Source organism: Achroia grisella, unplaced genomic scaffold, assembly GCF_030625045.1.
Source record: "Achroia grisella isolate CSIRO2021 unplaced genomic scaffold, CSIRO_AGI_Agris_v1 utg660, whole genome shotgun sequence".
Lineage (NCBI taxonomy): Eukaryota > Metazoa > Arthropoda > Insecta > Lepidoptera > Pyralidae > Achroia > Achroia grisella.
In genome coordinates this window covers 4,544,078-4,665,973 of record NW_026712984.1, presented here as the reverse complement: position 1 = coordinate 4,665,973, position 121,896 = coordinate 4,544,078, and the positions used below count along the sequence as shown (strand labels likewise).

The 121,896-nt window shown below is 33.9% G+C and overlaps 7 protein-coding genes across 8 annotated transcripts in view; 2 read left to right on the top strand and 5 right to left on the bottom strand.

The window, feature by feature from the left end:
• Positions 1 to 2,750: 2,750 nt before the first annotated feature.
• Positions 2,751 to 84,778, bottom strand: LOC131849857 (guanine nucleotide-binding protein G(s) subunit alpha). Of its 2 annotated transcripts, none has more exons than XM_059199988.1 (11): positions 84,720 to 84,778; positions 40,159 to 40,348; positions 15,920 to 16,049; positions 14,249 to 14,410; positions 13,074 to 13,157; positions 10,039 to 10,172; positions 9,365 to 9,493; positions 6,118 to 6,297; positions 4,957 to 5,155; positions 3,879 to 4,045; positions 2,751 to 2,800 (listed from the first exon to the last, which is right to left on the bottom strand). In XM_059199988.1, the coding sequence occupies exons 3-10, from the start codon at positions 16,028 to 16,030 to the stop codon at positions 3,899 to 3,901; spliced, it is 1,146 nt and encodes a 381-aa protein (XP_059055971.1). In that variant the 5' UTR covers positions 16,031 to 16,049; positions 40,159 to 40,348; positions 84,720 to 84,778; the 3' UTR covers positions 2,751 to 2,800; positions 3,879 to 3,898. The 2 variants fall into 2 exon arrangements, with proteins under 2 accessions (XP_059055971.1, XP_059055970.1); XM_059199987.1 differs by lacking the exon at positions 84,720 to 84,778 and adding an exon at positions 40,708 to 40,776.
• On the top strand, positions 42,089 to 47,429 carry LOC131849867 (origin recognition complex subunit 6). Its single transcript, XM_059199998.1, has 6 exons — positions 42,089 to 42,301; positions 43,431 to 43,557; positions 44,744 to 44,932; positions 45,650 to 45,705; positions 46,138 to 46,301; positions 47,165 to 47,429. Exons 1-6 carry the CDS (start codon positions 42,228 to 42,230, stop codon positions 47,413 to 47,415), a joined length of 861 nt encoding a protein of 286 aa, XP_059055981.1. The 5' UTR covers positions 42,089 to 42,227; the 3' UTR covers positions 47,416 to 47,429.
• Positions 48,767 to 76,399, top strand: LOC131849682 (sodium/hydrogen exchanger 10-like). The gene is given in 22 exon segments (XM_059199795.1): positions 48,767 to 48,912; positions 48,914 to 50,020; positions 50,809 to 50,971; positions 51,750 to 51,975; positions 52,648 to 52,804; positions 52,963 to 53,137; positions 54,016 to 54,251; positions 55,584 to 55,705; positions 56,639 to 56,765; positions 57,929 to 58,007; positions 58,747 to 58,847; positions 60,316 to 60,449; positions 61,391 to 61,494; positions 63,871 to 63,982; positions 64,981 to 65,156; positions 66,422 to 66,540; positions 67,205 to 67,349; positions 68,178 to 68,281; positions 69,840 to 69,987; positions 70,884 to 71,034; positions 71,122 to 71,198; positions 76,340 to 76,399. Coding segments are annotated over 22 exon segments (3,969 nt in total).
• On the bottom strand, positions 78,546 to 79,909 carry LOC131849861 (death-associated protein 1). Its single transcript, XM_059199992.1, has 2 exons — positions 79,729 to 79,909; positions 78,546 to 78,960 (listed from the first exon to the last, which is right to left on the bottom strand). Exons 1-2 carry the CDS (start codon positions 79,778 to 79,780, stop codon positions 78,704 to 78,706), a joined length of 309 nt encoding a protein of 102 aa, XP_059055975.1. The 5' UTR covers positions 79,781 to 79,909; the 3' UTR covers positions 78,546 to 78,703.
• LOC131849866 (protein tyrosine phosphatase domain-containing protein 1-like) lies at positions 80,612 to 108,467 on the bottom strand. The gene is made up of 13 exons (XM_059199997.1): positions 108,322 to 108,467; positions 100,612 to 100,662; positions 99,673 to 99,804; positions 96,351 to 96,431; positions 95,095 to 95,210; positions 94,338 to 94,460; positions 92,833 to 93,016; positions 91,877 to 91,997; positions 90,577 to 90,742; positions 84,139 to 84,269; positions 82,405 to 82,515; positions 81,522 to 81,659; positions 80,612 to 81,001 (listed from the first exon to the last, which is right to left on the bottom strand). The coding sequence occupies exons 1-13, from the start codon at positions 108,465 to 108,467 to the stop codon at positions 80,693 to 80,695; spliced, it is 1,809 nt and encodes a 602-aa protein (XP_059055980.1). The 3' UTR covers positions 80,612 to 80,692.
• Positions 108,468 to 113,025: 4,558 nt separating this feature from the next.
• LOC131849860 (waprin-like protein) lies at positions 113,026 to 118,871 on the bottom strand. Its single transcript, XM_059199991.1, has 4 exons — positions 118,823 to 118,871; positions 116,898 to 116,954; positions 113,833 to 113,988; positions 113,026 to 113,218 (listed from the first exon to the last, which is right to left on the bottom strand). Exons 1-4 carry the CDS (start codon positions 118,824 to 118,826, stop codon positions 113,118 to 113,120), a joined length of 318 nt encoding a protein of 105 aa, XP_059055974.1. The 5' UTR covers positions 118,827 to 118,871; the 3' UTR covers positions 113,026 to 113,117.
• Positions 118,872 to 120,784: 1,913 nt separating this feature from the next.
• Positions 120,785 to 121,896, bottom strand: part of LOC131849859 (waprin-like protein) — a 6,883-nt gene continuing 5,771 nt past the window's right edge. The window contains exon 4 of the mRNA XM_059199990.1: positions 120,785 to 121,011. Coding sequence (XP_059055973.1) covers positions 120,911 to 121,011 — 101 coding nt within the window. The 3' untranslated portion in view covers positions 120,785 to 120,910. The remainder of the gene's footprint in view (positions 121,012 to 121,896) is intronic.

Genomic DNA, 121,896 nt, shown 5'->3' with positions numbered 1-121,896 from the left:
CAAGAAGCTTATATCTACAGAAGAAAATAACTAGCCTCGGGCAAGAAACCGTCTACAAATTACGTCACATGAATTTCATGATTTCTTTAACTCTTCCCCGTTCTTGTCACAGTTGGTCACACTTATGACACTTCCTTTGCCTTTGACGTCACATATTTTGCAATACACTAGTAAAACCAGTATATGACGTTAAAATATTTTTGGTTAATAGTTCAAATTTCGCGGTTCTATACTTGGTTACATTAGATTTTTAAATGTAAAACTAATTTTAGGACCCGTTCCTATCCCTCATCACACTATGTCATACTTTATCACACTTTGTCAATAGGATAGGGAGGGGCCCTATCCTTAACGTGTGACGTAATTTGTCGACGGCCGCTAATGACCATGTTATGATGATCCTTAATATAAATAATGGTTGACCGCGAGGGTCGGCCGCCAACTAGCTGCCAGTGGTTTATATAAAAGGCTGGAGTCATTTTATGAGGTAACCTTTACTGATTTTATTATACTGACATTCATGTCAGTTTTTGTGAATATAAAATAAATAGTTTAAGAAAAAAAAAACGCCGTCGAATATTAAAGGTTTGTGTGTGGAATAATAAAACTATATAAAAAAACAATATAAGTTATAATAACTATGTAGAAAAAAAAGGTTGTTAAACTGCCTTTGAAATTCTATAGTAATAATGCTAGTGTTAACGCAATGTTCTGACTATCACACTTATTACTCAATAAATATTGCATGGAATTATCTACAAGTATGGAACACCTACTTCGGAAAATATTTTTGTGTTTAAAACTTATATTACGTAAAATTAAAAAAAAAAAAATTCAAAATATACAAATACAAAAAAAAACAAAATCACCTCATATAATTTACCTCCAGCCTGTTAGAGCACGGCTAATGCATATACACATACGTTTAACGTTATTCGTTTTTATATCTCTATATAATTCCACCGCATTCGAGAAAAATAAAGCAATTAGCTAGAAAACGTCGCGCAAACACGCGCGGCTGAGACAACAGTCACCTCTACCTGGCAGCTTAAGATTACACTACCTTTGGATTCATGTGAACTGACTATACTCTCACATTTCTAGGCTAATCACATTTGTCGTAGAAATATAAAATTATAGTAAGTCTTTGAAAACCGGCCGCGTAGGATATTCGCGATTGGCACTATACCGATACAAGTCATACAGTCGTCACAACCTATCAGGACCCGCTGTCTTCATCGACGGCACTCACTACGACCGCTAAAATATTAAGAACAATAAACAACATTTTTATATAATTCAAAAACAATAAAGCTCTATGGATACAATTCTTGCGCTTACATTAAACTCGAAATAAAAAAAGATTCGATCTTTCATTCGATCATCCTAATTTGGAACGTAGTGAAGCGCATTACATTATAAATAATCGACGAATAGTTGCCAGTATCGGGAACGGCGAAACCGTTCGGAAACACCATCCAATCGACATTTTGGGCTAACGAAGGCATCGCTCGATAATTTATAAATAGAAAATAACCGTACAACATCAAGACTAAGTTCGAAATATTTTATAGAAAAAAAAATATTGTGAGATCTTTGGTTTCTATATTTCATTTTTTAATACAATAAAAATCAACCAATTGATAATTAAAGGACATATACCACTTTCCATCAGGTGGGAGATTGACTCTACTTAATTGGCATATTTATAAAAAAAAATATGCACATGTTTTATCAAACAATAGTTAATATTTGTCATTCGATATGTGAAATATATTTATTATTGTATATACTAGTAAAATGTCGACCGATGCCTTCCATGTAATAGAAATCACAGTAAGTGTGGTCCAGTTGTCTATAGACTTAAGACCACGGAGGAGGGGACGGCGCACAAGTGTACTGCATAATCAGGATTGAATCAATACGCATCACAGTTTTGACTTGTTTTCACATGTCTAAATATTGTTATACCTAATACAATAAAAATAGGTATATATAAAATTATGTATACTTACATTTTAAGAAAAAAAAAAGATTAAAAATGTCATATATTTTAACAAATTGAAAATTGATATTAGAATAGGAAATTCTTTGTATAACATAGAAAAGTGGTATAAAAACATTTCAAAACTGTGACAAACCTTTTCTAAGACACTTAGAGAAAGATTAATAAATCTGAATAATCACTATCCTACCTGATATAACTGTATACTGGCGCGTGCCGCTCCTTATTGCCGCGTTACACGGCGACAAACATGCGGTGCCAATACTATCAACCTATCCGACTGGCTTCAATCCACATCGTAAGTCAGTCGTTAAAACGGCGCTAGTTGTGTAGCGCCCGATCAATCTACTCTGGAAACTAATTCCAATATTGTTGGATAATAAAAAGCAACATTAATTCCATATACCGTAGTCAATATACTAACTACATTTGAAAAAAGAACTGTACAATGGACTGAAATCCAGAGTAGACCGGTCTTTCGAATAGACTATCGATAGGCGTAAAATATGCGAGTGGCACATCACTAATACCGGCTCGAAGGAAATAGACGCGTACATTGTAACACGACAAATTGACGCGAAGTGTTCAAACGATGCTTACTGTTAATGTAAGATTCTGACGTCACATTGTCACCGTCTAAAGCTGCCACAATAGTTATAGTAATACATGTATTGTACAACAACAAATATAATTCATGTGTAAATATTGCTGTGCCGTGTTCGGACATTGGTGTCATATGGTTGAGGTCGGGGACCGCCGCCGGCGGTACTCGTTATGCGCTTCTCTTGACTTTGTCTGCAAACACAAAGTCTTCATTTAGATTTATTGAAATCTTCAAATTAAATGGGGATTAAAAGTACTTAAAATACGTTTTAAGTTTGATGCTGTCATTACTTATAACTATAATTAGTAAATCACGGTCATTAGTTTACCCGTGATCATGGCCGTTGAAACACTACAGATCCCGTGATTTACTAATTATACTTAAAATATGTATTTAGTGCTAATTTCATGCTTCTATTGACTTTGTCTGCAAACACATAGTCCTTATTTAGATTGAAATGAAATTTATTTCTGATAAAAGTGGTACATAGTAGATAGTAATCTTATGTAAGTTATATAGCTCACTTTTAGTCTTTATGGACATGCAAATACATATGTGAATTATTCTATTCACTTTCACTATTCTTTATATAATTTAATGAAATTGCACATTTCAAATAAATAATTATTACTAAAAAATACAATTTAGATATTTCTTAAACTGTCCTATATTCTTGCGTATGATTGATTAAAAACGGAGATTATAGAGGGATAGTACTTAAAATACAATAAAATTCCAAAGCTCATATAAGTAGCCAGAATAATAGCAATATTTCATATACCGCGGCGGCTGAGCTATTAGAGCAGCTCGTACATGTGCTGGATGATGTCGCGGCAGTCGTTAAACATGGCTCGATGTCCTCATCTAGAAGGAGGAGTGTGACATACCGGCGGTGCGTGTGGGCGCGTTAGAGCAGCTCGTACTGGCTCTAGAGGGAGGAGTGTGACATACCGGCGGTGCGTGTGGGCGCGTTAGAGCAGCTCGTACTGGCTCTAGAGGAGGAGTGTGACATACCGGCGGTGCGTGTGGGCGCGTTAGAGCAGCTCGTACTGGCTCTAGAGGGAGGAGTGTGACATACCGGCGGTGCGTGTGGGCGCGTTAGAGCAGCTCGTACTGGCTCTAGAGGGAGGAGTGTGACATACCGGCGGTGCGTGTGGGCGCGTTAGAGCAGCTCGTACTGGCTCTAGAGGAGGAGTGTGACATACCGGCGGTGCGTGTGGGCGCGTTAGAGCAGCTCGTACTGGCTCTAGAGGGAGGAGTGTGACATACCGGCGGTGCGTGTGGGCGCGTTAGAGCAGCTCGTACTGGCGCAGGTGCATGCGCTGGATGATGTCGCGGCAGTCGTTGAACACGCGCTTGATGTTCTCGGTGTCGACGGCGCACGTGAAGTGCGGGTAGCAGTAGTGCTTGCCGTCGCCGCTCGCAGTGCTGATGCGCTGTTCCAACGAGGTATATTATTTATTAACGGTCTCTGTCCACTACAATCATATCGTGACCGTAATATAACAGGTGATACGCTGTTCGAACAAGGTATATTATATATTAGCATGCCTGTAGGCATAACATCATAGTCCTCTGGAATGACATTGAATGTGTGGTAACATTAGAGAAGAATATGTGTAGTAGCGAGTGTCGCACCATGACCTTGTCACGGACATGAATTGGTATTACAAGTAAAGCATAGGGTTATCATGTGTATGTTTAGTAGGCATATTTTTATTTATTATTATAAAAAAATAGTAGGCTTAACATCATAGTCCTTAGTCTCTAGAATTGGAACGGATGAGTGGTATCACTAGTAAAGGTCAGCATTATGATGTGTATGTAGTAGTAGGTATAACATTATAATACTCCGGAAGGGGAACGAATGTGTGGTATCGGCCCTGGATCTCAATTTTCTCCGGGGCTCTTAATTTTCTAAACCGCCCTAACACCCCTTCCAATCCAGTCCTAGGCCGTGGTCGTAGACCCTTTAAAATGGCCAGCTATAGCCAACAGCATTACGATAGTTTGAAAAAGTGTATGCATTCTGCGTAAAATCATTACTCGACGCCTCAGGACATGCCAACAGATCGATGTGATACCTTTTAGTGCATGAGTGGTATCGTTAGTAAAGGTTAGCATTACGATAGTTTGAAAAAGTGAAAATCAAACAGGGACCGAAATTACGACGGCCCAGGCCGAGGTTTGTACTCCTAGAGATGTTCTCAGACTAAAGTCGTATCCGTCAGGCGGGACTTGCACTGGAGCGGGTCCATAAGTCCTTCCTTTGGTTTGGAGTTCCATATGCACTGAAGCTGTAAAGGTAAAAATCATTAGAGTAGTCCATAAATAAAGGATGCGGTACCAGGAACTCGTCGCGGATGAAGTACTTGGCGCGGGCGACGTCGGGCGCGTCCCTGGGGTCGGGGGCGGCGTCGGGCGGCGTGTGGTAGCGCGCGAACTCCGCGAAGTAGTCCTCCAGCCGGGACTTGCCCGCCGTCACCTTCTCCGCCAGCAGGTCCTGCTTGTTCAGGAACAGGATCACCGATATCGTGCGCAGCCACCTGCAAGTACAAGCACCCGGTTACTGGCATTTCACAGCTCAAGTAATGTAGCCTTACGACGGTGCCTGTTCGAAATAATCATTTGTATGATTGTTGTCATAAGTATGACTCTATTGGTCTGGGTGTTTTCTATGTATATTAAATAATTAACCGAAACAGACTTTGTACGAAGTCTGCTTGCGCGAATATTTTTCGTTTCACCTATTTCAGTCGGCATACAGCTATCTTTATAACATATGTTTCGGTTGAAACGCGGTTAAACAAAGCAGTGAATACAGAGTACGGATGCAACACATCCTCCGGTATAGTAACACTTGAGACACACACTTCACACGAGGTGGTAGTTCTCGTTAAGTTAATCATATCCTATATAGATAGTTTGTATTCCAACATTTCGAATTAAAAATGTAAATTTACAACGAACATTTAAAAGAGCAACACCCAAATTTCAGCTCATTATTCTTGCGATGACAGAGAATTCCGAATGAGCGTTAGATTGAAAAAAAAAATTATTTACTCTGGCGTATTGTACGCTATGCCTATAGTCGGCTCTTACAACATCATGGAAACGAAAAGAAAGTGACACAATTCATGTATGTATTATGTACAGTTTCTAACTTCATCACTATAACAAAACAATAATTACCAGTAATAGGTAGAAATTGCGGAAGTCCATATCACTACTTGTTGTTTAATTCCGCTACAAGTATCATGTGTGAGACCACAAATATTCAAAAGTGGAGACTTGACTAGCGTTACGACCTTCTCTAATGGCGATCAAATTCCGACCGTTATTGAGTCTACACCCTATTTCGCCATTAAAGAAAGTCGTAACGATAGTCAAGTTTCCACACCGAATATTTGTGGTCTCCCACATGCTAATTGTAGTAAAATAATAAATCCATCGAGTAGTGAAATGGACTTCCGCAAAATAATACCTAATTCGATTAAATAATAATTACCTATTATTCCATATGCTCTTGAAGAGGTCGAGCGACTCGCGCAGGCGGTTCTGCGTGGGGTCCTCCCGCAGCACCATGTTGTACGAGGAGCACGCCGTCACAAATATGATCGCCGTTACGTCGTTGAAGCACTGGATCCATTTACGTCGCTCGTCGCGTTGGCCACCCACATCGAACATGCTGGAAAAGAAATAAATTGTTTTTCTGTTATACATACGAAATATACCTTCAGAACTTTAAAGAAATCATCGATCTTTATAAAACATTATAAACGCGAAATTTTGTGAGTATGGATGAATGTTTGTTACTCTTTCACGCAGAAACCACTCAATCAATTTTAATGAAACTTTACAGTAATATAGCTGTCTATGACATAACTTTTTCTTCTTCTATTTTTAATATAATTGTTATTGATTTCAATGTAGTGTAACGATGATAGTTCACGTACCTATATAAAATATATACCAAATCTAAAATAATTAATTTTTATTATTTATATATATATGTTGTTACACACAAAGTTGTGTTACAAACAATAGCTGATACATCAGATTAACATATAGGATATAATTTTAAAAGATTTTATGTAGATTGAGCGAAATATAATGATAAATATCAAGTATGTGTGATGTACGCGAAGTAGTGCGGGCCAACTAGTAAATTTATATATTGTGTTTTAAGTCATGTCAGCCATTCACAAATTCCCAAATCTCGCGTAAAAAAAAATGAAATCTAGCAGGGTTCTATCCCGATCCTTAGATTCAATTTTTGTATTAAAACACGAAAATTTACGGTGCCTATATAAATTATAATATACGGAAAGATTTTATATATTCAGTTACCCAGTAATCTCGTAAGTAACAAAACTTTGTTCATTTTAGATGACTACAAATATTGTACAAAATTATTATACTAACAATATTCAAAGCAAATTCGATTTGATCTCAATACGATTCTGTGCTAAGCATCCAAACCTACTAAAATATAGATTGAACTCGCATTAAAACATAAACTCGCATTCCAAACACTAATTAATCAATTAGTTTTTACTTCAGACATCAGTAACACTAAACCTACCGATAACGGATAGAAATCAATAAAAAAAAAAACACTTTCAAACATAAAACATAGAATAATTAGCTGATAACATTGACCCAATTATAAACATACACTTTTTATAACTGTCAATTAATTAAGGTCAAAAACTTGTATGAAACCTGATTTTGTTGTTAATTACTGGATGTTTTAATTATCTGAGCAATGGTATGACCGAAACAGATGGACTCCGCACTCCCTGATAGTTAAGTATGGCGATCACACCACTATCAAGTCATGTGTGCGTGATGTATGCTTTGTATCTACATATAATCAAGGAAGATGGATAGACAGAAATATTTCGGCAACTTCATCCTCTCGAAGCAAATAGGGGTTGAAATTTGTAAGACGATGTTCCTATTTTTAAATTGAAAGAGTTCTACATCAGATTTTAAGAAGAAAACTAGTACGACACCTTTTTCATTTTATTTATATTTAAAACTTTCATTCCGTATTTCAACTTGAGAGGTTGAAATAGAGGATGAAAGTTTATATGTTATTTTTTAAATTTTTTAATAATGATCCTAAACAGTATCAAATCAATCATAGGACGACCTTTAATATGTTATGTTTATAAACAATTCTATTACAATATTATTAATATTATAAACGCGAAATTTTGTGAGTATGGATGGATATTTGTTACTCTTTCAGGCAAAAACTACTGACCGGATTTTGTTGAAACTTTACAATAAGCTTATACATCAGAATAACATATAGGCTATAAATTTAATGCTGGCGAAACCGCGGGCACAGCTAGTTATGAATAAATGCGAAAGTGAAACTAGGATTGTATCTGTAACTGTGAAATGGTTTATACACGAACTGTTAATTTCAACCTCCTAAAACACCAACTTCAACAAAATTTCCAAATTCGGGATTAGGGACAATCGGGGATCTCGCTTTCACCCCTTAATACGGCTGGCAACGGCAGTGAATATAGTAGGGTAAAATAAATAAATAACTTACCAATCTTATAGTAATATATTTAGTGTGTAGTGTTATCACTTAAGACAATACAATAGAAAAACAATGTTGAAAAATATATATGTTAAAAATTTAAAAAAAAATACGGTTCAAAATAAGAAACAGCTATAAAAAGACCTCTGTCTCCAACACCCCTTATAGCGATATTGAGAGACCACCGTGTATGACATGCACGCGATTTTCGATAAATATATTCCACAAATGGGGATCATATATATTTATCGAAAATATTTAATGAATGAAGGACTAATCTGTTTTATTTTATTTAAAGATAAAGATTGATTTAAAAAATGTACCTTTCTTATCACTTCTTCTCAACTCAAGTAGATAACTAAATTTAATAGCAGGGATATTAGTAAAAAAAATATTGTGCGTAACTAGTATACTTTACATATGATTTTGATTTGGTCTATGAAATTGATATCATTCTACAAACGTTTATTTCACACATAACTTTTTGGTGTTGTCCAGAAAAAGGTCGTAGTAATATGTTAGACACATATACAACATAAATGCAATGTAATATTTAAATATTAAACTGTCTAAAAATAGTACCAAAAAAGTGTATTATTTGAGGTTGTTGCCAGTTCTTTTTAACACGTTGACGGACACTTGCGTCTATAGCCGTCAAAACGAAGTTCACTACGTGGCCGCAATAGCCATCTAAAGTAAAACGGTCGTTTTTGGACACTGAGAAGCCTTTTCGTGTTTTGGAAACAATTTTTAAGTTTAATTTTATTTTCCACACGACTTGCAGCTTTAGTACGCACGTAGTTGTGAAGGGAGTAGTGCGATTGTGTTTTCTCTCGAATTGTGTCAAAATTAAGGTTGTTTAAGCAGAAAAAGTAAAACTAAACAACTTCTAATATTCTAAAAATTACAAAAAACATAGTGTTAATTTTCGAACTTCACTTGTTCCTGCTGTCCGTCAATGTGTTAACTGAGATAGCCAGCCGTAAAGGAAGGTATGAATAATGATAAAAATATGACGTGCACAATAGGGAAAGGTCCTACGTTAAAACAATTCTAAGTTTGAATTTGATATTTTTGCAGAAGTGACGACTTAGGAAACAGTAAACAAACAACTCGCATTACGATCAACATAGAGGTAACATAGAAAATTATTTAAGGCAGAGCATGCATTGAGAATATAAAATGTACTTACTGGAAATTGACTTTGTCGACGACGAACTGCGTCTCGAATATGCCGGACGTGAGCACTCGGCAGCGCAGTATGTCCTGCTCCGTCGGCGTGTAATTCGGCTGCTTTATTATATGCACCTGGTCCAGGAAACTGGAAAATATTTTTTAACACCTTAATAAGGTAATATTATAAACGCGGAAGTTTGTGAGTGTGGATACCTTCTTTTATCTATACTAATATTATAAAGATGGAAAGTTTGTGAATTTATGTTGGCCCATAATCGACAAATTACTCGTGCCAAAGACATTTTCTACATAATTAAAAAAATGGGTGATATCTATATATTAATATGTGAAGCAAAAACTTTATAATTACGCAAACGAAGCAGTATGTTTGGCACACATATAATTTATATATTGAAGAAGTGCAGAATGCATTTTTCTTTTTTATTATGCATATGCACATAAATAAAATTACACACACTACTATGTATTTCACACACACACACACTCATATGCACTCTTTTTGTTCATTAATTAGTTTTTTTTTCTGTACACTTAATTCGTCTATGTTCTTACTGAATGTAATGAATTAACTTATAATTCAAAGTAATTATGGTCGAAATTCGATCACTGAGCGATGCAGAGATACACGCTTTTTTGCCATACGAATTATATAAAGAAAATATTACTCACTACTTGGCACAGTCGATGAGCTGGTACTCGTTGCTGCGCTCGTACGTGCGCTGCACACCCTGATCCTTCCACAGCGCTTCCGTGTGCTCGTAGAACTCCGACGGGTAGTCGAAGTCGGGCTGCGACGCCACGTCCTGTCATCAAGGCAATAACGATACAGTAAGTACAAGTGGTGACAAAGAAAGGTGTTTAAAAAAAGTGTTAGTAAAAACTTATAACACTATGTTAGTAACTTATAATATACAGATACAGAGATATATTTAATTCATATATCTGTGTCCACGTCCAGAAGCACTGGGTCCACAATGCAACGATATCCAGTGCCTCTGGAGCGGACAATCAGGTATACTCGCAACAGTTGTAAGGATGCTGTTTTGGCTCTCCCGAATTGCCACTGCTAGCAATTTACTCTATCAGGTCGAGCTCCACTATATCCCCCTAGACACCATCCCGGTCATTTCCAGATGAATTCGTCTTCATCTAAACATCTGCCATTAGTAACGGGACCTAGAGGCCCCAATCCTAGCAACGTACTCTATCAGTTCGACCTCCAGTTTATCCCCCTGGAAACTATCATGATTAATTCCAGATGATATCATCTTCCATCTCATCATCTGAAATTGGAGCCCCGTGTGCCTATACCGTAAACTATTCCATATTCACTCGTTAAAAATACCTAGGCCAGTAGTAGAGTACCGTGAATCCTTGTGCTAATCCTACCAATGTAATAAAAGCAAATGTCCACAATATATAGCATAATCTGACTCTCCTCCTCCTCACGTTGGACTAACCGACCTGACCTCATTTTCATCTTATCATCCTCCACTGGTGCTCCGCCAGAGTAAACCGTTAGCGCGGGCGGGTAAACCATTCCATTATCATCCACTATAAAAAAAACTCGTTTCCTCCCCCCTTACCCTCTGCTGGCTCAGAAGCTATGTACGCCCATCATTCAATAGTAGTATAAGAATAAATATTTATAGTTACATCTATATAAGAGCGGAATATTCGCATTTCAACATGCCATCGTCAGCCAATTAATCGGGCGTAGCTTATACGACTGACGCTAAACGTTCTACCAGACTGCGCGTCTACAATTACAGGGAAATAAACAAAATTATACCAACCATTTAAACTTAAACATGATCCAAATAACTGTTAAATTTTTTCCAAGATTTGTTACTGTTTTAGTATGTACAAATATTTACCAAAGTACATCGTATGATGATTCATTTGACCGTGACATACCGACATATTGAGTGACCGATTTATCTGTATACCATCTCGGAACACTGACCTAGGTGCATTACTCAGAGTGAATAATGCTCGTCAGTTTTATAGTTTAGGAGAAATAATTGCAGTAAATAAGGTAACATCCAGTCATTTACTCTGGAATAGTTTTTATTCCATCTGATGATTTTGTTTTGCACTCTTTTATACTGTTAAATATTAATTATATCTTATATACAAAAATTAAACGATGTTTGTTAGCCTCACTAAAACTCTAGAACTGGACAGATTTGTCCAATTTTGGTTTTTATTTATTTTTACAACTCCAAGGAAGGTTTAAGTGGTGAGAAAATATGAAGAAATTGCATAGAATCTAGTGAAAATAACAATTTTATTTTCCCATACAAACTGTCCTACTTCATATACATATAGCAGGAGCAGCCACTCTCCAACAACATGCTGGGAGGACTACTGGCCGAAGGGTGTGGTATATCGACGCTACCGTGACAGATTACCGTCGTCGGTGAATTTCGATATATAAGTTTTATAATATTTATAATTTTATAATTTATATGTATATTATAAGGTATTTATAATATGGGCCTGAATAAATAGATATACCATACGAAATTCCAAAAAAATCGTAATTTAATACGAAATAATGAAATGAACAATGGCCGCTGTCTGTGTAAATAAATAAAAGATAAACACAAATTTCCATGTCGGTTAAAAATGCAATGAGGTTAATTCACAGAATATTATCACAACAACGCTATCTATATATGCGCCGTGTGAACTTTTATATTTGTTTATTGAGCTCGGGTGTAAGGTTCAATTTTTTGCGGCCCGTCTAATACATTTATGGCACTGGAGATATGAAGTTAACATTATTTTAAGAAGTGTCTGGCAATTTAAAATTACCTCTGTAACAGACTGGAAAGTTTAAAATAGCCACTTTAGCTGAGCATATATGAACTCCTAGGTCGTTTTAGCGTCATGTAGTGTACCAAATAAAACTGTGACATATAAACCTACATTAGTATTTGTTATATTCTCAAATTGACCGCGTCGTTTTTAAACTCCATTCTCTATGATAGTCTATGCTAACTTTAAAAAAAATGACGATTAAACTTTTTAATTTTTTTTAATTTTCACAAAGTCAAAATGATGTAAACTAGCTCAGAACCGTTATCTCCGCAGGTTATGACAGTTTACCGAATGTCTTTGTTTATAGTGCTGAAGAAACCAAAGCTACACGAAAATGATTCGATTGATAGAAAAATATATTTTTATTTACTTTATGTATTTGTACGGACGATCTTCGAATGAATGATTTTGGGTACGTACTTACTTATGTAAGTACGTACCCAAAATCATTCACAAATAAATCAATTATTATTATTATTTTCTCTGTATTTTTAGAGAAAATTCAAATTACTTAGTATAATATTTATTTTCAATGTAATTTAACTATGTATAATACACATATATAACGTACTTCCTTTAATTTTTTTCGAAACGCAATATATCTTTCAGTATAGATTACGATTTTAAAATAATTTTCAAGTATATTTTGACTGGCGACAAACAAAATTTCATCAAGCAAGTGCTTTATAAATTATACATATATAACGCACTTGCTTAAAATTTTCGAAAGGCAAAATATCGTCCAGTATAGATTATGATTTTAATATAATTTTCAAAGTATATTTTGACTAGCTACAAATAAAAATTCTGGGAAACAAAAAAATAAGAATTTCAATTAGGCCATAAAATTTAAAAAGTAATTGAAAACTAATTATTACCTGTATGTAATCCACACGGGCCTTGTTCTCCGGTTTCTCAAGCGGTATAGGAGGCGTCAGGGTACTCATTGCACCCGTGATTGTCTGTAACGTAGGATATGTAAATATTAAATAGCTATATTTTCACATTTTTTTTTTTAATTTCTAAAGAGCTAATGCCACGATGCTGATCTGTTGTTAATTGTGGGTAAACATATATCTTAAAGAACTCTTAGAAAAATATTACAAAAGAGATAAATTAGTATATTTTCTTAATAATTTTAAATACAACATCTAATATAATTATATAATTTATTAATAATAATAGTTGACACCGACACGCAAAGTCGTTTGCGTCACATTTTCCTAGTTCTTATATTGTTCATTGCAACTCCACTCATATTGGTCAGCATGATATTATATAGCCCATGACACTCAAAAATAACGTGGCTTTCCATTGGTAAAGGAATTTTCAAAATCTGTTCAGAAAATCCAGAATTCACCCCTACAAACTTAAAAAGTCACAATCTTTACCTCTTTATAATATGAGTATAGATAACAAATGGTGTTGGATAATAAAAAAAAAGTTTTTGTGTTTATAAATATTTTTGTCGTTTGATTATAGTCAATAGACAACATATACAACATGTACACGCGGGTAAAGCCACGAGCACCACTAATATATTTATATAAAAAAACCATCAAATTATGCAATAGTTTGTGATATCATAAAAGTCACAATTATGGCTACCTCCTGAGCCCAAGATTGCGATTATCATCAAACAAAAATCAGTCACATCATCATCTGCTTCTTCCTTATACCATTTATTTGGGGTCGGCGTAACATGTTTTCTCTTCCATTCATCTCCGTTCAGTTCGTTATTTACTTCCTTTCTTACCATATCATCTTTCACACAGTCCATCCATCTCTATTTCGGTTTTCCTCTGTCCTTATAACCATCCACATTCATATGTAATATTTTCTTTAACCGTTTTGAACGCCATTGGTTTTTATTCATGTATGACTAAAATTGCCAAAGAATCTGTAACTGTTCAAAAAATTGTCCATTTCATAATCACATCTGTTTTTCGCTAAACGGTAACTGATTTAGGAAGCGCGATCGCTTCTCTCGGCAGTCTAACGGTAAAAATATTCTCACCATTCCTACTAACTAAATCAAAACATGCCCACTCACTAGTATCGCATCTCGAATGTTCTTCTTGATGTCCTCGATCTTCTCCCGGCGCTCCTTGTCCGAGAAGCCGTTCACGTGCAAGATCCGCATCTGTTTCACGATGGTCGACTTGCCGGACTCGCCCGCGCCCAGTAGTAGCAATCGATGCGTCGCGCGATACAGCTGCAAGTAAATGTGTTATACTATTAATTCTTCTATTATATACTTCTATTGAAGTAAAAATAGAAGGAAAGAAGGGAGAAGAAGACACAGTTACATCAGGCAAATTAATAACAAAATTGGAGACGTGTCGTATCAACATTTAAATAGGATGATGGAAGATCATGGGAGGTGGCAAGATGTCCACCTACAAGAGCGTGGCTTTTAAATTACGAATGAATGAATGGATATTTGTTCATTTATAACGGCCTCGATGGTTTAGTGGTTTAGCATACCGCCTTACTTCCGAAAGTTGCGGGTTTCTTTCCACATTTGTATCAATATGTATGATTGTTCGTATTTGTCTGGGTGTTAACGTATATATTTATAAAATAATGTATGAACGTATTTGTATCAGTTCTCTAGTATCCTATATCACAAGCTCAGCTTCACTTGGGCTTAAATTATGATTGGTCCAACATTTTTCTAAATGAAGACCATGGAGTTTCTAGTCAAATTGGACAGTCCTCGGTTCTAACTATTTGTAGTCCCACACATTACAATGCTAGCGGAAATAAACAAAATAATTATGCTAATTCAGTAACTAGTGTTTGTTTCGTAGTCGTGAAAATCTACGGAAGCATTGTAAAATAATTAACAATATTTCCAATAACAAAAACGTGCCTTTACGACTGTTATCCCAGACGGGGTGGTCACAGACTTAATTAACTGTCAACGACATATGCTGACCCCAACACTAAAAATGCCTATGCTTCGCGCTATATGACTCTCTATTGGGATAGGCAGAGAAAACAGATAGAGAAGGAAGAATTTGTGAGGTAAAAGGAGACGGTTAGCCATAGGTACTAGTTGATCCAATCCAATCCATGTACCATATCAGATCGATACAACGCGGTCTCGCCGTGCAACTATCGGTGTTAAATTCCTAGTAAACTAGTTATGACAACCTGCGCATGTCACCATGGGCAGGGTACCAGTGTACCCTGCCCTTAGCAGCTAGAGCACCACTCCATTACCATTATTTTCCGTGCTATTAGTACAGCTACACTGATGTTGTTGTGGCTGCAGCTGGCCTTTACAGCGTCATAGAACAAAGATCGTGGCGATTGCAGAAGGCACTCCAAACCCGCGGAAGCCATTTACCACGTCCGAACATCATCTCCAGGCAGACGAATATAACTTTAGTCTGAGAGCACCGCTAAAAATTCCGCTTCAAACTTTGACTCAGACCATTGTAAAGTATTTATTCAACATTACTTTGTGTTGTTGGGTTTCCAAATAAACATTTTTTCTATATTTAATTTTTAAACTAAAACCTACTTTAGTAACGCTAGGACTCCCATTCTGCACACATACAACAGCATTACCAAGCTAATTTTCAGTGGGGTCTAGAGACGAAACAGCGTTCGCATAGATATACAGGAGTACGAAAGGCGATCGATCAGAGGATTCCTTATCTATTGAAGACTCCAATTGTCGGGTTAGTAATTTTTTCCCAATTCTTGGCCTTACCTGCTTGTCCTTTTGCAGCTGCCTGGTGATAGCATCACTGCGGCGTTTCTGGGACTTGAGATCATCACCTTCACTGCCGCTCTTGCCTCCTGGTGAGCCAAAGCACCCCATGGCCGACCACGCCGCCCACCTATGAACAAACGATACATTATAAAAATGACGTTTCATTTCTTTGAAAGCAAGGCACGGGCTAGTGGTTACTGTTCCGACATAAACCCATAACCATAAGAAACTTGGCGACATCAAAAAAATTGTGTGTCAATTTATATTTCGGGCTGACACTCAAACCAAAAATTTAACAGAGACAACGGTAAACTCGGGTTGTTACATATGTCACATATATCCAGCAAAATATGAGCTTGTCAACGCAAAGTTGTATTCATCATGACATTGACTATACCTCTGACTACCCCATCCTTGATAACTATCGTAACGATACATTATTAATGCTACATTTCATTAGTGATTATACTAATTAAATTATTTTTATTTGTTTTAATATTTATTTCACTCTTATTTTTAATTTTATCAATGAACATTAATAAATCATGAAAGATTTATACATTGTCACCGAAACAAAAACTAACAGTTTTAACAATTTTTGTCTGTTTGCGTACAAATGTACACATTTGGGTAGGCTAATTTTAGAATTTAATATGGTCATCATTGCTATATTGCAGCAACAATAAACAGGTAGTAAGGGGGTGAATTAGGGAATAAAAGTTTATGCAGACGACACAGCTAGTATAAATACAAAAAATAATAGAAAACAACAAAAATATTTACAAGTATTTGATTCTGAAATATAAAAGGACAAACGCAATTTCGAGTCCTGTTGATTTGTAGAATGTCAATCTAGGAAATGTTAGAAGCATTCTTTTCCCTATACATAGCTTTGGAATTCCTTCATATATATATATGTACTAAGTTTATTTCTCTGATAACTAAGAGACTAAATTTTTTTTTCTCAATCTAAATTAATATTACAAAAAGAAAACATATACTTAGAATATTTTAAAAATTCTTTAATTATACTTGTATAACATGAGGTATATAATCTGAAAGAAAATGAAATGACATTGTTAGACTCGCTAAAACTCGAGAGCGACTGGACCGATTTGGGCAATTTTGATTTTGAAAAATTTGTAGAACTCCAAGGAAGATTTAAGTGGTGAGGAAATATGAAGAAATTGCAAAGAAAATAGTAAAACTATTTTATTTTCGCATACAAACTGTTCGTACCTGTCAAACGCACACTGCGTTCAGAAATTTATTCCGTAACTAAAATTCAATACTTTGATGTATTGTAATTAATAGGCTATAAATTTCGTGAAATTTACAACCCATGTGTTATTCTAATGTATAAGGTATATTACTGTAAAGTGTCATAGAAATCCGTTCAGTAGTTTTTGCGTGAAAGAGTAACAAACATCCATCCATTCCAAACTCCGGAGTTCGCGGTTTTGATACTAGGTTATTTCATAAAAAATATAGATATAATCGTGAAAGTTTGTTACACTGGATGGATGTTTGTCACTCTTTCACGCAAAAACTACTGAACGGATTTCGATGACACTTTACAGTAATATACCTTATTCATTAGAATAACATAAAGGCTATAAATTTCACGCGAGTGAATCCGCGGGCACAGCTAGTATTAAATAATAGTCTGTCTGTCTTTCTGTTTGTTTTTATGTAATTGTAATAGTAAACAAGCTATTGACCGTCTTGATGGTAAATGGTAACTGTCGCGTACATACAAGACCATGTCCTACGGGCATCATGTCATCATCTGACACTCTTGATACCACTCTTACGTGGCTATTCCAGGGGTCTAGATATCATGCCCCTTATCCCGTAATTTCCTCTTATCCTGTTAACTTTCACGACTAAACGGCTGAACGAATCTTAATGGAATTTACTATTAAAGATAAATCTTATCACGAGATACTGGTTTATCTAAAAAATCTGAAATAGGGGATGAAAGTCTACGTAAGCAAAGTCACAATAATGAAATAAACACTGTCTATTCTTTTCTGCATATTTTTTTCTCCTCATTCGAAATTTATATTCAGGCATGAGGAATAAGCAAGAAATTTGCCCGCTGCTCTTTTAAATAACAATGCTTTTTCTACATCATTTAGTTTTTGTAATAATCTGTTTAAATACATAGAACAAAATAGTACAAATTCACAAGAATTAAATCTATTAAAGATGTCGGTAAAAAGTAAAGTAAAAAAATAAATCAGTCATAGTGTTCAGAGCATTCAAATTTCCTACAAGCAATACCCGTACATTAGTAGACCGGATGAAAAAGGCATCAATGTACAAAAGAATGCTATATAACATATACCATACTCAATAGACGATGGACACAACAAATCTTTCATCCATTTAATATTTAGCTACAAAAATGAAATAACATTTTCAGTGCAACCACGAAAACATATTCGAATGTTACGTTGACAAAGCGAGACAAAGCAAAGTGAAGAGACATAGAAATGACAAAATCCTTTCATGTCTCGTTCCACTCACACATAGAACCCTATTGGTCACACTTCTCAAAATAATTGTGATACATAGCGCGTTTTCTTACAATTATATCGTGGGTCCCAGTAGCGGTGGCACGACAGTGTGTTCAAATGTCACAACATTTGATAACAATACAAAACAGCAAACACGCCTACCTCTCTTCGGGAAAAGATCCCAGTGCTATTTATAACATTTTTTTTAAATACACGTATCTCATGACTGGTCGTTTCAGTGCGCCCGCTTATTACTACATCAACCGACCAAAAACTCTATTTGCATATTTTATTTTAACACCGCTATAAATAACACAATAAAAATTAACAACAAATCATTGGAAATACATTGTGCGCGCAATCGCTCTCGTAAAACACCGAGTTATTATTGAGGAAAAACAGTTTACCACTCACCTATTATAATCATATTTTCCATTCATTAACATTCGACCACGGAACGCGGCGGCACTATATGAAATACCAAACACGACCGCACCAGTCCGATGTCTGTGTCCACTGCCAGTGATGTCCAATCGATTATCGACATGACTGTATTCATTCATATTTTCCATTCAATAGCCAGCTATAGTGTACGTTTAGCACAAAGTAAAATCGAACAAGAGCTCACTGCCACCGATGCCAGTGCCGTCACCCACTAGTGTTGTCAAATCGATATTTGTTAAATAAATTTAAACTTTTTTTCATAACAAATAGAGTCAATTTAGATTGCAAATTAAACGCAAACAAAATCACCATCCAGTACGACTGAAGTGAAACCAATAATTTAAAATATAGTCTTCATTACACGATGTTAATCTACAGCAGTTTGGTAGCAGCTGTCATATAATTTTACGATAATTTTATCACGTTTTTTGTACGATAAAATAATAAACAATTCCGTTTCGTTCTATATGTAGCAAATAGTAGGTACCTACAGTTTAAATAATGTATATTATGATATGATATATATCAAACAATGCAGATTGATACAAGACTGCCATATAAATATTATCCGTAGAAAGTTATAAACGCTGTTTTGCAGATATCATAACAGGATTTGCTTTTTTACGAGCTACAAATTATACACTTATTTAAATTTGAATTAAAAAAGTGTAGCCATTTATTTGTATTAAGCTAAAAAAAGATGTATTTATATATTAGTTTATATATATTAATTAGTTATAGATAGGACAATGTGTCGATATCTCTGTTTGTTACCTTTTCAAGACTGAGACTGAACAGTATTAAAGAACTTTCATGTGAGAATACGCCAATAGCTATTTTTTATCTCAAAATAAGCAGATGCGCGAAGTTATTAGAAATAAATAAGTTGATAATATAAATTACAAAAAATATAAGTACTCCAATAATTAATTATGTTCATATAGAGCTATTTCGAACAGTCTTATGAAATGGTTAAAAATACATTTCAAGTCGTTGGATAATGGGAATGGAAAAAAACATTTTGGAGCGGATGGCAAGGCAGTACAGTCGCATAAGTGATAAGAGCACAATGTACTCTGCAACATGCAGGTTTTGGTCAAATGACAACCTAGTTACGTCCGAACACAATCAAAACTAGAAAGTTCATACAGCTAATTAACCCGAGCGAAAATAAAGCACAAGATAATTTACATGTACCAAATTGATATTACTGTTGCTATGGATTGATTGGTGTATCTTTTCCGGGAAAAAATGCGAGACTACCTTTTCTATGTAATTGGGATGGCAAGCAAACTAAAGGCTTATCTGATGCTAGTGGGATGCTAGTAGGATGGTAAGGGTTACCACCCTTACTAAATACATGATCAGAATCACGGACATTATATTGTCATCTAACATCCGTGTAACCAACATTAAGATGTTACGCCTCTATATCCTGTAACTTCACTGAGAATTGCTACCGAAACATACCTTCTAAAGCAAGTTACTTGGCGACTGAAACAATCACGCTGACGACTTTTTACAATGTCTACCGTAGCAAAGCAGAATATCGATCATAAGCCAGATAACATGTTAGTATCACATTGACAACACAACCTAATTATAAATAAACAAAACTTACCCAAATCTCTCAGAGAAAAAACATAAATTCAAACTTCATTTTGAACGCAATTGATCTACCTGGTACGCACTTCATACGAAAACATTTAATTAGTACAAATTATCAGTTAAAAATTAATGAAAAATTGGCAATGAACACGGTATCGATAGTCGATACTAGGACAGCACTACAACTACTCGAGGCGCGTCCGAAGCGAGCTATAGGGCTATTTTGTTAGCAATTGTTCTCGCTTGGTAATGCAACAAATATGCTAATGGAGTCATTATACCGTCGACTTTTGTCGTCTTCAACGTATGCTAAATGATTTTTGGTAGGCGATTCGAACTACGGACTAGTACAGTGTTTCCCAACGTGACCCACGCCTCACAGGGGGACAATTTGATTGTTTAATGGGCAATTCGAAAATTGACTGTTTATTAAAATTATATGGACTGTGAATTTCAATTTTTCATATTTTATTTATTTATCTCAGGCTACTAATGGTCTAATATGTTATAATAATATAAGTCGTCTCTGTGGTCACGGCACTGACGACGGCAATCTGCCACGGTAGCGCCGATACAACCCCTTCAACCAGTAGTCCTCCTTTAGTTTGACAGCATGTTAGTAGGGACCCGGGCATTACGTTTTGAAAATTATCTTACTGTTTCATTAACACTTTCCTAGTGATTTCTTCCTAAAACCTATTATTTAAGTTTCTTAAATGAACAATTAAATTTGTTAATGTTATAAATTATGTATGTTACATAGGGAGGGAAGTATACGATTTTTAGACCGGCTACGGTGGGGCATGGCACTAAAAAGGTTGGGAAACACTGGTTGAATGTCACATACTGGTTGTACACGTTACTCTTGACGATTATTGGTACTTACAAGAACTATTTCACTTCCTTAGATACAGTATTTTGCTATGTTTAAAAGATAGAAGTGGCTTCTTTCTTTTACTTAGTTTGGAGACTAGATGTCGCTGCGTGATAGATCCAGGATGTTATTGTTATTATCTATTAGCCAAGGTCTCAATTGGAAATCATCAGTACAATTTTCTTGTCAATTTGTGATTTGTGTGGAAGTTTGTCATTATCAAGTATAAAAAAAAACATAATTAGATGACGGGGTGGACCAACACGAGTGGACTGCTTCAAACAAAAATAACTACTGCATCTTCTATGGAAGTGATATATCAGGCATCCATAACTATGAAAGCCGTCTCCCATCCGATGAGTCATATCTCTCTTTGTCATTATCATAGTACAAATAGAAATAAATGAATAAAATAAAGTCTATCCATAAAATACCGTTTCTATTAACTAAGATTACAGACAAAAAGGAACTCATTAAAATAGATCCACTCGTTTGAAAACTACGACGCTACTGAGAAATAGTCAAAGGTTTAAAAAAATAAACAAACTGGCAAGCCAGTGAGTAATAAGGGATGGTAGCTGTAGAAATGTTCGTTAAAAGCGACCATTTCATAATAGTTCAAAATGTCTTTTATGTTTGAAATAACGTACAAAAACATGGCGAATATTGTAAAAATGAATTATCGCAAGCAGAATAAACACGCTAAAACAGTTGAAAAGAATAGAAATATAAAAACAAATGAATTTATGATCAGTGAAAGCCAATAAACATAGTAGTTATCCAGAAATTTTATCATTATTTTAAATTTCATTGATACAAAGTCGTGGGTTCTACATCTATACATATAAATAAAATTGGAGTGTCTGTTTGTAATATTGAAATAACCGTTTTTTACTATATACATATGAATATAAATACGGTACATACACCAAAAAATAATTTTTTACAATTTTTGCCTGTCTGTCTGTTAATCTCTAAAATGGCTGGACGGATTTTGACGGGACTTTTTTTGGCAGGTAGCCGATGTAATAAGGAGTAACTATTATTTTAGAAAGATATAATTAAATTCCACGCGGACGAAGTCGCGTGTATAACTAGTCTTAATATTAAATATTATTAGTCAAATAGGGCACAATTATATGGGTTTTATATCATAAATTTTATGCAATTTTATTTGAAATACTATAAACCAAATTCAATAACTTATAATAAGCTTCATTTGAATGTATAAACAGATTAAATATTATTCTAATTATTTAAAACAAATTTAGATTTTTTAAGAAGCCTGGAGTATAAAAAAATGGATCCAAAAATGATGAAATTGTTCTGAGAGTATACTATTGTGTGTATTTACCCCTACATGGGAGATATATGAGAAAAATATAACTTGGGGATTTCTCAACGTAATAGAAGTTTTGTGCTCGCTTTTCTCAATAACGGTACAACAGACTTGCATGGGAATTTTAGTAGCATATTGTGTGTAACGTGTGAAGATTATCACATAACATTTTGTGTCTATTTTATTCCAATCGGTTTAACAATACAAAAAATATACTGGTAGGTACTAGTCCGCAGGCTCGACTCGAGTATCGTAATTGTATTATGTTAATACCTACCATATTATAATATACAGAGTGTAGTATTATTCAAACCTATCAGTACTTACTATTCATAAGTTAATCTACTAAACCAGACGGCGTAGCCGCTGAAATAACTACGAACAAAACACTTCCAGCATTTTGACACTCAGTTACGCCATTTTGATCTTTATTATATAGCGGATAAGATATAAATTAAGTGAGAATCGTCAGGATTGTGTGCGTCCTTTTTGTAATTTGGCTACTTAAAATGTATGAGGGTATAAATTAAAAATACCCTGGGAGTTTCCCATTTTTCAGTCAACGGTTACTGACCTGGACCTTTTCATTGTTGTTAGAATTCGGAACTTAAAAAGCTAGAGGAGTAACTTATCTTTATGTAATATGAATGGCAAACAAGCTGACGGCTCCACCTGATGATAACAGTCTCCTATACACATCAACATTACTAGGAATATCACAATATTATATCGGCGCTACCGTGGCAGATTGCCGTCGTTAGTGCCGTGACCATAGAGACAATTTTATTTACATATTTTATTATTATTTCTTATGTATGTTAGTCTATAAGGTATTTATAATATGGGCCATGTAGCCAGAATTAAATAAATAAATAAAAAATAAAAAAGTATTATGTGACACCCATAACACCCACTCATGCGTTACATTCTAATGGACTAAGATCTCATGCTTCTTATCCTATAATTTCATTTCCTAATCTGCAGCCTATAACCGAATCATAGCTTACAGCGTAAGCTATTTGCGAAAACTTTGAAGTCATTTTAGTGTTGGATAATCCATATAGTACCAAGGAAGGCTATAGGCTATATGATATCACGATACGACTAATAGAAGCGGAGAAATGAAATATGTTGCAGAAATAGGGAAAATGTGACGCAGACGAAGTAGTGCGACACAGATAGTCTTATCAATCTAGCTAATATTATAAACGCGGAATTTCATGAGTGGATGGATGGATGTTTGTTATTCTTTCACGTAAAAACTATTAAATTAATTTTAATGAAACTTTACAATAAAGTAGTTATATCAGAATAACACATAGGCTGCGAATTTCACGGATCAAACTGTGGGCATAGCTATTTTTTAACTCCGAATGCAATAAAATGACAAGTAAAAGAATCCGAGGAATAAGAAGTTTTTTAAACTCAGTGGAAATGGTTAAGGCCAAAATTTCTTTCTTCTCTTTCTTTTCTTTAACACTGTACTGTAGCAGTAAAAAAAACTATTTAAAGTAAACGAGGATGTGCTCAATTCACATTCAGCCAGGTGACTTGTACTTACATAAGTGACACCATATATAAGCATGCAACAACACATGTTTCACGGCGTTAACTGATTTAAATTCCGGTTATGCCCTGTCGCATAGTGGACAATGGATCAGTTATAGCTGTATTCCATTTGGGTCTACTACATACAACTAACACTAGAATGTTTTATTAATAACTTTTATCATTTTGTGTTTTAGTTTCTGATTTATAATCACCATCAATCGACGGCGATTACCAAAAACACGGACGTACTACTAGTTTTCAATAATCAATTATCAACTAAAAAGGCCAATAATCTTGTCGAACATTTTCAAAAAATTCTGAACTTTCGACCTTTGTTACGACGACATTTTCGTTCATGTACACGTATATGAGATTTTGACCTAAGTCAAAATACTACTGATTTAAATTCCAGTTTTGCCCTGTCGTATTAGTGAACAATGGTCAGTTATAGCTGTATTCCATTTGGGTCTACTTCATACAACCGATACTAGAATTCTTTATTAATTATTTATGGTTTTGTGAATAAAACTTTTCTCGCGGTAGTTTCCAATGTACATATATAATCTTTTATTCTTTGACCACCATCAATAATTGGTTTACAAATAAACAATAATGAACTCAGGAACACTATTAGTTTTAAATAGTGACATTATCAATGCGTTTAAATTTTTCATACCATACACGGCCTATTTTAGGCATGCCACTTTGTATGTTTCCTGTGTTACATTTGAATGGTATAACCATTCAAAGGTAACATTAAATACAATTAATTCATATGCAACCAATCTAAAAACATATTATAAAGTGTTTTTCTGCGTACGATTGAAAGGAATTGTGGAAAGGTTTCTGTTGACTCGTAGGCGAGCACGTGACGACATAGAACTGTTTGCGCCTGCTACAGTTTTCTGCAACGTGCACCCTACGACCGTCATTTAAATAAAGTCTTATATTTGTGGGATTGGTATGTAACGAACGACTGTATTAACTTATATAAAGTATAATAATAAATGAAATTTATCACACAATATCAGAGAAATATCTTAGTATGTAACCATCTAAAGTTTTATGGATGATAATGGAATGGTGCACCCGCCTGCGCTAACGGTATATGCTGGCGGGGTACCAGTGGATGATGATAAGATGAGCATGAGGTCTGATTAGTTAGCCCATCGTGCCAAATTGTTGATGGTTTCCAGGGTACATTGTTAGCAATAAGATCATCACTCCACAGTCCACATTACTAACAATCCCCTTTCCCCTACCATCTAAAGTTGTGAATACCACACATTTACCATAAAATATGAAATGCAAGTGCTCAATATTACTAAGAGAGGACCTAATATACAACCCTGTAAAAAGGGGATGGTTAGTAATGTGGACTAATGATCCCATTGCTAGCAATGTACCATGTCAGATCGACCTCCACGCGATCCTCCACCCTGGAAACCATCGTGATACATTCCCGGTGAATTGTCAGTTGGGCTAACTGATCTGACTTCATGTTCATCCTATCATCCTCCACTGGTGCCCCGCCAGCGTAAACCGTCAGCGCAGACGGGTGTACAATTCCATTATCATCCTTTAAAAAAAAATACACAACCCTGTGTTACTGAATCGAAAGCGGTCGATATTAAAGAAGAACCAATTATAGCTATCAAAACTGATCCCGTCTTCAAACCTTCCGAGAATAAACAAAGGAAAAATAAAAGGAATTCAATTATCATTATCTCAGACATCACCTAAAGCGGTAGAAACTCCAAAGACTGCAACTAGGCAAAGTGTATTAAATTTAGATAAATGTACGGTAATGCATTTTTACTATATTTAAATATTGTATGCATGAATTAGAATAAGAAATTTCGAGAGATCGAACTCTTGTAGAGTGGAGTGAGGAATGAATGAGTTGAACGCGAGTCCGATTATAACACGAACGGTTACTTAAGTGATTTCAATTTTTTTTTTTTTAAATTCGATTAGATTTCGAAATTAAATTCGTAATGCAATAGAATGTTATTACTACGACTCCCCGAGCCTACATATTTATCACATACAATACCTACATAAATAAATAATATAATATCTAATATACAAAAATCTTTTGACACAGCATTTGTTATCCAACTCCTCCCAAAAGGCTTCATATTTTTTGTGTATATTTAGATAGGTCTTAAAATACCTTTATCACTTAAGGGAATAAAAAATAACCTTTTTATATCCCTAGGTAATATAAGGGTAGTAATATAATAATTACCATGGCAAAACAACACTTACCGGATTATCTTGTTATATTATAAATAAAGTTCTCGTAACCACAGAATCCCCCCTAATTTGAGGGAAAATCCTACAATCTGGCATCACTGTCCTGGAGACAGATGTCTCGTGCAAGTTGCGCCACTGCAAACTTTCGCCTCGATGCAATCTTCGCCGCAATATATTAAGTTCTTACGTAAAAGGATATTGGTAATGACAATATTAAAACCGTGAAATTCTCTAGAAAACGTTGTACGAGATGCAGGAAAATCAAAATTCATCTAATAATAATAATACCCTCGGACAATCGACACAACGCCATCTAATCCTAAGATTGTTGTTAAGTGTGTTATGAGTACTAGACAACTGATATAAATACTTAGAGTCTTTGAGAACACCCAGACCGATACATACAATCATACTCATAAGTACAAACGTTTGCAACGTTGGGGAATCAAACCCGCGACCATCGGCAGTAAAAGAGATAAACAGTGTGCTAAACCGCTAGAGCCCCGTATGTTTTACTTCTAATAATGAAATATATAAGATAGTTCCAGGTGGAACAATACAGAACAATACGTCGGTGTCAACGAAAGTGTACAAGCATAAGATATGAGTGGCATATTATATGACCGTATTTGGGAAAGCCACATCACTCTCGCTGGTATGCACAGACGGACTGCACTACTTTGTATTATAATCACAATTGAAACTAAACCATTACGGCGTCTTCACACGGTGCAAATTAATTATTTCGCAAAATAACACCAAATAGCATAAACAGAAGTCGCTTTCGTGTTCGGAATAACACGGTTTTTTAAATTAAATAATAATTTATTTATGTAGGATATATTTTAGTTAGGTAGATACTTGTGTAAGTCAATTTTTGTATTATTTTTTTTATTAAACTCTTTATTGTTTATTTATTGAACTTATTGTTTAATAATTAACTTTTAATTTATTGTCTAATTTATCTGCAACTAGCTACTCGCTCCGGTACTCGCCCAGGTGTACATGTATTATTATATATATAAACCTTCCTCTAGAATTACTCTATCTATTGAAAAAAACCGCTTCAGAATCCGTTGCGTAGTTTTAAAGAATTAAGCATACATAGGGACGGACAGAGTGACAGCGACTTTATTTTATACTATGTAATGATTACAGAATTTACACTTTCGTAGCACTATACTTTTAACATACCACAACACACTCGATAATATAATTATAGCTAATAGATACCAAAGGATATACTGGAATTACCCTTAAATAAGTTCAAAATATCTGTTAAATCATATTTAGTGAGGAAAACCTATTACTGACTAAACGATTACTTGAATGACGAAAATCCCTTGCATGAACAACTATTGCATGTACGCACATGCAATAGTTGTTCATGCAAGGGATTTTCATTTAATGTTAGACATAAACACCTATAGAAAATAAACTTAAAAAAAATATACAATTGAGTTTCTTGCCAGTTGTTCTCAATTGACCAGGCTTATTTATTTATTTATATAGGCGGCGCATACCACTTACCATCACCGGCTTGATTACCTATTCAGTTACATAAAAATAATAAAATCCACGACTGTTTTTAAAGTCGGTTGACCAAAATATCTTACGCATATTATAAACGCGAATGTTTGTAAATATGGATAGATGTTTGTTACTCTTTCACGCAAAAACTACTAAACGGGTTTGGATGAAATTATACAATAATATAGCTTATATGTCGGAATAACACATAGTCTATAATTTTAATAAATATTGGGCGAAATATAATGATAAATATCAAGTACTTAAGTGTGATATGAAAGTTGCGCAGGGCAGCTAGTGTAAAATAAAAAGTTTTAGGAATACAGACAGTTTAGGAAGAATTTATTTATGGATATCTACCTACCTACAGACATTTTGAACCTAAACATTTATAAATACTGTACCTAAACGAAAATAGATATTCTGTTAATAGACATTCTAATTCCGGAGACCTGTCACCACGCATACATATTGATATAAAGCAAGTAATCAAACATTAGCATATTAATAATAGTTAAATTATAAGCAATATCATTAAATGAACCAGTAAAAGATCTAATAGACAATATGTGATTTTGCATATTTTTTATGTAATACTAATACCAAATAACTTTAACTTTTTTAACTACTCTAATGTTGTTGGCCGAAGCTGGTCTTTACAGCTTCACCGAACGATACCGGACGCTCCAAACCCGTGGAAGGACTTATGGAGCGGTTGACTCCTGCCTACGGATACGACTTTAGTCTAAAGACACAGCTAGGGGGTTTGAATCTCAACTCAGAGCGTCGTTCGAACCCCTACCTAAGAGAACCCTATCAAATACGAGTGCAGTGACTTTAATCTGAGAGCCCCGCTCGGTTCGAACCTGGGTTCTGGCTGTGGTTAGAATCCCTTCCTAAGAGAACCCTATCAAGTAAGTTCGATAAATCTAATACAAGTAACTAAATGTAAATTCTGGATTTACAAATTACATTCTAAAATCATCACTGATTACGTATAATTCCTAAAGTCATGTTCAGTGTCGACAGTTCGCATGATGACGATTTATTATCTAGACTTACACACATAATTAATAATAGTGTATTTTTAATTTTTGGCCCGTTTCTTTTAGGAGACCGTGCAACGACCTGAATGACCGTGGCCCATTCATTCATAAATGTTTGAATATAATTTTATTGGACTCCTTAAAATATGATCGAGCGCAGTGATGGCTGGCTCGTCAGTCATACAAACACGCCGCGCGTCATTCTCCGGTCCGTTTCTCCACGTGTCGTCCCCACATATATAACGACGTAAACAAATATAAATAAATATTTAACGGCGCGTGTCTAAAGATCTATACACTTATAATTTACATTGCGTATCAACGCCAAAACTACATTGCCTGGAAAACTGAAATTTGACAGATTTAATCATAATATCAGTCCATTACTTATAATACGTTGAATCAACCGTCATTTCAGAATGTAGTTTCACGAAGAACTACCACTAGTATTCAATGTTAAGCCACCATGAAGTATCTCTGCACTTCAAAAAGGTTGACTGGTGGAGAATGCAATAGTCAATAAAGATTAAATAAATAAAAAAAATAAACTAACTGTTTCTTCACACTTGACATATCCACATTTCGCTGGTATGTTTGAATCCAATGTGGCAGGATGCAAGTCTATCGTCCTCATTCGCTGGAATGATTGGTTAAATGTATGTCGTGGATTTGGGCATATTAAGTTCCAAATTTGAACGAGGGGTGAAATATTGTAAAATAAAAGAAATACTGTGTGAAATATGACATCAAATACATATAATTGCTTTCTATTTTCATTCAAAGCCGAGACCAACAGTTATTCGTTTATAACCACCCACAGTTACGTTTCACGAGACCGCCAATCAATTCATCCGCGTTATCCTGTTAAATTAAACTGATTACAAGGCAACCGCAAAAACATGAACAATAACCGTGAGAATCAGGGTTGCCAGGCTTAAACACTTAGCCTTATAGTAAAAAATAGAAATCTGATAAAATCTCGTAATTTGGCTCCACAAACATATGATGTCTTTTGGCTGAATTTTCTAGGTCTCGTAAATTTCGTACAAACTTGTTATGAGGATAAAATGTTCTCGTACCAAAGACAAAAAAAAAACTCGTATTTACTATGATCCTCGTACTGTTGACATCCCTAGTGACAATTGTACTATTGGATTAGAGGGGTCTTTTCAAAATAAATCTACTTGAGTCTTAACTACTTCGTTAATATGTGGTTGCATTTACTACTTATCAAGACTTCATAACTGCAGGTACTTTGAACTCTACTCTTAATATCAATTTTAGTACAAGTAATCAAGATCAAATTATTAGCAGTATATTAGTATAATTGAGTAATGAAGTAAAATAAAATAAATTACAGTCAAATTCAGAACATCTCTTTATTTAATACGTAATAAAGATCAAATTATTAGAGTAAATTATGAGTTATGAAGTAATACAGTTGAATTTAGAACCTCTTGCTTTTATGGAGTCAGTTAAAAACTATCTCGATCACGCTGCTTTCAAACAAATGAAAACGAGACATAATCGATTCATTCGATTAGGTTCTACGATACCACAGAAAGACAATTATAAGATAACACCCCCGTATTCGCGTCGGGAGTTAAGAGGAGCCAAACGACAAATCCAAAGATGTTGGACCGGAGTTAATTTCCAAAGTAGACCGATAGATAAAGATTTTATATATATGCCCCTGAAATGCAAACAAACTGATGATATGTGGTAACCGTCCCACACTTAGTAAGCAATATGTGATGCCTGTGGTACACCTCATAATATATATCCCTGGACTATAAATATACATTTACGATTTTTCTATATGAGCACTTCATTTTCCAAAACCCTGTGCTTATGAAATGGTGCACCCACCTGAGCTAACGGTTTATGCTCGCGGGGGGCCACCAGTGGAGGATGATAAGAAAAGCATGAGATCAGGTCAGTTGGCCCATCGTGACTTTAGTGTGCCCATAGTGAATTAAACAGGAATTTATGACGATGGTTTCAAACAATTTTTGTACTGTTCTTTTGAAATGTATTCAAGACTAAACAGAAAAATCTATAACCACTTAGTTCTTTCGTTGACCACAAAATTGTTGAATTAACATGATACTAGTGTATAATTCAACAGTATTTCATTCATTTGGTCGACCAATTGGCATTTTCCAAGATTTTCCATCAATAATCCCTGGATACCAGGATATATCTCTTTGGTTGTTGATACGACACGACTCCAATTTATTCCTTAATCTGCTCAATATCACCCCTTCTACTCTTTCCTTCTATTTTCCTTCGATAATATTATTTATAAGTTCCTCACGCCATATCAAAGCCAAACATTTCTCGCCGCCTATTTTCAATAATATTTCTCTGTCACTTTTCTTTAACCCTTTAGACTACTTCTTCATTTCTTATTTTATCTTTCCATTCTACTTCAGCACATTTCAAAAGCTTTCAGTTTGACCCTTTCCTTTTGAGTCAATGTCCATGTTTTACAGGCATACGATAGCTTTGTGGCTTTTAAAATGTGCTGGAGGAGAATGGAAAGAATTAGTTACATTTCCCCAGATGTAAGTCTTGATAATGTGTAATGAAAGGGCGAAACCGCGAAATTCAATTTCACTGGAACGGAATTAATCTCTAAAGTATCCTATATCGTAGAATCATAACAATTGGAAAAAGTTGTCCAAGAAGATTCAAATTATACAGTTACATATAAAATAATGTAGTCAAAAACTTCATTCAGATCTTTTCAAATATCGTTAATAAGTTCTAAAGAAATATAGCACTTAGTTAAAATTTGTGTTAATTTATTATATTTTCGCCATTTGTTCTCAAGTACCGTTGGCAGCAGATGTCTTCGAAAAAAATAACAATACTTATCTAGTGTACTTCAAATGCTTATTTATAAACTAGTTGAGTCTGCGATTTCATACCCGTGGTATTCGGATTAACAGTAGTGTATAATATTTGTCTATAAACTTATCGGAATAAAACACGAAGAAATTTTAAGTGAAGCTTAGCACAATATAGAAATGAAAATCGCATACAAATCGATTAAACCAAACCTGATATTATCACACACAAATCCACAGACTATAATTCTAAAAATCACAGTGTTAAGGTAACTTTTGTAAATATCCTACAAGATTTTTTATTTGATTTTTCTTAATAATTAATAAGAATAATAATAATTAGACTGCCTCGGTGGTCTGGATATTAAACACGCCGCCTTACTTCCGATTGTCACGGGTTGGATTCCTCGCACGGCACAAAGATTTGTATTCATGAGTATGATTGTTTGTATAGGTCTGAGTATTTTCTATGTATAAAAAAAAAACTACATATTTGTATCAATTATTTAATACCCATAACACAAGCTTCAGCTAATGTCGGGTACCATCTAGATGGCGCTGTATAATTACACTATATTATAGTTAAAACATTTTGTAAAGGAAACTAATGACAAAAAATAACATTGTTAGATACTCCGAATATTGAAATCCAATCATCGGTTCAGTAGTTAAAAACATATCTTACTGACCTTCGCATTTACGGTCGGTATTCGTTCAAACGTCCATTACATATGCATAATCCTTCTTAAATACCAACTAAAATGAATACCAGTGTAATAATGGCACGATTGACAGATATCGGTATTAATGCCACCTGAAAATGTGTGAAAAATGCACATGTTTACTGTAGCAGGTCGTCTGAACATTGGCTGGGAGCTGACTCATGTTTTCCTAAATCCAAAGTTAACTCGTATAGAGTTACTGTATGCGATATATTCGGACTGACGGACATTTTTTATATACTCGGTTCATTAAAAGGGGCGAAACTATTATGTTATTTGTTGAGAGCGCCTTGGGGTGGTTGAAGAAAGTTGCACCCGATTTCGACACAGAAGCCGTGAATTTGTATTTCTGAACCAAAATTAACATGAGAGACCATCCTATCTAGGAAAATATTGAAGACATAAGAAAAATTCACACAGCGCCATCTATTCTCAATGATATTAGGAAAGTAGCCCGTATAAAACAATATAGTGTCGTTAAGCAAAGGACAGACAGAATGGAAATCTTTAGAGGAGACCTATGTTGGAAGGCAAGCTGTACCGTTTATCGATTATAATATTAACCATATGTAAAACTTAGTATAGCAATAAAGGCTTTTTATTTTATTTCGGTGGTGTAGCGGTTTAGCACACTGCCTTACTTCCGATGGTCACGGGTTCGATTCCTTGCACGGCACAAACATTTGTATTCATGAGTATGATTGTTTGTATCGGTTTGGGTGTTTTCTATGTATAATATGTATGTATTTAGAGGTCCGTTTCATGCTCAGTAAAGCGGTGTGGAGGCAGACCCGCATTAATTCTGCCTCACCTTGTATTTCGCAGCATTCAATGGTTCTGAGAGGCGCCATTTGTTATAATGCACCCCCCGCGATGCACCTCTGGTACATCAGTGCTACTGGCCTTGCGCTATGCCCAGGCCTTAGCGGTCACTGTCGTGTCGATGTATGTATTTACGAAAAACCAATCTATGTATTTGTATCAGTTATCTAGAACCCATAACACAAGCTTTGGCTAGCTTAAGCTTGGGTCTAGATGGCGCTGTGTGAATTGTCCTGACATTCTTAGTATTTTATTTTTCTTGCGATCATAAGATGGCTAGCAATGTCTCCACCAGCTATGAGTCCACAATCACAATTATTAAAAAACCCCTTTCTCTAGAATTGAAGGGTGCAAGAGACATCAAATTATTAGGGACAATTATGTAATCAGACTTCGATCAATAATTATTCTTATCCCTGATAGAGGGACAGATATCGAAGAAAGGTCCTATAAATTGAAGACCTCAATAGTCTAGCATTTTAGGACACCGTCTTACGTCTGATGTTGAGGGGTTTTTAATGGATGATAATGGAATGGTAGGTACTTCCGCTTGCGCTAATGGTTTACGCTTAGCACCAGTGGAGGATTATAAACTGTACATGAGGACAGGTCAGAAAGCCCATCGTGACATATTCACCAGGAACTTATCACGATGGTTGAACCGAGTGCAGGTCAATCTGACATGGTACATTGCTAGCAATGGGGTTAAAAGTTCACATTACTAACAATCTTCTTCCACCAATGGTTGCAGGTTCTCAAGATGCCAAAGTGGTATTCATGAGTATGTTTGATTAACACTTTACTGATTAGTTAATTCGTAGAAAAGCGTTTGTTCGTTTTGCTAACTCCTATATCACTAGATGTACAGATATATTATTATTAATTATAGGTATATCCATTTAATCAAATCTAATATATAAAATTCTCGTGTTATAGGTTTCTTGTAGGAGCATAACTCCTCCGAAACGGCTTGAGAAGAAATTTTATATGTATATTCAGTAGGTCTGAGAGAAGGTTTATAACTAATTTTCATACCTCAAGGTGTTAAAGACTGGCTCACCCCAAAAAAACTATTTATAATTTTTTTGACAATTTTTTTAGTTTTAATTTATTATGATTTAGCATTTAAATACAACAACCCTAACCTTTTACTCTTCTATTCCCAACACCTATTTTTTAATATCGTTTTCAATTTATAAGGCAAAACAACGTTTGCCGGGTCAGATCGTATAAATATAAAAACATGTATAATTTTAATATCCCTAGTTTATACGAATGGAAGTTATAGATTATTATATTGAATGATATCATTACAGGATAGCAAACTCCGGGATTCAGCTGACTACTACTTGATAATAGCAATTGATTGGTTCTGATAAGATCTGAAATTTATAATATAGATATCTACATATTCAAAGAAATATACTAAATAAATATAACATATACAGTACATATATTACATCAAATATAAATATACAGTATAATATATATAATTCAAATTCAAAATTCAAAATATCTTTATTCATGTAGGTCTATTACAGACTCTTATGATATGTCATATCTACCGTCAGTTCGGAATGATTTCGAGATGAGAAGAACTGACAAGAAACTCAGCTCTTATTTTTTTTTATAAATGTACTTAGTACATATTTACAATAATACTATTTCATTTAAATTCAAATTTGGGAGAATAGAGTGACCACCAGCATATGCTATGGATCTCAAACTGACATGGTACATAGCAATAGGATCTTTTTTTTTGTGGATGATAATGAAATGGTCCACCCGACTGCGCTAACAGGCAGTATCAGTGGAGGATAAAATAAGGTCAGGCAATTAGTCCATCGTGACAAATACCAGAAATTTATCATGACGATTTTCAAGATGAACCGCCTGGAGGTAAATCTGCCATGGTACTTTGCTATCAATAGGGGTCATCAGTCCACATTACTAACAAATCTCTTTCGCCCCTTGTAATGGAGATATTGTCAGCAATATATACTATCAGCTTGACCTCCATACGGTCTCCTTGGAAACCATAATGGTCGTTGATTAATTTGAGATGGGCTAGCTGACCTAACTTAATGCTCATCCAATCATCCTCCACTGGTAACCGGCCAGCGCATACCGTTAGCGCAGGTTAAAAAAACGGTTTAACGAGTTGTCGTAACCAAAAAAAAGAAATACATTGTTTTGAATATACCTACATATTTAAATTATTGTACAATATGCAGTTTAATCATACAAATTGATGATATAATCTCAAATTTGCTTGACAAACAAGTTGGATTTATGAATATCGAAAACTATAGAAATACTATATCATCATTTCAGCCCGGAAGACGTCCACTGCTGAACAAAGGCCTCCCCCAAAGATCTCCATGACGATCAGTTCTACGCTGTTTGCATCGAATGCATTCCAGCGATCTTGACCAGACCGTCGGTACACCTTGCTGGATGCCTTCCCACGCTGTGTCTTTCGGTCAGAAATACGGTATATACAGGCATTAAACTCATAGGAATCAAGAATAAAGCACCTTTAAGGTCAATCAATTTTTCAAATGGAAGCAGTGACCTGTAGAATTACTGCATTATATTAATCACTAGTTGTACCCGCGACTTCGTCCGCGTGGAATTTTGCAACCTTACTTTAATTTTTTTTAAATAAAAGTAGTCTAAGTTACTCCTTATTACATCAACTACATATTTTTATTATAATTATGTGTGACACCTAGCAAATATACATAAATTGTATTATCAAATACAAATAACTATATTTTTAACGAAATTGTAGTATACAAAATGTTATTACATTAATTACTATAACATTCTTCAATAATAAACATGTAAATTGTAAAACAGTAAAGCTAAATATATTATATATTACTAAACCGACTTTTATATGAAATAATCACCCTCTTGATTATATTGTAAGCTAGCTTTTGCCCGCGACTTCGTTCGCGTTAATTTATCCCCTTAGGGGTGGAATTTATCAAAATCCTTTGGATGCCTACGTCATAGTAGCTTTATGCATGCAAAGTCTCAACCCTATCGGTTTAAAATTGACAAAGTTTCATATAAACTTTCATCCCCTATTTTATTCCTTTGGGGGTAGAATTAATCAAAATTCTTTCTCAGCGGATACCTACGTCATAACAAGTACCTGCATGCCAAATTTCAACCCGATCCGTCCAGTAGTTTGGGCTGTACGTTGATAGATCACTATGTCAGTCACCTTTGAGTTATATATATTTAGATGTGTACAATATTATACTGATTAGGTGTGACTTAAGCAAATGTCTAAAACTTATTACAAGCTGCCAGTATTTTTTTAAGTAATTAAATAAAACAAATAACACCATACTGCTATCCTAGATGGAGTAGACATAGACATAATTCTTAATTGTTTACCTTATACCCAGGTTTCGCTGGGCTTATTTTAATGCAACATGACATGAGACGAATCTACCAGCGCATCTTAAATTATATTTGGTTTGGTTTGGTGTTTCCTTTGCTAGTGAGTCAGTCAGAAATGTGTTGACATATAGGTTGATTGTGTTTGCCCAATTCAAACTGACAAACTATCTATTCTGGGTGTAAATCTCAGCAGTAAACTAATAAGACTCTCCATGAACATATTTTGAATAAAGATAAAAATTTTGTACAAAATATGAAAAAAAACATTGTGGTGCACCACTCTTATGACTTAGGGGTACAAGAATAGATTACATCCCATTCTCTGACCTAATGAATTTACACATAAAAATTCATAAGAATCAGTCACACCATTTACAAAGAGTTTTGTTACAAACACAGTAATATAAGAATTTTATATATTAGAGAAGAGATAATATGCATATAGGTTATATGTCACTCTGGAACTATATGGATGACAAACTATTCAAACAGCTAAATACAAAAAGGTGCAGTAGTTCTAGGGTTATTAATACAAAAATGCTCTTATTATTTATAATATTACTAGCTGCACCCGCAACTTTATCCATGTGGAATTTAACTTTATTTTTCTAAAATAAAGTAGTACTAAAAAGAAAAATAATAAATTAGTCCTTATTACATCAGCTACCTGATAATAAAAATCCCGTCAAAATCGGTCTAGCCATTTCAGAGATTAGCCGGAACAAACAGACAGACAGACAGACAGACAGACAGCCAGACAGACAGACAGACAGACAGACAAATAAAAATTGTAAAAAATGTTATTTGGTGTATGTACCGTATTTATATTCATATGCATAATGTAAAAAATAAAAACAGTTCTTTCAATATTACAAACAGACACTCCAGTTTTATTTATATGTATAGAAGTATAGATTATAAATAAAAAATTATTATTAAATTAACAATTACCTTTTTAATTCACCATTAGTAAGAATGAATAATAACCTTTATTTCTTTTCTTTTTATTATCCTACTTCAAATTAGTTCAAGCAGGAAGGGGACTATTAGTATGGGACTTAGACTACATTGCTAGCATATACCATGTCAGATTAATCTCTATGCCAGTCCCCCTAGAAACCATCATAATAAATTCTAATCATAATAAATAATGTGCTAACTGACCTGACCTGAATGGTGCCCTGCAAACGTAAACTGTCAGCACAGGCAGTTGTTTATTTTTTTTTTAATTTTCCATTTAATTTTCACAGAATAAAAAAACAATCTATCTATACACCAAGTTCCATAGGGTAGAATAGAATAGAATAGAATAGAAAATCATTTATTCAAATAAACTTACATTGAAGCACTTTTGAATAGTCATAACATTTTTTTTTTTTTTTTTAATCTACCGCTCATTCGGAATGCTGTCTCATCACAAGAAGAACAAGCAAGAAACTTGTGTGTTGCTCTTTTAAATAATTTATTCTTACTTACAATTTAAGTTTAAGTGTGTGAATACAAACCACCGATTAGCACCAATTCAATTAAATACTCAAAAAGAAAAAATATTGAATACATAACCAACTGGTTAAACAATTAATAAGAGGAAATCAGTCATAGTGATTAGAGCAGACCAGTCCCTACAAGCAGCACCCGTTCACGAGTATGATGAGCCAGCCATCACTGCGCTCGACCATATTTTATGACTACAAGTCTGGACATTTTAGTGAGCATGACTACTCAAAACACCAGACCACGTCATAGCTACTCACAATTGCCATCTGATGTTTATAGTATTCACATTTCACATAAGAATGCATGCGGCAATTAATACAAAACCCACCAATTAAAATAAAATATGCCACCTACCCTTATCTAATCTTAATTTCTCTATCCACCCAAAAGTAGTCTGGAGAAGATTGCTTAGGGATAAGACTTTTATACCAGTTAATGTACCATTTTTTTTAATTATTTAAATGGTGCAATAGAGTATAAATAAAATAAAAAAAATACACCAGACATCATACAATCCAGATCAATTGTGCTATAGAATTGTTAAGTCAGTTTAGCACCCATCTTTCACATTCTACATCTATTTCATTGAACATTCCTCACGCATGACTGAAGCAATTTAGTATTGCACTTTTTAATTCCCCAATATGTTTTAAACGTTAAGATACAGTCCCCAGGCTTCATCAATAAGGCCTATGATCACATATTGACAATAAATCAATAACTCTTAACAAGTAACACAGTATCATCTAGTCCCACAGTAAGCAGAGCTTGTGTTATGAGTACTAGACAACAGATATAAATATTTAGATTTTGTTTAAAATATATATAAAAAACACCCAGACCAATACAAATAATCATATTCATAAACATTTGCACTGTGCAAGGAATAGATGTGTGATCATAGGAAGTAAAGTAGTGTGCTGAACTGACAGACCACCGAGGCTGTCAAATATATAGCACTAGCTACTAGCAGCTAGCCCCGGCTTCGCCCGGGTGTACATGTATTATACATATAAACATTCCTCTTGAATGAATCTATTAAAAAATATTGCTTCAAAATCCATTGCATGTCCTAACTAGACAGCGACAGCGACTTTGTTTTATACTACGTAAAGATATATATTTAACAACCATATATTATATACTATATAATTACTTAGTAAATAAAAAGTTTTCATAATTAAGTACTTTTTTTATTTGCCACTAATTCTTCTAGTGATGAAACAGATTTCCGAATGAGAGGTATATTAAAAATTTTGTGCTTAAATTAAGTTTATTTTAATAAAGGATTTTCTATTTTATTCTATTTCACTCTGGCCCACCTACATATCTAAATTTAATATATAGTCCCCTGCGAAATTGCTTTTGAAGCCTCTATTTTAAATCGTAAAATTAAAACTTAGAATATCCATACTTAACAGTAGCTAGTTGCATACTGCAATCACATATGACAGCACATCCATAAAAATAAGAAATCAACAACCCCAACAAATACAGGACTATGTAGATGAAGTAACTTCAATAACAAATTACCTTAATTGTTAATTAACTTGTGGACTTATTTATGCAGGCACTTGTGAAACACAGTGGTATAGTAATGTAATGTAGAATTCATCATTTTTTTTAGAATAATCAGACCCAAACATGTACATTGCAAACATTCTCCTAAACAAATAAATACTTAAATACTTACTTATTATTTTTTTATACATTTAGGAATCCTAGATTTCAGGGTTTATTTTGAAGTACTCACCAGCAGGTGGGAGTTGCGTTATCCACCGTGTCTTGATTGGCCTGCGTAGGAGACTCTGCTCCCCGCGCGCCCCCTGCCACTGACGAAGCCGTGGTGCCGCCTGCTGCTCACAACGCCATCATTGTCCGCACTACTCACGCCACACGCACTTCTATTACCTCGTACACACTGACACTAGTTGCATCTCTACCTGAAAGCATCACACCGTAAGTTGCACCGACTGATCACTCGTCACAACACTACGCGAATAATATCGACTCCCACAACTCCTGCCCACTATCACCACCACCGACTACTTCTAGCACCACCTCAGAACTCCGTTCACCAATAATATTCCCACTAAAAATGGCAACCTTCTGAATAACGACCCCACTCAACACACGAGTCCACCAAAGAATACTGTAATATTTATAAACTTTCACGAGTTAATTATAGACCAGACGTTACTAATAACGTTTGAACATAAGTAAAAGCCGAGAAAATAATATTTATAAATAGCTTCGGATTATTTTGATACAAATCTATAACAGTCTATCACTGCATACACACCCCTGTTTCGGGTGGAGCGGATCCTCTTCCTCCTATTTAAAATACGTTTAACATCAGAAAATTAGCACGAATTGGTTATTAGAACTATAATTTTATGACCTACACCCTGATAACTACAAAGACATTTTGTAGAAATGACAGGGATCTCGTATCGGCTTTACAGAACCTAGAAAAAATCAACATGTCGCCTTCTCTGATACGAAAAGGTGTTTTATCATTGGCAGTTCGTTTGAATCGAGATAAGGGGCGTGGTCAAACGTGAATCGAGATAAATGTCACCATTCAATCTAGACCTAGACTGAAATTGCTGAAAATCGTGAATATAATTTTCCTGTAATTAATTAGATCCAATTCTGTGCCCTATTTGTAATTGATCTATATAGAATTTTATAAAATAACAATATTTAACTTGTGAATTTTCTATTTTACTTGTCAGTTAGAACGGTGTTGAATATTATCAAATTAATTTTATTAAAAACGGTGAATAGTTTTATGAATTATTAATTTGCTTAAATATACTCTAAGTACATTATGTTTAATTCATTTGGCATTATAGAATACTGGTGTCCTCTACCGGCATAAATTGTCGGCTGCAACTAATGCTCAAAAGGAGGTAAGGGAGGAAAGTATTATGGTGTCTCATTTACCAAATTCATAGTCTCTGCAGATAATTGTTAATTTTATGAAGAATAATGTTTTTCTTAACTCTTCATAAAATTAACAAATTGTCTAATATGGTTATTTATACGTAATATTTAATTCCTTTTATGCACTTAGTAATAAGTGTAGCTAGTACTTATTTTATATGTAAAACGAAATATAAACTTTCCACAATGGAACTGCTGGCTTAATAAATTTTTAGTTTTTGTGGACAGAACACAACGTATTAAAGAAATATTATAATAGTCAGGCTGTAGTTCAAAAATAAGTCTGTAGTCGGACCGTAGATGGAGTAATAATAATATATTATAATTCAGAGAAGGAACAGTTTCCGGTTTCTAAAAAGTGAACGAATTGAACGAATGAAAGAAGCAACAGTTGGCTTTTTTTTTATTCTTAAGCGACAATTCAAGCTAGGTTAATTTATATTTTTAGGGGAATTTTCTTGTACAATTTTACTTAATCAATCACATTTTGTAATAAATTTAGGTTTAATTGTTTTACTTGAAATATGTCACAAATTTGTCTTTTAATTTACCTAACTTGTCGTAAGAGGTAAGCGTTCTAAAGAGTTGGCAACTCTGAAAAAAGCGCGTATTTTGCTTAAACGTCATATTGTTTTATTCGATCATGTGTATCAATAAATTTATTGTACAGTTTTGTTTAAAAATATTTTTATACTAATTTTATCTCAAAAACTGTATTACTTATCATTTCCTCTTTAATTTTAGTTCAAAATAATTTAATCTCATATAAGGACAGCTGTAAACTTATTATTCTTTATGTCAATGTCCAATAGTTTTTATAACCGTATTATGAATTGAAAAGTTTTATTAATTGAATAATTTATAAAAGAAAATATGGGTACCTACAATAAAACCCTTGATTCCATTGCAGTAAAATTGGGTCTCAATGAAGAAGAAAAAGTTTTAAAGTGAGTTAATTCATAATAAATAGAAACATCTTGAGAAGAGAGTGAAATATGCACAATGCTGCATTTTGTATTAATAATACTAGTAGCCTGTTCTGACTTAGCCTGTATCCATCTGGAATAAACTACCTTTAAAGCAGTAAAAGAATCTATCCACATAGGTTTCAAACTGCTCTTGTTTAATCAGTCTTTTGATACTGCAACCCTTAATATAGTTATGCAGAGCTTAAATATTGTTAGTAATGGAGACAAGTGACTCCTATACCAGCTGATGTTCCCAATCAAGTCAACCTCATGTGGTTGACCCCTTGAAACATGAATAAATGGCATGGCTTAAATGATTTAACTTCATTTTTATATTGTCATTATCCACTCATTTACCTGCTAGTTACTATAGATGGGTGAACAATTCTGTGATAATCCATAAAAATCAAGATATTAGACCTATGAGACAATCTTCAAGCTTATAGCAGAGGTACTACTACTACTAATATATTATGTGTAGATGGACAAACAAATTTTTTGTAATATTACAATTTCAAGACAAATATCAACAGTGTTCATGTATTATTCTGACAACAGTTGCAATTTCCGTCAGGTTCCATTGTCATTTTACTTGCATAAAGTAATAATAATAATAATAAAAATAAAATGTATTAAAAAAACTTAATGTAAACCATTTTCAATAGTCTAATCTAACTTACTACATACTAATCTACTTTTCTTGCAGATCTGTAATAGATATTAGCATTAGGCAATTCTTTTGTGGACTCCTGCACCTAGTGTAGTCCAATGTATAATCAACTTTGTAATATTTGTATTGAAACATACAAATAATAATAAATATAAGAATATTTTTTTTGTTCTATGAGTCTACTTTCTGAATGAGTAATTCAGTAAGTAGACTCATGACAAGTGGAATGAAACTTGTGTGTTACTCTTTTAAATAAATGTCCAGCAAAATATCTTTAAGATTTTCTATGAATAAAAACGGCCAATTATGACTTGATATATTTTGTTATTTGAGTAACAAAATATATCAGTTACCTATGGCCATGTTCCAAAAAAAAACACTAAATAATATAAGTATCTTTATAGTTACTAAACTAACTAATAATTAATCTGATTCCAGTAAAGCAGCAGAATTTGAACGACTTCTTCAAGCAAAGACAATTGCGGGCAGCAATATCACAGACACAAGCAAAGTTGCGATATGCCTTGATATAGCTGCTGGGATGTTTGGTGTTGATTATGATGTGGTGAATATTCTTCTCTTTTTAAACTCAGTGTTATGTAAAACTAAAAATGTTCAATTTATTCATATAAATAAATGGGATAAGGAAGAAGCAGATGATGTTTACAACATTAAAGCTCAGTGATAAAGTCCCACACACCCATCAGGCAGGAGGTGATCTTTAATAGTTCCATAAGTTAAACGTGAGGTTTAGACTCACTCCCATTTTCCAGTGAAATTGTAAAGGGCATTTAAACCTTTGTCAGCTAACAATTAGTTTTCTTACATCATTGGTATGGCAAGCAACATATGGTATCTAGTAGCCATTTTTTATTTGCCCTTATGATTATCATCATCATCATCTAGGTAAGCAGGAAACTGCTTAGGGTCTGAAATAGTTGAGATTGACATTTATACTATTTTACTGTCTACCTGTAGTATTGAAAGAATTCATTCATTCATAATTTAAGAGCTGTGTTCTTGTCGGTGGAGCTCCTTTGAAATTTTAAAGAAAGAAATAGTTAATATCTTTTTCACTAAAAATATAATGTGGAATTAATGATTAATTAATTAAAGCGTGATTCAATAGATGGTAAAGAAGTGAGATGGCACACTATTATACTATTTTGTCAGAATTTGTTTTAAGACTGACAGATTTAGCCACACTTTTATTTAAAAGAACTAGCATGAAACCCAACTGTTGTTCTTATCAAGTAAATCCATTAATTTTGATTGTATGTTATTAACTTTATTCTTTTCATGCTGAATTTTTATGTTAGGCCTACAAATACCTATTATTTTATAGGAAAAATGCATGAAATAGAAATAAGTTTTTTTAAATTAGATTATTATTAACCAGTAAATATTCTACTTCCATAGATAACTTGTGAGTTTTGTAAATAAAAATATAATATATTGGCTATGTCTGGAATAATGTACCTTTCAAACAGTGAAAGAATTTTTAATATCCATCAAATATTTTTTAAGTATTATCTTATACATATAATTCTCGTGTCACAGTTTTTGTTCCCATACTCCTCCGAAACGGCTTGATCAAGTAATTTTTGAGCGTATTGAGTAGGTCTAAGAATCGTATCTATCCATTACAAATATACAAAAACTTATATTTATAAATATACAAAAATTGATATTTTCCTCTTTATAATATTAGTATTCATAGGAGTTTATAAATAAATATTATATAATTTCAGAAAACAGCTATCAAATACTCAGGCCTCAAGCCAGCTATGTATGCTAATAGTAGAAAAGTCTTGGAGAACCTTCTAGAAATCAATAGTGACAAGTTGAGTACCTCAATGCTATGCATTACACTGCAATGTAGTGGTGTACAATCATTGGCTGATAAAATATTGGAGAGTTACCAGAAGCATGCTAAAATGGTAAATCAACGCAAGTTATAAAATGTTTATTTATTCTTACACTAAATTATTATTATTTAGGCTAGTCAGAAAAGAAATAGAACACAGAAGAAGAGCATATAGAGATTGTGTAGGGGAGCAAACTAAAATCCTTGCAACAGCACTACATGACCTATTGTCTATAGAAAGCTTCAAAGACATTCCATGCATGATGCATGGGATGTCTTTGAAGCTTTCTGTAGATGTAGATTTTATTCACTATTGAGAAAAAAACAGTAAAGTAAAATGAGACAGCTAATATTTATCTCAAGCACTGTATGCACAAACATTCATTGTTAATTTTATATAATAATCGCTGATCCATGTGACTTTGTTTGCATCACAATTCTCCGATTTTTATTTCTTCTTTATTGCACTTGTACAATTTTGCGAGCTTAATGCTATATGACATTTTCTACCATTAGGTAGTAAAAGATGGGCAATGGTGGGAAAGGACAAACCTATAATTTTACTGAACATAGGTAAATAGTTCTTCAAAAATATATTGAAATGTTTCATTGCAGCTAAGCTCCTATTAGTCGTAACGTGATGTTATATAGTCTATAGTATTCCCCGATAAATGGGCTATCCAAAAGTAAAAGAAATTTCAAAATCGGATCTGCAGTAGCAGAGATTACTTTTCTATAGTATTAGTATAGATATCATCTTAAAACAGTGATGAATGTTTAATGTTTTCAGGAAATAGACTTGAATCTCCCACAATACGTGTGTATAGCAGTGTATCAAGCATGCAGGTTTGTATTTTATATATATAATTTACTTTTCTGTGTGTTATTTAATTGACTAAATTTGAAAAATTTACAAAGGCTAAATGGGTTATCAATATTTCAAATAATTGAGATGTCAATCTTATACATTGGTTGAATATAAAGTCTAAAATTTACTGTTATTTAATATAATAACATTTGCAATGTTTTTTTTCTTAATATAATAAAAATCTATCTTTATTTAAATAAAGTAACATTAATAGTCTTATTTTTAGTTCGACCATTAACTAATATGTAATTTAATTTAATTTTGTGTTTCGCTTATAAACGACGAATCATCAGACTAGATCTTGGAAGACTAATGGTGACTATTTATTCCCACATTTCCATAACTACATGGCATAATACATGTATATAGAGTAGTTTATATTATTACTCTACTTTGTTTTATTATTTCAGAATAAATAAAGTTAAAGTGTCAAAGAGTAAAATAATAGAGAAGAGTCGTTTGAAACCATCGCAGTGGGCGAAGTTAGATGCAGACTGGACTAAATATGTCGATGACAACTTTACTGGTGTTCAGAAGAAAAAGGGGCGCCGACAGAAAGACGTAAAGCAAAACGGTAATATTATAACAGATTATATTTTGTTTCTAAATAAAAAATCTGTCACAGAAAGTGTTACTGCGATAGAGTAACACTATTGTATTAACGTATGTAAAGAAAAAGAAAGAAGATAGTGTATTTGGAATATAACACTAATAAAAATAATTTTTAAATTTTAAATTACATACTGGTTTATATTAATTTCATAGTACCAAATAGGGAAACCTTTTTGGTACTATGTTCAGCATATGTCGTGACAGGGTGCCACGACGCTGGTATTCTGTGGATACCTTCATACATATAATAATAATAATAATATACATATACATAGATCTAGGTGGATAACACAGAGTAAACATTTACAACATACTACCATATATAATATGTATGTAACGTGGATACTTCTGTATCATCTATCTCTGCTGCTAAGCAGCTTGTTGCTGTGTTGTACGCTGTATCGGAAACATAAGGTTGTAGACTAGGATATATATAATACTAATAATATCTCAGGATAATTCACACAGCTCCATCTGGTCTCAGCTGTGCAGAGTTTATATGAAAAAATATTAAAAAAAAATGCATTCTGCGCTCCTTCTCTATATAACCTAATAGCTGTACCCGCGGTTTCACCCGCGTTAAATTTGAATATAAAATATAGCTAATATTTTACACTGATGCATATTACTCTGAAGTTTCATCAAAATGCGTTCAGTATTTTTTGCGTGAAAGAGTAATAAACATTACTAACAAACTTTCGCGTTTATAATATTAATAAGATAAGAATAAGTGTGCAAAATTTCATACTCTTCAATCTGTGCAAATTTTGTGAAAAGGGACTTAAGGATTTTGCGTCACGTATTAATATAATTGTTTAATTACAGATGATAATCAAGAAAAAATGGAAGTAGACAGCCCAAAAAAAGATGTAACAGAACCTCAAATAGAATCTTACATGGACTGGAAGCAACGCATGCTGCAAGCTGCTTACAAAGAGTTATCAGAATTGGAAAATAACAGAAAACAAAGTATGACCCCCAGGAGATCGCCAAGGAAAACGCCACAGAAGTTTTCACCGTATAAAAGTTCTAGCAAAATTAACGGTGTTAGGTTATTATTTCCTTTAAATTCATGATATTGTATGTATGTTGCATCCTCGGTGGTCTAGTAGATTAGCACACCGCCTTACTTTCGATGGTCGCGGGTTCAATTCCTCGCACAGCACAACCATTTGTATTCATGAGTGTGATTGTTTCTATCGGTCTGGGTGTTTTATATGTATCTAACATATTATACATAGTAAACACCCACACCGATTTACGTAAAAAGAAAATATATCCATATATTTATATCAGTTATGTAGTACCCATAACACAAGCTTTAGCTAGTTTAACTTGGAGCTAGATGGCGCTGTGTGAATTGTCAATAAAAAACTAAATTATAGACAATCCGGCCAGAAGGACTAACTTGTAATCACCTTTACTTTTAAAATGTAATAATTATTTTATTTATTATTTATGTAATAAAATATAAAAAGCGGATTATATAATTGTTATTGAATTCTTGGTGTTACTAAGTTTAGAATATAATAATAATAGTCATAATGCAAAGTTGGTCCTTTTCCCATTATACTTTTTACTTATTTTAATAATAATATCACTGGACAATGTACACAATGCCATATAGTCCCAAGCTAAGCAGAGCTTGTGTTATGGGTATTAGACTACTGATATAAATACATAGATATATTTTTGATTATGACCAAAAATGTTGAATAAGGAGTAATTTATTCCACCGATTGTTAATGTACGTGTTTTAAATTATTAACGCAAATACTACTGTGTTTTATTATCCTTGACTCGTATAGTAGCTTTATATAATAATCTTTATTTGTCTCAAACAATAACTAATATAATAGTTGCCCATACAATAATATAATTTAAAACTAATGAAGGAGACAAAACGGTCTATAACTCAGTGAGGGCAGTGAGTCCACTCTCTCTGCTATTCTGTTATAGTCTTTATCAGTAAAATAATACAATATGAGATCGACGACAACTATAGCACATTAAGTTAAATTCTAAACTACAACTAACAAATTAAATATAAAAATTGACAATAACAAAATTACAAACTAATAAGATTGGACAATAACAAACTTAAATATATATATATTATTTCTGTTCAATAATTATTATAAAAAACGTGTTTGATAAAACTTTTTATTTTTACTTAAGATTTGAATAAAATTTGTTCTACTATTATATAAGAACCAATATGTTGTATAATTTCTGATGCATCAGCTGAGTCATCCCTTTTGCCCGGAATATGCAGTGTGAGGTACTACAGTTCCTGTTTTATATGTAGTTTAAGAAACCCATTTCTTTATAGTTTTTGTTTGTAATTAGCGTACAAATTCAAATGTATGTACATATGTATCTTTTGTTCTGGTAATGAATAAATATTATTATTATTAAAATATTTAAATGTTAAATCTTTCCTCAAAACCTGTTAAATTCGCGTGGTTTAAAAGTACTTGTAGAAAGAGTCACAAATATTTACTTTGTTTTATAATATTAATTAATAGACTATATTACCTTACTGACATAAGTATTCCACATGGTCATGCTTATTACAAAAATGTCGGCAACATTAAAATTATTCCTCATATTACTTACAACTGTAAAGTGTCAAAATAGTACTAATCAGACTGGAAGGCAGGATATAACCTTCGACGATCCGAGTCGCCCATACTTATCATACCCAACGTCATTAGGTTTCCTATTTATATTTACGACTTTACTCATTGGTGCAGTGGTTAGAGCTCTCATGCTGTGGACAAGTTTGTGTATTCCATACAGAGTGGTGATGTTCGCGTTAGGTGGTTTAGCCGGATTCTGCGCAAACAGAAGTCCAACGTTCAAACCCTTCGTAAACATATGTTATCTGGATATCGATGTGTTACTCATTGCTTTCCTGCCTATAGTAGTATTCAGCACGTCATACAGCGTCGACTCCCATTCCTTTTGGAGAAGTTTTCCTCAGATCCTACTAGTGGCAGTTCCTGGAGCATTATTGACAGCTGTCATGGCGGGTTTTATGGCATATTACTTGATGGAATCATCATGGAACTTCGCAACTGCAGTTTTATTTGGTGTCGTGTGTTCTCCTATATACCCAGTTGAAGTAGTGAAACAGTTGAAGGAAATGTCTAAAGGGAAGTATATAAGTGTGTTGCTATTGGGAGAAGGTTTAATAGGAGATGCAACAGTGATGATAGAGTTTACAGCAATATTTGGGTATTTGGCTATGGCTGTAACGGATGCATCTCAGTTAGCATTGCTTCTGCTCAGATTTGCAGGTGGGGGGATATTGTTAGGAATCACAATGGGGAAAATCGCTGGGGCGTTACTTTCTGTGACCTATTATGATATGTTATGTGTGATAACTATCACTTTGGCGACTGCGTACCTCACTTATTATGTAGGGGAGAAATTCTTGTATGTTTCTGGGTTGTTAGCAACTGTGATAACGGGAGTTCTTGTGAGTAATAAGAAGTCGACGGTCGCAGGCGATGTTGAACAGATAGTGTCCCATTTTTGGACAGTGCTGGCGCATGAGGCCAACACTTTGGTCTTCACTATGGTTGGAGTGGTGATATTTGAGAAAGTCAGTTATGTGATCACTGTTAAACAAGTTTCGCTGGTGTTTGTTACGTATATGACTATTTACTGTTCCAGGTAATTGTTTTAACTAATTTGCAAATGTAATAACACCCTAATCTAAGTATTTTTTTAATAGAAGATAATGGAATGGTCCGCTTATCTGACGATAGCGGTATACGCTGACTGGACACTAGTGGAAGATGATAGGATAAGCATGAAGTCAGGTTAGTTAGCACATCGAGACGAAGTCACCAGATTGACCATAAAATTGGATCTCCAGGTCCAACTGACACGGTACATAAATAGCAAAAGCCAAGTACTAATGTAGTTTAAATTGGTTTATTCATAATCCAACTTAAAAAAGAGATGATATTCTTCATTGCGTTCCTTTATGCACAGAGACGGTTTTGACAAATGGTCTATCCTTTGTGGTAGGAAAATAAATGGATATTTTTTTATTTATTTATTTATTTAACTTCAATGCACACAATATACAAAATATAGTAAAGTACATTTGGCGGACTTAACACCATGCGGCATTTTATTAATAGATAATTGAGTAGGAAATATTTTACATAGAGTTTCAAGACATAGTAAGTTCTAAAAACAGTACCTCTTGAAGCCAAAAATCTTGAAGTATACTGAACAGTGTCTTCATATCGATCGGACCGAGATCTTGAGTGTTCAGGTACCATTCTCTGGGCACATAACCGAGTGGTGTATTCACAAAATGCCGTTCTCACCGAAATCGGGCCAGAGGAATTTGCACTGTAGTGACAATTAGGTTTTTTTTTAAATTAAGCCTTATAATTTAGTTTATACTAAGGATTATTTTCCGATGTACGTATTTTAAATTGTGTAAGGTTACTGGTATATTCTGCCATGATGCCATTACTACGACGTGTTGGTTACGGAATGACGTGGCAACACTGCATGGCTTGCGTGTGGGGCGGACTCAGGGGCCCTCTGTCTTTGTGCTTGGCTTTAATCGTGCTGCAAACACCGTCCATACCTGATGTTGGGGAAGTAAGTAACAGCTTATTTTTGACTATAATTCTTGAGCTATAGGGTTTATTTTTTAAAAGCTGGAATGGCAAACATATGATGAACGTTGCCTATACACATGTAATTCTTTCTTTTCATTTCCGAGAATTGAAGTGCCACGCTTGCTACCTCTCGAATATGGCACTAAATATTATATAGGCCTTTATGGGCCTAAATTTCCTAGCCCCTACGCTCCTTCCTGACTCAGCTGTCGTCGCCGGGGAAAGAGTATTATTAGTAATGTGGATTAAAAACTCCATTCCTAGCAAGTTACCATGTCAAATTAACCTCCACGTGGTCTCCCTGGAAACCATTGTGATAAATTCCTGATGAATTTGTCACGATGGGCTAACTAACAACTAACATCTACCATTGGTAGTGATAAGATGAACATGAAGTTGGTCAGTAGTATAGTATTTGCTCAATTTACACTCAGCCCGAGTGGGCAGGGAAGTGAGCAGCGCGAGAGTATAAACACGAGTGGAAACACTTCCCATGCCATTGGCGCTGCCCGGCGCTGCCCGGCGCTCCCTCGATTGTCGATTTTTCGTGCGCGCCTCAAAGAACTGGCAGCGTGTTTTTACATTCAGCCCTCTCGCTCAGTTATCGCCCGGAAATATTTCCGGCAGCGCGAGTGGCAGGGGAAGCGGCTGAATGTAAACGTAGCATATAGTAGTATACGCTAGCGTAAACCGTTTGCGCAGGCGGGTGCAACAGTCCATATCATCCAATAAAAAAGCTATCGTCGCATCTTTTTCAGATATTCATAATCCAAACAGCCGGTATAGTACTCTTATCTCTTTTAATTAATGCTACAACCATGCATAAAGTTCTAAAGATGCTGGGCTTGGCCGAGATCTCTCTAGCCAAGAAAGCAAATATGACTAACTGTGTAAAGCGCATCATGATGACCAGAGACAGATGTATATCTATGCTGAAGATGGACAAGTTCTTGGCTGATGCTAACTGGGATCTTGTACAAGAAGGTTAGCTACGCTTTATTATAACTGGGAATATATCTGATAATTACAATTGGAAATACCCTTGGAATAGTTGAGTTTACTATGTAATTTGACATTTTGGGTGCTTGATTTTAAAAAATTGACAAATGAATGTCAATCAATACATTTTTTGTGTAAATTACTGTGGTAAACAATTAATACATACTCCTGAATCAAAAGTTTGTACCGTGTGAAGAATCGAACCTGCGACCATCGGAGGTAAGACGGTGTGCTAAACTGCTAGACCACCAAGGCAGTATAATATCTTACAAGTTTATTTCCGGCTTGAAATTGAACCGATAAAGTGGTTTATGTCACTATTCTAGTGTAAGTAATAAATTGCACACGAGTTTCTTTTTTAACTCCTCTCCCGTCTTTGTCACAGTTAGCCACATTAGTGAGACTCACTCCCTAGTGTGACGTCATATATTTTGAAATTTATATCTTAAAAGTTCAAATATAGTATTTTTATACTTAGGTACATTAGATCTTTAAATGTGACGTAGGATATTGTGTGACAACGGGGTGTGAGAGTTTACTACTTGTCATACAATGTCACACTTTCTCGACCCCTGTTCCTTAATGTGTATCGAATTTGAGACGTAAATGGCCCTTCTTTGATTTAACGGAAATAAAACCTTATGAACATTATAATAGGTACCACAGTTAAGCACCCATACCAGCTCCAGATATCTGGCCGAGATGAGGACAGCGAGGACGACACGTATATGGGCTACAGATATACCACGTGCCCTGACTGCGAGAGGGAGATACCAAATGAGCCTACGAAGAAGGAATTTGCTGAGATGATGAAGTAAAGAAAGTAGAAATAATCTTTATTCAAATAAACTTAAGCACGTTAAATAGTCACATTTTTTTTATTTTACCACTCATTCGGAACGAAGAATCATCTGAAATCAACGGTGATAAAATATACATTAGTTAATGAAAACGGATTTTATACTTATATAGGGAAGCCAACCAACGTGTACTGAAAGCAATGAAGATATCGTACTGGAGGCAGTACGAGCACGGAAAGATCAGCAAAGACGGAGTCAGGACATTAGTGCAGGCGGTGGAAGTGGCCGCTGATTCAAATGACGGCCGGATCAATTTGGACCAGCTTGGCACTTTGTGGAAACCAAAAGTATGAAGCGTACTTTATTTGTTACTTAAGGGGTTTTAGTGTACACGCCCCTTTAGGGTTTAGGTATATGACCTACTTTGTCGAGAACCTTGAGCTTCAGATGATACAGTCGAGAGACAGAACAGAAGTATGTATTTATAAAAATGTCTCGGCCTTATATAGAATTTTACTCACGTGGCATACACGTGCCGTTGCACGTGCACGTGCCGAACGATATGAGTTCTGGGAAGGGCCGTTACAAGGACTAAAGGTGGCACGTGTAGAAAGTACTTATATGCTGATCATAAATAAATATTTTATTAATATCAACGACCTTGGTGGTACATCGCATTACTTTCGATGGTTGCGGGTATGATTTCTAGAGCGATGCAAGTATGTTTATATTCTGGTATGATTATTTGTGTGTATTTATATTTTACTAGGTACCCGCCCACCTTTGCACGAATATACTTAAGTATACATATATAAACCTTCGTCGTGAATTACTCTATTTATTGCTAAAAACTTCATTAAAATCTGTTGCGTAGTTTAGAAGATTTAAGCGAACAGACAACGGCTGCGACTTTGCTTTATAGTATATAAAGATTGTTTAATACTGCTACAAATAGCATGTGTGAGAACTGAGAACACAAATATTCTGTGCGGAATACTGACCACCGTTCCTGGAAGCGTTACGACCTTCTCTATTGGTGATCGACAACTTCAACTAAAGTTCTTTTTTTTTAAACACCAGTTTATTTATACTGTACATTTATGTATGTGACTCTGTTTAACATTAAATGAAAATCCCGTGCATGGAATGATTGCTATGCACGTTTGTCATGTAAATAAAATGGAGCTCCGCTAAATAACATCTAATAAAACATGTCATTATTAAGGCCCATGCGGTGTGGATTCGACGTAAGTTGATAAACATGATGATCCCTGAGGCTGCCAATGCTCAAGTACCGCACCACGCGTGGCGACAGCGGTGCTATCGGGTGGTCACCAACGTGTCGTTTGATGTATTCATCTATGCCATGATACTCTGCAATACGCCGGTTATACTATGCGAAGTGGCGTTAAACGTATCCATCTCACTTGGTGTAATTTACACTATAAAGTCACTCAATTTGTAAGTATAATAATAATAATCGCATGACAATTCACACAGCACCATCTAGACCCATGTTAAGATACTCTAAAGCTTGTGTTAAGAGTACTAGCTAATTGATACAAATACATAAAATATCATAGTAATTAAACATATTATACATAGAAAACACCCAGACTAATCATATTCATGAATACGAATGTTTGTGTCGTGCGAGGAATCGAACCCGCGATCATCAGAAGTAATGCGGTGTGCTCTAGAACACCGAGGTCGTCAAAAAGTGCTTTTAAATTATTAATAGTTACCCACCCACTTTGGTTTCGTACGCGTGTAAATTATACATAGAAACCTTTTTGAATAATTGTATCTAGTTGTAAAAACTGCATTAAAATCAGTTGCGTAGTTTAAAAGATCTAAGCGAACAGATAACGGAAGCTACTTCCTTTTATACTATGTAAAGATAATAAAGTCAGGACAATTCTTGAGTGATAAAATTAGAAAATAATTAAATAACAAAAGACTTGAATCGACCAGAATTTTATAAAAACTGAAAACTAAAAGTACTTATAATAATCATCATATGTCAGGATGAACAGTTCACACAGCGCCGTCTAATCCCAAGTTAAGTAGAACTTGTGTTATGAGACACTAGACAACTGATATAAATATTATATAATTTTTGTTAATACATAAATAATATACTTAGTAAACACCCAGACCAGTGCATACAATCAGACTAATGAATAAATGTTTCTACTGTGCGAGAAATCGAACTCAACGACCATTGGAAATAAGGTGATGTGCCACTGAGACCATTTTTTTTTTCAAACTATTCTAATGCTGTTGGCCGCAACTGGTCTTACAGCTGTACTGAATGATAGAGGTCGAGTGCAGATGGCAGTTCAAACCCGCACTGAAGGACTTATGGAATGACAGAAGGTCAACTTCTCCCTGACGGATATGACTAACCTGAGAGCTCCGCTAGGTTTTCGAAAAAATCTGCAGATTTTTGCCAACATGAGGAGGAAACGCCACTACATATCCTATGTGAAATTGCCGCCACTACATATATATGTAGAAACCATCGTTCCTAAGAATACCCTTCAATTAACGAATAACCCCCCTGACGGGTCTCTGAAAAAGAGTGTGCTCAATAGATCTATGTAGGTCGCCGTGCTACAGGTTTAAACACCTGTCAATAGCCCAAAATCGAAATTGAAAAAAAATAGGGGTTCGACTTTTGGTTCAAGCCGTCGTAACTTCGAAGCCCGTTTGTATTGGACAGGGATCGATCGGAGGAGGCTGAGTCTAATACGTATAACAATACCTATAACATTATTGGAAATATTACAGGTTCTTTTACATAATTTACATACTAGAGATGGTTCTGAAGATGCTGTCTTTTGGTATCTTCGGCTATTTCAAATCACACTGGAACAAACTTGACTTTTTTATCATCGTAATGGCTACTGCTGGTAAGTGCTTCACAACTACTTGACGACCTCTGTGGTTTACCACACCGTTTTACTTACGATGGTCGCGGGTTCGATTCCTCGCACAAACATTTGTAATCACGAGTATGATTGTTTGTGTTTTCTATGTATATTATGTAGGTATTTACAAAAATCTAATTATTTCTATCAGTTGTCTAGTACCCATAACATATGCTCTGCTTAACTTGGGACTAGATGACGCTGTGTGACTTGTCCTGAGATATTATTATATTTTTTATTTATATACATATATATCTCCCTCATATATACCTCTTGTACGGGGTTCATCCCATATATATACCTACTTTATTAGTATTACTTGGTCCTGGACGTAGGAGGGAAGAGCGGGGGAGGGGGGCTGGAAATCGTTGTAGGCAATTTATTATATATGTATTATATCTAGGTTGTTTGTAAGAGATTGCTTTATGCGATAAGGCCGCCTTTTGTTTGGCACATTTGTGTAAAGATTTCTTTTGTAATTATGCTTCAGTGCGCAATAAAGTTCTTTGTTTGTAATACTTTATTGTACAATAAAACTTAGTATAAATGAATACAATGAACTTATGAAATAAAATAATTGCGGACTTATCCAACAAGAGTGGTTTCTTCCAATCAACAGGGGCTGTTGAGTTGAAGAAACTATTGAGTGGGGATGGGGATTGTTAGTAATGTGGACTAATAACCATATTGTTATCAATGTACTATATAAAATTGCCATCCACGTGGTTCCCTTGGAAAGCATTGTGATAAATTCATAGTGAATTTAGCACGATGGCCTAACTGACTTGACCTCATACTCACTTTATCTTCCTCCACTGGTGCCCCGGCAGCGTAAACCGCTAGCGTAGGCGGGTGCCCCATTCCATTATCATAAGACGCAGTCCCAAGTATGACGGTATGTTTTTGTCCCGTTAGATCTGGTGTTGGACGTCATAGATGCGTTGACCCCTTGGGACAAGTGGACGAACCTCAACTCCAGCGTGCTCACCGCCACCAAACTATTGAGGATGCTGCGTTTCCTCAGGCTGTGTAAATTAGCCAGGTATATTCTTCTTTTGCCTGATCTTAGTCCCTTTTATTAGGGGAAAAGTGGATTGTGTAGACATTACTATGTGGACTTTGGGCCCCATTGCTAACAATTTACCTTGTCAGGTTGACCTCCACGTGATGGTTTCCAAGGGAAGTCATTGAAAACCATCATGACAAATTCTTGGAGAATTTGTCATGATGAGCTAACTGATCTGATTTCATGCTCATGTTATCTTCCTCCACTGATGCCCCGCCACCGTAAATTGTTAGCGCAAGCTGGTGTATCATTACATTATCATCCATAAAAAAGTCTCATTTATTTGGGGTCGGACCTTCCGGTCAATCTTCGCCAGTAAGGTCTGTTCTGGATCGTTTGGGGTGTTATTTCGGCGTATTTTTTAGTCCCGATTAATAACAGACCCTGTGAAACGGGGTCTGCCGCGTCTTCTGTGCTGGGTACTCATGTCAAGTACTGTTCTTGTCATGTGGTCTGATGGTCGCCGTATGACGTGGCCATACCACCTTTACTAGAGACCGTACCAGGCACTCTCCAAATTAGTAAGGTTTCAGATTAATATAATTATAATAACCTGACAATTCATACAGCTCCATCTACTCCCAAGCTAAGAGGTGCTTGTTATGGGTACTAAACACCTCGACAGAAATACTCATTTTATTTTAGTAAATGTATACACAATATCCATAGAAATAACCTAGACCAATACTAACAATCATATTCATGCAACGGCGGATCCAGGGGGGGGGGTAATGACCACCATGACCCCCCCCCCCCCCTGAGCTGGTTCCTGGAGTTAGGTGGACCACTAATTGAACATAATGATTTTATTTATATATTTTGACACCATACAGATTTTATATAACTACATTTCTTCAATATTTAATTAATTTATATAGTATAATAACTTTGTACATTAATAAAATACCTACTTTTTACTTGTATCTATTGTTATCAAAATTAAATTATAAGTTCTTGACTTGAACACGACTATGTGACCCCCTCCTGGCGCCAAAGCTGGATCCGCCCATGTATTCATGAATGTTTTTGTTTAATTGTTTGCGTGCGAGAAATCGAACTAGCGACCTTCGGAAGTAATGTGGTGTCCTTTATTTATATAATGATATCTAGATTATTAACGAGTAATATATGATTTTCAGAGTGTCTGTACCTAAAATTATGGCGTACATTGATCGCATGATTGACATTCAATTGGCTTACGGCTACGACGTCGGAAAGGTTAATATAAATAGTATCCAGTGGTCATTCATTTTATGCTACGATGGTGGCAAACTAGCATGCGGCCTATCTGATGGTAAATGATTACCGTAGCCTATGGACGGCTGAGACACTAGGGGTGTCACGTGTCTTGTTGCTGACTATTAGGAATTAAAATGCGTTCAGACTTTTTAGCATTTATTTGTTTAAACGAGATGTCAATTTTAAAAAGGTAATAAGTATTTATAAAATTCTCGTGTCACAGTTTTCGTTCCCATACTCCTCCGAAACGGCTTGACCGATTCTCATGAAATTTTGTGAGCGTATTGAGTAGGTCTGAGAATCGGCCAACATCTATTTTTCATCCCCCTAAATGTAAGGGGTAGTCCACCCCTAACTTTTTCTTTATTTTAAGATAAAACAACGTTTGTCGGGACAGCTTGTATTAAATAAATATTTAAGTACAATATATAAATATACCTATATATAAATATAATAATAATAATGAAATATATAAATAGTAATAGCAGACATATATAAAAGACAATATTACTTATAATAAAAAATATGAAGAATATTAAAACAGCGTGACCAGAGCCTTGAGGCGAGCCTTAAAAGATTAAACCGATGATGACAATCTGACCTCCGTTGGCAGAGCATTCCAAAGACGAGCAGATTGTACTGTAAATGAGTTAGTGTAACAATGAGTATTTATTTTTAAGGAATAGCAACATTAAGATTATATTTATATGTTTACTAGGGTTTCGTGACCGGTGAACAAGAAGTATGTAATTTATTGCCTCAATTAGTTGATAACAAACAAATACAGGAAACGTTGAATGCTAAACTGGAAGCGGATAGGTACGTTATGCAATTCATACGAACCAATTATTTATAAACAATATGATATTTAATCATATTTAATCTATTTATTTATTCATAGTCGATCCGCGCAACTTCGTCTGCACACATCTCATCACACTTACTTCATAATATTTCGCCCAATGTACATAATCTATTTAAATTATAGTCTATATGTTATTCTACTGTATAAGTTAAATATCACTCAAAATTCGTTCAGTAGTTTTTGCGTAAAAGAGTAACAAATATCGATCCATTCTTCAAAGCTTTCACATTTATAATATTAAATAAGATATTTAATCATATTTAAAAGTATTTATTTATTTATTATTAAAATATAATTGAACTTACGAGTGGTCGCCCAATGATCGAAATTAGACCATAATGTAAATTATAAGTTTAAACATTATTATTGTTTTATTGTCGGTGGACACTGATTGTTAGTAATGTGGATAATTCAACCCATTGCTAGCAATGTACCTTGTCAGGTTGACCTCCATTCGGTTCCCCTGGGAACAATTTTTGACAACTATAGAGAGAGAATATATTTTTATTTTATGATAATGAAATGGTGTACGCTGGTGGGGCACCAGTGGAGGATGACAAGATGACCATGAGGTCAGGTCAGTTAGACCATAATGACATATTCACCACCAATTTATCAAGATGGTTTCCAGTGAGAACCGCGTGGAGGTTAACCCGATATGGTTCATTGGTAGCAATTGGGTTGTTAGTCCACATGACTAACAATCTTCCTCCATCTCTATGTAATAGTACGTATGTGTTTTATAAAATATATCTAAGTATTTATATCACTTGTTAAGTACCAATAAGACAAGCTCTGCTTAACTTGGGATTAAAAAACGTTGTGTGAATTGAACTGAATAGTCGAGGAAAAAAGTAAACTTGTTATAGTTTACGCAAATTTTGTGATTGTAATTTATAGACCGATTGATATATTTTACTATATATATATACTAGCTACTCGCCCCGGCTTCGCACGGGTGTACATGTTTTATATATGTATAAACCTTCCTCTTGAATCTATCTATTAAAAAAAACCGTTTCAAAATCCGTTGCGTAGTTTTAAAGATTTAAGCATAAATAGGAACGGACAGACGGCGACAGCGAGTTTGTTTTATACTTAGTAATGATTGTTGAACGGAGCGCGAAGCATGCGATAGAGATCAGATTTGCACTCTTTGTAACGATACTCCTCCGAAACGGCTTGGCTGATCGAGACCAAAATTTCATCCAAGGTCGACCTTCGGGCCTCCATCGTTTACCACTCAAAGTATTCTGATCGGGAATCTCCTTGAGGAATGGCCGGTGAAAAACGTTGCTATAGACTTAGCGTGGCGGAAAAAAATAAACGCGCTCCGCTCAACATGTGTGGTGTGTAAACAACACACCCGTAACAAACCTAGTATATATGCTATAGTGATTGCCCTCCAATTGCCATTCGTAGACTGGCTGTCACAAGACAGTTGGGTCTCCTGCAGCGTGATCGACCGTGGACGGCAATCACTGTGAAGACAAGACAAGCCACCACATCAACCTTGAATATCATGATATTGGATACGATGCAGCTTAAGGAAGAGGGTAATGTTTATATACGTACAAGCTGTGCCCGTGACTTCGTCCACGTGGAATAGTCACTTTGACCAAATAAAGAAACAGTATTTAATAATCTAACCCAAAAATGCGAAAGACAAAAAGTTTTATCATATCGAATTTCCATTTCAACATTCATCCCCTATTTTATTTTACTCCCTTAAGATGACATTTTTACAAACTTTGAATGTCATAATTATTTGTATTTAATCAACAACCTAAAAATTGTTTCTAGTTTCTAACTTTAAAAATGACGATGCTTCCATACAACCTTTCACTCCACTTCCAACCCTTTTTCGCATTAAAAAGTAACCTATGTTCTTTCTCTGGATCTAGACTATCTGTGTACCAAATATAATTTAAATCGGTTCAGTAGTTATCGTGTAAAAGCGCGACAGACAGACACTTTCGTATTTATAACATGTAAAATTTTAAACCTTACTTAAGTTTTAAATCCGCCATATGCGTCTATGTTAGTATATTTGTGCATTAAAGTTTTAATAAATAAATAAATGATAGTAAGGACATAATGCCTTTATCCATATCTAACTGAGCTAGGAACTTACTCCACACACACAGAAGTACACTCAGATTGTGGAATGAAATACTTGCCAAGGTTTTATCGCGAGATTAGACAAAAATTGTAAAAAATGTTATTTTGGTGTATGTACCATATTTATATTAATATGCATGTAGTAAAAAACGGTTATTTTAATATTATAAACGGGGACTCTAATTCTATTTATATGTATAAATGTATAGATAAGTTCGTCGTGTCGTAACAAGTACCCCAACATTTTCACCCGCCTATTCTCAATGCCTCTTTTCTTTAACCCTTTCAAGTACTTCTTGTACTTGAAAGGGTTAAAGAAAAGAATCATAGTCTATATTTTATCGAATAGGTATTTTTGTACGTCTTTATATTTCAGGATTTTTGGATGAAATGGAGTATCGACTATTGGTGAACGCCATACAAGAGAAGGTGCAAATGTGTCGCCATAAAGGTAGCCTGGTGGCGCCTTCATCGCCCGAGGTATCTTTCTATTACTAACAATGCCCTAATGAGATGTGAGATATTTGTGTCTAAATGTTATATGTATATCGCTATAAAGTTCAAACTTGTGGCGGCGTGGTGGGCCGTGTCGATGTGCTCCCTCTAATATGGTTGAGTGCAATGATGGCTAACTCATCCGTCATACTCGTGAACGGGTGTTGCTTGTGGGGACTGGTCTGTTCAGGTTGTGAACGCTGATTAGATTTTTTGATTTTTTTTTTATATAGCATATGTTGGTGGTATGCTATTCTCCAAAATTTGAATTTAATAATAATAATAATAATCATTTATTCAGCATAAAAAAGCGTACAGATAAAAAAGAAAACTTAAAAACTAATAATTCGCTATGCTGAAAAGGCTTCCACTCATCTGGTGCCGCAGTGTATCTTTAAATAGCGTATATTTAAATGAAATAGTATTATTGTAAATATGTACAACATTAAAAAAAAAATACAATATCAGTTTCTTGTCAGTTCTTCTCATCTCGAAATCATTCCGAACTGACGGTAGATTGGACATATTATAAGAGTCTGTAATAGACCTACATGAGTAAAGATATTTTGAATTTGAATTTGTATATTAGCTTATATACGCCCGGGCGGTTCACACTGGTGCTCCCGGTTGCCCCTCCGATCGATCCCCTGTCCAATTCAAACGGGGATTAAATTACGACGGCATGAGCCGAGGTTCGAACCCCTAGCGGCACCTTCAGACTAAAGTCGTATCCGTCAGGTGGAAGTTGACCTTCAGCCGCTCTATAAGTCCTTTCGCGGGTTTGGAGTGCCATCTGCACTCGCCCTCTAACATCCGGTGAAACTGTGAAAGCCAGCTGCAGCCAACAGCATTAGAGTGTCCGAAAAATAAAATGAGCTATATATGTATATATATATATATACTATCTGTCCCGGCAAACGTTGTTTTGCCTTAAAATAAAAAAAAAATTAAGGGTGGACTACCCCTAACATTTAGGGGGATGAAAAATAAATGTTGGCCGATTCTCAGACCTACTCAAAACGCTCACAAAATTTCATGAGAATCGGTCAAGCCGTTTCGGAGGAGTATGGGAATGAAAGCATATATCTTATATATAAAATTCTCGTGTCACCACGAGAATTTTATATATAAGATATATACATATGTATATATATTTCAGTATTTGGATATATATATTATAATTTGATGATAATGATGGCCTTGGTGTTCTAGTGGTTTAGTATATCGTCTTACTTCCGATGGTTGGGGGTTCAATTCCTCTCACGGTGTAAACAGTTGTACTCATGAATATAATTGCTTGTATCGGTTTGAATCCTTTCTATGTATATTATATATGTATTAACAAAAAAATCTAAGTTTATCAGTCATGTAGTACCCATTACAGAAGTTCTGCTTAGCTTGGGACTAGATGGCGCTGTGTGAATTGTCCAGAAACATTAGGTATATTATATAGTCGACGCTTGCTACTTATACAATAATTTGAAAGCCATGACTGGAAGTTAAGAATACTGGTTACTAAAGTCTGCACCTTTGTGCTTCCAATTACACATAAAAATATTATTACTTTCTAAGTCGCATATAAAATATAATAATAAAATAGTAAGTCATTATTATTGATAATGGTTGATACAAAAGAAACAATAACAATGCTCATAATGACTGAATGTAGATAATAATAAAACAAATAACTGTTCTGATACAATATTATATTGATTGATAACACTTGTTTATTGTGGCGTAATTTTTGCTTTCAATCTATACATATAAATAAATTTGGAGTTTCTGTTTACAAACAGATTACAATATTGAAATAACCGTTTTTTTACTACATGCATATGAATATAAATACGGTACACCAAAATAGCGATTTTACATTTTCTGTCTGCTTGTTCCGGTTAATCTCTGAAATGGCTGGACCTATTTTGAAGGGACTTTTATTGGCAGGTAGCTGATGTAATAAGGAGTAATTTAGGCTACTTTTATTTTAGAACAATTAAGTTAAATTCCACGCGGACGAAGTCGCGGGTACAGCTAATTTGATATATAATTTAAATGCACTGCCCACATAAATATCTGTTTGCCCTTTGGTTGACTGAGAGAAAATGCACTAAGCTGTTAAGTCCGCCAAATATATACTTTTTAATTACGCATATGTGCACTAAAGTTTTAATAAATCGTATTAATATTATAAACGCGTAAGTTTAGGAGTATGGATGTTTGTTACTTTTTAACGCAAAAACTACTAAACGGATTTTGATGAAACTTTACAGCAATATAGCTTATATATCAGAATAGGCTATAAATTTAATTTGAAACCGCGGGCAATGCTAGTACAATATATTTAAAGAAATATGTTTTCAGACACAGCTACGCGCTGTATCATGGCTGCAAGGTAACGAAAGGGTAGCCGATTACTTCCTGGAAAACTCCAGCATCCTCAATTATAATTACAACGACATCCTAATCTCTAGAGGTAAAGAACAATTTATACAAGGTACAGATCAGACTGCATATGGAATACCTACTGTTCTCATTTTTGGGCTCACTACAATATTTATTTTATTTATTTTTATTTATACTTTATTGCATCAATTACAGAATAAAAGAAATTTAAATAGTAGATATAGGTCTTATCGCTATATGAATAAAATTGGAGTGTCTGTTTGTAATATTGAAATAACCGTTTTTTACTTATGCATATGAATATAAATACATACACCAAAATTACATTTTTTACAATTTTTGTCTCTCTGTCTGTTTGTTCCGGCTAATCTCTGAAATGGATGGACCGATTTTTACGGGACTTTTTTGGCAGATAGCTGATGTAATAAGGAGTAACTTTGGCTACTTTTATTTTAGAAAAATAAAGTTAAATACCACGCGTACGAAGTCGTGAGTACAGCTAGTCTACAATAAAATAAAAAATCATTTATTCAAATAAACTTACATTATTTGAATAGACATCACTTTTTCTTCAACCTACCGCTTATATTATATACTATTCGGAAAGCTGTCTCATCACAAGAAGTACGAACAAGAAACTTGAATGTTGCTCTTTTAAATAATTTTGTTGTAAAAACGTAAAGGTTTTTAAGTAGAAGTGTGTGAATACAAACTACCAATTCTCTATTTGAGTATTTAATTGAATTAGTGCTAATTCAATTATATACTCAAATAGAAATATTAAATATACAACCAACTAGTTGAGTGACTAATTAAGAGTAAATCAGACGTAATGATTAGAGCAGGCCAGTTCCTATAAGCAGCACTCGTTCACAAGTATCACGGATGAGCCAGCCATCAATGCCATAGAGAAGGTCGAAACACTTTCAGTAGCGGTGGTCAGGTTTCCGCACTGAATACCTTTGTTCTAAACAAAATAATATAAGTCCATTAAATACAAAAATAGACTTAAATTTAAGTCTACCAACTCGAAAAAATCTATTGGTATACTTATATTGTATTCAACAGGGGATGAACCCAAGGGCCTGTACATCCTAGTGTCTGGTCTACTGGAGGCAACATACATGCCCCCAGATGGAGATATCGACGAGGCCATACCTAACTACGAGTTCCTAACAGATTTGAAGTTCACTGAACCGAGCCAGGACTACATCGTGTCAGGGAATGCTGTTGGTGTTCTTGGGGTATGTGTAATCTTATATATAAAATTCTCGTGTCACAGTTTTCGTTCCCATACTCCTCCGATACGGCTTGACCGATTCTCATGAAATTTTGTCAGCATTGAGTAGGTCTGAGAATCGGCCAACATCTATTTTACATCCCCCTAAATGTTAGGGGTAGTCCACCCCTAAATTTTTATTTTTATTTAAGGCAAAACAACGTTTCCCGGGACAGCTAGTTACTTATAAAATATAACTGGAGAATGTTATGTTACCGTCAACAGCAACAGTTCGCAAGCTAAACCAGACTTCAATGACTACAACGAATTTATGAGTGAAATAACGACCACAATATATTTTCATTTAGTTAATATATTTATTTTATTTATTTAACTTTACACACAATATAATATATAGTACAGTACATTTGGCGGACTTAACACCATGCGGCATTTTCTACCAGTCAACCATAGGTGGTGCAGAGAATAATTGTTATATAATGTGTAACCTATAAGTTTGAAGTAAACCAATAAATAGTAAAGATTAAATCTAATTCTGTAAAATATATTTAATTTTGAGTACAAAATATAAGTTTGATTTGACCATATCGGTTCTATCTACCTACTGTTGTTAAATAGAAACACGATATTGTACAGTCCAGTTCGGTTTAAAAGCTCGAAGTGTAAAGTATCTACATATAAGTAAAATAAGTAGTTCATAATCTTAGTGTATCGTTGTTGCTGCCGCCCTGTAACACTTATTATAGGCATATTAACAAAGAATCATTATAGTCCACACATATATATATATACACACATATATATAGGTATTAGGGTGTATATTTGGTGCCACTGAAAACCAGCTGTATGTTCACCTAGGACATATATTAAAGCTGAGCGGAGCCATTACAGTACATGTTTGGATGTAATAAATGATTATTTTATGTTTATTTTTAATTATCTATGTAGTAAATTAAGTTTAATTATATGTACATTTTATTTGCTCTTTTTTTTCGTTTGTTGTTTATATTGTATTTTTTACATTGCTTTAAATAAAATATTTTTCTTTCTTTCTTCTTTCTTTCTATACCTACATGTAAATCACCTTCACCGCTCGTGTTTCTCACCCTTCCCAGCCAAATCTGATGAGAGCCTACTAGCGCAGGTAGATATAGGTTCTAGTATAGAAGCCACTGCAGTTCTGGACAGAACTTAATGTTTTAAAAGATTGTAGAAAAAATTATCTGTTATACCTATCGCTTCGGACGTATATAAATATTTGTTGTACAGGTTTTAACAAATCGCCCCTACAGCTACACGGTTCGCTGCGAATCTGCGGTTCAGGCATATTACATCCCCATGGCGGTCACAAGAGAGGCATTCAGCCTCGCCCCTCATCCCATTATGGGGTAAATATAATATACTTCCATATAACAAGTTTTCAAATTTGACACAGTATTTTTGGTACTGTTCTAAAGCTGTTGGCCGTAATTGTCTTTACATCATCCTGGCGAGATCTTAAGCTAATACCGTAACTTACGCGAATTTCATAAAACGTGAATTCTGGTTATTCTTTTGTTTAAACTCTTGTTATAAAACATTAGTGAAATAGATGACGAATGAGGAATTTCCAATTTATCCACTATTTTATTTTACCCCCTTAAGGGTAAATTTTTTATCAACTTTGAATGTCATGTTTATTTCTATTTAATCGACAGCATAAAAAATAAGTTTCACTTGTCTACCTTTAAAAATGACAATACAACTTTGTATCTCCCCTTTCAACCCCTTAGAACCCTAATTATTTATATTCATACAACAAACTAAAAAATAAGTTTCCAGCTATAAAAATTAGGATACTTCCATACAACCATTCATCTCCCCTTTCAACCCCTTAAAATCATTTTTCGCATTAAACAGTAGCCTATATCCTTTCACAGGGTCTAGACTATCTGTATACCAAATTTCATTTAAATCGGTTCAGTAGTTTAAAAAAGTAGGACAGACAGACAGACAGAGTAACTTTCGCATATATAATATTAGTAAGGTTAATCGGAGATAATTTCTGTGTAGCCTAGAAGCAGCAATGTGGCGAGAGATTGGTATAAAGTTATCCATGATGTTGCTGCCGACTGTACCCGCGTACCATGGCTGGTCAGCTGAGAGACTCAGCATGAGGCTGGAGCACTCATTCGTGCCTTGTCTGAAGGCGTTCAAGGTACAATTGACACATCTTTTATAGAGCTTAAGGGCCTTCTTATTGACTACGTCATAAATTTTTTTTATCCCCTCTTCCACAGCTCTCTTTCACGGCATTTAAATAGTAAAAATTTCGTGTCTTATTACTAAACTAGCTATTCGTCTCGGCTTCGCACGGATGTACATGTATTTCATATATAAACCTTGCTCTTGAATCACTCTATCTATTTAAAAACGGCATCAAAATCCGTTGCGTAGTTTTAAAGATTTAATCATACATAGGGACGGACAGACAGCCACAGCGACTTTATTTTATACTATGTAATGATTTGAAATGATATGTCACAATAACAATGTGACGATCTTGGTGTCTTGCGGTTTACTGTCGATGGTCGAGGGTTCGATTCCTCGCACAATGTAAATATTTGTATTAATGAGTATAATGTTCACATTGGTCTGTGTATTTTTTATATATGTATATTATCTGTGTATCTACAAAAAATAAGTTTGATTTTCAGGGATGTTAATAGAATGGTCCACCCACCAGTGGAGGTACCATCCTCCACTGGTGGGTGCACCATTCTATAGATGAGCATGAGGTTAGATCAGTTAGCACGCCGTGACACAAATTCACCTGGAATTTATCGTGATGGTTTAAAGGGGAACCGCGTAGAGGTCAACCTGACATGGTACATTGCTAGCAATGGCGTCATCAGTCCACATAATCAACAATCGCCGTTCCCCACTACTTGTATTAAGACTATATGTGTGTAATAAGATACAAATAATTTTTTTCTCTATCTATCTAATTGAATAGATTATATACTGTTATTTTGATTATATGTAGGTGTTCGTTGTGAATGAGCTGATGGAAGATATAGTATTATTGGACGGTGTTTGTCAAGACATGGCGACTAGAGAGGTGTTTCAACCACCGTGCTATATACCCAGGTAATCTAACCCATCACCCAATATTTTTTCTATTTTAGATTTCACTTTCCTGACATTTATGTAATAATAATAATCTTAGGACAATTCACACAGCGCCATCCAGACCCAAGTTAAGCTAGTTAAAGCTTGTATTATACATAATTACTAACTAATACTTAAATATAATTAATTATTACTAGATAATTGATACAAATACATACATTTTTTTTTTAATACATAGATATTATACATAGAAAACACCCAGACCGATACTGATGAATACAAATATTTGTATCGGGCGAAGAATCGAACCCGCGATCATCAGAAGTAAGACGGTGGGCTAAAGCACGGACTCCGTCAAATAGGGTATGGACGGTGTCAGTGGTCTTACCGACTCTAGCTGGTCTACTTGTGATGCAACCATCACAAGTAGACCAGCTAGAGTTTCGATTCTTCGTCCGGTACAAACATTTGTATTCATTAGTTTGTATTGGTCTGGGTGTTTTCTATGTATATTATGTATGTATTTATATCAGTCGTCTAGTACCCATAACACAAACACTGCTTAGCGTGGGACTGGGTGGCGCTGTGAGTTATTATTATGTATTATTCATGAATACGGTTTATTTAATCATTATTTATATAAATAATCATTGTTACACTGTCGATGTGCGCTAAATATTGAAACAATCATTAATACATAAATCTCATTAATAACATAATAAATACGATATTCGACTATATAGTTGTAAGTACGTTTATATATACACAGATATCTATATATATATATTTACTGCTCAATATATATTTGAAGTTTGCTCGACATCTGATGCGAAGGGGTCAACGTAAATTGGTAATGATCGACGTTTTCATATAATATTACTTTTGTGTCCAGTACGAGATGAATATTTTATCACAGCCAGGGATCAATGTTAAATGGTGGCTATCGATTTTCATAGAATTTTAGTGATTGTCCAATATAAGTTGAAATAGAATCAATTAATATAATGACGATATTTGGACGTTAATATCTAAATAACCGTTTGAGATATGTTTATGAAATTTGGAACACATATTTATCTCGCAAGTCTCAATATATAAACCAAATTTGACAGGATTACGTGAAAGAGTTTTTGAGTTATGAGGGGGTCAAAAATGGCTCCAAATGGTTCGTGTAAATATACACACGGTGCTGCTCGCCAGTTGTCTTACTTGAAACCTCCCAACTTGATCGACTTGTCCGCGTGTCTAGATTATTATCACAGTTTAGGGGCCATTCAAGTATTACCCCTATAAGAACTATAGGGGGCGGGAGGGTTTTTGCTTTGTTTATTTTGGATGACATGGGGGTCTAGATGATGATTACGTCATTAGTAGTTATTTACTTTTTTACACGAATGGCACCCCTCACATTGTATTTGCTAAAAAAATACATTCATTGAAAAATGTTTACGTAAGTATTGGGGGGAGGGGGTAAGAGCTTTGCTTACTTTTGCTGACAAGGGGGATGGGGGTAAATAATTGTAATAAATCTGCTTACGTAATACTTAAACGGCTCTTTATCATGATTACCCTTCAGAACAGCTCATCGGTTGATCTTCCCCAAGTCCTCCCAACTGGTAGTATCGAATACTTGTCCGGAGACGAAATTGTTGATCATACCGGCGAAGGATACGGACGAATTGGATATTATGGAGGATGAACTGGATGATGTGCAATGCGAATTGGTATGTTTCCATTGTTGTCAAATATATGAGCTGACAATATGGAGTCCCTCAGTAAGGCCTCGTACGGGACTAAATTATTAGTGAGTTAGAATAATATTTTTTTGAGTAGTTAACGATAATAATAAAAATAATGTTTATACCTAACATTGTTGTTATTTACCTCTGGTTTACCAATGTTAGGTATTTACCTTTGGTAATTATTTCATTCCAATGTTAGGTATAAACATTATATATTTAATATATTATATTTTACCTGTGCCTGTATATGCGATTTTGTCAAATATACGGTTGTGTACCTATGTTTTTTTTTATTAATGTATTTATGCATAATTTAAAAGCTAAAATATAATTATTAATTATAAAAATATAATATATTAAAAATAATGTTTATACCTAACATTGGAATGAAATAATTACCAATTTTACCTGTGCCTGTATATGCGATTTTGTCAAATATATGGTTGTAAACCTATGTTTTTTTATTAATGTATTTATGCATAATTTTAAAAAATGTTAGCATTCTGCACTACTAGCTACGCCTGCGACTTCGTCCGCATTAAATGACAATACTTCCATATAACCTTTCATCTCCCCTTCAAACCTTACAACCCTTTTTTCGCATTCAAAAGTAGCCTATGTCCTTTGTCAGGGTCTAGACTATCTGTGTACCAAATTTCATTTAAATCGGTTCAGTGGTCTCAGCGTGAAAACGAGACAGACAGACAGACCGAGTTACTTACGCATTTATAATATTAGTAAGGAAATAAGGATATGTGTGCGAAATTTCACAAGCCTCCGTCCATACAGTTTTCATAAAATTAGCTTCACGTATTAATATATAGACTTTACTTACGTATAGATAAGGTACTAATTTCAATAACCTCCTCATCATATAGATATCAAATGTGTCATCCCGTTGCTTATACCATAAAGTCATGCGGAAGTTATCAAGCGACTCGCGTGGACCAAATCGGCGCACGCGCAGCAAACGGCGCCGTGGTCTCAAACGGGTGAATTACAGGGAGTCAGTGTGGGGCAAACAAATATGTTAGTTTTAATTTAATTATGTAATATATAGATGGATATAATTATATAAAATATAATATATTATAAAATGTTTAATTTTATCAACAGCAACACCAAACGTAGCGCCTGCGCAGAGCGAGAAGGAGCTTAATTCAAAATTTTACAAGCCCAGTCTCAACGAACTGGTTTGTAACGTTATTATTTTAGTAGAATTAGTAGTAATAGTGTATTGTGTAAGCAGTAGGGTATTTGAATCGAACATTATTAATTTAAAATATACAAGTTGAATATAGAGCCCAAAATTAATACCATTTTCTTGTTCACTAGTTTTATTATAATTAATAATTTTAGAAAATAAAAATGTATTCTTAACACCACAAGACTTACTATAACAATTTTTATTTTTTTATATTTGGTATGACATATTATGGTATAAAACTTCTATAATTCTAAATTTTAAAATTTCGATATGGAATCTGTATATAAATAAACAGTAAAATGTTGTTAGAAGACCATGAAGGTTTTATATTCATACTTGACCATAAGTATATATGATTTTTTTAAATTACAGCCCGAAAAACTAAACTCCTCGAAGACCAAAGGTATTTATGTCAAATAATATTGATTTCTTTAAGGTCACATACCTTAGGTATAATAAAATCGAGACACATACTTAAGCCCATTTACAAAAATTGTTTTCTAAATTGATTTCACCAAAAACTAACACGGAATATCATTCATACTTTGTTTTTATTTTTAATTTTATATTTCACTAGCTACTCGCCCCGGCTTCGCCCGGGTGTATATGTATTATACATATAAACCTTACGTTTGGGTTGCGTTGGGTAGTTTTAAAGATTTAAGCATACATAGGGACAGACAGACAGCGACTTTGTTTTATACTATGTAGTGATGATTTATATTTGCAAATTTTATTTACAATATTACAGTATCATTTAAAATATATTTAATCACACTTAAATGAAAATTATTTAAAAGTGTGATATTAATAGCTTTTATACTATGGTTGTACCTACATTATACTATAGTAATTGTCTTTACTAAATTCAAATACATCAGCTGTTAACAATAAGGCCGGCTTATTGTAATTATACAGTTGAGTTTTAGTGGATGTCGGAGGACTTTTGTAAAAGGGGGTAGGTATATTTAAAAATTGTCTAGTTACAGAATTAAAAACTACGGGCTGCTTATCTCCAGCCACTTCTGTACGGAATCAACGCTCCGAGCAAGAGGTATGGCCATGTACTTTGAGGCAATAGATAACCACGTGTAATCTGACTGATAGGGGAGAGAAGGGCATTAATAGTAATGTGGATTAAAATAACCATTGCTAACAAGGTACTATGTTAGGTTAACCTCGACGTAGTTCCCCTTGGTGCCCCGCCAGCACTATACCGTTAGCCCAGGCGAGTGCACCTTTTCATTATCATAAATTAATAAAGAAACATGAGAGGCTACTGTTTTGATTTCTTACTTATCCTATCATGTTCTCATCCAGAAGAGGCACCTTTCCATATCCGTTCATCTATACATATAAATAAAATTGTAGTGTCTGTTTGTAATATTGAAATAACCGTTTTTTACTACATGCATGTGAATATAAATACGGTACATACACCAAAATTACATTTTTTACAATTTTTGTCTGTCTGTCTGTTTGTTCCGGCTAATCTCTGAAATAGCTGGACCGATTTTGACGGGACTTTTTTGGCAGGTAGCTGATGTAATAAGGTGTAACTTAGGCTACTTTTATTTTAGAAAAAATATTTTTTTTAGAAAAATAAAGTTAAATTCTACGCGGACGAAGTCGCGGGAACAGCTAGTTAATAATCACCTTTAACAAAGTAGTCGAATTTTGATGATTCTTTGTTACGTAAAACACTCTACTTTCAGATTTATAATACAACTAGAGGGTGCGTGAAAGATCCCGCGAGGCGTTGTCGTTGATTTTTTTTGTGAAGACGGTTTTCTTTTCGAATAGACCTGGTTGGCAAGAGAGTTGTCTGTTTTGATACGAAATCATTCAGGTGACTTCCAATTGTAACAGTGTGGCAAAACTTTGTGTTGTAATGTTCACAATACAAAACCTAACCTAACCTACCTTTCTGTATACTATATTAGTCTGGGGTCAAAGTTTTTAATGTAGAGATCATAATACGAAACCTAACCTAACCTACCTTTTTGTTTACTATATTATTCTGAGGGCATAATTTCTACTGTAAGTCGCAATACAAAACCTAACCTAACCTACCTTTCTATATACCATTTCGACCTGTGGCTTTAATTTTTATTGCAACGGGCACAATACAAAACCTCACATTACCTACCTTTCTGTATACTATATTAATTTGGGTTCACAGTTTTTAATGTAGAAATCATAATACAAAACCTAAACTAAGCTACCTATTTGTTTACTATACCATTCTATATACCATTACGACTTTTTATTTTTTTTTATTTTGGCTTAGCTACCCGGGTGGCAAAAACATTTCGTCCATACATTGTCATAATTTTTATAACCGATGTAACAACTTACATCGGTTTTCATAATAATGTTTTCCAAATAATTTTGATTATTATTATTTATCGTATAAAGGACCTATGATAAATAATAACCACTCATCACTCTTTTAATTAAAATATCATAAATATTAAAATCGGGGAAAGTTTTTAGTGCTGGCAATACTGAGATTCAATGCCATCCCATAAAAGCGGACTCGGCTGCATGGTTACTATGTACCAAAATAAAAAAATCTTCCAAATTTTGTTCAATTTAATCTCGGCGGCCATCTTGGATTTTTCCATTTTGATACTTCTGACATATATATTACATTACGACAGATATATTTCGTCCACATATTGTACAGAGACACGGTCCTTTTAGTGGGTCCTTAGTAAATATTACTTTCTACGAAAATCTATGCCTGGTGTTGCCAATTTTACAAAAAATTGCATAAAACTATTAAGATGAGATTTATAATAGATACCCATCACTTTTATTTTTAAAAAAATGTCGAAAAAAAAATTCCCACATTTTGGGTTTGCTAAATTACCTAAAATCGGGGAAAATTTGTGGCCTATATAATTCTTCTTATCTTTGCTCCGTAGAAGTCAACATGCTGTAAGGAATAAAATAGTACCCCAAAAATGGGTTTTAAAACGTCCCTAAACTTGTCATAACCTAACTCGGCAGCCATCTTGAATGATTCCTTTTTAAATAGTTTTAACATATACACCTTGGTGAGAAACATTTCGTCCATACATTGTACAGAGCCAAGGTAACTCCTTCTAGTTGTTCCTAAGTACTGTTTACAATGGAAATCGATGTATGGTGTTGCCAGCTCATTTTGACAAAAGCCATAAGACCCCTTGGGGATTATTTTTGACAGATCGGCATCATTGTTTGGTCTAAAATGATGAAACAAAAAATCCCACGTTTTTTACTTCTCTCCGATATTACCCTAAAATAAAATTTTTAACTAGGTAGTGCTTCGTACCGAGTTTCCACTGCTCCATAAAAGTCAACTAGTGACAATAAAAACTGAATTTAAAATAAACTCGGCCGTCATCTTGTTTTTACTTCTTAATACTTTTGACGTATCTCTCTAGTAACAGAAACATTTCGTCCATACATTATGTAGAGCCTCCCTAGAGATTCCCTAAAAAACTGATCTGAGGTGTTGCCAGATAATTCTGACAAAAACCACCAAAAACCCTTAAGGGGATGACTTTTGACAGATTTTCATCATTCTTTTGTTTGAAATGTCGAAAAAAAATTTTCCCACTTTTTAGGACCTGTCTCAAAAAATACCCCAAAATCAGGGAAAATTTTCATACCAGGTAATACTTTGTGTCAAGAGACATCATCTCTCCATAGAAGTCGACTCGCTGCGGGGTTGCCATGTGTCCTAAAACAACATTTAAAAATGTCCCAAATTTTATCCGAAAAGCAAAACTCCCCTATCTGTGCCGCCATCTTGGATTTCTAAAATTTCATAATTTTCCCTATATGCCGGGTTTCGGCTATCCGACGCCGCACAGTGCGTTGAGCTAGCACACTGTAGGTACCCTATCAATTTCAGTTTTTGAAGCTAGACCTCAATTTCAAAATTTGTCCCATGATGTATGGGTGTTGCCAGCAAATTCTGACAAAATCCACCTAAACCCCTTCAGGGGACGATTTTTGGTAGACCAACAAGACTTTTTCATTTAAAATGTCGAAAAAAATTTTTGCACTTTATGGGACTTTTCTCCAAATTTAACCCAAAATCGGGGAAAATTTTTAGCCCTGGTAAATCTTCTTACTGAGACTTACCCATGTCAGTAGATGGCGTTTAGCTACGGGGTTGCCATGTGCAGCAAAAACGCGATTGAAAATATCCTAAAATATAAATCTCCCATAGCTTGGCCGCCATCTTGGATTTCTGAAATTTCATAATTTTCCCTAGAGGCCGAGTCTTTCAGCCTCCCAATGCCCTACAATAGGGATCGGTAGCATCCCCGCAAGTACCCTAGGAATTTCAGTTTTTGGAGAGACACCCCAATTTCTATTTTGGTCATACCATGTATGGGTGTTGCCAGCAAATTCCAACAAAACCCACCTAAAACCCTTTAGGGGATGTTTCTCGATAGGCCTTGATGCTTCTTTTGTCAAAAATGTCGAAAAAATTTTTTCTCACTTTTTGGACCATTTCTCCCAAATTACCCCAAATTCGGGAATTCTTTTTAGCGCTGGCAATACTTTATACCGAGACCCATCATCGCCCCATAGAAGCCGACTCGCTGCGGGGTTGCCCTGTACCTAAAAAATGACTTTGAAAATAATCCGGATTTTTAGGACCAATTTCACACGCCCCCAACTCGGCGGCCATCTTGGATTTTCGAAATTTCATAATTTTCCCTAGAGGTCGGATCCTTCGAGTTTCCTATGCCCTACAACCGGTGTCGCCAGCACCCCCGCAACTACCCTGGGAATTTCGGTTTTTGAAACCCTAGAAAATTTTCAACCAGTTTTTGGCAATTTTTTCGCCGCCATCTTGGATTTTAATTTTTTGTTTTTACGCCATATTCTGGGTCCCGCCGAGACGTGCCAAATCACTCTTTGAACGGAATATCCGATGTAAAAGTTAGCCGCCATCTTTGTCCGCCATCTTGGATTTTCCCAAATTTCGGAATTTTCTCGTGGTCACCCTAGCCAAAGGAACATTTTCCCCATACATCGTCTCGACCCCCGGACGCTCCTTCTGGGAGAACAACTATGTCAATCAGTGAGTGAGTCACCGTAATGCAGCTTTATATATTATAGATGTTGACGAAGATCAAGAAGACATCTTTAGAAAAGAGACAAAACACGCGCAAGGAGTAATTAATAGACAATTGTCGGACGATAATAATCGTTTCATAAAAGAACATATTAAAAAAATATATCTTAAATTATTTTGATACATTTTATTAAAATAGATCGTAATTATTTAAAAAAAAAAATTATTAATAATATTGTGAACTGTTTTATCATTATATTTTAGCATACGATAAATGTAATATAATTTTTAACCTTATTCTCGTCAATATTTATTATTATATAGATATAATATCTTACACATTATTCTTTCTAGGTAGGAAGGAGATTGCTAGTAATGTGGATTAATAACAATAACCCTATTGCTAGCAATGTTCCATGTAAACATGACCTCCACGCGGTTCCCCCTTGAAACCATCGTGATAAATTCCACAAATTTACCACGATGGGCTAACTGACCTTTACATATTATCATCCTACACTGGAAATCGCCAGCGTAAGCCGTTAGCGCAGGGGGTCCACCATTCCTTTATCATAAAAAACAATAAGCATCACATTTAAATATGTATTTAAGTATTTCATATTATAGTGTAACTCCACTAGTTCTCGCTCTCAGATGTAAGTGATGTCTTTGGGAGCGGCGACCATACATGAGATTTTTATGAAGATTGTATTTATGTATATACACACGCTTTTTACTATCATATTTACCTGCGTATCCTATAAGAAACTATACTACATCTTTTCAGGAGATATAAATAAAACTAAGTATTATGATTTACATTTATTTTATTTATAAACTAAAAAAAAGTTAATATAATTTATGGTCCTAATAAAATCAATATTACGACCATATAAATTAAGAGAAAATATATAAAGTATTTTTTTTGTATAAAAAACTATTGTAAAATGGGAATGTGAAAGAAATGCAATTATATTCTGTAAATTATTGGTTCTTAGCACCAAATAAGTGTAAGTAACCTCACATAAAAAAACATTTTAAATACCAAAACAGATAAAATATAAAAAATTATTGCTATATTTTGAAAAAAAAATAAGTACGTAATAACAAGATGTTATCTAAAATTTGCCAATTAATAACAATACTTTAGTAAATAATAAATTTCAGTCGACAAACAATAATACAATTTCAAAATGAAGAATCTAAAATTTTTATATATTCAGAAATAGAAAATTAACATATACTTCAAAATTATTAAAAAATAAAACTATTAAAGAAAGAAATTTAACCCAATTTATAATTGAAAAATTTACTCAACTTTATATAATTATAGAAATAGAAAGGACTTATACTATGATTAGTTATGCATGATTTTCAACCTTAATAATTGAGTGATAAGTCTACAAACTTAACACATATTTAATTGCAGTTATATAGCTTTGTTAGTCTATGGCAAAATGGATGTCAATAAAATTTAATTCTTGCTTGCAATCAATAATCTGCATTAATATTTGTTTATTTTTAAATTTTAACATATGATTACTCAAATTGTTTTTTAGTTAATGCAGTTGTGAAAATATTTAGTACATATTTTTTATTAATTCTGATGTGTATATTAACCATAAACTAAAAAAGCTATCAGTTACTGTTCCAGCCTTATACTGATTAGGTTAAGAGACAGATGGAAATATTGCTTTGCATGATACATTAATAAATAAATTCATAACTTATTTATAATAGGTACATCTCTTACACCAATCTAATCACTAGGCTAGACAGTCAAAACAATTAATATTGAGTGCTCGACTTAAAAAAATCCTTGACTTAAAAAAGGTGTCCATTATTTGTCTGCAAAAGGACGGCATTGATTCAAATACTTCTCCTTGACTCAAGGACTAAATAAAATGTAAAATAATTTTTATACTTATATTAATATGAATGAAAATGAAATTCGAGAAAGTGTGAATTTATGTTATGATTTAACTTCATGTTATATTTTTTAATGTGTATTCAGAACTTTTTGAATTAATAATTAATATACAGTATACATGTCGTATTTGTTGTATTATGTAGATATGAGAATGTTAAAACACAGTTAAAAATTTGTTTCTCAATCTATGAATATTATTCAGTATGTAATATTTGTACAATTGTAATGAATGTTCTCATTGATAAGCATGCCTTAGTTACTGGTCAATAGCTTCTATATCTCCATAACAATTTTCTACAAATTTAACATATATATTAACAATCTAGTTTTCCAATATTATATATTTTAAATGTATATTGTATACTGGCATAAAAGAATCAACTGAAAATAAAAACAAAGAAATTATTAAAAAAGAAAAAACAAGCACTCTATACAAACTGTCTGATGGTGATATGCCTTTGTTATAATCTCTATTTATCTACTTCCTAGGCTGATGGATGTTTGGGCTAGGCTTAATATTGATGTGTGCTGGAGGCTTTGGACTGTGTGCCACTTGAGCTGCTTCTGGAGTGAAATCAGCGTTGCCCCTGTTGGGAGCTCCAGAAATGGAGACCGGATTAGATGGCACTGGCGAGGGACCCGAAAGACCTGTGAGGTCTTCATTAGCTGGTTCCTTTCCAGTTTCTTTTGTGTGTGGCGTTTTGTGTTGTGTGATTCTCATGCCACCAGCTTTCACTAACGAAATAAAAAAAAAAGATATTTAGGGATTGTTTATGAGATCATATTATTTCATAATTATTTTTAACATGTTGTAAAATAGTTATATTAATCATCTGTAACTATTGATAATTGTCTTTGAATATTTAATATTTGTACGATTTACCTAATGCTATTGAAAACTAATAAAAAAAATTAAATTTTTTTTTAAAGATTGTAACTTTTGATAATGTCTTGAATACTGAGTTTTATTATTTAACACTATTAATTGAAAACAATTAAAATGAAATAAAAAATAAAAGACATAGATGTTCGTTTAAATTACTTTGGTTTCTATTTCTTTTGTTTATATTTTTTAAACAATGAAACTATATAAACTAAAATAATAGTTACATAGCTCCATTATAGAAACGTGTGACCATTTAATATTGTTTATGTGTCTATGCATTATATATCAGTCACCTTGAAATTAAATACTTTTCTTTGTTAAAAACAACATTGAGTAATTGTGAGCGGAAAATTGATATCGTCTGTTAGTTTATCACTTAGTGACGGCATCGGTTAATTTCAAGGACGTACCTTACTTTACACTAAATAATATGTGTTCAACTCAGTTATTCTAGGTAGTTTATTTAATTGTTCAATCTATAAAACCTATTGCGTGTCAAATTATTACATTTATATATGAAATATAAAGAAATTCTAATCACCTTATGGTTGAGACCTCATTGTTTTGTTATAATAAATTTATGTAAACAAATAATACATAGCCCGGAAAATACATACCTGCAGGCGGATGTCCTGCTTTGAGTTGGGTGTTCTCTTCAGTCGACGACATTTTTGATTAATAATAAGATTTTTTTAAAGTTATGAAGACGATGTTGTTGTTGTTATTGCGTAAAAATATGTAATGTGAAGCGACAACGTGTAATATAAATGTTAAGAATGGATGACGATGACAGAAATACAGAATAGACAGAGACAGACACAACGGAAATGACTGACAGATTGATGACATAAAGTCGCGTTGGTGTCATTCGTTCGATGATTTCACATTCGACTTTTAATTCAGGTATTTTATAATGTAACTTTAGAACGTGATATATTTCTAATTTAATTATTTTTTTATTATTATTGAGCAGGTAACTACATAAGTAATTATTACATTTATTTATATTAAACCACATACACTTTTCAGTAAACTAGTAAAGTACAATAGAAATTATCTTAGACTTGAATATTTGTTGTTGAAGATTATGGATTGGTTGACTAGTAATTTTGCTAAATTCATTGACTAAATATATAGTCAATAACTTTTAATTCGGAACCAGAAGAGAAAAAAAGACTTTTAATTAACAGCTATGTCTAGTATATAAATATAGTGCCACCTCGTGGAAAATACAGAAACAAATTTTTAATTAATCTCATTATCTCCAACTCAAAGGTAGCTACCATTAAAGACCATCCAGACTTGAAATCAAAGCCCACTTGTAGTTAAGATGGCGCGGTTCTTACACATACAATATGAGTGTAAAGCAGTCTACCCTCCAGGTGTATTCGTAATGAAAAATAGATTAATTGTTATGGATAATAAATCTGAGAAATAAAAATTAAGAATGTTAAATAAAACACTCCAATGTTGTATGAAAATTTAGAATATTTTGTATATTTGAATATGTGAAGATTTTTTTAAAATTTAATCCATATATTTAAAGTATTCATGTAAAATAGGAAAATAAATAGATATATACTATTTCCAGGCCTTTAATCTAAACCTTCTCATCGGAATTACTACGTCGGCGTCATCTCTTCCCGGCTTCATCATATCCCTTTGGAGTTCCACTATCATTCTTAAAAAGAAGTTCACCACTTGGGTGCAAGTTCCATCTCTCAGACGCGAGTAGTCCTTGTGTGTTGGAAGACATCGGCCGCTGATCAGGATGGTCTGATGCGAGAGGGAAGCGAGGAGACGTTTTAAAATATCAATTTTTTTGGTGGCCGCCAGCGGTCTAAGGCGGGTTACGAAGCGCAGTAGATATTCTAAGAGAATTGCATCCTCCTGTGGGACAAGAAAATTGGTTTAGTAATATTTATTGTAGGGAATAATTTGTTTTATGTACCTGTATATGTAGAACTAGGGTGACATTTTTTTTACTCTTCGCTGTCTCTCTCTATACCACGCTATCAACCCGACATATTGAAAGCATGTGATTCATATAAACTATGCATATAAAGTTCTAATGAATTAGGTGTACTGATAATTATATTGAATTTCTAGATCATTCTGAATAATTTTCTTAAAAAAAAAACCGACTCCAACATACGACTCAAAAAAATTTGTCAATCTGAAAGTATATATATATTGGGTTGTAATTTGTATTATTAACAATACCTAGGATTCAAAAATAGGTATCTAAGAGAAATATAAATATAATAATTATAATACTATTAAATCAAATTACCTAAGATTAAAAAAAAATTATTACATACTTCAAATTAACAGGCAATATGAACATTTCTTAAGAGGCTATATTAAAGTTTTATAGCAGTTTTTCTACGGAAAACTTTACGAATCTTACCATACATAGCGTCAGCAAACAGGACTCCACATTCTGACCACGACCCACTATGGCGGCGAGGTCGTCTCGGTCCAGCACTGGTTGCTTCAGACCTTCCAGCCACTCGCACAACAGCCACGTAAGTACTGCTGGGTCTTCCTGAATACCAATTGTTATTAAATGTTTCGTACTCTAGTATATGTCGGAAAGAGAAGGAAACATTATGTCGTCTCTAGCGCACACTGCTGGCGTCATGGCGCCGCGATTGAGGACATTTTGAGACGTCAACATCTGAGAACTGATATAAGCAACGTACAATAAGTAACGAAAAATGTGTATTAAAAAAAAATAGGAAGACAAATAGTACAGATATGAGATCATTCTTATTAGGGACTAGCTGTTAGCCGACATAGGCGACTTTATATAAAGACTACCTTTCTGGAAAGTCATTTGTATTGCAAAGTTCAAAGACTACAAGAATTGAAGATTGTTATTCACTTTTTATTGGAACGTTTTATCCAATGTCTTCTGCAATTGGCAGCGTGTTATATGACAATAATTATTAGTAAATATAATATGTACCTATTTTAATATGGCAGTATAAAATACCCTTTATAATAAAATCTTTATTGAAGCTACAAATTCTTCGACGTGTAGTTTCGCTGACGATGCAGCACTTTCCTATTAAATATGCAATAGCATTTCAACATAATTATAAGAACCGGCCTAGCGGCCTCCATCGCGGACCTGCCAATGGTGTATATATAAGAAATAAATATATTATAATAAATAAATATATATTTTCTTAAAAGTCCTTCTCGATTGTGATATATTTAGTGGTTTTGATAAAAATGCTACATGTTTTAGTATTAAACCAGATACAAATGCTTTAACAGAGTATTACCTCCTCGTCGATCCTGTTGATAGCATCTCTCCTCTGATTGATGTCAGTTCGTAGTTGCTTAAGATATTTGAGCTTATCATCTGGAAGACTGTGATGGTCCACGGCGAACGCCTGGCAAAAAATTTGATGTGATAACAAATGTTTAATTTACGCCTTTACAAAATTGGCAATCTGGTAACATTATTTTATGTGTAAAATAATGTTGCTAGATTGAACTATCTCTTACTTTTTCTTACTGCTATCTATGAGTAATTAGGTGAAAAGATATGCAAGTATCTAACAAGAAGTCGGAATGCGAGTTCTATTTATTGGATCAATGATCGTGGACGGCGATAAAGTTATTCATGCCTACACTTGTATTATTTCTATCAACACTCGAGATCCGTACATTAGTACCACTCCAGATAATATAGATTTAAATTCAGTGTTAAGTCAGTCTACGTCCCGATTGCGCGGCCAATGTACGCGTTACTAATAAGCCATGTAGCATACTTTCCAATAAACTTACTAATGTACAATAAACAGTACTATTATACTCACTACCTAGATACTAAAATAATAATAATAATAATAATCTCAGAACAATTCACGCAGCGCCATCTAGACCCAAGTTAAGCTAGCGAAAGCTTGTGTTATGGGTACTAGACAACTGATATAAATACATAGATATTTTTTTTTCGTAAATACATACATATTATACAAACAATCATACTCATGAATACAAATGTTTGTGCCGTGCGAGGAATCGAACCCGCGACTATCGGACGTAAAGCGGTGTGCTAAATCGATAGACCACCGAGGTCGTCTTAAAAAATAAAAATAAAAATGAACTTAAAATAAACAACAAATTATGGTTTGTAGCGACGACATCACATCATACATAACGCTTTAGTGGTGAGATGATACCACCGCGCTACAAAATCAACAAATTTTCCAAAATTCTTATACACTAAACATCCTGTGCAACTAGTACAAGCTTCAATATTTTGCTGTGGAATACTTTATTAAAGATTTCGTCTTCTTGTGTTATTTCAACACACCTTGTGTTTCGATTGTATTTTTTTTTTATTATTCAAATAAACTCATTGCAAGCACTTTTGAATAGTCATATTTTGATTCTACCACTCATTCGGAATGCAGATTCATCACAAGAAGAATGAGCAAGAAACTTGTGTGTTGCTCTTTTTAATAGATGTTTTTTATATAATAATATTGGTCAGATTAGACGACGAGTGATATTACAGGATAAGAGGCATGACATCTTAGTCTACTGCATTTAAATAGTGATATCATTTATTATACTTTATTACTATATATGGAGTATGCAGGGTTAAATGCTTGTTATGGGACTGAAGTGGTGGTTTTTTTTATCGTTGATAATGGAATGGTGCTCCCGCCTGCGCTAACGGTTTACGCTGGCGGGGCACCAGTGGCGGATGATAAGATGAGCATGAGGTCAGGTCAGTTAGCCCATCGTGACAAATTTAACAAGAATTTATCACGATGGTTTCCAAGGGGAAACGCGTGGAGGTCAACTTGACATGGTACATTGCTTACATTACAATCCCCTTTCCCCCTCTACTGAAGTGGTGCTGAATTGTCCTTTGTTATTATTGTTTACGTCGTGGACTGAGACGTTTTTGCTGAGGAATATTTTTCGGAAGGTGCAGATAAGGTAAATGCTTTTTATGGAGTTGAGGTGGTGCTGAATAGTTCTGTGTTATTATTATTTACCTCGTGGACCTGAGACGCAGCCAAGTTACCGTTGGAGGCGCCAGTAATTCTGCTAACCGACTCCAGGTTTCGTTCAATATCTTCTTCCACTGGATCTCGCCACTCCAACATCGGTAGGGCTGCTACTTGATCTGTGTCATTGATGCTAATTTAGTATATACAATACTAACTACTCGCTCCGGCTTCGCCCGGGTGTACATATATTATACATATAAAACTTCCTCTTTAATCACTCTATCTAGTAGAAAATGAATATATAATTGAATATATATGCCAAATATATATGCATTTTTTATAATTTTTGTCTGTCTGTCTGTCGGTCTGTTTGTTCCGGCTAATCTCTGAAATGGCTGGACCGATTTTGACAGAACTTTTTTGGCAGCTAGCTGATGTAATAAGGAGTAACTTAGGCAACTTTTATTTTAGAAAAATAAAGTTAAATTCCACGCGGACGAAGTCGCGGGAACAGCTAGTAATGTATAAAAATTTGCACGCCTGTATGCAGGCTGAATACACAGGACATAATGTAACTAATATTATAAATGAATAGAATAGAAAATCATTTATTCAAATAAACTTACATTGAAGCACTTTTGAATAGTCATTACATTTTTTAATCTACCGCTCGTTCGGAAAGCTGTCTCATCACAAGAAGAACGAGCAAGAAACTTGCGTGTTGCTCTTTTAAATAATTGTATTATTACTTTACATTTTTAAGTTTAAGTGTGTGAATACAAACCACCAATTAGCACTAATTCTATTAAATACTCAAATAGAAATAATATTGAATATATAACCAACTGGTTAAACAATTAATAAGAGGAAATCAGTCATAGTGATTAGAGCAGACCAGTCCCTACAAGCAGCACCCGTTCACGAGTATGACGGATGAGCCAGCCATCACTGCGCTCGACCATATTTTAGGGAGCCCAATGACCCGGCCCACCACGCCGCCACAAGTCTGGACATTTTAGTGAGCATGACTACTCAAAACACTAGACTACGTCAAAGCTACTTACAATTGCTATCTGATAGTTATAGTATTCACATTTTACATAAGAATGCATGCGGCGATCAATACAAAAACCGCTACGCTTTCATATTTCTAAAATCAATCAATTAAATCAAGAAAGCAATGAGAAAATTAAATTATAACGTTGTATGCTAATAAACTAGTTATTTACTTGATATGTTGTCGTCTATGAATTCGTCTATCCTGTAATAGGCTTTCTTACACAAAAATTGTTTAATATAAGATTTGAATTGCCTCTCTGTCAGATTTAGTGCAGATTCTGGCAGTTTATTATAAAATCTTACGCAATTACCATAGAATGAATTACTGACTTTGTGCAGGCGGCATTTAGGTAAAATTAGCTTATTTTTATTGCGTAAGTTTCTATTTGTACAGTCTTTAAGTTTTCTAAAACTCTCTAAATTCTTCCGTGTATACATGATATTCTCATAAATGTATTGTGAAGTAACGGTGAGGATATTTGAATCTTTAAAACACTGACGTAATGACTCTCTTGAACCCATACCATAAATAGAACGTATGGCTCTCTTTTGTAAAATAAATATAGTATTTATATCGGCTGCTTTACCCCATAGTAGTATACCATATGACATAATGCTATGGAAATAACTAAAGTATACAAGTTTAGCCGTCGCCACGTCTGTTAATTGCCTAATTCTTCTAATGGCATATGCAGCTGAACTGAGTCTATTGGCCAATTTTGAAATATGGGGCCCCCATTGTAATTTCGAGTCCACTGTTATACCTAAAAAAACTGTATCATTAACAAAATTTACTATTTCATCATTAAGCAATAACTGTGTATTTATTGGTCTTACATTAGGAAGTGTAAATTTTATACACTTTGTTTTGCTGGAATTTAATAATAGGTTATTACATGTAAACCAATTTAATATAGCAGACATAGCACAATTTACATCGTCTAATTGATTAGTTTGACGTCCAATTTTAAACACTAACGAAGTATCATCCGCAAACAGCACTATATCTGCAATTTTCTCTACCATAAAGGGAAGGTCATTTATGTAAATTAAAAAGAGAAAGGGGCCTAAGATTGACCCTTGTGGAACGCCAATCCCAATATTAGCTCCCCTAGATTTTATACCGTCAATATCTACAGTTTGGACCCTATCCTCTAAATAAGTTCTCATTAATTTTAGATCATTATCTTTTATACCATAATGTTCGAGCTTGTACAAAAGTGTTTTATGATCCACGCAATCAAATGCCTTTGATAGGTCACAAAAAACTCCGAGTGCATCCTGTGACTTCTCCCATGATTGGAAAATATGTGTTATCAGCGCTACACCTGCGTCAGTGGTAGACTTGCCGGCGGTGAAACCATATTGTTGACTGTGAAGCAGTCGGTTATCCCTAAAGTGTTGTAACATTTGATTTAAAATTATCTTTTCAAACACCTTACTTAGAACTGGCAAAATAGATATAGGTCTATAGTTCCCTGGCTCAAATTTATCACCTGATTTAAATAGTGGGATTAATTTGCTAAATTTCATTAATTGTGGAAAAGTGCCATTATCAATACATTTATTAAAAATAGTAGCTAGATATGGAGCAACAATATCTATGAAAGAACTAACTACTTTTACAGACATGCCCCAAAGGTCTTCTGTATTTTTTAAATTTAGATGTTTGAATATTTTTATGATATAAACGGGGCTAACATGTGAAAATTTAAATCTTAAAGCACAACAACCGATATTAGACTCTAGTAATATTTTTGCTCGAGATGGAGATGAGTCCAGAGAAGATGTAATGTTAATCGGAATGTTAGCAAAAAAATCTTCAAAAACATTAACTACATCTTTTGTTGCTGTTATTAATTTATTATCATAATTTAATGCAAATTGATCATAGGCTAATTTAGATCTTCCGGTTTCTTTATTTATAATGCCCCAGATGGTTTTAATTTTGTCAGAAGACTGGTTAATTTGTTTATTAATATAATTAGATTTAGCCGTAATACAAACTTTTTTAAAAATTTTTGAATAATTTTTCACATAAGTGGTGAATTTGTCATCAAATCGATATTTTTTTTGATCGTATAAATCAAACAAAATATTTCTACTTTTAAGTATACCTACTGTTGCCCATTCCGTGAATTTAGATTTAACATAAACTTCTTTTTTCTTGAAAAATTGTTCATATTCTCCTGATAGAATAGTAATTAGCTTGGTGTAAAGATAATCAGGATTATTACTAGATTGTAACAGCAAATCCAATTCATTTTTAATCGCGCTTTTGTATTTGTTAATATTGTAAACACTTATTTGTCTTTTTGATTTTTTATTATTGTTGACTTTATTGATCTGACTGTTAAACTTAACAACTTGACCACAGTGATCTGAAGGAAGTTTATTTATTATGAATTTTTCTGTATACTCACAGTTACAAAAAACATTGTCAAGACAAGTAGCAGACGTGGCAGTTACACGAGTGGGTTCATGAAAGACATGACTTAAATCAAATGATTGAAATAAACTAATAATTTTTGTACATGTGGGTGTGTTACAAAGAATATCAACGTTAAAATCTCCACATACAATAATTTTTTTAATACTATTAAATATTTTTTTTAATATATCCTCCATCACCCCTTCAAATACATTGTAATCACTATTAGGAGGCCTGTACACACATATAAGGATATAATTTTCTAGTTCTATACAAGATAATTCTATACAACACTCAATAGAAAGTCTAACAATGTCAGCACGTTCCTTTACTTTAATATTATTTCTTGCAATTATCATAGACCCGCCTCTGTTAACTGACTTTCTATTGAAGCAGCTGACAACGTTATAATTATTTAAATTGAACATCATATTGCTCTCTTTAAGCCAATGTTCTGTGAAACAGACAATATCAATATTATACTTTTCTAAAAATAATTGTATAATTAACTCGCTGCAGGGAAAACTTTGTATGTTCTGATGAACAATTATTAATTCTGATTGCTTTCCCTTTGTCTTTGTGAGCAGTTTAAATCTGCAGTCATAGTATTTATGTCACAAATATTAATAGAATTATTTGTTATGTCAGTATTTTTATGTTTAAGTTTACCATGTAAACTGTTCATGTAGTCAATATTATAAGCCACTAAAGTGGCTATTTTATTTTTAGATAATTTAGAGAGATACATTGTATCTTTTGTCAAATAAAAATCACTAATAAAACTATTAGTATCAAAAAATGTAAAAATGTCACTATGACGACATGTCAATGTATGTAATAAGTTGTTCAGGTAATGTACCTTACTGTTAATTTTTTTATGAAGATGTCCTTTTGTGTAAGGAAAAGCGCACAATACAATCTTATACACATTTAATTGTAATAAATATTCAATTCCTTTAATTACATCCTGCCTATTTAATTGAATACTATTACCAAAAAATAACACAATTGTGGTCATATTGTTCATTTTCGTAGACTTCATTTTATTTATTATTTGTGTAAATGATGCTTCTGGCATACAGTAGTTTAATAAATCACCCTTAAGATGATACTTCAAAATAGACCCAAAGTTACAGCCTATTCTGTCAGAGAACACCATTGTGCTACTCTTAGGGTTACAGTCACTGGCACAAACACCCTGAACTTCATTTTCCAGCACAGTTACAACTGAATTATTATTTGATATATTTGTGTGATTACATATACAATGCTTAGTCAACGACTCAAAACGGTCAGCATTGTATTTACTGACATCAATCAGATCATCCATTGCTAAAATATGCTCCTGGATTTGTTTCTGAGAGATAATATACTTTGTATTTAAATCATGAAGCGAAGATTCTAAACTATTGATTTTTGAAGTTAGGTAGTCTGTATCAATGTCATATAACTTTTGGCTTTCCACTAACTTATTATTACATATATTAATGTAATCATGCAATTTTAAATTATTTAAAGTGTTTTTTTTTAATAACTGTCCCTTTTTGCAACGCTTATTTAATATATTCCGATTCTTAATTATAAACTTTTTTAGTTTTAAATATTTTTTAAATTTATTATTACTCAACATACAATAGTTACTGTTATAGTTGCCTAATTTAGGTGATGTATCACTAGTAAGGTCAATTACAACAGGATGGGTGCATGGAACTGTAGTAGAAGGAGGCACACAGTCAACACTAATAAGTTCCTCATATAAATTACTAATCTCATTATTTTGTTGAGATTCCAATCTTGTGTCTAGATCATTGATTTTAGAATATGCCTGCTTTAACTCAAGCTCCAATTCAGTGGTACACCTCAAGGCTTGCTCATGGGTGTCACTACATTGATGAAAGCTATTTATTAGTTCTTGAAGCTGATCCCGCTGTAACTTCCTGATGACTATTATACAGTTCTGACAATTCCGATTTTAATTGTGTATTTTTATTTATAATTTTTAAAATTTCATCGTCACTCTCTTCTCTCTCCTTGATCAACTTGTCACTGAGATCTTTGGATGCCTGAAGTTCTTGTAGGGCCACTTTAAGCTTCATCTCTGTCTGCCGTGCAGTTGTGGAACGGGTAGATAGTGACATTATTGAATATATGAATAGTTACTAGGGAGAGTGAAGTGAGTTATTTCTAAAAGAAACAAAGTATCACAACGAGAACAGCAACTGAACCTTACTTATTTTATGTGTTAAAATTTTGAATAATTTCTGTTAGATATATTTATACAACCTATTTTTTACAAGATTAAGTAAATGGAATTAGATTGTGCTCCTTTCCTTCAAATTATATTAATATAAAACATAAAATTACTTACAATATATTTTGTGGGTATATTTTTTCCTTCGACGTACGCAACAACTGAACTTCACAATTATTAATATCAATTTAACTTTATGTGAATATTTCTATAAAACTTGTATATATTATGAAATTCTTTGAATAAGTCCAACAAATAGTAATAAAAATAGTTTTAAAATTAGTTGTTTACCAACGAAAGAAGTTTGACAGATGGCCGGTACACTATTTTGATGTCGATTTTTGCAAATAATACACTACCAAATTGTACACAAACAATAATCGACACTTATTGCACTATTATATCACTAATAACGATGTTGAAAATATAATATTCGTGTGATAGACTATTAAAAATTATTTATTTATTACGGCCAGCCGAAAATGACAACTGTCGTTGGTGTTGCTAGTCGAAGAAAAAAAAAAAAAATAAATAAATGAAAGTTTCTGAGTATGGATGCACAGATTTGTGTAAAAATTACTGAAAGCATTTTAATGAAAATTTTCAGTAATATAGCTTAGGCATCAGAATAACACATAGCCTAGATTTTATATTGAAATTTAACGTGGGTGAAAATGCGGGCACAGGTAGCCAATATTTGCTAAAAAAATATATATTATTATTTGAAAAATATTTTCATTACCTGTTAGAACTTCCTCTGGTGTGGTGGGGTCCGGCAGCCGAGATTGCTTCAGCCGAAATGCGAGAAATGACTTATAGAATGGTCGATTCCTCACGCGGAAGTCGATCCCGAGACTCTTTTGGCATCCACACAGTTTTAGAAGGCGTTCACATATGCAGTAGACAATCTGAGAATAGAATATAATAGAATTATTCAAATAAACTTACATACATTGAAGCACTTTTGAATAGTCGTCACTTTTTTTAATCTACATCACAAGAAGAACGAGCAAGAAATTTGCGTGTAGATAATTCATCTTTTCTCTAATTCTAGATAGAGGGGGATTGTTCGTAATGTGGATTAACAATCCTATTGCTAGCAATGTACCATGTCAGGTTGACCTCCACGCGGTCGTGACCTTCGTCAAGATTAATTCCTGGTGAATTTGTCACTATGGGCTAACTGACCTGACTTCATGCTCATCTTATCATCCTCCACTGGTGCCCCGTCAGCGTAAACCGTTAGCGCAGGCGGGAGCACCATTTCATTATCATCCATAAAAAAAATCTAGATAGAGAAATAAATAGAATTAGATAAATATGTATATAAAATTAGAGAAAAGGTGGATGAACTCTGCAAAAGAAGAGTAAGCACAGATTTATTCATTTTTACCGTCAAATTCATTGACGGTATAAATTAATAAATGCTTAGATAGAGAAACATAGAAATAAAGAAAAGATGCATGAACTCTGCAACAGAAGAGTAAGCTCAGATTTATTGATTACATTCAAATTGGCGATAATCTGACGCCCCACGTGATGGTGAATGGTCAACTATATAGGTACATGAATAGGATCAAAAACATCACATCATCATGTTAATTCACCACGGTCTTTTATAGTACATTGTCAGTAATAGGTCTAACTAGTCCCATGACAAATATTCCCTTGTAATTGGAAAGAGATTCGTGTATTCTACATACACGAATCTTCTTAGATCACCTTAGATAATTCCTTATAAACCCTTTCTTCCAATTACCTTAAAACCATTGGCAATAATCTGACGTAATAATCTGATACATGAATAGCATCAACGAAATCAGATCATCATGTAAATAAAGGTAAGGCAAGGTAAGGTAAAGTAAGGCAGTCTTTTTTATTTTATTTTTTTATTAATATGTTTTACGGCTCTGGATACAAATCCTTTGTATTTTGTGGTATATTGCCAGCATTAGGTCTAACTAGTCTCCATGACTAATGTTCCCTAATTCGAAAGAGGTCGTATATCTACTACTGTAATATTATGTTATCTGTGGTAGTACCTTAGGTAATTCCTTAAAAGCCCTTTCTTCCAGGCCGTGGAGTGTCGCCCGCTGCCTGTACAAGTGTTGGCGTAAAGTGAACTCAGCTGTCTTGTGGTCTTTGGTTAACATTATTGGATCCCTAAAAAAATACAATGACATTTCTTACATTATTTATATTATTAACCGGGTCTTAACACGAATAATTTTATGATAAATAAATGTATGTAAATTATTTGAAAAATAACTATTTCTTAGACGCAAAGGAAATAGACGAAGTCAAATCCAATACTCTTTTAATTTGTTTAATCCAGCAGAATTCAGAAATCCTATACATTATCATGTTATTATTAATACCACATAACTACCTTTAAACACACGGATGGCTACGGTAGTGAAGCGGTTTAGTGCACCGGTTTTTATTCCGAAGATCGCGGGTTCGAGTGTGGTCTATGTATGTTATGTATGTATTAAAAAAATGTGAATAGGTATTAGTATGAACCGTCACAGAAGCTCTGCTTAGCTTGGCACTACATGTCGCTGTGTGAAATGTACAGGGTTGTTGTTATTATTAATTAATAGTAGTTACCTGCTTCGCAGGGGTGTACGATCATGTATTAATCATCAATGATGATGTTCATCAAAATCATCATCAAAAATGATGATCATGTATTAATCGTCTTGAATCTCTCTATCTATTGCTAAATACTGCATGAAAATCCATTGCATAGTTTAAAAGATCTAAGAGAATAAACAGCGGAAGCTACGTCATATTATACTACGTAAAAATGTATTGTCAACTGAGTCATTATGATTAATATTTGTTAAATTTATACATTTACTATTAACATTATTCTAAAGCATGCTCAAAATGTAGCTAAACATAAAAGTATATATTTATTTCTAAGTACAATGTAACCTATTCAAAGCAAATAAATAAAAAAATGAAGTAAAAAAACAAAAAACAGTATACTAACTTAGAACTGAACACAACGGTCTGTGGCAGTAAGTAGTGCTCGAACTGCTGCACGCATAGTATTTGGCCAGAAGTTTGGACGGATTTTGGTCTCTTCTTACGTACTAATCTGATAGCGTCATTTGCCCGCACCCGCAAAGAGTATACCAGGTAGCAAGCTATGAGAACGCCTGTTCGTCCTAAGCCTGGAAAGAATAAACTTAAATAGAATATCTGTAATGAAATGAAATGAATGTTTATTGCTAAAAAAATTTTAAGGTCTTTACAATCAGTTCCACAGGAGGGGAGGGGCTTGTTAGTAATGTGGACTCATGACCCCATTACTAGCAATGTACCATGTCAGGTTGACCTCCACGCGGTTCCCCCTGGAAACCATCGTGATAAATTCCCTGTGAAGATATCATGATGGGCTAACTGACCTGACCTCATGCTCATCATGTCATCCTCCACTGGTGCCCCGCCAGCGTAAACCGTTAGCGCAGGCGTAAGCACCATTCCACTATCTTTAAAAAAAAAAACACATTTTGTCATTTCCGACATGCAACAGACAAAGCAGATGTAAATTTTGGTTATTCTTAGTAAGTCGATATTAAGTACCTATGTACATTATTTATAATATGAGTCATAGTATGTCAATTTCTTATTAATGAAATATTTATAAATTACTAGCTATTTGTCATATAAATTAATATCGCTATTAAAAAATAAGGGTTGGTGATTGAAGGCTGAAAATTTAGGGTTGTATATATTTCTTAAGGCCAAATAAAAAATGTTCGGGGTGGACAACCCTTATCACTTAGGAGTATGAAAACAGATAGTAGCCGATTCTCAGACCTACTGAATGTGTATATCAAATTTCTTAAAAATCGGTCTAGCCGTTTAGGAGGAGTAACATTGCGACACGAGAATTTTATATATAAGAAGATACATGTCAATGTTTTTAATTAAGTAAGTACTCCTAAACATTGTAGTAAGATGTGCTGATAAATCATCTCTGTGGAATATAGGCTTCTTAGATAGATAGATACATACTTTATTTATCAATTACAAATACAGCATATATGGGATACAGAAATACAAATTTTACAAATTAAAAAATGGAAGTGGATGTATGTGTTGCAAAGACGGAAAGGCAACCAACTCAGCATAAAGCTACAGATAAATCTGCAGCGCTGATTTTCCGGCTTCTATAATTAAAATATATATGTACATATATTACACTTCTATAATATTTTAATACTTATAATAACTTGGTCCATGTTATATTTATAAATCTTTATATTTGGAACACCAAATTCTAAATTGTCACATCTTTCTTTTCAGTTTTGTATATGATTCATACTTAACGTTATAAATTGAAACCTGTTCACATTTATGCCTACAATATATTTTATCTCCGATCAACGCGACTGTTAACTGGTAGAGACTGAATTTGTGCATTTTTGTGTGCAAAATAATAAACAAACAAAATAAATACCAACGGCATTGTGAGATTAGAAATATTACCTGCATGGCAATGAACGGCAACTCTTCCTTCTTGAAGCGCGAACGACAAGACTTTAGCCATATCGAGTAGCCCACTCAGGCTTGCCTCCCCGTAATCTGGCCACGCGAAGTTGTAATAATATACTGCAAATGTTATAAGTAGCATACTAAATTCATACAATAATTTTCATTTGCACAAACACTTCTATCCAATCACATAAAAGTGAATACTTTAAAAATTAAAAAGTTATTAAACTTAATGTTGCCAACACGAATTATATTTTTTTAAACAATTATTTATTATTAATGGATACAAGTTCTTCAATCGAACACATTTTTAGACAAATAACATGAAAATTCAAACCAACAATATACAGGATTTCATTAACGTGTCATATATGACGTTTGTCATTAAACGCCCTTTAAAGGTAAAGTAAGAAATTAAAAAGTTTTACACAGGGTAAAAAAAGGACAGATATTGAATACTATTCAAAATAAACGAAAGAAAATGTGGGACACTTGATACGGCATCAGGAATTTATTAATATTATTATTGAGGATAAGATAAATGGAAAGGGAAGGACAAAATTGGAGTCGTTTCGTATCAACATCATGGAAGAACATGTGAAGTGGTAAGACAAGACGACACGATCGTGGCTCATATATTATGAATGAGCTAGCTACCCACTCTGGGTTCGCACGGGTAGCTAGCTCATTCACACGCAAAAAAACCGCTTCAAAATCCGTCGCGTATTTTTAAAAATTTAAGCATACTCACTATCGTTGGCCATGAACACAACTGGATCGTATGTAAAGCCGGACTTGGTGAGAGGTGGACCGCAGCTGGCGTGTTCACCAGGCATCTGTAGGTTGATCACAGTGCGAATGCCCCAACTGAAATGCAATATCAGTAACGGGGTTATTTGAGGACCGGTCTGATCGAGTGGTTTGGCAAAAGGCCTTTTTTATTCTTTATTTATTTATTTAGGCAACTAGACTCATATTATAAATACCTTATAGACTAACATACATAAGAAATAATATTTTAAAAATATATATCTATATTGTCTGTGTAGTCACGGCGCTGACGACGGCTGTGGCAGATAGCCGTCGTCAGTGCCGTGACTACGTGACGTAGCGTAGTGTAGCGCCGATACACCACACCCTTCGGCCAGTAGTCCTCCTTCATGAAGGTGGGCAGCATGTTGGTGGGGACCGGACCACAAATGCCTTGAAACTCGCGTTGTGAATCGACTCCAGGTGCGTCACCCTCAGTGTCACGTTACTCTTGGTTCGTATATAATCAATAATGTCCTGTTCCTTAGTGGCGTAATGTAGACGGGACAGGTACATTGCCGTGGTCGGTGTAGCCTTTGTCGTCTTAATACCGATCAATATCAATAAGGGGGTTATTTAACAACCGGTCTGACTCCGATTAATCCTTCGTTCAATTCAAATCGGAATTACGACGACATGAGCCGAGGTTCGAACCCCTAGCGGTGCCCTCAGACTAAAGGCGTATCCGTCAGGACTTGGCCATCAGCCGCTCCACAAGTCCGCGGGTTTGGAGTGCCATCTGCACTCGTTTTCTATCGTTCGGTGAAGCTGTAAAGGTCAGCTGCGAAAAAAAACCAACAGTTTCGCGCCTTTATCGCTTTATTACCGATGGTCGCAAGTACGATTCTTTATTTTTACTGCTCACAAGGAATTTTACAATGTCAAGAAATTATATTTAAACTTTCAAGTCATTTCTGGTGTCGGAACCTGCATCTACAAATCGCTAGGGTCTCTCCGGGACCTTACAGTACTGTGTAATATATATATTACAATCCATAATTACCCATTAAAAATAGGTACTCACAAAGCACCCTGACCTCATCAACAAAACAAATGATCATACCCATAAAACATGTATTTGTATCGTGCGAGAATCGAACCCGTCGGAAGTAAAACGCTGTGCTAAACTGCTAGACCACCAAGGCCGTCATATAATGGATGTTATTAGACTAGACGAATCATAAAACAAAGGTTTACCTGTGGAATTGTTGTATGATATTCCGGGCGGCGATACTGGCAGTGCTGGGACGTGCCATCGCCAATATATCGTCTGTGATCCTGAAACACGCAACATACACGTTTTGAACTTGTCATGTTCAAGACAATATTAAAAAATAATGCCCATCATTACATAGTATAAAACAAAGTCGCTGTCGCTGTCTGTCCCTATGTATGCTTAAATCTTTAAAACTACGCAACGGATTTTGGTACGGATTTTTTTTAATAGATATTGTGATGCAAGGGGAAGTTATATGTATATGTATATACACCCGTGTGATGCAGTAAATAATATAAGTAGGTATACCCACACTCACATACACACACATACACACACACTGGACAATCGTGAATAGTAATAATCTTTATTTTACTATTCACAAGGAAACTTACAATATGAAAAATATTTTACAAGTTAAAATAATGTGAAAGTTGTTTTTTCTATCGTAGGATAGAAAAAAACAACTTTCAAAAAGAATAGGTAGCCTTAAGGCTACCTTTTACAATCGGACCTCTAGCCAGCGACAGGAAATTCATCCGCACAAGCAAGAACCTAAGTGGTCTCGGACAGTACGGTTTCAGAGGGCCTTCCTCCCGTGTTCATGTAGGCATGGTAGCCATTTTCCATTAGGTTCTAGTAGTTTACTGTTTGCCGTTTTTGCTACTTATAAATATAATAATATCTGAGGACAATTCACACCACGCCATCTAGTCCCGAACTAAGCAGAGCCTGTGTTAGTTATACTAGACAACTAATTTCCACAGAAAACAATGTCAATATTTGTACCGTGCGAGGAATCAAACCCGCGACCATCAGAACTAAACCGACAGCGACACCGTCTTAAAATAATACCCTCGGAAATGTTTATACTAAAGTAAGCCTATGAAAAATTAGTTCGGTTATATCCTTGACTTTTAAGTAAGTAGGTGAAATAATTTATTATTATGTCCACACGTCGCGTGACTTATACAATAATTAGTTTAGTTTTTACATTTCTAATGTCGGCCTCATACTGCAGTCCTATTAAATTTTATACTAATGTATATTTCTCTGCATTTTCCGTGTATACAGGAAAATTATATGATGGGGTCATTATTGTTGAACAAATTAAAATAAGTAACAAACTATGAGTACAGCTCTGCTTTGGACTTATGACTGTCATACTCGTGAACCGGTGCTGCTTGTGGGGACGGGTCTGTTCGTGACTGTCATACTCGTGAGCTGCTTGTGAGGACTGGTCTGTTCGGGTGACAAAATTGCAACAGCATATACTGGTGGTTACTCTATTCTCCCAAATTTGAATTTATAAATGAATCTGTATTATTGTAAACATGTACAAACTTATTTGAAAAGAATACGAGCTGAGTTTCTTGTCAGTTCTTCTCTGTTCGAAAGCATTTCGAACTGACGGTAGATTTGACATATCATAAGAGTCGGTCATAGACCTACATGAATAAAAATATTTTGATCTGATTTGATTTGATTAGCCAAAACACAGACAGAGATAGATATAGTTAGATAGAGGTGCCATACAAAGTCTACCTCTGTAAATATATGTTTTTTGGATTAGATAAGCGTTCGATTTTTAAATTCAGATAACTAACATCTTATATCTATCTTATATATAAAATTCACGTGTCACAGTTTTGGTTCCCATACTCCTCCGAAACGGCTTGAGCGATTCTCATGAAATTTTGTGAGCGTATTGAGTAGGTCTGAGAATCGGCCAACATCTATTTTTCATCCCCGTAAATGTTAGGGGTACTCCACCCCTAAATTTTATTTTTTTATTTTTTAGGCAAAATTTTTAGTTTCTATTTTTTTATGATACAACATACAAAAATACATACAATCCTAAATTTTCACTCTTCTATCATCAACTCCTATTTTTTTATAGCGTTATTAATTTATATGGCAAAACAACGTTTGCCGGGACAGCTAGTAGTGTCTATAAAATTAACTATCGTAGAAATTGTGGCTTTATATTACAAGAAATTCATCTCGGTTCTTGGAAATGTGAGGATGAATTCCTTGTAATGTAACGGAAGAAGTGATCTCAGTCAGCGGATTCAGAGGAGCTTCCTCCTGCGTACACTTAGATTGTGGACTGAACTACCTGCCGAGATTTTCTCACGATACAATATAGCATGGGGTTTTTCAAGGAATTACCTGCCGAGGTTTCCTCACGAGACTAGAGCATGAGGTTTTTCTACTACCTGCCAAGATTTCTTCACGAGACTACAATGGGGTTTTTCTAGGAACTACCTGCCGAGGTTTCTTCACGAGACTACAGCATGGGGTTTTTCAAGGAATTACCTGCCGAGGTTTCCTCACGAGACTAGAGCATGAGGTTTTTCATGAGGTTTCTTCACGAGACTACAGATACAAGGAACTATTAAGGTTTCTTCACGAGATTACAGCATGGGGTTTTTCAAGGAGGATATATTAAGGTTTCTTAAGGTTTAACAACGGCATGTTTTTAGAGTTTTAGGCATTAATAGGTGCGGGAACCGTTTACCATCAGATGGGCCGTATGCTTGTTTGCCACAATGGTTGTAAAACTATATTTATGATCGAATTATGTAGCGTGCTGGTAATAAAGTGGCATTTTGTATAATTAATAATTCTGAAACAGGTGGGCTTAGAAGTAGCGGCCGCAACAAGTAAAGGTCGGATATTGACCTACTTTGTTAGTCAGTGAACAAAAACCGCACACAATATGAGTTAAGATTTTTTATTTTTAATAATAATCCTTACCAACATTATAAATGCAAAAGTAACTCTATCTATCTGCCTGTCGGTCTCGCTTACACGCTAAAACTACTAAACCGATTTAAATGAAATTTGGTACACAGATACACAGATGATTTGGCTCAAAGTCTAGAAAGTCTCGACCCTGAGAAATGCCATAGGCTACTTTTTAACGCAAAATAAGTGTTATAAGAGATTGAAAGGGGCGATGAAAGTTTGTATGGAAGTCTAGTCATTTCTAAAGTTGTAGCTTATTTTTAGGCTGTTGATTAAATATGAATGAATATGACATTCAAAGTTTGTAAAAATTTTGCCCTTAAGACGGTACAATAAAATAGGAGATGAAAATTTGTACGGAAATTCGTCACTTTTGAATCAAGATCACAGCATATATATAACTATGCTGTGATATATAACTAAATAAATATATAAAAGTTTGGGAGAAATCGAACCCGTCACCATGGGCATGACAGCGGTATCGTAAATCGGTAGACCACCGAGGTCGTAAGTATAACAGGATATATACATGTTATATACCAAGGATCTTACCAATCGGAGTACAGTCCCTGTATTGCAGCAACCCGCTGCAATGGAAGCTCATACTGGCACCTTGCACCGCCGCAGAACAGGGCGCACTGTAGCGCAGAAGGTGCAGTGGTACGGACTCGCTCGCCTAAAGTGCTGCAAGTTAGCATCATCATTATTGGTGAAAACTGGATTCTTATAGTAAAGTAGTTAGTAGTCTAGTAGTTAAGTATTACAGACTCCTATGATATGTCAAATCTACCGTCAGTTTGGAATCCAATAACTTTACTTTCATCAAAATCAGGCAGAATAGGGAATGCTTGTAGGGACCGTTGTATCTTAGCTTATGCTCTGCTCTAATCATAACAGCGGTTACAGCTACACTATCGTGTAGCCTGGCAGATTGTTTCCCATTCCTATTACCACACATAAGTTAATAGTACATCTATTACATAAGAAATACACGAATTCTTATTCTATACTAATATTATAAAGCTGAAGAGTTTCTTTGTTTGTGCGCGCTAATCTCAGGAACTACTGGTTCGAATGTAAAATTCCTTTTATGTTGGATAGTCCATTTGTCGAGGAAGACTTTAAGCTTTATAACATTACGCTACGATTAATAGAAGCGAATTATCAGTGAAAAATGTCATATCATGTTCATTTGTCATTATTATTATTATGTTTTTTTCTCCTCTACCCAAAGGTTGCCTGGAAGAGATTGCATAAGCGATAAGGCCGCCTTTTGTACCCTTTTATTTTAATTACTCTATTAATGTAATTTTTCCTGGTGCAATAAAGAGTATATATATAAATAAATAAATCATGTTGCAGAAACTGGGAAAATTATTCATATTTGAGGGCGTTGTGGGCGCTGCAAGAAGTCGCGGCTAGATACTACTACTACGGCTAGTTACTAATAAGTATGAATTTGGATGGTACTCCGAGCTCATGATAACCTACCTGTACAGAGCTGCTGGTGGATGGTTTATGCGCCGCCGGGACTCGCGACTTCTAGAAGCATAAAGATTAGCATTGTAATAATAATCTCAGAACAATTGGGACTGTGTCCCAAGTTAAGCTAGCTAAAGATTGTGTTTTTTTTTTTTTAATTAATTAATTAGTTTATTTAATTAACACAATATAAACTTACAGCTAATTGCCAACACGTTTATATTTTAAAACTATTTATACTACTTAAAATTATATGATGATAAATATATTCTTATTTTAGTGTTATGGATATTAGATAATTGTAGATACAAATAAATATATTTTTTTCTTCGTAAATACATACATAGAAATAAATATCGTAAACATACATATTACATATAAAATAAAGAAATAATTATCAATAACGAACACTGCAGGTATAGTTTGTAGGTTCTCTTCTTCCGTGATATTTAATGATATGATTGTACATTTATTTATTTATTTATATACATATATTATGAAATTAATTATAGAAATTAGAATAAAATAAATAAGTAAACTTACGTACCTATCCATAAAATGAAATCGTTTATAGTTCAAAAAGTTGATACTAGATTTGCGACGGTCCTTGTTAAACATATTTTCTACGTGAGGAAACATCATGAAGATCAAATCAATAAATACAATATACCGCAAAAACTTCAAGCAAATGACACACTAATCCCATATGTTAGATATTCCGTAATACCCTCATAGATGGGGAATATTTTTCTCAATTATTTATATTGTATTTAATATTACACAATATGTTTTTATATTATTTCATCCAAAAATGCGTTTCAATACTGTATGTACAGTCTCTAATGAATCATTATTTATAAGTTATTGGAACTATTTTGTATTTTTTTAAACGTCTATGTTTTTGCTTTGTTTACATATGACATTAGTTTTAGTGTTAAATATTGGTGACAATACGGTGCTCTTATTTGTTCTTGTGTTTGATCCTCCCGTACAGTAATATTGTGTTTTCACTTCCATTTATCCCTTGACGCAAATTCTGTGAATATTTTCCAACAAAACAAAAATCGAGGTGCAAATGAGTGTAAGTCACTTAAAAGTTTTTTTACTACTGACCTTTAATGTTTTTGTAATTATGTGAGCACGGGAATAAACAACATTAAGTGTAAACACAGCCGAATAATAGTAGAGTTAGCATATTCACTAAATTTTGTTATTCTATTCTAGAGGCGCCCGCGGTTTCTCTCACTCACCCTCATATTGTTTATATATATATTTATGTTATATCTGTAAAATTTCATTAAAATCCGTTCAGTAGTTTTTGCGTGTAAAAGTAATAAAAATCCATTCATCCATTTATCCATCCATACTCAAAAACATATGCATTTATAATATTAGTAAGATTATTTACAAAATTGCATATTTTAGAAAACAAAAAAAAAACAAAGGATCGATATAGGCTCTTCTTTTTTAAAGTCGTATAAGAAACTATCTTCGACTATTTAAAGTCTTCTATTTTAAAATGAAATATGTTTTAAGAAATTTTGTCATTAGAAAAATGAGTTTGCATTCCGAAAAAAAATATGACCATTCAAAAGTGCTTGTGTATATTAAGTTGAATAATGATTATTTATATTTCTATTTTTCATGGTTAGTATTTGATATATTTTTAATACTCGGCCAGTACATAAGTTTCTTTCACTGGCGGTACAAAGTGACATGCCAACAATTACATTATTCATGCCAGGTAGTGTCAGTAATAACTTGGATAACACGCGATCACTGTCAACCATCACACTGTACTGCGAACAATAGTTTTTGATCTATTTCTTTTACTATCCATCAAATAATATAAAAATTTCACATAGTTTTTTTCAGCCAATTCACACAGCGTCATTTAGTCACAAGTTATGACCTTGTGTTATGAATACTAGATGACTGATATAAATACATTTAGTTTTGTAAATAAATACATAATATATTGTACATAGAACACTGAGATCAACACAAACAATGATACTCATGAATACTATGTTTGCGAGGAATCGAATTCGCGACCATTGGAAATAAAGCAGTATGCTAAACCGCTAGACCACCGAGTCAATTATGTCAGATGTTAAGGTAAGGAGGGAGGGAGTCGACAAAGTATGTCAAAGTCTGACAAAGAGTGAGGGTCCTAAATTTTATGAGGTCACTTTACGAATCTAATACCTCTCTGTATTAAAGTAAGAAATTTGAACTAACCTTCTGACGTAAGGTTAAGGGGACTAGCGAGGGAGTCACAAAGTGTGACAAGACGTGGAGTCCTAAATTTCGTGACATCAAGTATTAAAATAAAAAAGAACCAGTGACGAAAGTCTTAAAAAATTCTCAATATGTCCTAAGAAAATTGCAAAATATGTGATGTTACACCGGCGAGGGTTTTTTTTTATTTAATTGTTTATAATGTCAGTCAGTCCGTCGAGACAAATTTATCAGGAATTTATCACAATGTTTTCTAGGGGGAACCACATGTAGGTGAACCTGTCATAGTACAATGCTACCAATGGGGTATCAATCAATAATAATAATAATAATATATAGCAATCAATATTACTAATAATCTCATTCCCTCCTGGTGAACCCTCCTCGGTTCACATGTGGCTGGACAGGGGAAGAGGTCAAAAGACTTCTTATGTAAGTGTGCTTTTTAACGGCTGAAATAGGTGAGACCTGGGTACCTAGGTACGCAGAACACTTTTCAGAAAGTCTACTACGGTCAATAGAATATAAATAAACAAGTGCGTCATAGACCAAAAATCCTTCATTGAAGAAACCTAAAAATAACATACCATAAACAAATTTTCCATGTTTACTAATCGAATACAGTACATAAAATAAATAAGCAGCAATCTCATTAAAGCAAAGATAATTGCGGCGATAAATAAGTCACCCTTACTTATTTAGACCGTTATTATTAATAGTTATTTCCTGAAAATAAACTTGACCTATATATTTGTAAGGGCGGAGAAATGTGCGTGCTTCGCTTAATTGTAACTATAGCAATTATAATTTTATATAAGTCCACGGTAACGTAATTGGACCTTCTCTTTATAACCTTTTTATTGAACGAAGTGCAAAATTGTTTAGGTTTACAAATAAACGGTGAAATACAAAATATCGCCAATTGTTTTTTCCTAATTTAAAGGATTTATACTTAAACTAAGTACCCGCCCCGACTTCCCACAAGTGTACATGTATTATACATATAAAGTTTCCTATTGAATAGCTCTATCTATTGCTAAAAACTGCATTAAAATCCGTTGCGTAATATAAAAGATCTAAGCAAAACAGACAGCAGAATCTACTTCATTTTATACTGTGTTAAGATATGATGCTCCCATATCATATTTGTTGTTTATCTTACTAATATTATAAACGCGAAAGTTTGTGAGTATGAATGGCTGTTTGTTACTCTTTCACGGAAAAACTACTGAGCGTACATAGTTTATACATCAGAAGGCTATAAATTTCTCCTGGATGTAACCACGAGGACAGCTAGTGTTGTAACAATTTTTTAAGTTATATTTATTTTAGATAGATAGATAGATAAGTTCTTTATTCAACAATTACAAACACATAGCATACATGAGATACATTTTATAAATAGAAATAAAGTTTACAAATTAAATAATACAGAAATATAATATTACAAAATAAAATAAAATGGAGATGGCTTTATGTGTCGCAATGATGAAGAGGCAACCAACTCAGCATGAAGCTACAGATAAGTCTGCAGCGCTGATATTCGGTTGGCTCCTATAATTTTATGTAATTATAATGATACAATCGAACGATATAAAAATAATGATAATCGAACAGATAGCGGCGGCAAAATTGTTTTATACTATGTAAAGAAAGAATACTGCACTATTCGCTAGTATGCAAATATAGGTGCATCATGCATCGATTGAAATAATTAACTGGTTGGTTAATTATAAACCAACAGTTAAAGTTTAACAGTTAATTATAACCTTGCTGACACAGTTCAAAAACTCATTACGTTATAAAGTAATGATCTAAATAATTATAGGACCTCTCTCTTCTACCTTCTAAATAAATAACTCCGGACAACTCTAATAACTTCATCTTATTGCCGACAAACAAAATGGAATTTCAATAGTCCAATTCAAACGGGGATCGAAATTACTACATCCTGAGCCGAGGTTCGATCCACTAGTGGTGCCCTCAGACTAAAGTCGTATACGTCAGGCGGAAGTTGGCCTTCAGCCGCTCCATAAGTCCTTTCGCGCGTTTGGAGTGCCATCTGCACTGGTCCCCTATCGTCTGTTGAAGCTGTACAGGCCAGCTACGGCCAACAACATTAGAGTAATCCGAAAATCTAAAGAATTGATAGTTACAATAAAAACATTTTTTTAAAATACTGTCTGTACCTCGGTTGGAAGGTGAGAGAAGATAGTGAAATTACAGGATAAGAAGCATGACATAATATGTGATGCCCCTTATCCTCAGAAATGGCAACATATGAGTGGTACTTTTATATTGGGCTGTTTGGGCTATTGTCAGGGGCTTGGACCTATAGCACTGCGACCTATATAGCTCTATTGTGCTCACCCTTTTTCAGAGTTCGCCACCTAGACCCGTTAGAGAAGAATTGAAAGGTATTTTTAGGAGTGATGGTTTTTATCTCCGCAGGATTGAGTGTCAACTTTCCAAAGGAGATATTATGCATGAATGGGCTACAATCACATAGGATGTCTAGTGGATGCGTAGTGCTGATCATGTATATAGAGGACGGCTACCACTTACTATCAGGTGAATTGTTAGTTTGGTCGCTATTTTAATTATATAAAATAAAGATACATAATTGTATAGAAATAGAAAAAAAACATCCAGACCTATACTAATTGTATTTATTGTTTTGGAGATTTAACCCTCTAGACCACTCGACCGACGTCGTCAAATGAAAATAATAATATATTGTCATTATTTATAAATAGAAATAATCTTAAAATAAACGTAATTTTATATTTGAATAGGCATATTTTGTTATACGTATTCCATAATTTGATTCAATGTTGTAATATCAGAGGGGTGTGTCTCTTTCTTTCTTCATTACGACCCTGCACTTATGTACAACTAAAGTAGTATATACTACGTATAACGTAGACTATTGTGTTTTATGAAATAACTTGCATAATGTCACGCAAGCGACAACTTGCGTGGTTTAATCGCGCGCGGGGGATGTACCTACACAGTACATGGCGGGACTTGAGGAAATATTTTTCTTTTTTTATCACGGCATTAGGGTGTACTTATTATACTAATATTATTAATGCGGAATAGAATAGAATAGAAAATCATTTATTCAAATAAACTTAATTTAAGCACTTTTGAATAGTCAACAATTTTTTTTTTAATCTACCGCTTAATCGGAAACCTGTCTCATTACAAGAAGAATAAGCAAGAAACTTGTGTGTTGCTCTTTTAAACAAACTACCAACCAGCACTAATTTATTTAGGCTCAAATATAAAAACACAATAAGATTACATCAGTCGTAGTGATAAGAGCAGACCAGTCCCTACAAGCAGCACTCGTTCACGTATATGACGGATGAGCCAGCCATCACTGCGCTCGACCATATTTTAGGGATCCCAATGGCGGATAATATTATAGGAAGTTTGTGAGTGTGGATGTATAGATGTTTTGTAACTCACGCGAAAACTACTGACTGGATTCTAATGATACTTATACATTACAATAACCATAGGTTATAAAATTAACGCGTGTAAACCGCAGTTCTTAATATTAATGCTTTATAACAGCAAAAGTTGTACAGCAAATGTACTTTTACTACATTACATTACATGCGGTTATATGCGTGATTACCTACCTACCTCGGTAGAAAAGTTAGGTAGTTTGACAAATGGCGCATAAAAATTTCTCTGCCTTGGTATGAAAAAAACATTCATGTGCATAGGTACATCGAGTGAAGTATATCATATAGATAGATAGGTAGATAGTAAATCGTTTATTTATTTGTTACTAATCACACACAACATGTTCATAAGAATAGACAATACATAATACAACATAAGATTGATAAAATTGTGTTATTATGTGTGATCTGTAGCAATACAAAAAGGTCGAAGCTCAGCGTGGGACATTGTTCAAGGAACAAAACACTGATTTTTAGCTTTAACCCATTTGAGGGTACGTGAAAATAATAATTAAAATAAATATAAAATAAAAAGAGCAATATTATTGGTGATTGTCTGTGCGGTGTGTGTATAATAAAAATAATGTAAATAGTTCAGAGTATAATTTGATATAATTTTGACTGAGTGGTAAGGATTAAACAAAAAAAAAAGAAAATATTAATAAGAGTAACATAGAAAAAAAAATTAAAAATCATTACGTGAGATTTATTTGAGATGCTGGCTAGGCCAGCCTGGATGGATTACATGTATCCTGTAGCTTCAAAATTAACTGGTTCTTATGACGATTTACTGCTTGTAAAATTCTCTCACAAGCTCTTAGTGTGAATGTATTATAAAAAGATGACAAGAGTTTCAGTAATGCCTACATTTGAGTCACAGATTGTAAGTAATTATTGCACAATTTACAGTATTATTATGAACATAACAATTGCGGTTTTTCCTTAATGTTTCACAATAATAAAAGAATAAATAGAGATTTTTTTCATTTATTAGGTATGTGTTTAGGTTGAGGGGAAAAACGAGTTTTGTTTGTAACTCTTTTGTCTATAAAAATAGCAATTTGTATCGGCAATGAACAGTACAGTAGTAAGTACATTTTAGTAGTTATATTGTTAGAAGGTGAATAATATATAGCAGGATAAATTTTTAAATTCAAATCGAAATTCAAAAATAATTTATTCATGTAGGACATTTTAGCCGCTTATGAATATCAATTTTTTTATATTATAATTTCTTCACTACCATCCAGTTCAGTATAATTATATTTTAACTACTGCATAGAAGCGAATTTTTACTAAACGAAAACGTGCAGTAAAAGAACTTTCGAGAGATCATTTCGACTTCAAGATATCAAAGTCTAAGCACTTGAAAATATTTATTTACGATCAAGACATCGGATTTCGGAGAGCTTCAATGTGGTTGGAAATTAACTTAGTTATTAAAAGTATTATCATAGTATATTTAATGATGACATTTAACTGGACACTTCTTAAAAACTCGTCTACCCACGCAGACGTTCCTGGCTACCTATTTTAATAACCAGACAGCTCGCTCTGTAAGATATCCTTCAGTTGAAGTGTGATATATAGGAGTGAAATTACAGGATATGGAGGTACAGCAAGTCCTCTAAACTGGCTACTCATGGGTATATGCACAATAACCTGGTGCTATTCATATTTATAGGCAATGACTATCACTTACCATCAGTTGGAACGCCATTCCAATAACAAATAATAATATCCTTAAACGATTCACACGCTATCTAGTCCCAAGATAAGCAGAACTTGTGTTATGACTACTAGACAACTGATACAAATACCAACATATTCTTTTGTAAATATATACTTGTACATACAGAAGACCCAGACCGATACAAACAAACAAATTCATGAATACAAATGTTTGTACCGTGCGAAGATCGAACACGCGACCATCGTTATTAAAGCGGTGTGCTAAACCGCTAGACCACCGAGGCCGTCGAAAAGTACGTTATGGTCTTACCTGCTAGAAGCTTTGCCATTGCTGGTGGCGTGCTCGGGAGCAATTCTTCGTCGAAATCGTCTTCTGCAGAACCTTGCACATACGCCGCGAGCGCATCCCAGCCGCCCCCATAAAGGACATCTTGATTCACTTGTGTCACCGTTCATTTTATACGCACAGCTCTATTTGTTACTTTTTATAGTACATAATTGTAACTTGTATATTATAATGTACTCTTTTACATAATTATGTCAAATACAGAGCTAAAAATAAGTAGCTATTTCATAATTACACATGTATTATAGAAAAATAATAGTATATGTACTATAGATACGACATATTTTTACAATACAAAATGGCTGTTCATATATAATATTAGTGGCTAATAACGACTTGGCACTGATTAAACAATATATACGAACATAATTGGTATCTATTCTAAAAATAGATTTTTAATTTTCATTTGTTCAATTCAATAACAATACAATTTGTACCTGAAATTGCAAAACCATTAAAAAAATAGTAAACTTACAATTTTTCAGGTTTTTTTACAAAAATCTATCTTTAATCATACTAATTTCAACAGATCTGGCTGTCCGATGCTAACTCTTTGTAGAACATTATGTTATCTGTGGTAGAACTATATAATATTATATTATCTGTGGTAGAACTGAAACGTCTTACAAATATTTAAATTTCGATCATTGCTTTTTTTTATGTAATTAGAACAGCATCCAAGGTGATAACAAGCAATACCCGTCATATAAAAGCACTACGCGTGTTATAGTTTGCTTGTTTTGTAAGACTCTCGAGATAGGACATTTAAATCAAGAATAGCAATGCATGAGGGGTTCAGGGATGTTTACGTGACCTCCACGGTGCTGTCTATGTATATAGGTGAGGGTTACCATTTACAATTACATAAAGAATATTTTAAACATTCTCTTTACTCCGCATCTATAAATACTTGAATATTAAAGGCCTGTCAAAGGATAGATTATTTTCTTCAATTAACTGATCAATAGGTAGTATACATATTTCAATCAATGGTCTCTTTACATAATATATTAGTCTAGGTCTGACTGCTTTGTATGCTTTCTTGTCACTACAAACAAATCTTTCATGTTTGTGTGTTTACGCGGTTTTTTATAGCATAGGAGACAAACGAGCTTGCGTCTCACCTGATGCGATCACACCGCAACGCCAGGGGAATTGCAAGTGAGTTACCGGCCTTTTAAGAAGGAATGAGTTCTTTTCTTTTTAAAATTTGTGCATGCATTTTGCTAATATTACATTAGATAATGAGAAGTATACAGGTATATTATTGTGGAGTTTGAAATGAAAAAATTGATATCAGGCTTGTAAACTTTTGGGCTAGATGCAATTGATTTATCGCATGAAAAAGGAGAGTGCAGAGGGCACTATAAACCTGCAGAAGGACTTATGGAGTAGCTGAAGACTAGTTCCTGCATGACGGTTACGACTTCGAAGGGCACCGTTAAAGGTAAGCCTCGGCTCAGGCCGTCGTGATTTCGAACCCTTTTAGAAGGGGCACAGGATCAGTCAGAGGGAACACTATTAGGAGTGAATGTAGATTCTGACCTAATTGCTAAGGAAGCATAAGCCTAAGGAACCTACCATGGTACTCTTTTATCAAGGGACACCAGGTCCAAGTAATAACAATTCCTGCTCAATAAGGATTTACTTAATGATGATTCATATGCAAGTTGCAAATAGGTTCTTTAATAATTGGCTTCACAATATTGAATAAGTGATGAGATATTGATCAGTACCATTCGTGACTGTAAAAATGAGTGGTGTCATTAGTAGCTTATATCAACAGTAGTGTAATATAAAATGAATGATGACGGAACAAATGTACGTGATTTTCTATTTCGACTTGTATAAACATATGTTTCCTATAATACATTAATAGCAATGAAAGAATTGATTAATTATGTAAGAGGAATTGGACTTAGCTTCAAGAGTAGCAGTGTAGAGTCTTCACACTGAAAATTGAATAAACACATGGCAAATCTAAGCGTATGCACAACAAAAATCTTCAGATTTTGCCAAACTGAAGAGGAAATGCCACTACACATCCTATGTGGTTGTAGCGCACTCATCCATGAACATAATATCTCCTTTGGAAAGTTTACAGTCTATCCTAAGGAGATAAAAACTATAGCTCCTAAGAATATCCTTTAATTCATGTCCCGATGGTGTGCACAATAGATCTATGTATGTCGCAGTGCTACAGGTCCAAGAACCTGACAATAGCCCAAACAATCCAATAAAAAAAAGGCAGTGTAACAAACTCTTTGCACGTTTTATATATATACATTTGTACCAATGTTTTATGTATTTTCTTTACAGTTTTTAGAATTGTCATATTTTATTGTTACTTGCACTTTTACTGTTTGTACCTTCATTATAAGTGTTTACCCGCGTAATATCTATATTAAATGTTACAACTGGTAAACAGAAATATTATTATTATTATTAATAATTTCCTCAAAGGAGCAAGTTCTATTTAGCTCCTCGAGCTCTATTTAGCTGAGTACAATCAATATAATAATTTATCTATTAATAAGAATTACAGTCGAACAAAACAACTGTTGTAGGTATAAAATAAGTATCTTTGCGACTAAATAGTTGATTGATCTATAAATACTTGACCCGTCCATAGAGCAATTAACACTATTCGAGTATACTATACTGGTATACTATACGCGCAACTTCGTCTACGTTACATTTCACCCGTTTTAGTTACGTTTTTCATTACAGCTCCGCTCCTATTGGTCGTAGCGTGATGTTATATAGTTTATGATACTCACAAATAAAGTGGTTTTTTTATTAGTACAACATTTTTTTTTATTGATTCAGTATATCCAGAGATTACTCCCTACAACCTCACATACTCGCATGCTAAATCTCTTTATAATATTAGTATGGAAGAGTCGACACTGCCTTGTAAATAAAAAAAAAAAATATAACCAAAATTAAATATATGTAACATCATATAATGGTGCTATGTAATATCGTATTCAGGCCACGAAAAAATAGACTAACACGCAAAAACAAAACACTCGAATTAAGAACTTCTTCGTTTATGAGAAGTCGGTTGAAAAGAAGGGGTTGCAGTTTCATACAAATAAAATATTTAGTAATACACACTTACACTTGCATGCATTATATTCAAAATGAATCTATGCAAACAATTGCTTACAAATATATCGTAATAATATGCAATTTCATACATAGATTTACAAAATAAACTATTTTCCCGCCATTTTTCTTTTTCTTCATAACTTAAAGAACACAGACTAAAAATATATTCAAAAACAAAATAATTTAAATTAAGAACACGGTCACTTATTGTTTACCTATTGTAAATCAGAGTAAATTAGGTACTTTGTTATCGCGTGATTTGTTTTATTGGAGGGCGCAGCGCAGCGGCTGCTACGCGGCGAGGGTTAAAGCCGAATAAAGCCTTACTACTTATTTACTAGCTTGAGAAGTTATTGACTATACTAGCTATTGGCGACAGTACAGTCAGCATAATTGGAGAAAAAAGTAAAGTTACGAGGAAATATTGCGAAAGTAATTCATAGTGAACAAAATAAGGTTTACCTACTTAAATACTGTACCTATATGGGTATTCTGCCTAAAAGTTTATAATAATACGGGACAATTTACGCAGTATCATGTACAAAATAGGACATAAAAACCAACTTGTAATGTTGAAAATATTGTTGTTTCCTTAAAAAAATAACTATATTTATTGTGGTATTTATAAACTTTATTTTAATATACTCTATTAAAATTTTTTTGGCTTGGTATTGCCGGTACATGGTTACTACGATTTAAAAAAAATAGTTTTTTGCATCATTAAGTTTTTTTTAATCAGGCAATCTAGACCCAACTTAAGCGAACTAAAGTTTGTGTTATGGGTATTAGACAACTGATACAAATACATAGATTTTTTTTGTAAAACATACATGTTATACGTAGGAAACACCCAGACCGATACAAATAATCATACTCATGATTACAAATGTTTGAGCCGTGTGAGGAATCGAACCCGCGACCATCGGACGTAAAGCGGTATACTAGACCGCTAGACTACCGTCATTAATTCTGCCATCTAGCGGAAAATACGATTTCAAGATCAAATCTTTGGTTCTCCGTTTTTTTAAATTAATAAATCTACAATTCTGCTTAACCGTCACCCGCGACTTTGTCTACTGTTTATACAAAATTATTATGGTACACAAATATCTTCTGTTTTTTACTTTATTTTCTGTTTATATTTGTACTAAGTATATGTATATTTATTAGGTAATTCTTAGTATTTTTTTTTTTATTTTGTGTATTTTTTATTGTTTTTGTTCATTTTTATTTTAAGGTGATTGCGAATGTATATCTGGTCATGTACCAAATAAATACCATTTCATTTCTTATCCCATTGCACACTCTTTCAGATTATTTGTTAAGATAAAATGTAACTCCCGTCTATCATCATGATATAGCCTACTTTCAAGTTAAATTTTATAAAGATTTGTTCATGTATAGGATGTACATATGTACTTTGGCATTTATAATATTAGTATGGAAGTACATATGTATGGTAATTGTGTTCGAGTAATGGAGTTCGATTCGACTTAAATAAAACACTAATCGTACGAACTTTTGTTTATTCAACTGAAATGTAATGTAATGGAATATAGATTTGGAGGTCGCATTCATTTGTAAATAATGATATTTTTGTATAGACACATAATGATATTTTTGTGTCCAACATAATTATTGGGTTTTCATGGATGTTGGCATTTTAATCTCTTACTGTATCGATCAGGTTTGCAAATTTCGTGAGGTTTGCACTTCACGCCGTCACAGTAAACGCCAGCACCGCCATCTTTAAAACATAAATTGACATGAAAAAAATATAATACATTAAATAAATGAACATGTTCTTAAAAATAGAACGAAAAATAAATAAACATGTTCTAAAAAAGAGAACGTAAAATAAATTAACATATACTAAAAAGTTACCACGTAAAATAAATCAACAAATTCCTCAACATGTTCTAATTATTAAAATCTTTTACCCTTTTAGAGTAGTCTATCCGCCAGATGCTAAGATACCACCCTGTGGCATCAGCAGTGGTATCTATTGAAGTAAATGGTGAAAATTTTGTGAGACAGTGTGAAAAATTAATCAACTAAATGCAGGTTACATAAAATTTAATTCACAAGATTATTTGCACCTTTTTATATATATTATCGAATTATGTGTTATTTTGCGGAAGTCCAGTCAAATGGACTTCTTAATGGATATATTTTGTTTAATTCCGCTACAATTACTTAATTAATTTAGTGGATTTCAACTTATTTTAGTAGAGAAATTAATTTAGTATTTGTATTTTTATATATAATAATTAAAAATAAAAGCAAAAAATATGTGATCTTTCTCATCGGTTAGACCACGGATTAGAGTAGAAAATATTTAATTATTTTTAATTTACGTACATTTGCCTGTATTCATAGAGTATGGCGATGGATCTGCGCAAGACTTGGTGTTGCAAGAGTTTGGACAGCAAATCTTCCCGTGCTTGCAGTCGTAGTCCTCATGGCATTTAGGTGTACACCCGTACACCTTGGATGGTGGTGGGCATCTACTGTTAGCTGAATACACAAAATAGGAAATACTTACACATTTACAAAACCTGATGATTAATAATTATCATTACGTAGTATAAAATAAAGTCGCTGTCGCTGTTCATCCGTCCCTTTGTATGCTTAAATCTTTAAAACTACGCAACGGATTTTGAAACGGTTTTTTTAATAAATAGAGTGATTCAACAGGAAGGTTTACATATATAATACATAGATAGATAGATAAAAATTTTATTCATGTTAAAGGCACACACACACAAAAGGCACTGTAATAATAAGAACAAAAATAAAACAGATATACACATTACATTAGTGAAGTCAAACAAAATACAATACACAACAATTATACAGATAAAATAAAATGCAATACAGATAACAAAAAACGGTATGAGTAACGTAGTGTGTGTGCATAGATACGTAAAAAGGCAGCACCTCAGTGTATTGTTTGCAGCATACAAGCAAGCAAACCACTGATATTCGTTCGGACATACGCGAGGACGCATGTAACAAGACCACATTGTAATCAGCCCTATTACATTATCATAAATATTAATATATTAAAAAAGAAAAAAAAAACTATATTAAAACAAATGATAGGTATAACATATAGGCATAAAATATATAGGAAATTATTATCAATTCATATAATAAAATAAATATGAAAAACAAAAGAGAAAATAGAATTATTGCATAAGAGTTGAATGAAATGTTATATTGTCATATATGTCACTATCAAGCAACAAAACCATATTCAAATATATAAAAATATATGTCATTATTGTATAACGGTTACAAAGACAAATCATTTGACTTTTGTTCAACAACAAATCTTTTAATTTTTGTGAAAAAGTTTCGAGGGAATACTTCTAATTGGAGGTTATATTATTCCAACATTTGGTCGTGATAAAACATCCTTATTTTTTTAGTTTTTGTACTAATGGTGGCCTCAGAGTCCTATGTACCATCTCCATATTGGTCGTGGAATATATGCTGAAAAAGAGAGAGAGAAGATACTCTGACAGCTTTAAAAACATAAGCATGCAAGGTGTAATTTTCGACGTGATTCCATATTTAGCATCAACCCCTATTTATGAACGGAGATACATGTGTACGCGGAGGAATATCAAAACAGAATCTACAGCATGCATTCTGTACACGTTGAATCATACGATTTATATGGCATAACGTTTGCCGTACACCAAGTTCCATAATATATAATAAAATTAATGATTCGCATAGAGTGATGCGCGTTTTTTCATTTACACAATTTCTTATTTTATATAAAACTTTCAATTTATAAAAACAGTTCTTTACAAGATTCCGTATATGGCTCTCAAAACGGATACAATCAAAAACAATACCCAGATTCCTGGCTTCACTAACCTCCTGTATATAAGTATTTAAAATTTTTACAACGGGATCGCTATTTTTGATATATTCAATCTGTTTTTTATACCAAGAATCATAAATTTAGTAATTACGGATTAATTTGAGTCAATGCGTATTAATCATTAAGGGCCTTCAATGTTTCTCTAATTTTTGTTGCTTTAACGAGATATAAGTTGTATCGTCACGTAACAGTGATATCAGTTTAATAACGTTAAATCTGACAATATATATTAAAAAAAGGGACATTGTTGATCCTTGAGAACTCCACGCTTTATAATTTCGGAGTGGATAAATAATATGAGCCATCATGTCTACGTAGTTTTACGGATTGCCAAAATATGTTGCTCAAGTAACTTGTAAACCATTTGATTGCATGTGCATCGAATATTTTAGTCAACTTGGAAAGATGCAACCAGATATCAAGACCAAATGCACGAGTGAATCGAGAAGAACAAGTACTAACCACGTCCAACATCTTGTTCTGCAAGTATATCGTCTAAAATATTCTAGCAGCGCTGTAACAGTACCACGGCCCCTGTTCTTATTGATTGACGGTAGTATATTAGTATCAGTAACATAATAAACAATAATCATTATATACATGCCCTTTCCAGAATTTTTGAGAGAAATGGTAAAATACTTATGGGTCTGAGATCGTTATATATATTGGGATGTTCAATTTTGGGCAATATATTATTAATATTCCATTGTTCACCTAAATTAACTAAAAAGGCGAGCAGCTAGTATTAGATATATATACTGTTTGTTCCCCTAATTATTGGCTCTCACACAACTGTTCTCGCCATTCACACTTCACAGCTTAGTGCCCACATGATGCCAGCAATGTGTGATAGAGACGACATAATGCTTCCTTCTCTTTCCCACATACACTAAGCTCTACAACGTTTCGTTCGGTCTAGAGATTTTAGTAGAAATGTCTTCTATTTTTTTTTGTCGGTAAGATGAATATTGTTCTGAATCAAATGATAGGTACATTTCTAAAATTGGACTACATTCAGTATACCGTTATTATGAAATATAATAGGTACAATTAAGTACTCATTAATTAATACCTATGTTGAATGAAATGTTACATTGTTTTGTAACTTATCAAACAAGTCGTTATATTCTAATATATAAAATTCTCGTGTCTCAGTGTTTATAACAAAATTCCTTCAAATCGAACAATTCTCGTGAAAATTTAGTGGTACATTCAGTAGGTTATAAGTGATGAGTGATAAAATTTATTTTTTTAGATTTGTACTATTTACTTTATGATTAAGCATACGTCCAGCAGTGGACTGTGATATATGCTGAAAAAGAGAGAGAGAGAAAGAAGCATATCATATAAAAAATATATGCAACCCTAAATTCACCCTGCTACCATCAACCCCAATTTCCTAATAGCGATAGATACTTTAATAGTTTTTTACTCTCGGCGATCGATAACTGATTAATTTATATGGCATAACGTTTGCCGGGTCAGCTAGTTATGTATATAATAAAGAAACTGAGGAAATATTTCATACCTGCTTCACTGATAACCGTCAATGTCATAGCAAAACAGAGCACTATTGTAAGGTAACCTGAAAAATACATTTTAAAAATTAAGATACGGCAGGCAAGTTATGTATATAGATTCTTTATTATAACACAGACAGTACGTTAGATATATTATAGTTATCTATAGTATAGTATAGTATACTCTGGTGTAGTAATTATCGTTGTAATTAGTCTTGCGTATAAATAGTTCGCGAAAGGAGCGTCCAATTTAGTTCGCAATTGCTCTCCGAACTATTAGTTCGTTCGCTCTCGTCACGATTCAGATACAGATCAACAAAAAATGGACCATATTTGCTTAAAAAAACCGGGACATTGTTGTAGCCCGAGACGAGAGCGAATAATTAAGAAGTAAATAAATAATAGGAAATTTTAAAGGCAAAAATATTTGCTGCAAGGCTGTGAGCCATCCAGCAAATATTTTTGCCTTTATTATGTCATGTTTTTAAACCAACGAAGCAATAGAAAATGCATTTTACTATTTTACTAACTACGTGTCTTCTATTCAGATGGGCCAGAAACTTTAATAAGTTTAAAATATTCCTAGGTATCAGTATAATATGTTCTTATATAACAAAGAAACAAATAAACAATAATCACTTGTTACTATGGTTTACAACACATTTTTTACATAGTTTTTACTTTACGTATAAATATATTGCACGTGTACCTACGTGCAATATATTACTAATATATCTTATTTTATTAAATTAACTAAAAAGCGAGGAATATGCGAACTATTACCGATAATTCGTTATTTTGGGTGCTATTCTGAACTAGTTCTTTCGCAAACTGCACAAGACTAGGCATCTACTAATAAACAAGAATGGTAAAATTAGTGCTAACTACCCAGTAGTTACCAGGAATGATTCTAAAGCGAGTAAGTATACATATATAACTAGTGTTTTTTTTTAATGACGGACATGTAGATGAGCAACCTCGTGATAAGACCACCATTGTAGATAAATATACATAAATAGTTAGTAATATATGTATACCATAAAAAAAAAATATGAAGTGATAGCCAAGTTCAATATTATGATATATGCATTGGTTGTTGACTTCGACGACAAAATAAGTGAGATCAAAATGGATGCCAAGTTCAATGGTCACTCCTGAAATTTATTTATAACAATATAAAATATCATTTCTTCTTACAACTTAGGATAATATATTGTAGCCTCAGGTCTGACTTGGCTAGTTTTTATATACTAATTATTGCTTTCAATGGCTAATTACTACTAATAATAAAATAGGAACCGACAAGTAACAGGTTTAGAACTTGCGAAGGCTATAATGTAATTCCTATAGTTGAGGATAAAAGAATCCATATCATATTCCATGGTCCCAAGTTACTAAATACATTATGACACAGTAATAAGTACTGAGGATCTTAGTGGTCTAGCGGTTTAAAATACTGTTTTACTTAATGGTTGTTGGTTCGATTCCTCGCACATTGTAAAAATTGTATTTATGAGTATGATTATTTGCATTGGTTTGTTAATGCATTTATGACATTTTATTTATTTACGATCAGTTGTTAAGTACTTATAATACAAGCGCTTCTAAGCTTGGAACTAGATGGTGCTGTGTGAATTGTCCAGGGCTAATATAATTATAATTTCATCATACAGGATAACTTTAGTGATAGTTTTAAATACAGAATGTAAATACATAGAAACCACTCAGACCAATAATTTGTATTCATCATTCTCATAAATACAAATATTTAAACCGTGCAAGGAATCGAACCCGCGATCATTAGAAGTAAAGTGCAGCGGTGTGTTAATCCGAGGGTAATTTACCGAGGCTAATTTATGAAATAACTACAAATCAATGTCATATTTGTTATGAACTAATAGTATATCTGAAAAGGAAATAGTGTTAAACTTACCCATGTTTTTCCTCGATTTCCTGCAGACACGTCTAATCTTCGCTGATGTTCAGACTACATTGCCATCTCATTTTCTTCCTTATGTTGTTTTACGTACCTACTTTCATAATTGTTTGATTCGCCGCGCGGTCAACGCTTGTGACTAAACCAATGATAAAATCCTTTATTCCATTATTCTAAACCTACTTATAAGTATATACGGTTGGTTGACTATAAATTACACGTGGATATTTGATTCATCTGCCTGGAAGATGTTTTGATATCCTCCAGAATCCATTAAGAGACATTTTTACACAGATTTTTTAATCGCCAACAAGGATACGAGTGGCTAGTTTAGCACACCGCTTTACTTCCAATGGTCGCGGGTTCGATTCCTCGCACGGTGCAAACATTGTTTTGGTGTATACATACATACATACACCAAAATAATATTTTTTACAATTTTTGTCTGTCTGTCTGTTTGTTTCGTCTAATCTCTGAAATGGCTGAATCGATTTTGACGGTGTCCACTTTTATCTACAGGTATATGTAATAAGGGTTCTTTTAGAAAAATATTTTTATTTCAGTCGATGCCATTACAGTTAGTTAATAATATACCTATTAATAATGGCAATAATTAGTTCAACCATTACATTAGGTGATGAATTACTTCGTTTCGATTTGACAAATCCGAGAAACTCGAAGCAGTCTGTGACTACGACGAACTATGTGATTCAGTCGGTAGGTCCCTATAGAACTTTTATTCGATACTTTATGTGTCACCAATGAGTAATTTTATATATATGTTATTGCTCCATTTTCCACTAACATTGATTGTACATATAATTTACGTGTATTTATAATTTATATATGGGCTATATTCAAAATTTCCTAGTGGAAAATAGATAATTTATGAATTTAATTAAAAATGACCTTTCTTTTATGTAATATATCAAGAAACCTCAATGTACACTGTGTACGGTATGGCCAATATAATAAATATGTAGGGCCAACGCGCTAGCATGATAATGGTAAACATGCTTACGTATAGGGCTCAATGCCGTACAGGGAGACGTACAGTGTGCTCTTATAGTAATAGCATTTCCAATAGGTTCTAAAGTCAAATGTGACGCTGCCAAACACATTGCTTTCAACGTTATATTTTTCAGTTAGATATGGCAGTGAAAGTACAAGAAACGGCGCCTTGACATCATAGGGTCTTCTAGAATATCTATATATGAGTGGTAATACGGGGATGTACCTATTATAACGTGATGTCCTGTTCATATGTGTATTTATATTTATAGGCGTTGGTTGCTACTTACTATCAGGGATTCATGCTTCCTTTTTTTGTCATTTAAATTTGAATTTCTGTCAGTTGACAGATATTGTACATTTTATATAGTTATAATATAGAATGTAGAATATGTGGTATCTAGCTAAGAACATTTTATTGTTATAAGCATAGTACTACATTAACTGGTTGATCGATATTAGTACTAGCACAGATAACATAATATTGTACTAGGTTATTAGCAATAAGTAACGCCTAAAAATTAAAATTTCTTATAATTGTAGATTTGTAATTTTGCTATGTGCTTTTTGTAAGTGAATTGCTTGAAAATTATACATGTAGTACATCTTACATGTATTGTAATGGGTTATCATACATATATATGAATGCTCCACTAGTGGTCCATAATTAATAACAATATTATGTAATTCTTCTTCTTCTTCTTATATAACTATTCTCAATTTGGCCACATACTTCAATAATAAACAAAAGTGCGTGTATGTGTGTCAAATACGTAGTAGTGTGTGTTTTTGTAGAGTATTTTTCATGCATAGTTTTTTTTATATTTTAGCATTTTGCATTCCTTCTCTATATAAAGTATAAGTGTGCGAGATTCAATTTTCGTAAAAATGGGTACAAAGTAACAACCGATGGGTACACTAATTTACGTAGCAAATCCAAGAATTACATTTGATAAATATATTTTATGATAATGACGCATTTAATTTTAAAAAATATTATTACATTATTTATACTTATATTTATTATAATATTGTAGTTATATAGCTATCAGAGTAAATAGATTAATGGAGTAATTAGGCGCGGCTGCACTTATTCCGCTTGGTGACCGGGTCTCGCTTACATATCTCTTGAGAACTGCACTTCACATTGTCACAATACACGCCGGTGCCGCCAGCTGTAATTAAAAAAAAGGATTTTAAAAAAAGGGAAAAAATAATACTTTAGATTTTAAACGAGTGATCCTAAATACCTGAAAATGAAGCATAGCTCTATTTATTGATTTGATGCTTAAGTTTTTATAAATTTATTAAAAATAAGTACATTTATTATACTATCAATGACTCGTCAAATTTCAGACCAATTCGTTGGTAAGCTGTAGAGCCAGGGGCGGATCTACCTCAGGGCTTTTTGGGCTGCAGCCCAGGGCTCAGTTCCAAGTGAAACGATATTTAGAATATAAAAAAATATCTAGAATGTTAAACCTATAAGGTTTCATTTCTGGTCGCTTGTTTTTGGTCGGTGTATTTTTTTTAGTTGAGTAATATAATTAGGTAAGCCCCTAAGTAGATTTAGCCCAGGGCCCCACTAAGTCACGATCCGCCCCTGTGTAGAGCAATAATTGCTTGTGGATAAAGCTGTCACTAAATATCTATAAAAATATACGTCGTTTACAATTCGAATTCATCAAGTTTGGCTAACTGACCTGACTTCATATGCACATCCTATCATCCTCCACTGGTGCCTCGCCAGTCGCTAATATATAATAATATCTCTGGACAATTCACACAACGCTATATAGTCCCTAGGTAAGCAGAACTTTTGTTAGGGGTAATAGACAACTGATATAAATACTCAGTTTTTTTTTTGTAAATGAATCATAATGAATACAAATGTATGTACTGTGTGAGGAATCGTACTCACGAACATCGGAAGTTAAGCGATATGGTAAACCGCTAGACCACGGAGTCCGTCAAATAAGTAGTCTAGTCATACAAACATGACTAGTCTACAGTCGTCTCTCAGATTACTTATGTGTTTACATTACCGTGTATTCACTCAG

Bases quoted from the DNA above. Each gene is read 5' to 3' on its own strand.
- LOC131849857 (XM_059199988.1), bottom strand. From the start codon at position 16,030: ATGGGGTGCTTTGGCTCACCAGGAGGCAAGAGCGGCAGTGAAGGTGAT. The intron at 14,411-15,919 runs GTAAGGCCAAGA...ATTTACTTGCAG, and splicing joins AGCTGCAAAAGGACAAGCAG to CTGTATCGCGCGACGCATCG. The intron at 4,046-4,956 runs GTACCGCATCCT...TCGTTGGAACAG, and splicing joins TCATCCGCGACGAGTTCCTG to CGCATCAGCACTGCGAGCGG.
- LOC131849867 (XM_059199998.1), top strand. From the start codon at position 42,228: ATGGGTACCTACAATAAAACCCTTGATTCCATTGCAGTAAAATTGGGT. The intron at 43,558-44,743 runs GTGAATATTCTT...ATATAATTTCAG, and splicing joins TTGGTGTTGATTATGATGTG to AAAACAGCTATCAAATACTC. The intron at 46,302-47,164 runs GTAATATTATAA...GTTTAATTACAG, and splicing joins GAAAGACGTAAAGCAAAACG to ATGATAATCAAGAAAAAATG.
- LOC131849861 (XM_059199992.1), bottom strand. From the start codon at position 79,780: ATGTCGTCGACTGAAGAGAACACCCAACTCAAAGCAGGACATCCGCCT. The intron at 78,961-79,728 runs GTATGTATTTTC...TTATTTCGTTAG, and splicing joins AGCAGGACATCCGCCTGCAG to TGAAAGCTGGTGGCATGAGA.
- LOC131849866 (XM_059199997.1), bottom strand. From the start codon at position 108,467: ATGAACGGTGACACAAGTGAATCAAGATGTCCTTTATGGGGGCGGCTG. The intron at 96,432-99,672 runs GTAAGATCCTTG...TGCGTGTTTCAG, and splicing joins CAGGGACTGTACTCCGATTG to GATCACAGACGATATATTGG. The intron at 82,516-84,138 runs GTAAATAATAAT...ATTTTTTGCCAG, and splicing joins CTGCGTCTCAGGTCCACGAG to GCGTTCGCCGTGGACCATCA.
- LOC131849860 (XM_059199991.1), bottom strand. The intron at 113,989-116,897 runs GTATGAAATATT...TTGTGTATTCAG, and splicing joins GACGGTTATCAGTGAAGCAG to CTAACAGTAGATGCCCACCA. The intron at 113,219-113,832 runs GTACGTAAATTA...TATGTTTTAAAG, and splicing joins CTCTATGAATACAGGCAAAT to ATGGCGGTGCTGGCGTTTAC.